The following is a 144,179-nucleotide window of genomic DNA, read 5'->3' as shown; positions in this document are numbered from 1 at the left end:
ACACACATCTCGCTTAATGACCACGACGAGAAAATTCGAGAAATTACAGACAACACAGAAGCTACCGACAATAATTCTTCCCACGCGCCAATCACGAGTGGAATAGGGAAGGAAGGAGCTCAGTTAGTGATACGACAAGTACCGTCCAATACATACCACTATGCGGGTTGCGGAATGTGAAGTAGATGTAATGCTGTCTGACAATCTCGTAAAGACGTGCTCTTTATTTATTATAATTTACCCAGCATATCGATTAATTTTTATGCAATATATCACATGAATGTGACAAAGATATTCACGTGAGAAAATGGACTGATTCTACTGTTTATCAGTGACACTGGTTCCACTTCCTCTAAGATTAAAATGCGAGGATTTCTGTGAAAAGTTTCATTTTAGCGCTGAGAACCTACGGATAATGCTACACATAAAATATTTCTTATCTAAGCTGTAAATTTTGCTGCGTGGCGATTTAGATTACTTTCTTATCGAGTGATTACTATTTACCTCGTAAGCACAAGGAAAATACATTCACATCCTTCAATAACTACTCAACGAAGACTATACGGCGCAAAACGCTTCTGCATCTTGAAGTGGATAGACTGGCCACGACTGGTCTCAGTATCAGCTACAGTAACCACTGAAATGAGTTAATAGATAAACATCAATCCTCATTCACTACCAATGAAAATAAACATTATGACGTTTTTAGGGCAACGTGCCCCAATTCGTAAAAACAGAAATGCAGGATCTCTTTGTTGTGCGTATGTCCGACTGTTCAGACCCCTTTCCCTCAGGAGCAGAGAGACATACAAAGTTGAAATTTACTTCACATATTACAGTCTATGAGCTCTTGGTGGTGTACAAAAGTTAAGCTTCTAAGTCTATGCAATCAGAAATTACGGCCATTTATGTCACAAATTTTGATATTCGCAAACTCAATCATTAAAACCTATAGGGTAATGCCCGTTAGCCTAGATTCATGAAATGTGACAATAAGCTAGGTTTCACAGAGCAAATAAAGAAAAAAGTCAGAAATTTGTAAATTTTTTGTTATAGGACACGGAAAAATATTTTTCATTTGTTAATCGAATCCAAATTTAAAAGATTCTCGAAAGTCTTGGAATTCCCGGGACCGATATCTTGCCAGTATCGATGCCGATAACAGGCAGAAATCGCCGATATTCTCAACCCCCGGCATTGATGAGCTGTGCACACGAGTAATTTTGTACGAAAGCGTCTGAGCGCGAATCCTACTCGCATCTGGGAAATTTTTTAAATGTATTGCGTTAATTATAATTATCGGTTGTTACTTTTTCAGTTTTCTTCTTTATTGTACGTTTTTTATTATTAAACCTCGAAAATGTGTATTTTGGTCTTTTATTGACCAATACTATACAGATATTTTGGGAATCATTGAAGAGAATAAATTGCAAGAAAAGACTGCTGAAACAACACGTGTTTCAAGGAGGCAGCGTTTCAAGATGGTCGCGGCTCTCCCCCATGGTGAGATTCTAATTTCTGGACGCTCGTCATTCAGTGTTGGCTCTGGAACACTTGTTATTTCGGCCATTGGCAGTAAAGATCATCTGATTCTGTTCTCCAGTACTTTCCCTAGTCACCTCTCCCTCGTATGGAATTTTCTCGGTGTTCAGACCACGTCAAAACTAACTCGACCTGTCTTCGTCGGTAGATGACTGTCTCCCGGGACCACGCCACTCCCACCTCACCACCACTACCACCACCACTACCACTGCAGCACCGCGACTGAGGGGCGAAAGGGGAACGGAGACCACACTCAGTATCATCTATTTCCTTAAGGATTAAATTTTTTTGGTTTTATATCCACGAAGGCGCGCCGTATCAAGTGCTGGTACCCTTAGACAACTGAGATATTAACCCTCGTCGCTGTTAAAATTATTGTTGCAGATGGAAATTATCACCACTAAGACTATCTCCTTTATGTGGTTTCATAATGTCAATTTATTTGATTTTTTTTTCTTGTCGACTCGTTGCAGTACGTTTTCATTTTTTAGTGGCTCAAACCATCTGACCCGCAGAATTCTCCTGTAGCACCACATTTCAAAGACTTCTAATTGTTTCATATATGTATTCCTGTCTGTCCACGTTTCGCTGACATATAATGCTATGATGCAAATACAGCTTTTCATTAATTATTTTCTGGTCTCAAGGTTTATGTTAGCAGCTTTTTATTTACATAAAGAGGCCATTTGGGGTGTGCAATCCTTGTATCTTCCTTTTTTATGTATTCTCGTTCCCAAATAGCATAATTCATCCACTTCTTCCAGAGTGTCTGCTCAAGCTCGACATTTAGCCGTCCAACGTTTCCATTTCCTGGGCACTCTATTACCTTAGTTTCCTTTTTGTTCATTCTCATGTTATAACCGTCAGATAGCATAGAGTTCATTTCATTAAGTACCGACTCGGTTTCTGTAATCTTTCGGTGATTACTTCTGCGCCGTCAATGAACCATTTCATGTTGATATTCTGCCCGTGAAACACGATTACTTTGCGGGTGCAGTCCTTTACTTTCCTGATTGGCTCTCCAGTATACAAATTAAATGTCAGGTGGTATTGGACAACCTTGCCCTCCTTGTTTCCTAACTTTTTCCTCTTGTATCAGTCTACAACTGCTGATTACTGCAGTCTGTTTCTCATGAAGAGAAACAAAGTCTGTGCCCTACAGCTGATTCTACACCATCTAATAAATTATTCAATTTAACGCTGCTGAAAGCTTTCTCCAAATCTCCGACAGCAAAATGTGTTTCCTTGTTTTTCTTTAGTTCGCCCTCTCCCCTCTCATTCTTATGCACTGTGCTATCATCTTTAACTGGCTTCATTTCTTCTGGACAACCATAAAGTCTGTCCAAGTATTACATCCCTGTTCTCACATTTTTCCGTTTAGCCGTTTGGTTTCATCATCTCTAAACATTGTTCTTCTTTTTCTGTGCTCCATAACGTATTTTTTATGAGCTACATCTTCCTTAGTCTCTTTCTGTTTTGTAGCTGCTCATGAAATCATCCCTTTATTGTTCTGTTTGTTCGCCGAGACCGAACTGTTTCGTTACTTTCCGTTCGTGACCTTATAAGCGGTTGAATTTCAGTCTCCGATTATTTTAAATTCTAATCCTATTTGCCCAACATCATGACTTTATTAATGATATAACAAACCTTAACAGTTTTTCAGTTTTACTGTCAGTCGCACACACGGTTGGCATGTATGCTTCTGTGATTGCAATTTCTTGAATATCCATCCAGTTTCAGAAAGCTCTTTCTGTCGCTGCGGATAATCCTTTACTGCCATTTTCCATATTATTGCTTGCTCCTACTCTTTCTCTAACATCAAATACCCGGTATCAATAATTCGCCTCCTCTTCTTGCCATCGCGTCTGACTGATCCTGTCGCTCAGCATCCTTTCCATTCCCACTTTTCGATTTTCTGCTTCCCCACACGATCTTAATGTTATACCATATTCTCCTCTTCTCCTTCTGACGTTAGTAGACGGCTTTAATATTCTGGCGAAATATCGAAATATAGCAACTCAATCTTCGTAAATTTTAACCAATTCAGTAGAGTTCTTTAACTATTCATTGGCGACACTTGGGCCTTTTATTACTAAAATAATCACTCTTCTTCTTCGAGCGTGATCTGATTTCTCCGTCCATGTGTCTCACCAACAAATCTATCCAAACTATCAAACTGACTAAGATGGAAAAGGGCTTCTTATCTGTTGTACTCTGCCTCAACGATGTACCGAACGTTTTTGTTATTTTTCCATTGTTTTTCATTCTCCTTTCGGGATTGACTGGTAGGTAGCATCTTAGCACCTGCTTGTCAGTCATAGAATCTTTGTACCCAAGAAAACTGAAAGCTCTATCACCAGCTCTGAGTAAAAACGAGGACAGGATGGGGGTTATGGAACTGAAAATGGAGGTGTGGTACGGGTGGGGAGCTAGTGTGGCAGTGAGGTCAGAAAGCAAAACTGCTAGTGACTGTTGCGAGGGTTGGGGTAATGGAGGTGATTCTTCCTACGCTGGGGAGAGGTGAGAAGACGATAGGAGATGCTACGCAAGGTAGTGTGGGACTGGGTTTCTGGGCAGAAGAAAGTGAAGTAAGAATGGCTCTGGGCGCATATGGTGGTGATATTAAGATGAAATATGGAATAGGTAGTTAGTCTGATTTGTGAGAGGTTATGTGTTCACTGAATGAGATAGATAGTCTGCAGAACTGTGATTATACGAAGAGTTTTACATCCTGTGGTTCGGACAGTTGGAAGGAACTGTTTGCAAAGATGTGCATCGAAAGGGTGGATGGTAACTGTTAGTTCAGGTTGCTGGCTGGAGGCTTAGTGATACATTTATATATATATGTGTACGGTGGGATAAGATGTGAGTGTTGCAAAAGAACAAGCATTGTGGAAATTGAGGAATCGTTGTAATTGGGCGTAAGATATGAAAGTTTCATCTCAGAGTTCACAGCGGTAAATGCAAGCGCCATTGATAATGAGGTTATCGGTAACTGTAGAGAACTTTGAGAACATGTGAAATGGGAACATGGGGGCAGAGTTGTTAATGATGTGAGAGATCGTACGGATCTGAAACCCATAGTAGGTGTTTTTTTTTTAACGCTCGATCTCATCTGCTGTGATCTCACGATGTCGGCGGGCACCGAGGTGTTTCACGTTTTTTTTGGGGGGGGGGGATGGGGGGGGGGGGGGGAAGGAGACAGAACAAGAATGCATGGGGACCAGCAAGAGGGAGTAGAAGTAAGAGTTTAAGGACATTATTATCGCATATATTTTATGCGCTGTCAGCTGGGATATGTTTAGGTTATGCAACTTCAAGCTATAGGATTTTTAGCTTGAGAATTTTTTGAATGAGACAAGGTTATAACATAGCACTAACAGGGGCACAGGTTTTGTTGGTTATGGGAGCCGAATCCACAGATTCAGTGATTGGCTGCAGTATGGATTTTTTAGGACGTGGTTTGTGAGGATGTTTGTTGGTCTGAGGTTTTAGAATACTTATGACGTACATCTTACCCAGAGAGTGGTGTATTGGATGAGGTAATGAAGCTGATAAATTTGGAGTTGTTGTAGCAAAGAGGGGTGCAGCGGTGACTGCTGCATGTGATTGTGGTGTTGATAGTGGAACTACTGGATGTTTAGAAACATCAGGAGATGTAAAAGTAACAGCTGCTGAATTTGATAGATGTGAAAATGTAATGAGAAAGGATATAGGGAGATCTCAGGTGGTGGGGTAGTTGAAAAGGTAGGGAGAAAATGATGGGGAATGAGTATGGGCCCAAAGACATACACTAGGTGATCAAAACTATCCGGACACCCAGAAAAACGTACGTTCTTCACATCAGGTGCATTGTGCTGCCACCTACTGCCACGTACTCGGTATCAGCGACCTCAGTAGTCATTAGTGTCTTACGGGCAGAATGGGGCGCTCCGCGGAACTCAAGGACATCGATCGCAGTCAGGTGATTGGGTGTCACTTGCATCGTACGTCAGCACGCGAGATTTCCACACGCCTAAGCATCCGTAGGTCCACTGTCTCCGATGTGATAGTGAATTGGAAACGTGAAGGGATACGCACAGCACAAAAACGCACAGGTCGACCTGTTGACAGACAGAGACCGCCGACAGTTGAAGAGGGTCATAATGTGTAATAGGCAGACATCTATCCAGACCGTCACAAAGAGAATACAAATTGCATCAGGATCCACTGCAAGTACTATGACAGTTAGGAGGGAGGTGAGAAAACTTGGATGTCATATTCGAGCGGCTGCTCATAAGCCACACATCATGCCAGTTCAAAAATGGTTCAAATGGCTCTGAGCACTATGGGACTTAACTTCTGAGGTCATCAGTCCCCTAGAACTTAGAATTACTTAAACATAACTAACCTAAGGACATCACACACATCCATGCCCGAGGCAGGATTCGAACCTGAGACCGTAGCCGTCGCGCGGCTCCAGACTGTAGTGCCTAGAACCGCTCAGCCACTCCGGCCGGCCATCACGCCGGTAAATGCCAAACGTCGCCTCGCTTGGTGTAAGGAGCGTAAACATTGGACGATTGAACAGTGGAAAAACGTTGTGTGGAGTAACGAATCACGGTACACACTGTGGCGATCCGACGACAGGGTGTGGGTATGGCGAATGCCCGGTGATCGTCATCTGCCACCGTGTGTAGTGGCTACAGTAAATTTCTGAGGCGGTGGTGTTATGGTGTGGTCGTGGTTTTCATGGAGGGGGGGGGGGGCTTGCATCCCTGGTAATTTTGCGTGACATTATCACCGCACAGGCCTACATTGATGTTTTAAACACCTTCTTGCTTCCCACTATTGAAGAGCACTTTGGGGATGGCGATTGCATCTTTCAACACCATCGAGTACTTGTTCATAATGCACGGCCTGTGGCGGAGTGGTTACACGATAATAACATCCCTGTAACGGACGCGTGCACAGGGCCCTGATATGAATCCTAACGAACACCTTTGGGATGTTTTGGAACGCCGTCTTCGTTCCAGGCGTCACCGACCGATATCGATACCTTTCCGCAGTGCACCACTCCGTGAAGAATGGGCTGCCATTCCGCAAGGAGCTTTCCTCGCTGTGCTTGCCAAACTTGGAAGCTGTCATCAAGGCTGAGGATGGACCAACACAATATTGAATTCCAGCATTACCGACGGTTGGCGCCGCGAACTTGTAAGTCATTTTCAGCCATATATCCGGATACTTTTGATCACATAGTGTATGTGGTTGTGCGGGTGAAGTAAGTGTGGGTGTAGATATATTACGATGGTAATAAGAAGATCCACTGCTGTTCGTTATTTAAGATGAATGTAGGCGATGTTTTATGAGCAGATGGTAAGTAGTAGGCAACGGTATGAGATAATGCTGCTGGCGATGATAGCAGTAGAGCACCCAAAATGAAGTAAAGGTGGGAGGACATGTGACACCGGTAGCAGTGTCGGTGGCAGCGGCTACCACCATGACAGGCGATGGAAGGGTAGTGGCAGGCAATGATGGAGACGTCAACGGCTGAGACGATCACGAGCCCACGGTTCCAGCAGCGACATCAATGGTGCACGGTAGCGAGGAAATACGGAAATAGCGTTGAGAGCTGACCAGGATAGTCTCCCCATCACTGAAGGAAGAATTCCAAGGCTCAGATGGAAACATGTAGTCTCTGCCTTCTTTTAATTTCATCATATTTGTAGCCTTTGGCAGTTACCGGACAACTGTGAGTTTCATGACTTCTTGAAGTGTCTTTATTACGTGTACACACTTGCCAGGTTGGATGGACACACATTTCTGTTTCCGTATGGTTAAGACAGTACTTAATAAATCACTTCGCTCGCTTCACTTATTCCATTATGCTTAAAAACACGTGAGATCTAATCCCCTTTATTTCAAATTTAGGGAAAACACACAATATGAAATAAATTTTAAATAACGTAATTGTTACGCATGATGTGCGCAGAACATTCCATGCCAGATATTTCTTACTATAAAGTGATATGGCACTATTCCATCGTTACTTATATGATGAGCTACTGTCTGCTACAACAAAACTCCATCTCGGTAACTTAGCCTCCTGCTGTAGCCTCTGGTACCCTAAAATCAATTCTGACAGACCCCAGGGATGATGATAGGACGATTCCACTTAGCTTACGTCTTCCTGATTTCTTTCTCACTGTTTATAAACATCCTACGCATCTTACCAACAAAGTAAAATGTCTTGGACTAACCTTCGACCGCAACGTAACATATCACCCCCTCTCCCCCAACTACTAACCAGCCAAAAAAAAGCCCATAATAGACTAAATTCTCTAAAACTATTAACCAGTTATTCAGGGGATTATATCCTTTCACAATTTTCTACAACCCACCCTGACATTAGGCAACGTAGCTCGGATCTGTATGTCCAACAAAATTTTACCATCCCTTACGATTCCTAACGATGCCTAGACCACCACCAGCAGTTAACTCGTCTGGCAAAAGTGAGAAGTAACATGGTAAATGTAGCTGCACACATGGAAGAAAACAGGAAGAGATTAGGAAAGCTCGAAGAGTTATGAAAGTGTGACAGAGATATTAGTTCTCTGTTGGGTTGGAAGAAGAAAGCTGAGATATGCCAATAGGGAGGCTACGCCCGTAGTAACAGGGTAAGTGTTTATATAGTGTTCAATACGGCGTGGATGTGTATTCGACGGAGGTTTATGGGAGAAACAGAAAAAGATTTAGAGCTATACATGGTCCTAGCAAGATGCTGCACCTGTCAGATCCTGAATATAAGTTATAAAATGAAGATAAGTATTTAATGTGGGAAGAGAAGAAGGGAGCAGTGACCTACATCTACATGATTACTCGGCGATTCACATTTCAGTGCCTTGCAGAGGGTTCATTGAACCACCTTGAAGTTACTTCTCTACTGTTCCACTCTAGAATACCGTGCCCGGAAAAACGAACACTTAAAGCATTCCGTGCGAGCTCCGATTTCTCTTGAAGAGAAAATAGATCATCTGAATATCAAATTACCTATCTGGCCAAGCTGACCATAATGTCACACATTATCAAATAATTTTATGTAGCCTAAACATTTTATGTGACTATTTACGCCCAGCTAGTCGCCTGAATTCTAGTTATTTGTCCCGTTTTCGTTTCAGTTCTACGGACTCAGCGAGACACTAGTTTCTGCCCTGCTTTGGGTAAGTATATTTTCGGAAATTTTTATTCTGCAGTAAAGATGTCCGTCTTTTCTATTTGCTGTATTAAGATTTATGATTCATCTGGAGTTTGAGCTAGAGCATTAGTTCAGAGTGGAAGGGACGGGGGCGGGGCAATAATCAGCCACGATCTTCTAGAAGGAGCCATAAATATAGTATAGGATTATTCAAAATTATGTATACACATTCAAGTGACTGCAAAAAATGCTGCGTGTTAAGTTCAGGTATTATATGATTATGTATGTGGAAACAGCAACTCAAGAATTTTTGTTTGTTACAGCGACTTCCATCAGCATGGCAGCCAAACCAATGATGAAGGCATTCTGCGTGATGGAATTCTGCAAGAGTGAGTCCACCACCGCAATGCATCGGAAATTCTGGACATAATTTAAGAAGACTCGACCTATTAGGCAATCCATTTAGGAGTTGGTATAGAAGTTTAGAAGAACAGGAAGTCTTTGTGAAGACAAAAGCAAAGCCTGACGATCGGCATCTAAGGAACTGTTCGAGCGGATCAGGCAAACGTTCCTCTGAAGTTGAAACGTCCCCCTAGAAAAATTATAAATGACTGTGCTTAAACTGACACACAATAGTTTTAGCACAATGCAATCTGCCTTTCAATAATCTATACAAAAGAATGGCCCTGACTAACAATAAGCTATACCTTTTATGAATCACTTACCTCACAAAAATCTTCATTACTCGAACTAATTCAATACAGCAAGCGCCAATACTGCCAGCTAAATAAAAGATTCTAACTGCTGAAGTCACTAACTACTGATAGGCATAGTTAGCAAACGAAAGATTTTGATAGAGAACAAACAATGTATTTACCTTAATAGTCTTCAAAAGTCATTTCATGCCAACATCCAGTCTTACAAATTTACTGTCCCTGATGGACACACCTCCATACCATCCGCTCTCAAAACTCCGCCATCTCTCTCCCCACATCCACCACTGCTGGCGGCTCACCTCCAACTGCGCAACGCTACGCGCTGTTAACAGCCAACTGCCCAACACTACAATGGCGAATATTTCAACAATGCAAACCAGCCACAGACTGCACACAGCACAGTCACTGTTTTTCATACAGAGCGCTAAATGGCGTTACCAACACAAAAACCAAAACAGCCTACTTACAAAGTCAACAGAAATGAAAGGCTCGATACGTAGAAATTCCACAGCCACCTGTTTGGATAGTGTTGAGAAAATGTCTACAAATGAATCCGTATGATTCATCTGCTCCAAGCCAACATTTACAGAAAAAGGCTTGCTTTGAATTGCAGTTATGGATTCATCCTCGCAAAATGCTTGCTTCTTTTGTCTAGAAGCGTTGTTGTTGGAGGTCACTTTAACAAATAAAATAAAATGTTGAGTAATATAGTACCTCACGTCAGTAAAAACGTTTTTTACTCTCACTTGAAAGTGTCTAGATCATTTTGAATAAGCCTGTATTCGTGGAAACAACAGTAAAGTAAACCTTCAAGTTAACTAGATAAAGAGGCAGAAGAGTCATATCTCGAAGAATATGGAACTTTTAAGTCTAGATAAGAGAATATAGAATTGTGGTTCAAGTTTAGAATAAGAACTGGCGAGAACTGGATTCATATGTACCCACTACAACAGTTCTTGATGTGAGGGATCCTTCATGGTATACAGTCTCTGTAAAGAAACTTCAAAAGAAACAGCGACAACTGCACCATAGGAGTGAACCAAAGAGTTGTAGGGAAATAGAGACATGCAAAAGAAGCGCTTTGCTATCGAAACTTGAGAAGCTTCCACTGTCGAGGAGAATATTATCGGATGATCTCTTACAAAATCCAAAAGAATTCTAATAATTTTTAATGACTAGTACCAAAGTTAGTATCCAGACACACATGAATGACAAAGCAAGTGAAACTACTGATAGGTAAAAGTAGATATGCTGAACGTTTTCAAATTTAGGTGCATCGCCTCATTTTAATTCTCGCGCCATTGTAAAGATGATTGAAATAGGTATTGATGACAGTGACGTTGCGAAATGGACACAAAGAAATCCTTGTCAGATTCTATACAGTGGCCGAGTCTAGACCCTCTTCGAACTATTGTATACTGTACATCCCTCAAACAAGAAACCTTTCCCAGTTGTTAGAAGAATGCACACGTCACACGAAGGAGAAGTGATCCACAAAACTGCCGTCCACCATCAATCTGCTGTGGAACCTCCAAATACAGAAGACATATGCACGCAGGCTTACATAGAAATACGCAGTCTCTCTCTCTCTCTCTCTCTCTCTCTCTCACACACACACACACACACACACACACTCACGCACACACACGATCGACTGCACCTAAATGTAAAAAATAAGTACGTTTTGGGCTCGAGGAACGAAAATAATAAGAGCTGCTGTGATTTCGTGAGATTTACTCGAATAAAAATGTATATAAATGTTTCGCAAATGAAGGTGAAAGAAATTTTATAAGTCTAGCTGAAGATATTTGGACTTCTAAGCAAAGTACAGTGTCGCTGAGAATGCCTTCCAAAATTTGTGCAGCCTCAAATCTAATGATGATATTCCTTTTCGTTCGTGATCTCAATTCTCGACTTCTAGATCCGGCGAAAGCGACGGAGGCTGTTCCTATCAAGGTTACAGGACCGCGTCCCGCTCGTCTTGTACCGTTATGTCGAGCAGACCAGAGCATCACGCCCTGCAGCTGTCTGGGAGCTAATTTTAGGGAAAGTTACTGATTACAGCCGGGAATGGTAGAACTAGAACCTGCTCAGGGAGCAGCATTTTCATAATTTTTTCTTTTTATTTTATCATCAAGTCTGAAGATGGGCTAAATCAAACAAGACTTAACATCAGGGCTCCGTTTTCCACGTAGCCGTTAGCTTGAGTTGAGGTAGCAGGCAGTCACATCTCTCATTTGTTGGTCACTGCAGGAAGCTTTCCTCGAATTTTTATTTGCATACCCAGCAGGGTCGCCTCAGCAGTTCAATTTATTACTGGTTACCTTCTCGCGAGGGAAGCATACATGCAGTGGGTCGTCGATTTCGCTTATCTTAGGCACGATTTTGGTACGTACTGAGATGTGACCAACATTGTTCCAGTACGTTACGCCTCTAGTTCAAAAAATCGAGGTTGAGTTGTACGGGGCTACTGAGTACCACACGAGAGCGCAATCCGTCAAGCACAGACCAAAGCCAGGTTTTCCTAGGACCATCAATTCTGCGCCCCGCGAATATGACATGAAGATTTGGGTCAGAAGTGAGACACAACATAAATACGTCGCGGTTTTATGTTTTTTCCCAGAAAATGAAACCGCAAGCTCGTTAACGATTCAGTCCACAGGTGCTGTCTGAGTAGAGTGTTGAAACAAAAGATTTGTTACTTTACCAAAGTGGTACTATAGTGTGCAGTATTGGTGGATTGTGTGCTTTGCTGACACCTAAACATGTAACGGGCGATGAGGATCAGGATTATTTGCTCCAGGTTTTGCGAAGTGTAGAAAAACAGTCAGAATTGGACTTCAAAACCGGGACAATGAGGGTGTGTTGAACACATTGATTAACAACCACTTAACCGAAGACGCAGAGGGTTCAAAGCATATTTCAGATTTAGTCGTCAGTTTGGATCGTTTTTGAGCTGTGTGGAAGAGGACGTGAGATCAGCAGGTTACAACTCGGTCAAGTCTCCAGTAACACCGGCTGGAACACAGGCTGTTACTCTAATACAGGCAGAATAAACTTAAATAAAGTTCACTGCATAAAAGCAGTTTTATCATAGTTATTAATAATTTTTCATTATTTGTGAGAAATTTTATGAAAAGTAAATGTTTTACAAGACTGTAACAGACAAGAAAAAGCTGTGCTACATACAACCAAAAAGGAATTTTCATACCTTTTCAATGAGGTTTATATAAAAAATAAAGTGCGAAACTTTACGTAAAACGTTATCTTGTTCTGTTTAAGAGGGCGTGCTGGAAAGTAATGCCTCAGAATTTTATACTTGAAAACTCTTGAGGCTTTTTAAATAAAACAAACATTATTAGCTTTTTACACGTTTATTCTTGTTTCTCGGTATAGTCACTCTGGCGACGAACACATTTCTCCCAACGGGAGACCAGTTTGTTGGTAGCGTCACTGCAGAACGTTTGATGTTGTTGACGGGACCACAGATTCACCTCCACTTGCACCACGTCATCACTATCAAAGTGAAGTCCTCAAAGGTGTTCTTTAAGATTTGGGAACAAATAAAAATGGATGGGGGTCAGGTCATGACTGTATGGAGGATGATCGACGACAGTGAACCCAAGGCGTCGGATTGCTTCAGACGTCGCTGAGGTCGTACGTAGTCTGACATTGCTATTCTGACGGAAAGGGTGCCCCATGTGTGGACGAACTCGTCGAATTCGAAATTCGATTACAGCACACTGTTCCTCACGCACAAACATAAGTACATCACTTGCTGCCATGTTACACGCTGCAGTTTAGAGCCCTCTAGCGGTAGAGGGTTGCAAATACGCAGACGTGTACAAGGTTTGAAGAAAGAAAGGAAGCTCACGGGAAGAGAAGGAAAGATATACACTACTGGCCATTAAAATTGCTACACCAAGAAGAAATGCAGATCATAAACGGGTATTCATTGGACAAATATATTATACTAGAACTGACATGTCATTACGTTTTCACGCAAAAAAATGGCTCTGAGCACTTTGGGACATAACATCTATGGTCATCAGTCCCCTAGAACTTTTTTTTGTTTTTTTTTTTGGTCATCAGTCTACTGACTGGTTTAATGCGGCCCGCCACGAATTCCTTTCCTGTGCTAACCTCTTCATCTCAGAGTAGCACTTGCAACCTACGTCCTCAATTATTTTCTTGACTTATTCCAATCTCTGTCTACCTCTACAGTTTTTTGCCCTCTACAGCTCCCTCTAGTACCATGGAAGTCTTAGCAGACGTCCTATCATCCTGTCCCTTCTCCTTATCAGTGTTTTCCACATATTCCTTTCCTCTCCGATTCTGCGTAGAACCTCCTCATTCCTTACCTTAGCAGTCCACCTAATTTTCAACATTCGTCTATAGCACCACATCTCAAATGCTTCGATTCTCTTCTTTTCCGGTTTTACCACAGTCCATGTTTCACCACCATACAATGCTGTACTCCAGACATACATCCTCAGAAATTTCTTCCTCAAATTAAGGCCTGTATTTGATATTAGTAGACTTCTCTTGGCCAGAAATGCCTTTTTTGCCATAGCGAGTCTGCTTTTGATGTCTTCCTTGCTCCGTCCGTCGTTGGTTATTTTACTGCCTAGGTAGCAGAATTCCTTAACTTCATTGACTTCGTGACCATCAATCCTGATGTTAAGTTTCTCGCTGTTCTCATTTCTACTACTTCTCATTACCTTCGTCTTTCTCCGATTTACTCTCAAACCATACTGTGTACTCATTAGACTGTTCATTCCATTCAGCAGATCATTTAATTCTTCTTCACTTTCACTCAGGATAGCAATGTCATTAGCGAATCGTATCATTGATATCCTTTCACCTTGTACACTCCTGGAAATTGAAATAAGAACACCGTGAATTCATTGTCCCAGGAAGGGGAAGCTTTATTGACACATTCCTGGGGTCAGATACATCACATGATCACACTGACAGAACCACAGGCACATAGACGCAGGCAACAGAGCATGCACAATGTCGGCACTAGTACAGTGTATATCCACCTTTCGCAGCAATGCAGGCTGCTATTCTCCCATGGAGACGATCGTAGAGATGCTGGATGTAGTTCTGTGGAATGGCTCGCCATGCCATTTCCACCTGGCGCCTCAGTTGGACCAGCGTTCGTGCTGGACGTGCAGACCGCGTGAGACGACACTTCATCCAGTCCCAAACATGCTCAATGGGGGACAGATCCGGAGATCTTGCTGGCCAGGGTAGTTGACTTACACCTTCTAGAGCACGTTGGGTGGCACGGGATACATGCGGACGTGCATTGTTCTGTTGGAACAGCAAGTTCCCTTGCCGGTCTATGAATGGTAGAACGATGGATTCGATGACGGTTTGGATGTACCGTGCACTATTCAGTGCCCCTCGACGATCACCAGTGGTGTACGGCCAGTGTAGGAGATCGCTCCCCACACCATGATGCCGGATGTTGGCCCTGTGTGCCTCGGTCGTATGCAGTCCTGATTGTGGCGCTCACCTGCACGTCGCCAAACACGCATACGACCACCATTGGCACCAAGGCAGAAGCGACTCTCATCGCTGAAGACGACACGTCTTCATTCGTCCCTCCATTCACGCCTGTCGCGACACCACTGGAGGCGGGCTGCACGATGTTGGGGCGTGAGCGGAAGACGGCCTAACGGTGTGCGGGACCGTAACCCAGCTTCATGGAGACGGTTGCGAATGGTCCTCGCCGATACCCCAGGAGCAACAGTGTCCCTAATTTGCTGGGAAGTGGCGGTGCGGTCCCCTACGGCACTGCGTAGGATCCTACGGTCTTGGCGTGCATCCGTGCGTCGCTGCGGTCCGGTCCCAGGTCGACGGGCACGTGCACCTTCCGCCGACCACTGGCGACAACATCGATGTACTGTGGAGGCCTCACGCCCCACGTGTTGAGCAATTCGGCGGTACGTCCACCCGGCCTCCCGCATGCCCACTATACGCCTTCGCTCAAAGTCCGTCAACTGCACATACGGTTCACGTCCACGCTGTCGCGGCATGCTACCAGTGTTAAAGACTGCGATGGAGCTCCGTATGCCACGGCAAACTGGCTGACACTGACGGCGGCGGTGCACAAATGCTGCGCAGCTAGCGCCATTCGACGGCCAACACCGCGGTTCCTGGTGTGTCTGCTGTGCCGTGCGTGTGATCATTGCTTGTACAGCCCTCTCGCAGTGTCCGGAGCAAGTATGGTGGGTCTGACACACCGGTGTCAATGTGTTCTTTTTTCCATTTCCAGGAGTGTATTTTAATTCCACTCCTGAACCTTTCTTTTATTTCCATCATTGCTTCCTCGATGTACAGATTGAAGAGTAGGGGCGAAAGGTTACAGCCTTGTCTTACACCCTTCTTGGTTGTTGTCCATATTGTATATGACCCGACTCTCCCTATAGCTTACCCCTACTTTTTTCTTAATCTCGAACAGCTTGCACCATTTTATATTGTCGAACGCTTTTTCCAGGTCGACAAATCCTATGAAAGTGTCTTGATTTTTCTTTAGCGTTGCTTCCATTATTAGCCGTAACGTCAGAATTGCCTCCCTCGTCCCTTTACTTTTCCTAAAGCCAAACTGATTGTTACCTAGCGCATTCTCAATTTTCTTTTCCATTCTTCTGTATATTATTCTTGTAAGCAGCTTTGATGCATGAGCTTCTAAGCTGATTGTGCGATAATTCTCGCACTTGTCAGCTCCTGCCGTCTTCGGAATTGTGTGGATGACGCTTTTCCGAAAGTCAGATGGTATGTCGCCAGACTCATATATTCTACACACCAACGTGAATAGTCGTTTTGTTGCCACTTCCCCCAATGATTTTAGAAATTCTGATGGAATGTTATCTATCCCTTCTGCCTTATTTGACCGTAAGTCCTCCAAAGCTCTTTTAAATTCCGATTCTAATACTGGATCCCCTATCTCTTCTAAATCGACTCCTGTTTCTTCTTCTATCACATCAGACAAATCTTCACCCTCATAGAGGCTTTCAATGTATTCTTTCCACCTATCTGCTCTCTCCTCTGCATTTAACAGCGGAATTCCCGTTGCACTCTTAATGTTGCCACCGTTGCTTTTAATGTCACCAAAGGTTGTTTTGACTTTCCTGTATGCCGAGTCTTTCCTTCCGACAATCATATCTTTTTCGATGTCTTCACATTTTTCCTGCAGCCATTTCGTCTTAGCTTCCCTGCACTTCCTATTTATTTCATTCCTCAGCGACTTGTATTTCTATATTCCTGATTTTCCCGGAACATGTTTGTACTTCCTCCTTTCATCAATCAACTGAAGTATTTCTTCTGTTACCCATGGTTTCTTCGCAGCTACCTTCTTTGTACCTATGTTTTCCTTCCCAACTTCTGTGATGGCCCTTTTTAGAGATGTCCATTCCTCTTCAACTGTACTGCCTACTGCGCTATTCCTTATTGCTGTATCTATAGCGTTAGAGAACTTCAAACGTATCTCGTCATTCCTTAGTACTTCCGTATCCCACTTCTTTGCGTATTGATTCTTCCTGACTAATGTCTTGAACTTCAGCCTACTCTTCATCACTACTATATTGTGTTCTGAGTCTATATCTGCTCCTGGGTACGCCTTACAATCCAGGATCTGATTTCGCAATCTCTGTCTGACCATGATGTAATCTAATTGAAATCTTCCCGTATTTCCCGGCCTTTTCCAAGTATACCTCCTCCTCTTGTGATTCTTGAACAGGGTATTCGCTATTACTAGCTGAAACTTGTTACAGAACTCAATTAGTCTTTCTCCTCTTTCATTCCTCGACCCAAGCCCATATTCTCCTGTAACCTTTTCTTCTACTCCTTCCCCTACAACTGCATTCCAGTCGCCCATGACCATTAGATTTTCGTCCCCTTTTACATACTGCATTATCCTTTCCCTATCTGTTCATCTTCAGCTTGCGACGTCGGCATGTATACCTGAACTATCGTTGTCGGTGTTGGTCTGCTGTCGATTCTGATTAGAACAACCCTGTCACTGAACTGTTCACAGTAACACACCCTCTGCCTACCTTCCTATTCATAACGAATCCTACACCTGTTATACTATTTTCTGCTGCTGTTGATATTACCCGATACTCATCTGACCAGAAATCCTTGTCTTCCTTCCACTTCACTTCACTGACCCCTACTATATCTAGATTGAGCCTTTGCATTTCCCTTTTCAGATTTTCTAGTTTCCCTATCACGTTCAAGCTTCTGACATTCCACGCCCCGACTCGTAGAACGTTATCCTTTCGTTGATTATTCGATCTTTTTCTCATGGTAACCTCCCCCTTGTCAGTCCCCTCCCAGAGATCCGAATGGGGGACTATTCCGGAATCTTTTGCCAATGGAGAGATCATCATGACACTTCTTCAATTACAGGCCACATGTCCTGTTGATACACATTACGTGTCTTTAATGCAGAACTTAGAACTATTTAAACCTAACTAAGCTAAGGACAGCACACAACACCCAGTCATCACGAGGCAGAGAAAATCCCTGACCCCGCCGCGAATCGAACCCGGGAACCCGGGCGTGGGAAGCGAGAACGCTACCGCACGACCACGACCTGCGGACGTTTTCACGCAATTAGGGTGCATAGATTCTGAGAAATCAATACCCAGAACAACCACCTCTGGCCGTAATAACGGCCTTGATACGCCTGGGCATTGAGTCAAACTCAGCTTGGATGGCGTGTACAGTTACAGCTGCCCATGCAGCTTCAACACGAGACCACAGTTCATCAAGAGTAGTGACTGGAGTATTGTGACGAGCCAGTTGCTCGGCCACCAATGACCAGAGGTTTTCAGTTGGTGAAAGATCTGGAGAATGTGCTGGCCAGGACAGCAGTCGAACATTTTCTGTATCCAGAAAGGCCCGTACAAGACCTGCAACATGCAGTCGTGCATTATCCTGCTGAAATGTAGGGTTTCGCAGGGATCGAATGAAGGATAGAGCCACGGGTCGTAACACATCTGAAATGTGAAGTCCACTGTTCAAAGTGCCGTCAATGTGAACAAGAGGTGACCGAGACGTGTAACCAATGGCACCCCATACCATCACGCCTGGTGATACGCCAGTATGGCGGTGACGAATATACGCTTCCAATGTGGGTTCACCACGATGTCACCAAACACAGATGCGGCCATCATGGTGCTGTAAACAGAACCTGGATTTATCCGAAAAAATGACGTTTTGCCATTCGTGCACCCAGGTCCGACGTTGAGTACACCATCGCAGGGGCTGTGATGCAGCGTCAAGGTTAACCGCAGCCATGGTCTCCGAGCTGATAGTCCATGCTGCTGCAAACGTCGTCGAACTGTTCGTGCAGATGGTTGTTGTCTTGAAAACGTCCCCATCTGTTGATTCAGGGATCGAGATGTGGCTGCACGATCCGTTACAGCCATGCGAATAAGATGCCTGTCATCTCGACTGTTAGTAATACGAGGCCGTTGGGATCCAGCACGGCGTTCCGTATTACCCTCCTGAAGCCACCGATTCCATATTCTGCTAACAGTCATTGGGTCTCGATCAACACGAGCAGCAATGTCGTGATACGATAAACCGCAATCGCGATAAGCTACAATCCGACCTTTATCAAAGTCGGAAACGTAATGGTACGTATTTCCCCTCCTTACACGAGGCATCACAACAACGTTTCACCAGGCAACGCCGGTCAACTGCTGTTTGTGTATGAGAAATCGGTTGGAAACGTTCCTCATGTCAGCACGTTGTAGGTGTCGCCCCCGGCGCCAACCTTGTGTGAATGTTCTGAAAAGCTAATCATCTGCATATAACAGCATCTTCTTCCTGTCGGTTAAATTTCGCGTCTGTAGCATGTCATCTCAGTGGTGTAGCAATTTTAATGGCCAGTAGCGTGTGTCCAGAATGGAAGGCGCATGTCCACCTCCAAGTACTGTGAGTAGTCCTAATGGTCTTATTGGTAAATAACAATAATATTACCAATAATAACACGATAAGTGTCGCAATTACTCTGATCAGCCAGAATATTATCATCACTCACCTAGTAGCATACACCTACATCTTTGTCACTGATGACAGCGGCGAAGCGTCGTGGCATGGAGCAGTAAGGCCTTGGTAGCTGGCACCACATCTGCACACACAACTCACCTAATTCCCGTGAATTCCGTGGAGGAGTTCGATGACGTTTGACGCCACCTTCAGTCACGTACCAAATGTGTTCGATCGGGTTCAGATCTGGCGAGTCGGGGGCCCAGGACACCATCTGGAACTCGCCACTGTGTCCCTCGAACCATTCCATCAGACACCTGGCCTTATGGCATGGCGCATTATCTTGGTGAAAAATGCCACTGCCGTTGGGAAACATGGTCGTGATGAAGAGCTGTACGTGGTTTGCAACCACAGTACGATACTCGTTGATCATAATGGTGCCTTGTACGAGAGCAAAGGATCCATGGATGCCGACGTGAATGTTCCCCAGCGCATAATGGGGCCGCCGCCAGCTTGTCTGCGACCCGTAGTACAGGTGTCAGGGAGCTGTTCCCTGGAAGACGACGGCTTCGCGCCCACCCATCGGCATAATGAAGAATATGTCGGGTCTCACCAGACCATGGAACGCCTTGCCACTGCACCAACGTCCAGTGCCAATGGTCACGTGCCCATTTCAGTCGTAGTTGCCGGTGTTGTGGTGTTAACATTATCCCATGGGTGGATCGTTGGCTGCGGAGGCCCATCGTCACGCGTTTTCGGCGCACTGTGTGTTCAGACACACTTGTACTCTGCCCAGCATTGAAGTCTGACGTTAGTTCCGCCACAGTTGGCCGCCTGTCCTGTTTTATCAGTCTGCTCACCCTACGACGTCGACATCTGTAATAAGGGGTGGCCGCCCAATCCGATGACGTCTGGACGTGGTTTCACCATGTGTTGAAGACACTCACAGCGCTCTTCGAACACCCAACAAGTCGTGCACTTTTCGGAATGCTTGTGACGAACCTCCGCGGCATCACAATCTGCCTTCGGTCAAACTCAGATAGATCACGCGCCTTCTCCATTATACACACGGACAGCACGGTCACTGACACGAAATGCGCCGTGCACGTGTCTGATAAGCAGTCATTCCTCACCAGGTGACCGCTGCCATCGCCTGGACGGATTTATATTGATAGTAGGTCGATGGTCATAATGTTTTGGCTGATCAGTGTATGACCCCTGCACCTAATATCGCTTGCTATGCTTGCCATCTATGAGTCTCCGTAGCAACCTTCAGTCTCTGCGGTTTTGCCACAGCCAGTGCTGGTTGCAAGCATCCTACGAGCGACAGCGGAACCACTGTGGCACCTGAGGTATTTGAAGGTGAGTCGTACATTTTTACTGCCTGCAGTGAATCGAGGATACTTCCAGGTAAGGGTTTACGTACAGCAATTTCGTTTGGACTACTGGAAAGTGTTTTAAACAACGATTCCAATTATATTATTAATAGTGAGAGAAGGTATTTTGAAGAACTGTGTATATATGTTTATGTTGACTGAACTGCATTCCAAATATCGCTCATCACTGGATCCTAATGTTGAGAGCACCTATTTTAATTTGTTAACCAAATATATCTCAAAGTAGTTCCAAAATTATTTCTTTTTAAAATTGAATTTATTTTATTAAGTTCCTCATTTTTATTGTTGTAGGACTAGTACACACGGTACCAAGGGGAAAGAAGAGCCCGACTTAGAGCATGTCAAATCTTGAGTCTGCATGTCGAGCTGTGCAGAAAAAAAAGTCGTAGAGAGTGTAGTGAAGGATGTGCAAAAGGAGACATTGAAAAGAAAACTGCAGCTGCAAGTCATAAACTTGAAAGGAAACCTGTGGTGACACTTGAAGCAAGGAAAGGGGTGGTCAAGTACTATATAAAAATGGAAAACAATTTTTTTGGTTTGACGCGATATGCTCTGAAAGAAATGGCGTTCCAACTTGTATTAAGAAACAATCTGCGCCATCCCTTTTCTAAACCAGCAAACACGGCGTGGAAAAAGTGAATGGACGTCTTTTCGAGAAGAAATTGTTTCCAGTCAACAATAAAACCCGCAATCAGTGACAAGAGCTAGAATCTTAGACTTTACTCCAGAGAATGTGAGGTCATCTTTCTTTATTCTCAGAACAGAGCTTGATGAAATCAACGCCACACAGCTCCCCAAAGCAAAAATGTCAAAGTGATTTTTACGAAAGGAAAATCAGCCATCTATAAAACGTCTTCGGCAGAGACGGGAAACCTGTGCTCCATCGTTGCCAGTATATCAGCTGCCAGCCAGTATGTGCCTTGGATGATAGTTTCCCCACAAAAAGACAGGACATGAAGCTTATCAAGAGAGGTCCTCCTGGAGCTATTCCAGGATTTTACCCATCAGGCTGGATTGAATGTAATGTGCTTTGTAAGTGGATAAAGCGTTTTGTCTCTTTTGTGACGTCTACTGTAAAATAAAGGAAAGGTGAAAATTTGCGATTAATATTCACCGTGAATGGATATCAGTGACAAAATTCTCTTATGCAATCCTCAGTGAAAATGTAGAAGAATTAGGACTTGTTTGATGTACTGAACAGTCTAATGAGTATGGGTTGACAGTAAACCGAAGAAAGAAGAAAGTAATAAAGAATAGCATAAACAGCATTAGCGATTAGTTAAGAATAAAATGGGAGGCACGAAGTAGACAAAGTGAAATAATTTTCTACGTTTGAATCAAAACAGCACATGACACATGAAGCAAGGAGGACATACACAGTCCAGTCACATTAATATATAACCACCGTCTATGTTCCACGTCATCGTGGAATAACTACTCAGACAGCAGGAGCCAGCACTAACAGCGGAGGGTACATAAACTGTGTCGGGGAGAAAACAGCTTAGTCGCCGGCCGCGGTGGTCTCGCGGTTCTAGGCGCGCAGTCCGGAACCGCGCGACTGCTACGGTCGCAGGTTCGAATCCTGCCTCGGGCATGGATGTGTCTGATGTCCTTAGGTTAGTTGGGTTTAAGTAGTTCCAAGTTCTAGGGGACAGATGACCACAGCTGTTAAGTCCCATAGTGCTCAGAGCCATTTGAACCATTTGAAAACAGCTTAGTCGTTGTCGTAATGCGGGAAACGGATTGATTCATCTGCCGTCCAAAAGGGCATTGTCATTGGTTTTCAACCCAGCGTTGGGAGCATTTCCGAAACGGTTAAATTTGTAATCTCTTCGTTTGCCGCCGTGGTTAAAGTACACAGTGCATGGCAAAACGGAGCTTTCAAAAACCGTGTGGCGCACCACAGGCCATAGATAACAGGGCTGAACGACAGCTGCAGGGATATGTGCGGGCCAGTAGACGTGCAATTGTTGAGTAACTGACCACCTAGTTGAATCAAGGGGCTACCAAAACTGTCTTCTCAACGACCGAGCAGCGAACGTTACTGCAGCACGGGCCTCCTCAGTAGCCACCTGGCACATGTACCCAAGCTGACTGCTGCTTATCGGCGACGAAGCCTGGAATTGACACGCCAGTACTTCAGCTGGACGTCGAATGAGTGGCTGGAAGTGGCCTTTTCAGATGAATCGCGTTTCATGCTCCATCGGACAGATAGCCCTTGGATAGTCGGAAGGGTACAGGCCGGGAAGTGTTCGGCATTCCCTGGATGATCTCGTCATTCTGGAAGGCATAATGGATCAAAACAAGTATGTATCTGTACTTGGGGACCATTTACACCCCTACATGCAGTTTGTTTCTCCTCGGCACGATAGTATCTACCTGGAAGACAACGCAACGTGTCACACAGATCACAGTGTAAGTGCGTGGTTCGAAGAGAACCAGAGTAAGTTTACCGTACTCCCCTGGTCAACAACGATCGAGGATTTAGTCCCAAAGGAGACTCTGCGGGAGCACCTAGATTGGGCTACTCGTGCAATGCATCCCCAACTGGGAAAGCTAGTGCAGCTGGGGCCACCGCATTGGAGCTGGCATGGCTCCACAATCCTGTCGGTACCTTCCAGAATACCATTGACTCTCTTCCTGCACGTTACGCGGCGGCCCACGTTGGAAAAGTGGTTATACAGGATTCAGGTGAGGGCGTTAATGTGAGTGGACTGTGCAGAAAGCAGACTAGCGCATGCCAAGATGGCGTTCCTGACCAAGTGACCAGTATCAAACATAGACCAAAAAATAGAATTTGACAAAAGAGAGGAAGTCGTGGTGGACCACATCGAACCAGTAAGAAGACTGATGACTGTTAAAAAGAATTTTTTTCCCATTTCTACACCACAGTCGAAGGTTTTCCTGTTATAGAGGAGGAGTCAATACGTAATGAAATTCTCTATTCATAATAGTGAAACGTTATCTGCCACTGTTTTTTGCCAATACTCTTCAGACACTGCCAACAATGCAGTGCAAGTTAATGGGCGGTTCAGCTAAATATACCTCTGGTCACTATAATTCTGATGCTTCCTTTCTTACAAGGGAACCTCCCCATCGCAGCCCCCTCAGATTTAGTTATAAGTTGCCACAGTGGATAGGCCTTGAAAAACTGAACACAGATCAATCGAGAAAACAGGAAGAAGTTGAGTGGAACTATGAAAAAATAAGCAAAATATACAAACTGAGTAGTCATTGCGAAAATAGGCAACATCAAGGATATAGTGCGCTCAGGAACGTCGTGGTCCCGTGGTTAGCGTGAGCAGCTGCGGAGCGAGAGGTCCTTGGTTCATGTCCTGCCTCATGTGAAAATTTTAATTTCTTTATTTTCGCAAAGTTATGATCTGTCCATTCGTTCATTGACGTCTCTGTTCACTGTAATAAGTTTAGTGTCTGCGTTTTGCGACCGCACCGCAAAACCGTGCGATTAGTAGACGAAAGGACGTGCCTCTCCAATGGGAACCGAAAACATTTGATCGCAAGGTCATAGGTCAACCGATTCCTCCACAGGAAAACACGACACTGGTGACGGCATGTGCGTCACATGACAGGAATATGTTGTCGACCCACCTAACTTAGCGAATGGGTAAAAAGATTCTTCTACGTTGCCCAATTTAGGTTTTCTTGTGGATGTGATAATCACTCCCAAAAAAGTGATGAAAACATAAGAGTTTGTCACATAAACTGCAACAAATGAATCCAACATTTTCACAGTCGCACACTTTTCCCTGTGCTCTGCCAAAACATATGTTTTTAACGTTTTCAAATTTTTCCATGTGTAGACCGTCAAATCCTGCATGTGTCCAAGCAAATCTGAACATGTCCTGGAGTTTTGGAAAGCGAAGTTGATTATGTGTGACTGCCTGAACTTTGATAATTGACTGAAAATAAAAATTAAATTTTCCGCTCGAAGAAAGTCTTGAGCCAAGGACCTCTCGTTCCGCAGCTGCTCACACTAACCACGGGACCACGACGGTCCTGAATTTAGCCTGCCCTTGATGTTGCCTATCTTACGCATGGACTACTCAGTTTGCATATTTTGCTTATTTTTTCATAGTTGCACACAACTTCTTCCTGTTTTCGCGATTGATCTGTGTTCAGTTTTTCAAGGCCTATCCACTGTGCCAACTTATAACTAAATCTGAGGGGGGTGCGATGGGGAGGTTCCCTTGTTAGTAAAAATACTCTGATATAATACGTTGTTTTTGCAAGCATTTTTTCTCGTCCACACGTAATGACTCGTTTATTTTGGCCCCTTTTAAAATCAAATCCTTCAGGTGGGACAATTTTTCTTAGTTTCCTTGTTGGCTAGTTACATGCACAAAATGTGCCAAGGTTTTACAAAACTGGTATTTCCTTGTATTGTTCGTAATATCGTAATCTTATTTTTCATGTGAGTTTTTCACGTACCGGCTTTCGGTCGGTATGGTTATGAACACAATTAGCCTGGTTAACTTAAGGGATGATTGGGTGCATTCCTGTAGCCAAGCCGCTTCCTGACGTCTGGGACTGCTACTGTACAGTACAGTACAGAAGGTATGCCGTGTACAAACATTGCCTAAGTTGACGCTGTCAGGTCTAAGTAAGAGGTTGGCTGTGCTTGCTGGCGTCTTGAGGTCTTCTCTACGTGGGCGGAAGTGTTTATCTGGCGGCAGTTTGGATGCGGAAGTAGTTAAGCAGTCAGTGCACGGAGCCACGAGGAAACGCGGTTGCTTGCTCGCCCGGGAGAAACCTTGCCCCAATCTGTGACTGTGGTTCGTGGTGTGGGGCCGACGTCACATTCTGAGCGATCGCGACTTTGCACTATTGTTCATTCTGAAGGCGGTGCAGCCTTAACTTACGGTAGTGACTATAAGTGACTATAATGTGTGTACTGAAGTTTGACGCACGGAGTGAACTGTAGTTACCGTCTATGCTTCTGAATAAAACAGGTACTGTCCTTTGGAGTGGCAATTTTCTATTTACCATTTACAGATTGTGCGCCGCAAGAATGTATTTAAACTGTGTTCACGAATTTGGCAATGAATTGTGTTCGTGGGGTACTGTATGTCAACAAAAAAATGGTTCAAATGGCTCTGAGCACTATGGGACTTAACTTCTGAGGTTATCAGTCCCCTAGAACTTAGAACTACTTAAACGCCGGCCAGTATGGCCGAGCGGTTCTAGGCGCTTCAGTCTGGAACCGCGCGACCGCTACGGTCGCAGGTTCGAATCCTGCATCGGGCATGGATGTGTGTGATGTCCTTAGGTTAGTTAGGTTTAAGTAGTTCTAAGTTCTAGGGGACTGATGACCTCAGATGTTAAGTCCCATAGTGCTCAAAGCCATTTGAACCATTTGAACTACTTAAACCTAACTAACCTAGGGACATCAGACACATCCATGCCCGAGGCAGGATTCGAACCTGCGACCGTAGCGGTCGCGTGGTTCCAGACTGTAGCGCCTAGAACCGCTCGGCCACACTGGCCGGCTGTATACCAACAGACTTTGCCTGAGTGTACATTGCTGATGTACAGTTGCCTGATCACGTAATACTGTTTCTATGTATCGGATGTATCGGATGCATTTTGATGTTGTTCTAGACTGTCCAGGAACGTTGAAGTGACCACCTATCGAAATCCTGAATAACCACCTTTTGGAACGCGAACCGCTGCAGGAAGACATCAGCGCGGTTCTGGAAGGTACGGACAGGGATGTGCAGCCACACCCAACCCAGCGCCGTGGCCAGTTGCGGCAGGTTTCTCGGCTGAGGATCCACGGCACGGAAAGGCCGATCGAGATGCTCCCACGTGTTCTCCGTTGGATTTAAATCCGGAGAGGCTGGCGGCCACGGGAGTACGGTATAGTTGCCCTGGTGCTCTTAGGACCACATACGCACACTGCAGGCTTTGTGACATTATACTGCTGGTAGATGTCGTCGTAGGAGTAGGTATGTTCCCCAAGGGATGATGTATACTTGCTTTGCTCCATTGTGCCTTTCTGACTGACGAGATCAATCAGGGAATTCCACGAAAACATTCTCCAGACCATAACACTCCCTCCTTCGACCTACACCCTTCCGACGATGGTCGCAGCATGTTTGCTTTCAGACGTTTCATGCTGTCCACGCCAACGACCATGTCTCCGATGGAGTATAAAACGCGATTGATCTGAAAAGGTCAACTGTCGCCAATCATTCGACGCCCTGTTTCGATACTGGCGTGCAAATTCGAATCTTCGTCGGCCACGAACAGTAGTCAGCACCTGCTGTGGAGACCCATGTGCTACAACGTTCCCTGGACGGTCGTTGAGGAGACATTATTGGTAGCCCCGTGGTTCATCTGGGCGGTCAGCTGCTCAACAGTTGCACGTCTGTTGGCCCGTATGTATCTCTTCAGTTGTAGTTGACCCCTGTCATCTATGATCCGTGGTACACCACAGCTGCCTTTGTGCCGACTTAGAATAGTGCCGTTTTGCCACGCACGGTACACTTTAACTACAGCGTCACACGAATAGTTTACAAAGTTAGCCGTTTCTGAAACGCTTCTACCTTTGGACCAAAAGTCAATGATGATGCACTTTTGAACGTCAGATAAATAGCTCCGTTTCGGCATTACGCCGATTACCCAGTTTTCCATGTCCTCCAGGCACTCTTTATATGCCGTCAACTGCTAGCCTTGCATACAAGTTGCACTTTGACGCGGAACACAGGCGGCGGTCACATTAATGTGACTGAACCGCGTATAATGAAACACTTTTTGTGAGTGCACGTTGATGATGTACAGTCGATCTGTTACACTTTGAAGATACTACTGCTATACTGCCTGGCCGAGGCAAGAAGCCATGGCTTCCTGTTGATAATACGGAGTGACATTTCCTAATGTGACATTTCCTAATGTCGTATGAGCTGGAATGGCCTGACATTCATACGCCGAAGTACATGTTATACAAGAAGGAGCGCTTCGCGTCCAACGGACTATGCTGAGGATGTTACTGTTGTTTGTATGCTTCTACACAGATTCAGATTCGGTACCTACATGTTTGAAAACTTGTAAAATGAGCATGTCTTTTTCTAAAATATGTTTAAAATTAAATTTGTTTAGGGTTATGAAGTAAACTAGTGGTTGTCAGTCTAAGGAATTCTATTAAGAGAGTTTTGTAAAATTTCCTTTTTTAAACTTGTAAGTGGGCTGCTTCTGTGTTGGCAGCGCTGTGTAGCGCTTTGCATTGGATCTCTGACTGCGCTTTCTTTGTCTTGTTGGAAGTTAATCGCCAGTAGTGTTGGGCAGTTGGAAGTTAGTCCCCAGCAATGATGGAAGTACTGTTGGGCAGTTGGAGGTGAACAGCCAGCAGTGGTGGATGTTAGATGTGAGAAGTTAGCATTGATGGAGGGTAGAGGTCTGAAGTGTTAGCGTAGGCTAACGATCTGTACATGTCGATTTGGAGATTGAATATTATCCATGATTATATAGGCGTACATTTGTACTAGATGTCAATGACGATTTACATTGTGTTTGAACTGGATGTCACATTATCAAGGTAAAAAGTACATTATTTGGTTTGCAATAAAATCTTTTCTTTACTAACCACATATCTATTAGTAGTTAGTTGCTTTAGCAGTTAGAATCTTTCATTTAACTGGTAGTATTGACGCTCGCTGTATTGCAGTAGTTCGCGTAATGAAGATTTTTGTGAGGTAAGTGCTTAATGAAATGCATAGCTTATAGTTAGGATTTCTTTTTAGTCAGGACCATTATTCCGAATTAATTATTTGTAGTCAGGTTATCACTTTTTTGAGCAGTCAGATTGCGTTGCGCTAGAATATTGGGGTACAGTGTTGATATGATAAGAAAAAAGTAAAGAGAAAGTAGGCTCTGCTGTTTCAGAACCAAATAACGTAGAAGTTTCATCTTCTCAGTCATTCAGCAATTTATGTACAGCCACACACATTTAAATAAAGAAGTTTCAAACTGAATAAATTTTGAAAGTACTTTTGAACTGGGCTTTTATGCTTGGATTTAATTTGTTGTGGTGCTGTAAAATTTTATTGAGTCACAGCGTTAAAACATTTTGCTAACCTTAGGTGATTTCAATTATTTGGACAAGTACTGTTCAAGTAAAATGACGCATCTGTATTTCACTGAAATTGATAAATGAATAAGTGTTCAAATATTAACTCGAACGCAATCAGTCGATTTCATCCGTTTTATTCTTTTAATCTACACTAGTACGCCAGAAAGGTACCTGAAATAAATAAGCAATGAGACGAACAGAAATGACACTTTTATTCAGAAGCAAAAATTACACTGAAGTCACCGATATTAATGATGTTTCACTGGATTTTTCAAAATGCGGGACGTGATGTTAGCAGGCTATGTGATCCATCCGGACAGCAGTGCACACGCGGCAACGTGCTCCCATGCCGGCCACAAGGCCGGTAAGGAGTCCTCGTGGTAGGGCGTTCCATTACACCACCAGCGAGGCTGACAACTGCTGCATGGTCCTCAGTGCATGCGGACGTACTGCAATACGTCACATCAACGCATCCCAGACGTACTCGCTGGATTAAAGTTGGGGGACTGGGCAACAGGTCAGTTCTGCCGCCGAATCTCGTCTTGTTCGAAGAGATCCTCCACCGGCGCAGTTCGGTGCGTTTGCGCTTTCACATCCACAAAAATAAAGTCAGGGCCGAATGCACCCCCGAAATGATGCACACGGTTAAGGAGTACAGTGTCACAATAATATTATTCGGTGAGACGACCGTGCTCAAGGTTCGAGGTCAGTACCCCCACGCAACGTCGTTACACCTCCTCACATCATAACACCTGGGCCAGCAAAACTATGTACATGTACATGTGCATTTACATCTACATCATACCCCACGAGCTACCTAACGATATGTGGCGGAGGGTACTTCTGGTACTAATATCTGATCCTCCCTTTCCCCGCCGGCCGCGGTGGCCGAGCGGTTATAGGCGTTTCAGTCCAGAACCGCGCGACAGCTACGGTTGCAGGTTCGAATCCTGCCTCGGGTGTGAATGAGTGTGGTTCTTAGGTTCGTTAGGTTTAACTATCCAGAATGACATATTCACTCTGCAGCGGAGTGTGCGCTGATATGAAACTTCCTGGCAGATTAAAACTGTGTGCCGGACCGAGACTCGAACTCGGGACCTTTGTCTTTCACGGGCAAATGCTCTGCCAACTGTGCTACCCAAGCACGACTCACGCCCTGTCCTCACAGCTCTACTTCTGCCAGTACCTCGTCTCCTACCTTCAAAACTTATAGAGGCTCTCCTGCGAACCTTGCAGAACTAGCACCCCTAAGTTAAGGATATTGCGGCGACATGGCTTAGCCATAGCCTGGGGGATGTTTCCAGAATGAAGTAGAGCTGTGAGGACGGGGCGGCAGTCGGGTAGCTCAGTTGGCAGAGCACTTGCCCGTGGAAGACAAAGGTCCCGAGTTCGAGTCTCGGTCCGGCATAGAGTTTTAATCTGCCAGGAAGTTTCGGGTTTAAGTAGTTCTAAGTTCTAGGGGACTGATGACCTCAGATGTTAAGTCCCATAGTGCTCAGAACCATTTGAACCCTTTCCCCTCCCACTACCGAACAGTACATGGAAAAAAAGATTGTCCTTAAGCCTCAGTATTATCTCTAATGTTTCCATTTTCTCGTCGTGGGCATTTCGGTGGGTGTAAGTGGGAGGAAGTAAAATGTTGTCCGACTCTTCGCGGAAAGTGCTCTCTAGAAATTTCAAAAGTAAACCTCTCCATCATGGGTAACACCCCTCCTGTAACGTCTACAAATGGAATTGTTGAGAAACTCCTTAGAGCTCTCGCGCCGACTACGTGATCCCGTGACGAAACGCGCCGCTCTTCGTTGGATCTTCTCTACCGTTTCTATCAGTCCTACCTGGTAAGGATCGCACATTGATGTGCAATACTCACGAATCCGTCGAACAAGCACCTTGTAAGTCACTTCCTTCGTGGATGAGTTACATTTCCTTAAGATTCTTCCCACGAATGTCAGTCTGGCATCGACTTTCCCTACAATTTGTTTTATGTGGTCTTTCCACTTAAGGTCGCTCTGGGTAGTTATTCCTAGATATTTGGCGGCATATACTGCACCAGAAATTTGGTATCAATGGTGTAGTTGCACAGTAATGGGTTTCTTTTCCTACGTATGCGCGATATGCTACATTTATTTACGTGCAGTGTCAACTACCAGAGCCTGCTATCCTCTACAGGTCATTCTTCAAATCGATACTGTCCTCTGGTGTTGCTACTGAGACAACTGCATTGTCGGCGAACAGTCTTTAAGGAGCTTCCGAAGTTTTCTACTGTCTCATTTAAATACACTGTGAGCAGTAACAGTTCTATCACACGCCCTCGAGATTCTCTGGAAATTAGCTGTGAATGTGTTGATTTAATTCCTCTAAGAGCGGCAATGCTGTACCTACCGTCATACGGCGAGAAGGGGGAACATGCAGCACAACCAGGAACATTGCGCAACACGATCGTTTTGGTGGTATCACAAACTGTATTCCCAGATGCAGTCGCGAGAGACAGCCCGTTCGGATACTATGGTACGTATCGTCCATTTCAAACCCCCGAGACAATCTGCTATTCCTCGCGAGCGGTGCGGCAGGACACCCACCGAATTTGGGAGGTCCTTGCGGCTGCCAAGTGTGTCGCGTCACACTTGCGGCCTAACGGTGTCTGCTACGACACATCACGGCCCGCCAAGTTGCCTACCGCCTCACGCCCACGCAAGGTCGTTCATGCATCGACGCACTGGCGCCGCGTCTCTTCTGTAGCGACGCAGTACCCTGTCGCCCAACCTGGTGTACTTACGAGGTACGCGCAAGTACCTCTTAGTCACCACTGCATCCTCTCGAATAGTACTTATAACTATTCATTGTACCACTCCATTCGCATATGAAACGCGTGTGCGCTGTAATTACTGTAATCGTGTTTTAATGGTCCCTAGCGCAGCGGGAAGTAGTCCGTTGTAGTGTATTCCAAGACTCTGCTCATAATGCTGGTCATTTAAAATGTTTTAAGTTGCTTTTCGTGGAATAGTTTACATCTACACTGATGGAAAAAAACCACACCAACAAAAAGTAATGAATGCAGAGCAATGAAATTTCGGTAATACATTTTTATAGGTAACATTTTTAAGAGACTAACATTGCAAGTATCACAGGTTAATATTAGCGTGAGGTAAGCCATTATAAATGTGAAATGCTAGTACGTTAATAACCGCCAGAATGTTGAATACAAGCTTGCAAATGTGCATGTATTGTGTTGCACAGGTGTCAGATTATGGATGGAGTTCCATGGCTGTTGCACTTGGTCGTCCAACGTACTGACCCTAATGCTTTTTGTGGATAACGCTGTAGTTGTCGCCCGATGATGTCCCGTATGTGATCGATTGGAGACAGATCTGGTAATCGAGCAGGTCAGTGCAACAGGTGGACACTCCGCATGTTGGGTTGCGACAGCGGTACGTGGACGAGCATTAACCCTGCTGGAAAACAGCCCTGGAACGCTGTTCATGAGCGGTGGCACAGCAAGTCGAATCACCAGACTGACGTACTGTTTTGCACTCAGGCTGCGTGGGATAACCACGAGAGTGTTCCGGCTGTCTTACAAAATCGCACCCCGACCATAACTCTAGATGTAGGTGCATGTGTCTAGCATGAAGGCAGGTTGGTTGCAGATCCTCAACTGGCCTCCTTCCAACCGACACACGGCAATCACAGGCAGCCAGCTTTCATCAGAAAACACAACTGACCTCCACCCTGTCCTCCAATGAGCTCTCGCTTCACGCCATTGAAGTCGCAAATGGCGGTGGTTGCGGATTAGTAGAATTCACGCTACAGGGCGTCTGTCTCAGACCTGTCCTTGAAGTAGCCGATACGTAACAGTTCGTTGTGTCACTGAGGTGCCAACTGAAGCTCCAATTGCCGGCCGCGGTGGTCTAGCGATTCTAGGCGCTCAGTCCGGAACCGCGCGACTGCTACGGTCGCAGGTTCGAATCCTGCCTCGGGCATGGATGTGTGTGATGTCCTTAGGTTAGTTAGGTTTAAGTAGTTCTAAGTTATAGGGGACTGATGACCACAGATGTTAAGTCCCATAGTGCTCAGAGCCATTTGAACCATTTGAAGCTCCAATTGCTGCTGCAGATGCAGTACGATGCGCCAGAGTGATACGCCGAACACGATGGTCTACCCTCTAGGTAGTGCCACGTGGTCATCTGGAACCCGGTGTTCTTGCGACCGTACATTCTCGTGACTACCGCTGGCAGCAGTAATGCACATTGGCTACATTCCTCGCAAGTTTTCCTGCAATATTGCAGAAGGAACAGCCACTTTCTTGTAGACCTATTACGCGATCTCGTTCAAACTTAGTGAGAGTGAGGTGTTGATGACTGCGTTTTTGTCGCCTTAAAGGAATTCTTGACTAACATCAGCTCACCTTGCCCAGTCTCAAAGGTAACGCCTTAGACGCGTGTCCAAAACAAACGTGATTTGCATTCTCATATTGGCACTACTAGCGCCACTCTTATGCGACTGACGCGGAATTGGAATAATCACATTTCAGATATAGAAACACGCATACCAACTTTCATTTATGACACAAAGCTCCACCTTTTTGTTCCGATTTTTTGCTGACAGTGCATCTTTTTGTATCTGCCACTTCAGATTTTCATCGTCTCCGAGACTCTCTCTCCAACGCCAGACAAAGCTGTCACCTCACGTACTACCGTTGTGTGTGTGCATTGTCCTCTAATAGTCCTGTCTGATATGGGTACCACACTTGACTAATATTCCAAGAGTATTTTGTAAACAACTGCCTTTATAGACTCAATGCTTTTTCCCAGCATACAACCAATGAACCTACTTTACCTAAAATGAGCCTTTGTCAACATTCCAATTTGTATTTATACAAATAGACAGGCTCAGTCATTTGTATCAGCTGACTGATTCGAACCATTACTTATAGTAGTCTTGGGATACTACTGTAATTGCTACTGTGCCCAAATCTGTTAGCCTGAAAGTTTTATGGTTGTGGTACAGTGTCCTGTTGCAAAACACTATTACTGTTGACACCAACATTTCGAGCACCGTAACAGAGGCCTAGTTCTTGGTCTTCTGGTGTACTTCGCTTTACAGTCACTTATATTTTGTCACAACTGCTCAACAGAGCGTAGGATTCCCTCATAATTTTGAAAAACATTGACATAGATTGTATTTTGTGGAACAAGGAGTTGCAAGCTTTAGTGTGACAAGTTACTGCCGTGGAGAGAGTGGGGATCTACTGTTATCTGCTGCTTCTTATACAGGGTGGTCCATTGATCGTGACCGCGCCATATATCTCACGAAATAAGCGTCAAACGAAAAAACTAGAAAGAACGAAACTTGTCTAGCTTGAAGGGGGAAACCAGATGGCGCTGCCATAGGTTAAATGGATATCAACTGCGTTTTTTAAAATAGGAACCCGCATTTTTATTACGTATTCGTGTAGTACGTAAAGAAATATGAATGTTTTAGTTGGACCACTTGTTTCACTTTGTGACAGATGGCGCTCTAATAGTCACAAACATATGGCTCACAATTTTAGACGAACAGTTGGTAACAGGTAGGCTTTTTAAATTACAATACAGAACGTAGGTACGTTTGAACATTTTATTTCGGTTGTTCCAATGTGATACATGTACCTTTGTGAACTTATCATTTCTGACAAAGCATGCTGTTTCAGCGTGATTACCTTTAAATACTACATTAATGTAATAAATGCTCAAAATGATGTCCGACAACCTCAATGCATTCGGCAATACGTATAACGACATTCCTCTCAACTACGAGTAGTTCGCCTTCCGTAATGTTCGCGCACGCATTAACAATGCGCTGACACATGTTTTCAGGCGTTGTCGGTGGATAATGATACCAAATATCCTTCCACTTTCCCCACAGGAAGAAATCCGGGGACGTCAGATACGGTGAACTTTCGGGCCATGGTATGGTGCTTCGAAGACCAATCCACCTCTCGTGAAATATGCTATTCAATACCACTTCAACCGCACTCGAGCTATGTGCCGGACATCCATCATGTTGGAAGTACATCACCATTCTGTCATGCAGTGAAACATCTTGTAATAACAGCGGTAGAACATTACGTAGGAAATCAGCATACATTGCACCATTTAGATTGCCATCGATAAAATGGGGGCCAATTATCATTCCTCCCATAATGCCGCACCATACATTAACCCGCCAAGGTCGCTGATCCGCTTATCGCAGCCATCGTGGATTTTCCGCTGCCCAACAGTACATATTATGCCGGTTTACGTTACCGCTGTTGGTGAATGACGCTTCGTCGCTAAATAGAGCGCGTGCAAAGAATCTGTCATCGTCCCGTAATTTCTCTTGTGCCCAGTGGCAGAACCGTACACGACGTTCAAAGTCGTCGCCATGCAATTCCTGGTGCATAGAAATATGGTACGGGTGCAATCGATGTTGATATAGCATTCTCAACACCGATGTTTTGAGATTCCCGATTCTCGCGCAGTTTGTCTGCTACTGATGTGCGAAGTAGCCGCGACAGCAGCTAAAACACCTACTTGGGCATCATCATTTGTTGCAGGTCGTGGTTGACGTTTCACATGTGGCTGAACACTTCCTGTTTCCTTAAATAACGTAACTATTCGGCGAACGGTCCGGACTCTTGGATGATGTCGACCAGGATACCGAGCAGCATACATAGCACACGCCCGTTGGGCATTTTGATCACAATAGCCATACATCAACACGATATCGACCTTTTCCGCAATTGGTAAACGGCCCATTTTAACACAGGCAATGTATCACGAAGCAAATACCGTCCGCACTGACGGAATGTTACGTGATACCACGTACTTACACGTTTGTGACTATTACAGCGCCATCTATCACAAGGCGAGAAAAGTAGTCCAACTAAAAGATTCATATTTCTTTACGTACTACACAAATATGTAATAAAAAATGGGGGTTCCTATTTAAAAAAACGCAGTTGATATCCATTTAACCTATGGCAGCGCCATCTAGACATAGACAAATGTAATGTATTGCGAATACATAGAAAGAAGGATCCTTTATTGTATGATTATATGATAGCGGAACAAACACTGGTAGCAGTTACTTCTGTAAAATATCTGGGAGTTTGCGTGCGGAACGATTTGAAGTGGAATGATCATATAAAATTAATTGTTGGTAAGGCGGGTACCAGGTTGAGATTCATTGGGAGAGTGCTTAGAAAATGTAGTCCATCAACAAAAGAGGTGGCTTACAAAACACTCGTTCGACCTATACTTGAGTATTGCTCATCAGTGTGGGATCCGTACCAGATCGGGTTGACGGCGGAGATAGAGAAGATCCAAAGAAGAGCGGCGCGTTTCGTCACAGGGTTATTTGGTAACCGTGATAGCGTTACGGAGATGTTTAATAAACTCAAGTGACAGACTCTGCAAGAGAGGCGCTCTGCATCGCGGTGTAGCTTGCTCGCCAGGTTTCGAGAGGGTGCGTTTCTGGATGAGGTATCGAATATATTGCTTCGCCCTACTTATACCTCCCGAGGAGATCACGAATGTAAAATTAGAGAGATTAGAGCGCGCACGGAGGCTTTCAGACAGTCGTTCTTCCCGCGAACCATACGCGACTGGAACAGGGAAGGGAGGTAATGACAGTGGCACGTAAAGTGCCCTCCGCCACACACCGTTGGGTGGCTTGCGGAGTATAAATGTAGACGTAGACGTAGACGAACCATAGCGCCATTTGGTTTCCCCCTTCAAGCTATATGAGTTTCGTTCTCTGTAGTTTTTTCGTTTGGTGCTTATTTCGTGAGATATTAAGCCCGGTCACGATCAATGGACCACGCTGTAGTGTGCGCCATGGCTGGTAGTAGTCGACGAATGGGGTATTGGCTTTTGTTTTCATCCTGATGGACGCTGCCCACACCGGTGGCTCTCGCGTCTAGCGTTGTTGATGCGGCGTGTAGTGCTCTGAGGGCTGGCAGCCAGCTTGGTGCAAGCCTGAGTCCATTCTGTCTGTTCGCGTTGTTAGGGTATTTTAATACTTCGATGGACTTTCTGACCTTGCGTTTCACCATCCCCGGATGGTTTCGGTAAATTTTATTTTCTGGTGTTCGGTAACTGTAGATTTCTTGTGCTGCCCAAAACTAATATGGCACTCGCGTTCCCGTATGCGCGTGACTTTCGTCCTGCCATTTATGTGTGTATACTCCTCTACACTCAAATTCCACCTTGTAGACGCCTGCAGCAGCACTGCCTTGTCCTTTGTGGAGGCCAACACAAACACGATCTTGTGGCTGCAGCAGCAGACAGACTCGACACCAACCCGGCGAAGATGTTTAGCAAACGGGTAAGTGACTTTATTTACGTACGAGAAGCGCGCTTCTGGCAGCATTTTATCGATTTCCTCCTATCTTGCGTTCTTTTGTTAGTTGAAATGGCTGTTTGGATCGATTTATAGTTGTAACTATTGGCCATGAACGTTGTTCGCAGCCTTTTGAGCTCAGTGTCATATTGTGAACACCACTTGGGCTCTGCGCTCGAGCAGTCAGGGAAGGGATGGCTGAGTTCGGATACGAGTACAGCACGTTCGCTATGTAGCCCCAAGGTGGGAGGTTGCCACATAGTTTTCACGAATATATGAACGAAGTGCACGGGTAGATGCAGTTCACGCTCGATGTGGAAAACAACGATGCAACTACATTCCTTTACGTGGAACTACACTGAACCGCCAAAGGAACTGGTATAGGCATGCGTATTCAAGTACGGAGAAATGTAAACAGGCAGAATACGGTGCTGCGGTCGGCCACGCCTACATAAGACAAAAACTGTCTGGCGCAGTTGTTAGATCACTGGCAGGTTATCAAGATTTAAGTGAGTCTGAACGTGGTGTATTAGTCGGCGCACTATCGATGGAACACGGCACCTCCGAGTTGGCGATGAAGTGGGGATTTTCCCGCACGGCCATGTTATGAGTGTACAGTGAATATCAGGAATCCGATAACACATCAAATCTCCAACATCGCTGCGGCCGGAAAAAGATCCTGAAAGAACGGGACCAACGACGACTGAAGAGAATCGTTCAAATTGACAGAATGTTGCACCCTTCCGCAAATTGCTGCAGATTTAAAACCTGGGCTATCAAGAAATGTCAGCATGCGAACCATTCAACGAAACATCATCAGTATGTGCTTTCGGAGCCGAAGGCTCACTCGTGTACCCTCGATGACTGCACGACACAAAGCTTTACGTCTCGCCTGCGCCCGTCACCAACGACGTTGGATTGGCTCAAATGGCTCTGAGCACTATGCGACTTAACGTCTGAGGTCATCAGTCGCCTAGAACTTAGAACTAATTAAACCGAACCAACCTAAGGACATCACACACATTCATGCCCGAGACAGGATTCGAACCTGCGACCGGAGTGGTCGCTCGGTTCCAGACTGTAGCGCCTAGAACCGCACGGCCACACCGGCCAGCGACGTTGGATTGTTGAGGACTGGAAACATGATGCCTGGTCGGACGAGTCTCGTTTGAAACTGTATGGATACAGTCTCATGAATCCATGGACTCTGGATTTTTTTTTTTTTTTTTTGTTTTGGTTTTAGGGCGCAAAACTGCTATGTTCATTAGCGCCCGATCCGTGACTTAGGAAACAGTAAAAAACCGAAAATGGAAACCAGCAGCAATGGGAACGAAAGTCATAAAATTGGAGAAACTAAAAGCAGAAGGAAGGCTTAAAAATTCACTACAGAAAGGGGTTGGTTGTCCCCAAAAAAAGGTTCAAATGACTGACGTCATTTCACTGGCACTAATAAACTTGAGAACGCGGTCGGCTGAGCGCGTGTCATCTGCTAAAATCGACGATTTATCAGGCGATAGCTGTAGACGGGAGCGTAACGGATTAAAATAGGGGCACTCAATTAAAAAGTGTCTTACCGTCCACAGCTGAGAGCAGTGGGGACAGAGTGGGGGAGGATCGCCGCTTAAAAGATGTCAATGGCTAAAAAGACAGTGCCCTATCCGGAGTCTAGTTAAAATTACCTCCTCCAGACGACGCGTTCGGGAGGAAGAGGTCCAAGCACAAGGAAGAGCTTTTACGTCCCGCAATTTATTATGGGGAAGTGTCGACCAATGCGCGACGACATAAAACGCTCCGTAGATCGGCGAAGGGAATCGATTGAATAGCTGGCCGAAGAAGAGAGACTGCAGCCTTGGCTGCAATATCGGCCGCATCATTTCCACAGATACCAACGTGTCCCGGGAGCCAGAGGAACGCCACCGAGACGCCCCCCAGGTGGAGCAAGCGCAGACAGTCCTGAATCCGGTGGACCAGAGGGTGCACAGGATAAAGAGCTTGGAGACTGATGAGAGAGCTGAGAGAATCTGAGCAGATAACGTACTGTATCCGCTGATGGCGGCGGATGTAGTGGACAGCCTGGAGAACAGCGTAAAGCTCCGCAGTATAAACCGAACACTGGTCGGGAAGCCGAAAGTGATTTGGGGTGTCACCAACAATATAGGCGCTCCCTACACCTAACGATGTTTTTGAGCCTTCGGTGTAAATAAATGTGGCGTCTGTCATTTGTGCACATAGAGCAGCAAATGCCCGACGATAAACAAGTGAAGGGGTACCATCCTTGGGAAATCGACAAAGGTCACGGAGCAGGCTGATCTGGGGACGGATCCAAGGCGGTGCTGTACCCCAAGTTGTCAAGAAGGTTTTAGGAAAGCGGAAGGAAAGAGAATGGAGCAGTTGACGGAAGTGGACTCCCGGTGGTAGTAGGGAGGAGGGGCGGCCTGCATACCCTACATCAAAGGAGGCGTCGAAAAAAAGGTCATGGGCTGGATTAGCAGGCATGGAAGACAGATGGCTAGCATAACGACTCAGAAGGACTGCTCGCCGATTGGACAGCGGAGGTTCAGCAGTCTCAGCATAAAGGCTTTCCACAGGGCTGGTGTAAAAAGCTCCAGACACTAAACGTAATCCACGGTGGTGGATAGAGCCGAGACGCTGAAGAATAGACGGCTGAGCAGAGGTGTAGACTATGCTTCCATAGTCCAATTTCGAGCGCACTAAGGCGCGGTAGAGGCGGAGAAGGACCACTCGGTCCGCTCCCCAGGAGGTACCATTTAGGACACGGAGGGTGTTGAGGGATCGCAAACAGCGAGCCGAAAGATAGGAAACGTGGGAGGAACAGCACAGTTTTCTGTCAAACATAAGACCCAAGAATTTAGCAACGTCTGAAAACGGAAGGTTGACAGGACCTAGATGTAAGGAGGGCGGAAGAAACTCCTTACGTCGCCAAAAATTAACACAAACCGTCTCACTGGGAGAAAAACGGAAGCCGGTTTCGATGCTCCAAGAGTGGAGGCGATCGAGACATCTTTGAAGACGTCGTTCAAGAAGGCTGGTCCGTTGAGAGCTGTAGTAGATCGCAAAATCGTCCACAAAGAGGGAGCCCGAGACATCAGGAAGGAGACAATCCATAATTGGATTTATGACAATGGGAAACAGTACAACCCTCAGCACGGAGCCCTGGGGTACCCCGTTTTCTTGGGAGAAAGTACGGGAGAGAGTAGTGTTCACCCGTACCCTAAATGTGCGCTCTGCCATAAATTCGCGAAGAAAAAGGGGCAGCCGACCTCGAAAGCCCCAAGAGAACAGTGTGCGGAGGATGCCTGTCCTCCAACAGGTATCGTATGCTCTCTCCAGATCAAAAAATATTGCTACTGTTTGACGTTTCCGGAGAAAATTGTTCATGATATAAGTGGAGAGAGCAACAAGATGGTCAACTGCAGAACGATGCTTTCGGAATCCGCATTGGGCAGGTGTTAAAAGACTGCGGGATTCCAGCCACCACGCTAAACGGTAATACACCATACGCTCCAAAACCTTACAGACACTACTCGTGAGAGAAATGGGGCGATAGCTAGAGGGGAGATGTTTGTCCTTTCCGGGTTTCGGAACAGGAACGACGATAGCTTCCAGCCATCGTCTGGGAAAAGTACTGTCGGTCCAAATTCGATTATAAAGGCGAAGGAGGTAACGCAGACTATGGGTTGATAAATGTAGCAACATTTGGACGTGGATACCATCCGGTCCTCGGCCGGAGGAGCGAGAAGAAGAGAGTGCATGTTGGAGTTCCCGCATGGAGAAAACAGTATTGTAGCTTTCGCGATTTTGAGAGGAGAAAGCAAGAGGTCGCACTTCCGCTGCACGTTTCTTCGGGAGAAACGCTGGCGGGGAATTGGAAGAGCTCGAAATCTCAGCAAAGTGCTGACCAACGAGTTAGAAATTGCGACGGGGTCCACTAATGTATCATGCGCGACAGTGAGCCCAGAGACCGGGGAGAAACTAGGCGCGCCTGAGAACCGTCGAAGCCGACTCCAAACTTCCGAGGAGGGAGTGAAGGTGTTAAATGAGCTAATAAAGAATTTACAGCTTGCCTTCTTGCTATCGCGGATGACACGACGGCATCGCGCACGGAACTGCTTATAGCGGATACAGTTGGCCAAAGTAGGATGGTGGCGGAAAACGCGGAGAGCACGTCGCCGCTCACGTAGTGCATCACGGCATGCCTCGTTCCACCAAGGAACTGGGGGGCGCCGGGGCAATTCGGAGGTGCGTGGTATTGAACATTCCGCAGCTGTAAGAATAACGTCGGTAAGATGTGTGACCTCATCGTCGACGCTGGGAAAGTGACGGTCATCGAATGTCGCTAGAGACGAAAAAAGTGTCCAATCAGCTTGGGCAAACTTCCAGCGTCGCGGGCGCATATATGGCAGTTGAGGCTGCAGTCTAAGGACACATGGAAAGTGGTCACTCGAGTGTGTATCATCAAGGGCGAACCATTCGAAGCGCCGAGCTAGCGGAACAGTACCGACCGCAAGGTCCAAATGAGATAAATTTGTCGTGGAGGCAGACAAAAATGTAGGGACCCCAGTGTTGAGGCAAACTAGATCCGCTTGGTGGAAGACGTCTAGCAATAGTGAGCCACGTGGACAAGGATGTGGAGATCCCCAAAGCGGGTGGTGGGCATTCAAGTCCCCAACCAGCAAATAGGGGGGTGGAAGCTGACCAAGAAGATGAAGGAGATCAGCTCGCGCCATTGGTGTGGACGATGGAATGTATACAGTACAAAGAGAGAACGTGTATCCGGAAAGGGAAAGACGGACGGCGACAGCTTGGAAGGAAGTGTTTAAGTGGATTGGGTGATAATGGAGAGTATCATGGGGAAGAATCATGAGTGCTCCATGTGCTGGAGTGCCTTCAACAGAATGGAGATCATATCGGACAGACTGAAAATGAGGGAGAACAAAGCGGTCATGGGGACGCAGCTTTGTTTCCTGAAGACAGAAGATGACCGGCGAGTAGGATCGTAAGAGGATCGACAATTCATCCCGATTGGCTCGAATACCGCGGATATTCCAGTGGATAATGGACATAGGGTGAACAGAAAATGGAGGAATGTGACCAAGGTTGCTGTCAACTCAACGACTGCTCAGAGCTTGCGGCCGACAGCATGGAATGGCATTCAGCCAAAGGCAGAATATCCTGATCCATAGGTTGTTCAGGAGCAGCTCCTGCCACCAGCGATCGGCCGGTTGATCGGCCGCCAGCAGTGCGCCTCGGCGACACAGAAGACGGCCGAGGGCGATTTCCGCCAGATGGGACACACCTTGGCGGAGAAGGAGAGGAACTGGGTTTCTTTGTAGCCTTCTTGGAAGTATGATGTTTAGATGAAGGAGGAACCGATGTTGGGAGGTTGCGGTACGTAAAAACTCTTCACGAGTATGCTCTTTTTTCGAAGTCTTGGTGTCTGACTTTTGGGCTCGAGATTTAGCAGAACCCGACGAAGGGTGAGCCAGAGAGTGGGCAGGCGAAAGAGGTGAGGTTGAACGGGCGATCTTTGCGCTGGCCGATCTGACGACCGTGGCACTAAAGGTGAGGTCGCAAGTCTGCGTGGCCGCCTCCTTTGTTGGCCGAGGAGAAGCAAGGACAGTGCTGTATTTTCCTGTCTGAGGCACGGTGGGCTGTCGACTAGCGAATAATTATAGAGCAGCAAAGGTCGACACCTTTTCCTTCACTCTGATTTCCTGGATGAGCTTTTCGTCCTTAAAAACGGGGCAATCTCGAGAGGAAGCAGCGTGGTCACCCATACAGTTGATGCAGCGAGGGGATGGAGGTGGACAAGCACCCTCATGGGCATCCTTGCCACACGTAACACATTTGGCCGGATTGGAACAGGACTGGCTGGTGTGATTGAACCACTGACACCGATAGCAACACGTAGGGTTTGGGACGTAAGGGCGAACGGAAATTATCTCATTGATTTTCGATGGGAGTTGAACTTTGTCAAATGCCAAAAAGACAGTGCGGGTTGGAATGATGTTCGTCTCAAACCTTTTCATAACCCTATGACAGCCGTTACGCCCTGGTCAGACAGGTAGTGCTGAATTTCTTCGTCAGACAATCCATCGAGCGATCGTGTATAAACGACTCCACGTGAGGAATTTAAAGTGCGGTGCGCTTCAACCCGGACGGGGAAGGTGTGGAGCAGAGAAGTACGCAGCAATTTTTGTGTCTGGAGGCCACTGACTGTTTCTAACAACAGGGTGCCATTCTGTAATCTGGAACAAGACTTTACAGGACCTGCAATTGCGTCGACACCTTTCTGAATAATGAAAGGGTTGACTGTGGAGAAGTCGTGACCTTCGTCAGACCGAGAAACAACAAGGAACTGTGGCAACGATGGAAGAACTGTCTGTGGCTGAGACTCAGTGAACTTACGCTTGTGAGCAGACATAGTGGAAGGTGAGGAAACCATTGCGGAAGAATCCCCCATGATTACCGGCGTCTCCAATGGCGCGCTCCTCCCTTGTGGGGGCTCTCCCTGAGGGCACTCCCGCCTTAGGTGATTGTTCACACCTCAGGTCACACCTCCCGACAAACGGACGGAGGGACCAATCGGCACTTTCGGAGGGTATCAGCTCGGGTAATCACCCCGGGGTGTACGTACGTGTCCTACCTGTCTACCCGGGGCGGGGAATTACGCGTTATCCCGTCACCGGCTACGCGTGGAAATGCGTGGGTCGGCCTTCAGACACGCACAGGGAGGAAAAAAGAGAAATGGAAAGGAAAGAAGAGGGGTCTCAAACGCCGAAGCGGAGAAAAGGGCAAAGAGAAGAGGTAAGGAAAAGAGAAGGACAGAGGAAGGACGAAGACTTGCAAGTGTAGAAAGCAAGGAATTTGTAACAGTTTCGAGCGTCCGTCTCCGGACATAGGCACAAACCATACTCCCAGAGGGGGAGAAAGGGAAGGAAAGAGCCAGAGGTGAGGGGGGGGGGGGGCGAAGATGGGGGACGGGGAAGGATGCGGAAAGGGAAGGTATGCAACCCGGAAAGGAAGGAGGGCCACATTAGCTCGGGGCCCCGTGCTCGCTACGCATGTATCCACAGAAGAGTTGTGGACCCCCTGGGGGTCTGGACTCTGGATGCCAGCAGGGGACTGTTAAAGCTGGTGGAGACTCTGTAATGGTGCGGGGCGTATGCAGTTGGAGTGATATGTTACTGCTCACATGTCTAGATACGGCTCTGATGGGTGAGACGTACGTAAGCATCCTGTATGATCACCTTCATCCATTCATGTCCATTGTGCCTTCCGACGGACCTGGGCAATTCCAGAAGGACAATGCCCATAATTGCTAAACAGCGGCTCCAGGAACACTCTTCTGAGTTTAAACACTTACGCAGGTAACCAAACTCCCCAGACAGGAACATTATTGAGCGTATCTGGGATGCCTTGCAATGTGCTGTGCGGAAGAGATCTCCACCCCCTCGTACTCTTACTGATTTATGGAAAGCCCTGCAGGATTAATGTTGTCAGTTCCCTCCAGCATTACTTACTTCAGACATTAGTAGAGTCCATGCCACATCGTGTTGCGGCACTTCTGCGTGCTTGCGGGGGTCCTACACGATACTGGGCAGGTGCATCAGTTTCTTTGGTTCTTCAGTGTTTATATAGGACAATGGATGGCACATTAGGCTCATAGTGTGCCGGAAACCTAGACAAACGGTCGGGAACTTAAAAAATGGATTAAAAACTGCCTCGGCCGCTATAAGACAGTTGATGCTCATGGAGTATTAACACCTGCTCCGTTCGCCGCCACCGCCTAGCATCATGGAATAAAAGGCCTGAAGACGGTCACATTATGCCCGAAATCGGTAACCATTGAAAATAAACTTTGTATTGCGATCTAAACTGTTTTTAATCCATTTTAAAGCATCTTTAGCCAAACTGTTACTTCTCCACGAGAAATGTTTTCAAAAATTACTTATACGGACAAGTGTTCACCAGCCCAGTCCAACCACCACACAAAGAACTGTTACCTATTCACCGACTATATCGCGCGCAGCTCCTAAGTGATGGCCAATGAGTGCATTCCTCTCTTGAACTAAACAGCCATGGCAACAAACAACAGAACAAAATATAGGCAGCAAATCGACAAACTGCAGCCAGAAGCGCGCTTATCGTACGTAAATAAAGTCACTGACTCGACTGGCAAACGCCTTCGCCGGGCTGGTGTTCAGCCTGTCTCCTATTGTAGCCACAAGTTCGTGGTTGTGCTAGGCTCCACCAAGGAGTAGCGTACAACGTGGAATGCGAGTGGAGAGAAGCACACATCGGTGAGACCGGCAGGGCAATAGCAACGCGCATCCGGGAAAACGGATGATACATCTTGGTCAGCGCAAGAAATGCGTAGTTGCCGAAGACCAAGAGACCGCGGCAAGAAAATAAAATTTAGCGAAAGCTAAGTGCTTGACAAGCAGCCAGGGACGGTGAAACACAAGATCAGAGAGGCCATCGGAATACTGAAACACCCGAAGAACATGAACAGACAGGATTGACTCAGGCTTGCCCCATTCTGGTTGCCAGCCATCAGAGCCCAACCGTCCGTAACAAGACGAGGCTCAAGCGTTATCCGGCGAGCAACTGCCGCCACGCGTCCCACATCCAAAATGAGAAAAACATGAGTGTACACCTCATTCGCTGATGACTATCATTCCTGTTACACACTGTGAAAATCAACAGACGACAGTAGATTCCCACCAGCTCCATCGAAGTAACGTATTACAATGAAGTTTCACATTCCTTCCTCCACAAGAGACCAATTACGTTAACTTTTTTTAAAAACTATAACGTCATTTCATACTCAGTAGAATAATCATAGACAGCATGGACAGCATAGTACACCAGTAGCTCCAGAAGAAGGCCATTGTTACCGTGGCCGAAACTTTAATTTCACCAATACTAGTTTTTTACAGTGTGATATGGTATCATACCCAGAAAACCTGCATGTTAAAATATTACGTATTTTTCGTTTCGTGAAATACACAGTTATTAATTTCTGAAGATACAAAGCGGGCTGCAGCATTTTGAAATCTTATCACGATCCAACTCAATATTCATGCAGGTTTCTTGCAAAGTGTGATTCATTGTAAACAACTGGATCATCTGCGATAAGTCTGAAGTTACTACTAGTACTGTTTGCAGGGTCATTAATATAAAAAATGAACAGCACGGATTCCAGTACACATCCCTGGAGCACACCTGAAGTTGATTCTACATCTGTCAGTGACCCTCCATACAAGATAATAGACTGCGTCCTCCCAACTAATAAACCCTTAACTCAGCGACAAATTTAGTTGGATGCCTTATATGATCATACTTCCATCAATAATTGGTGGTATGATACAGAGTTAAATACTTTTCAGAACGCAAGAAGTACTGCAACTACCCGACAGAGTAGTAGTAGTGGTGAACAACCATTGAAAAATATGTGCTCACCCACACCGAAGCGTGGGATGAAGCAGGGCGTCAGCAGTAAAACATGGACAACACAGGAAGAAAATGGTAGAGGGAGCTAAAACAATGTAGCAGATGGAAGTGGCTGGCTGACCGCAAGGAAAAAAGGGAGGAGTCAGCCACTCTGCAACACGCTAAAACCGTCTTGATATACGTCTTTCAGGTTTCACCAGAGAAAAGCGCGACCAGGGTTTCGCATGACCGAAATTTTCGGAAGTTCTCCTGGTTGGCATGGAAGAAGTGATTCTGCTCGAGATACCGAATTACTTTAGATTCCAGAATATGTTCTAAGATTCTATAACAGTGTCCAGTGAGTGATTAAAATTGCAGAGTGAAGATTGTTTGTGAAACTACTGTGAATGTTGTACTTCATTACCTGTCGACATAAACGTTGCGCATTACCACACCTCGTCGATGACAGATTGAGCCGTATGTGGTAATTACAGTGACTGAATGATTTAACGCATCATTAAATGCAATCCACGCGATTTTTTCTATGAAACCCTCTAGCTCACAAACTTTTTTTTTACTACGCCGTTTCGGCTACGGTCATCACGACTTATCAGTAAACGGGGAAATTGCAAAACAAATCTCGGGCTAACAATAAGCCTTGTTTTGCAATTTCTACGTCTTTTGATGCCCCATGTTGACAGTAGCCCTAAATTTGGTATTAAATACAGAATTTATTAAGCGCTCTAGACGGTTTTGATCACAAAATGTTCGCAGTGATCGTGAACTGATACAGGAAATTTATTTCCTATATAAATTAGCGGTAAATGTGAAGCATGTAGCCACAGTTATATTTATGCAAAAACTGTAGGCCAGGGATAACTGGCCGTCTTTGCGAGGCCAGTGAACGATGATCTCTGTGCTGTAACACGTTGCCAGGGCACTACTGCTGACGTCTTCATCTACACCTGTTCTCCTCAGGACGAAAAACAGTGTGTGATGGGGAGTATTTCATGTAATGTTATCGCTTCCACCGTTTTGTGTTCCAGTCCTGGATGGTGTGCGGCAAGGCAGGCTTTTGGTAAACTAATTTTTCCTTCGTGATCTCTTCATAAAATATGTATGGGAGAGAGGCTTCGTAAATCTGTTTTTTCCTTATTCTGATTAACTACAATTGGCCGGTGAGGTGTTAGTCCAGCATTATCAAACGTTGTGGTGATGTTACTTTTGATAACTACTCACCTAATTTATGTGTGTGGCAATAGAGTTTCTTCGTCATCCACTGCATGCAAAACAACAAACAAAAGAAACCGAATTAATAAAAACGTTACTTTACAGAGTGGTTACATATTGTATCATAACTCTCATTCACCATGAAAATTCAAGTTTGAAATATATCAAACACGTATAACAGAAACTCTTAATGAAAGTATTAGTTCATAAAGTCGTTAGTAGATCTGAGAACAATCAAAAATGTGAAAACATTACTGCCACTGGGAAAATTCAAAAGCCGGCCGCGGTGGTCTCGCGGTTCTAGGCGCTCAGTCCGGAACCGCGCGACTGCTACGGTCGCAGGTTCGAATCCTGCCTCGGGCATGGATGTGTGTGATGTTCTTAGGTTAGTTAGGTTTAAGTAGTTCTAAGTTCTAGGGGACTGATGACCACAGCAGTTAACTCCCATAGTGCTCAGAGCCATTTCCATTTCCAAAATTCAAAATTTAATGTTCATAAAGGATGTATGTTGTGATCGCTACTCTCAGTTCTGGGATAACTGCGTCTTTAACTCACGCTCAGCGTCTTCTTTAATAGCTCCAACTGTTAAATACCAGTGCTCACAAATTTTTCCAGAAATGTAGTGACATCAGAAACGTGGTATTCTCCTCGACTCTTCCTGGTACGTGGATGTCGAATGCTACGCACTAGGATTTCTAAATTACAGAACTTCCTTCATTTATATTTTACTTTACTAGAGTGACAGTGCGTTTTCACTAAAACGTTTTGTCCTACAAAGAATGTCTTCATCCTAACGTTCAAATTTTCTCCTTTGTTTCTGAACTCCTGCTTTCTCTACATTTTTAATTATGACATCCCTCACATCACTCTGCCATAAATACCATGAAAGGGAAAATGTTTCTCTAATAATGTCACTAGGTTGCTTATCAAATAGAACTTTAGCACAAACCTATTAACGTATACAGTATTATATTTAACATTTACTGAAAAGCATCAAGTTCAGAATCCCAAGCACTGTGATGCTCATGGCAAAACATTTTTCCCAATTTTCCCATCACTCATTCCGCCTAATTTGATGCAGTTTAATGAAAAGAAGTGTTAATGGGTTTAATGCAATGACTGGTAAGTGTTTGCTTCCATCTTTGTGACCTAAATTGCAGTCGATGGTGCAATACTTGTTTATCCACTTTCCCTGCAATTTTGATGACTCTTTGAAGAATGCTGTACTCATTTATTTAATTGTTGCATTTCTTGTGCTAGCAAAAAACTGTAAATCCTGGAGACACCTCCTTAGCCACAAAGTTATAACACTACTTTTCTTTCGTTGTTGGTAATGGTCTACATATATTAGCTTTCCCTGAAGGATTTTCCCTAAGTATAGATACAAAACTTTGAGAATTCGTTTGGATCACTGTAGATGTTACACAACTGTTTTCCCCAGATAGTCCTGTAAGTGAAGTAAACCCAAAACAAAAAGACCAATCAAATTAGAATAAATTAATCACCACTGATAAATGAATTATGAATCACCACCAGTGATTGCTAGTAGTTTATTACGTAGATTATAATTTCGTATATTGAACTGCTGGTACACCTTAAGAAGATACACCTGGCCGTTTGTGAGGGGACTTGCCGTGGTTCGCACACTGGTAGGGCAAGCAAACCCAGAAGAGTTCGCAGAAGGGCCACAAGCACACGAGAAAAGGGCCTTTAAGGGTGGTCTGACTGGACAGTGCTCTGAGGAAAGCTGACTTCACGCTGGATCCACGAAAATTCACTGTGTAGACTTTATCACTAGACTGTATGGGTCAGCAGAGGCTGTTTTTATTGAGTTGTTTCTGGTCTGGGCGTATGTATCATTTTGGCCGAGTGCTGGAAGAATTTGTGTTGTGGACAGTTCTGCAGGCAGTCAGAGTTCGCCCAAATACACAGGCCTCTGAGGTAACTTCTTAGAGAGGTGAAAGGGTACAGAAAAGTTTAGGGCACTTCTGAAGATTGGGAGACACTGCTACCACGCTCAGATTCCATAAGACAAAATGTTTACTGAAATGTAGAAACAGCTACCATGGGTTAACCTAAACAGTTTAGAAGTGGGACTGAGAAATACAACTGTGATCACAGGTTGGCTGGACCAGAGACACAGACAGAAAGAGGGAGAAAGTAGGGCACAGTTTCGTAGAGCCAAATATTGAAACTTACTAGTTTTTACTTCAACTGCTGAGTGAAACTTCTTAATAAAAATTTTACTTAAACTGCTGAATGCTTACTCAATGTTCTTAAGCTGCTGATTGAAATTGAATGCAAATATCTCTTTGCTTGTCTTTATCGTTTCAACACTGACCTACAGAATTTGCCCTGAGAAACAGAACTCAAACTTCTTCTATTCATTAATTACCCACAATATTAAAGGATAACACGATCTGGCTGCTTTAAAATTAACTCGAAAGAATGGCCCTGAATAAGAAGAAATCCTAACAATAACCTATACAAAAAAATGGTTCAAATGGCTCTGAGCACTATGGGACTCAACTTCTGAGGTCATTAGTCCCCTAGAACTTAGAACTAGTTAAACCTAACTAACCTAAGGACATCACACACATCCATGCCCGAGGCAGGAATCGAACCTGCGACCGTAGCTGTCACGCGGTTCCAGACTGCAGCGCCTAGAACCGCACGGCCACTTCGGCCAGCAATAACCTGTACATTTCATAAGTCATTTACCTCACAAAAATCTTCATTATCCGAACTACAGCAATGTCGCAAGCACCAATATTGCCAGCTAAATAAAAGATTCTAACTACTGAAGGCTCTAACAACTGATAGGCATGTGGTTAGTAAAGGAAAGATTTTCTTGCAGAGCAAACAATAAATCTACCATAATAATCTGACAAACAGGTCAAAAAGTGTATAATCATCAGTAATAAATCTCAATGACGGATATACATTTAGACCGTCCGATCGTGCCAATACAGCAAACCTCCAGCACTGCTGAATACTCACTACCAACTTCCTTCGCTGCTGGCTGTTCACCCCCAACTTCTATCACCGCTGGCAATTTACCTCAAACTGCTAGTTCGACCAGCCACAGAGTCTCTTACAGAGAGCGCACAGCGCTGTCAGAGTTATTAAAGCAGTCTATAGCGCTGCCAACATACAGACACATAATCAGGGTACTTACAATATAACAAATTTTGTATTTGGCTAACCACATGAAATGAGAGTAAGGTGGTGAAACCTGCGTCTTTTGAGACAGACTCTTACTACTCGGCATTCGTAATATTTATAATTCAGCCAATAAAAATTACATGAGGCCAGAGGAACACAGAGAACTGAGCCTTCTTTGTTGTAAGTGCAGTGCAGAAATCTACTTCATATTGCAGCATTTCGGCCAGGCACCACTCAGCAGACTTCACTACCGCAAGCTAGATGCTCTCACACAGTGCAGGTAAATTTAAACGCAAGTTGATCGTGCAGAGCCAATGACTGGTTCGGCAGCCACTTCAACCACCTAGATTATGAGTATGGTGACATCCTGCCGCAACTAGGAGACAACCTGTAGGGAAAGTCGAGATATTTTTAATAACGTTCAGTAATTTCGTTCTCCACTCTGAAGACTTGTTTGCAGTTAGAGCTTCATCGTGCTTTCAACTCCGGCCATAGATGGAGTATGTACCCTTCAATAGTGTTCTCCATACTTTTACACTAACCTTCAGCGATCACGGTACAGCATCGGCGAATGTAAATGTTTTATCCAGATATTTTTTCATTTGAAAACCTCCGTGATCCCATATGCAGGTTAGCAAGGGAATGGTTTATTGTTGTCAATGACTGCTAAGCCATTTCTTTTGCATTTTGATTTAATAAACTGAGTTAATTGAGATCCTTATTTAATTTAGTAGATAAGGAATTCTATGAGCATTATTTTGGTAATTCAGCGATTTAATTATGTCAGATGTATAGAGTCATTTTAATATACCCAAATAAAATTTCACATTTGTAACCACCACCATCACCACTACCGCCAACGACAAAAACAAATTTCAAATCGACAGTAACTTCCGATGCTGCAGTTAGAGCCGCGAAAATTTTCCAATTTAAACATTAATTGTGTAAAAGGATTTACGTTCTTTATCTCAATAATGATTAAATTAACTGAACTAAACTAAACTTAATTTGCTGCCACATGATCATTTTATGTGCTTTATTTCAGGAAGGTGATATTGGTACATGTCCATCGTTCTCCAGCTGAAGATCATCGTTGACCTTTTGGCGGGAATCTGATTTATTTGTGTATGAATGGTTAGTTTTCTTGACTGGAACGCTTCACGAATTATTGTTTCTCGTTACCCAATATTCAAGGTTCATTTGCTGAGACAGAGGTCTGAACCTGATGTAAAAGAATTTAGAGGTAACACTACGAAGATGGACAATGACTTACAGTCAATAACATGCATTCAGTGTAATTTGGAGGAACATTGTGCTCCTTGCAGTCGGTTATCAGCAGTAACTTGCTCTATCTGTAAGCGGTATGGTCACTTTGCGCGTGAATGTCGGGTATGTACATGGTTGGCTCTGCAAGAAAGGAAGTAAGTGAATTAACTGCACAAGAAAGGAATCAGATGAATGCAGTTTCTGAGTTTCAGACCAATCAAGGTTAGAACTGTACCGTATTTAAGTGTTTCCATAAATTTCATAATAAATTGTTTCCCCTAATTCGTTTGTTTTGTGAACGTTAGTAATTGAAATCCGTTGCATAATGTCGAGATCCACAATGGATTTGCGTGTGGTCGGGACAAGCGACTCACTGTTGGCTTATATGATTTATTTCGTGCACTATAATTGTGCTAATACATGCGATCACAAGGATAAAAAGGGGAACGCGGTGGCTCATGAGACTAAGGAGGTAATAGTGGCCGAACATTGGGTATACGATTTTGTGGGCAAACTGATAGACGATATGTTTGAATTGGAGGTAATTAAAGAGCTGGACAGGTCTTTTAAAAATAACAAAAAATGTGTATCAGACCGTGTCTGTACAGTTCAGGAAGAATGAGTGGAACTTGATACAAATTCATCATTCATAAAGTTCAGGACAGTAAATTGAGAAAGTTAGAAGCTGAGGAAACCGAGGAACTTGAGACACTGAGTAGTGACAGCTGCCCAGTGTCTGGTTTGGAGATTAGTGGCACCTACAACAGGTCCCCTTCCAGACAGTTATAACGAACGGAGTGCGGAGATCGACAACAGTTTTGAGGAAACTAACAAGAAATTTAAGGCATTTGGAAAGCCAAGGAAAGGGTACGAATAGTAAGAACAGGAATATATGACATAAGCACGAAAATAAAACATAACGCTGTAACCCATTGCAAACTGGCAGGACAAATAAACAGCAATCAGTTTATCGTAATAGTAGGTCTGAGTCTTAGGCAGAGCAACAGAGCAGCTATCGTTGCAACGAGATTCTGTGTCTGAGCGGAAAGTGCCAGTCAGCCTTCGGGAGTATGAGGAAATAAAAGATTCGCAAAGACTCATGAAAGTTGAGGAAGACGTTAACAGAAATATCCAATAAGCGAGGCTACCATTACAGGAAAACTGGTAGTCTAAAAATACGGTTCATAAAGAGGAAAATGGCTTCGTGCAAACTATGACAGTCCAGGAATACTAGGTCTTCTCCAACCCCTTCAACAGTTTCCACCCAGAGACCTGGATCAATAAATTTCGAAATGTGCTACCCCCGTTTTGGCCTGATATCTTGCAAATTAAGTTTGTGTGTCGGAACTTGCTCAGGATAGCAAGAGAACACACGCATCTCATTGTAGGATGATGTAAAACGTGCAAAGAATTCATGGATGCTTTTTCTGGATGAGTATTGGTCCGAGATGAAACAGGAGCAAGGAAAATTAAATATACCGAACATGGAAGCATTCTGAAATTCACTGTGGTGGAAACTAGTGTTTTACTTTTAGGAGATGGTACCTCGCAGCAGTTTCCAAAATGTAGCATACAGACAATCCGAACTGATCTCTATTTGTATTGAGAAATTGCCACATAGTCTAGTAGTGGGACGCGTGATGTCGCGACTTTTTTGGAGTCGTTGACAAATATGTCGCATGATGCAGGGTACAGAGAGGCAAGAGCACATCCACTTTATGAGACGTTTTATTTTACCAAGTTGGCTTTGAGTTGCAGAGGAGACTTGAAACAAAGTAATCCTCCTAGTCATGCACCACAGGGTGGACAGACTCTACAAAGAAATATGTCACCCCACCGGAGAAGTAATAAGTGTGGGTTTCATTTGGGTAAGAATTTTGGACGACAATGGTAAGGGAATTTTTCTTTTGTCCTGCTGCATGGAAATGTAATGATTGTAGTAGGATAAGGAGAGAATTAGGGATAGAGTAAAGTTTTTTGTTCTAAGCAGTAGTTCTAAGAGTAGTCGAATCATATCTGATAAGGAAAAGCTGAACGAAGCGAAAAAGAGCGTAAAGAGAGCAATGAGAGAAGCATTCAACGAATTCGAACATAAAACATTGGCAAACAATCTAAACAAGAACCCTAAAAAGTTTTGGTCATATGTAAAATCGGTAAGCGGATCTAAATCCCCTATTCAGTCACTCGTTGACCACGATGGCACCGAAACAGAGGACGACCGAAGAAAGGCAGAAATACTGAATTCAGTGTTCCGAAACTGTTTCACTGCGGAAAATCGTAACACGGTCCCTGACTTCAGCCGTCGCACGGACGCCAAAATGGAAAATATTGAAATAAACGATATCGGAATTGAAAAACAACTGCTATCGCTTAGTAGCGGAAAAGCATCCGGACCAGACGAGATACCCTTAAGATTCTACAGTGATTATGCTAAAGAACTTGCCCCCTTTCTATCAGCAATTTATCGTAGATCGCTGGAAGAACGTAAAGTACCTAGCGACTGGAAGAAAGCGCAGGTCGTTCCCATTTTCAAGAAGGGTCATAAATCAGATGCGAATAATTATAGGCCTATTTCGCTTACGTCAATCTGTTGTAGAATAATGGAACATGTTTTGTGTTCTCGTATTATGACGTTCTTAGATAATACAAATCTCCTTCATCATAACCAACATGGATTCCGCAAACAGAGATCATGTGAAACTCAGCTCGCCCTATTTGCCCAAGAAATTCACAGTGCCGTAGACACTGGCGAGCAGATTGATGCCGTATTCCTGGACTTCAGGAAGGCATTTGATACGGTTCCGCACTTACGTTTAGTGAAAAAAATACGAGCTTACGGAATATCGGACCAGGTTTGTGATTGGATTCAGGATTTCCTAGAAGAAAGAACACAACATGTCATTCTTAACGGTTCAAAATCTGCAGATGTAGAGGTAATTTCGGGAGTACCGCAGGGAAGCGTGATAGGACCTTTATTGTTTACAATATACATAAATGACTTAGTTGACAACATCGGTAGCTCCGTGAGGCTATTTGCAGATGACACGGTTGTCTACAAGAAAGTAGCAACATCAGAAGACTCGTACGTACTCCAGGAGGACCTGCAGAGGATTAATGCATGGTGCGACAGCTGGCAGCTTTCCCTAAACGTAGATAAATGTAATATAATGCGCATACATAGGGGCAGAAATCCATTCCAGTACGATTATGCCATAGGTGGTAAATCATTGGAAGCGGTAACGACCGTAAAATACTTAGGAGTTACTATCCGGAGCGATCTGAAGTGGAATGATCACATAAAACAAATAGTGGGAAAAGCAGGCGCCAGGTTGAGATTCATAGGAAGAATTCTAAGAAAATGTGACTCATCGACGAAAGAAGTAGCTTACAAAACGCTTGTTCGTCCGATTCTTGAGTATTGCTCATCAGTATGGGACCCTTACCAGGTTGGATTAATAGAAGAGATAGACATGATCCAGCGAAAAGCAGCGCGATTCGTCATGGGGACATTTAGTCAGCGCGAGAGCGTTACGGAGATGCTGAACAAGCTCCAGTGGCGGACACTTCAAGAAAGGCGTTACGCAATACGGAGAGGTTTATTATCGAAATTACGAGAGAGCACATTCCGGGAAGAGATGGGCAACATATTACTACCGCCCACATATATCTCGCGTAATGATCACAACGAAAAGATCCGAGAAATTAGAGTAAATACGGAGACTTACAAGCAGTCGTTCTTCCCACGCACAATTCGTGAATGGAACAGGGAAGGGGGGATCAGATAGTGGTACAATAAGTACCCTCCGCCACACACCGTAAGGTGGCTCGCGGAGTATAGATGTAGATGTAGATGTAAGTTGTTGTTGTGAGTCATGGCCATGATCGTCTCATTTTCTTTTTCTCCTTTGTACCTGGGGTCATTCTGTTTTGTTGTTATGATATGTCGTACAATTAATTGTTTTACTATGTCACTTTGTGTTTAGAGCAGGATACTGAGTATCAAGTTCCCCTTGTGTATTTTGTGTAACTCAACGCATGCAAAAAATTGTACACCACAACGTCGCAGAATGAGAAACTTTATGAAGCCGCGAATCGACTGGAAACCATTTTTAGTATCAAGTTGTTTAGGAAATGAAAAGTTTTGAGGAAATGAATATAGACATGACAACCAGTGTCACGTCTTTTTGAGAAGATGTAATAATGTCCTGAAGAAATTCCATGTAAAAGTAAAAGAGTTATTAGGTCGTAAAAGAGAGCCTTTGCAGGTGTGATTAGGAAAAGTCAGGAACGTAGTATAAGAGATACTGAGAAGAGAAGCATTGAATGGATCACTGGATTTAGTTGTCCACTGCTGAATATCTGCGTATCGGTTGAGGTTTGTTTTTTTCTGTATGTTCGCCAGAAGCGAAGGAGCAATGAGCAAGAAGTCATGGAGCTTGATAATATGAATTTATGATTGATGTTAGGTGAAAATGGTATGACGAGAGTTTGAAGAAACCAGACTGCCGGAACGCTGCATGTGATGCTTTAGCAGACAGGCACAAAATGAGGATAAGTGATGAATAAAACAGTACACTGGTTTACATGAGCATTTGATGGTTTGAAGAGTGCGTGATGTAATAATTTTTGCGTATCTCCATGTAATGTTGATAGGACAGAAAGCTGAACTTCTGGAGGGGAACTATGACGGAAACAAGAGAACAACAGGTGACAAAAGAGTGGACTTGACATGACCAAAGTAGGCGTAAGTTAAACAAGAATTTCAGTAACGGACGGACAGGCAACTAATCACTGCAGATGCAAAATAAGGTAACCATTAGGGGTAGGAGATGACAAAACCACAAAAAAAAGGTGAAGTAAGATTTTTTTTAAACGTAAATTTATTGCGAGTAGAGAACCATACTATGCTTGTGTTGATGTTTCAGATCACCAAGAATGTAGAGGACTTACTGTAGTAGACATAAAATATTCGTATATGGAGGATTAAACTCATCGGAAGGAAATAGTGAATGAAGAGAACAGTAGATGGGTAATAGAGGAATATCTAGAGTCGTCATAGTAGATTTGGGTGAGAGGTAGTTGTGAGATGTCTAGTGGGTATCGGTAGACTTCTCTGCGCTAACTATTAGCGCTTGTGAATAATAAATAACCACATGAAAATAATCAAACACTGATAAACTTCACCTTAGCTTCCACCCAAAAGAATATTGACAAAACTGTCATTATGTAAATACAAAAACGAGTTCGGAAAATTTTAATAAAAGAGCTATGATTGCTAGTTAATCGTCATGAAGTAAATTAAACGTAAATATGAATCTTGAAAAGAACGAGGATTTGTCAGGAATGAATGATAATAATTTGTAAAAAAATTGATGTAAATGAATTGCATACGAATAAAAATCCGTTTAAAAATTAACGCCAGTGAAGAAATAGTTAAGTTGAATTAAAAAAGGAATTTAAATTATTTTATTATTGATGGAAGGGCAATAAGAGCGGAATGTGTTTTATATCATGAGAGTGGTAATATTAATATATGTGTTTTAAACTGTCTGCGGTCACACCAGTCACACGATGGAAGAAGGCTTCAAAGCGCTGCAGATGGCAGACAGGATGAGAAAATAGAAATGGGTGAACAAAGCGCTATGGCCCAGCCATAGTCACACACAGGCGCAGCTGCATGGGTCGTGACTAGGTCACTGCGCGCCATCTGAGATAAGCCTCTGAGAGGACTATAAGCTCAACACCTACCTGCTTGCCACTGAATGAGTGCACCACACACGCTGAGCTCTCAAGAGAAACGGCATGCTACTGTGTGTTACTGATGTGATAAATAAAAATGAGAAAAACATGAGTGTACACCTCATTCGCTGATGACTATCATTCCTGTTACACACTGTGAAAATCAACAGACGACAGTAGATTCCCACCAGCTCCATCGAAGTAACGTATTACAATGAAGTTTCACATTCCTTCCTCCACAAGAGACCAATTACGTTAACTTTTTTTAAAAACTATAATGTCATTTCATACTCAGTAGAATAATCATAGACAGCATGGACAGCATAGTACACCAGTAGCTCCAGAAGAAGGCCATTGTTACCGTGGCCGAAACTTTAATTTCACCAATACTAGTTTTTTACAGTGTGATATGGTATCATACCCAGAAAACCTGCATGTTAAAATATTACGTATTTTTCGTTTCGTGAAATACACAGTTATTAATTTCTGAAGATACAAAGCGGGCTGCAGCATTTTGAAATCTTATCACGATCCAACTCAATATTCATGCAGGTTTCTTGCAAAGTGTGATTCATTGTAAACAACTGGATCATCTGCGATAAGTCTGAAGTTACTACTAGTACTGTTTGCAGGGTCATTAATATAAAAAATGAACAGCACGGATTCCAGTACACATCCCTGGAGCACACCTGAAGTTGATTCTACATCTGTCAGTGACCCTCCATACAAGATAATAGACTGCGTCCTCCCAACTAATAAACCCTTAACTCAGCGACAAATTTAGTTGGATGCCTTATATGATCATACTTCCATCAATAATTGGTGGTATGATACAGAGTTAAATACTTTTCAGAACGCAAGAAGTACTGCAACTACCCGACAGAGTAGTAGTAGTGGTGAACAACCATTGAAAAATATGTGCTCACCCACACCGAAGCGTGGGATGAAGCAGGGCGTCAGCAGTAAAACATGGACAACACAGGAAGAAAATGGTAGAGGGAGCTAAAACAATGTAGCAGATGGAAGTGGCTGGCTGACCGCAAGGAAAAAAGGGAGGAGTCAGCCACTCTGCAACACGCTAAAACCGTCTTGATATACGTCTTTCAGGTTTCACCAGAGAAAAGCGCGACCAGGGTTTCGCATGACCGAAATTTTCGGAAGTTCTCCTGGTTGGCATGGAAGAAGTGATTCTGCTCGAGATACCGAATTACTTTAGATTCCAGAATATGTTCTAAGATTCTATAACAGTGTCCAGTGAGTGATTAAAATTGCAGAGTGAAGATTGTTTGTGAAACTACTGTGAATGTTGTACTTCATTACCTGTCGACATAAACGTTGCGCATTACCACACCTCGTCGATGACAGATTGAGCCGTATGTGGTAATTACAGTGACTGAATGATTTAACGCATCATTAAATGCAATCCACGCGATTTTTTCTATGAAACCCTCTAGCTCACAAACTTTTTTTTTACTACGCCGTTTCGGCTACGGTCATCACGACTTATCAGTAAACGGGGAAATTGCAAAACAAATCTCGGGCTAACAATAAGCCTTGTTTTGCAATTTCTACGTCTTTTGATGCCCCATGTTGACAGTAGCCCTAAATTTGGTATTAAATACAGAATTTATTAAGCGCTCTAGACGGTTTTGATCACAAAATGTTCGCAGTGATCGTGAACTGATACAGGAAATTTATTTCCTATATAAATTAGCGGTAAATGTGAAGCATGTAGCCACAGTTATATTTATGCAAAAACTGTAGGCCAGGGATAACTGGCCGTCTTTGCGAGGCCAGTGAACGATGATCTCTGTGCTGTAACACGTTGCCAGGGCACTACTGCTGACGTCTTCATCTACACCTGTTCTCCTCAGGACGAAAAACAGTGTGTGATGGGGAGTATTTCATGTAATGTTATCGCTTCCACCGTTTTGTGTTCCAGTCCTGGATGGTGTGCGGCAAGGAAGGCTTTTGGTAAACTAATTTTTCCTTCGTGATCTCTTCATAAAATATGTATGGGAGAGAGGCTTCGTAAATCTGTTTTTTCCTTATTCTGATTAACTACAATTGGCCGGTGAGGTGTTAGTCCAGCATTATCAAACGTTGTGGTGATGTTACTTTTGATAACTACTCACCTAATTTATGTGTGTGGCAATAGAGTTTCTTCGTCATCCATTGCATGCAAAACAACAAACAAAAGAAACCGAATTAATAAAAACGTTACTTTACAGAGTGGTTACATATTGTATCATAACTCTCATTCACCATGAAAATTCAAGTTTGAAATATATCAAACACGTATAACAGAAACTCTTAATGAAAGTATTAGTTCATAAAGTCGTTAGTAGATCTGAGAACAATCAAAAATGTGAAAACATTACTGCCACTGGGAAAATTCAAAAGCCGGCCGCGGTGGTCTCGCGGTTCTAGGCGCTCAGTCCGGAACCGCGCGACTGCTACGGTCGCAGGTTCGAATCCTGCCTCGGGCATGGATGTGTGTGATGTTCTTAGGTTAGTTAGGTTTAAGTAGTTCTAAGTTCTAGGGGACTGATGACCACAGCAGTTAACTCCCATAGTGCTCAGAGCCATTTCCATTTCCAAAATTCAAAATTTAATGTTCATAAAGGATGTATGTTGTGATCGCTACTCTCAGTTCTGGGATAACTGCGTCTTTAACTCACGCTCAACGTCTTCTTTAATAGCTCCAACTGTTAAATACCAGTGCTCACAAATTTTTCCAGAAATGTAGTGACATCAGAAACGTGGTATTCTCCTCGACTCTTCCTGGTACGTGGATGTCGAATGCTACGCACTAGGATTTCTAAATTACAGAACTTCCTTCATTTATATTTTACTTTACTAGAGTGACAGTGCGTTTTCACTAAAACGTTTTGTCCTACAAAGAATGTCTTCATCCTAACGTTCAAATTTTCTCCTTTGTTTCTGAACTCCTGCTTTCTCTACATTTTTAATTATGACATCCCTCACATCACTCTGCCATAAATACCATGAAAGGGAAAATGTTTCTCTAATAATGTCACTAGGTTGCTTATCAAATAGAACTTTAGCACAAACCTATTAACGTATACAGTATTATATTTAACATTTACTGAAAAGCATCAAGTTCAGAATCCCAAGCACTGTGATGCTCATGGCAAAACATTTTTCCCAATTTTCCCATCACTCATTCCGCCTAACTTGATGCAGTTTAATGAAAAGAAGTGTTAATGGGTTTAATGCAATGACTGGTAAGTGTTTGCTTCCATCTTTGTGACCTAAATTGCAGTCGATGGTGCAATACTTGTTTATCCACTTTCCCTGCAATTTTGATGACTCTTTGAAGAATGCTGTACTCATTTATTTAATTGTTGCATTTCTTGTGCTAGCAAAAAACTGTAAATCCTGGAGACACCTCCTTAGCCACAAAGTTATAACACTACTTTTCTTTCGTTGTTGGTAATGGTCCACATATATTAGCTTTCCCTGAAGGATTTTCCCTAAGTATAGATACAAAACTTTGAGAATTCGTTTGGATCACTGTAGATGTTACACAACTGTTTTCCCCAGATAGTCCTGTAAGTGAAGTAAACCCAAAACAAAAAGACCAATCAAATTAGAATAAATTAATCACCACTGATAAATGAATTATGAATCACCACCAGTGATTGCTAGTAGTTTATTACGTAGATTATAATTTCGTATATTGAACTGCTGGTACACCTTAAGAAGATGCACCTGGCCGTTTGTGAGGGGACTTGCCGTGGTTCGCACACTGGTAGGGCAAGCAAACCCAGAAGAGTTCGCAGAAGGGCCACAAGCACACGAGAAAAGGGCCTTTAAGGGTGGTCTGACTGGACAGTGCTCTGAGGAAAGCTGACTTCACGCTGGATCCACGAAAATTCACTGTGTAGACTTTATCACTAGACTGTATGGGACAGCAGAGGCTGTTTTTATTGAGTTGTTTCTGGTCTGGGCGTATGTATCGTTTTGGCCGAGTGCTGGAAGAATTTCTGTTGTGGACAGTTCTGCGGGCAGTCAGAGTTCGCCCAAATACACAGGCCTCTGAGGTAACTTCTTAGAGAGGTGAAAGGGTACAGAAAAGTTTAGGGCACTTCTGAAGATTGGGAGACACTGCTACCACGCTCAGATTCCATAAGACAAAATGTTTACTGAAATGTAGAAACAGCTACCATGGGTTAACCTAAACAGTTTAGAAGTGGGACTGAGAAATACAACTGTGATCACAGGTTGGCTGGACCAGAGACACAGACAGAAAGAGGGAGAAAGTAGGGCACAGTTTCGTAGAGCCAAATATTGAAACTTACTAGTTTTTACTTCAACTGCTGAGTGAAACTTCTTAATAAAAATTTTACTTAAACTGCTGAATGCTTACTCAATGTTCTTAAGCTGCTGATTGAAATTGAATGCAAATATCTCTTTGCTTGTCTTTATCGTTTCAACACTGACCTACAGAATTTGCCCTGAGAAACAGAACTCAAACTTCTTCTATTCATTAATTACCCACAATATTAAAGGATAACACGATCTGGCTGCTTTAAAATTAACTCGAAAGAATGGCCCTGAATAAGAAGAAATCCTAACAATAACCTATACAAACAAATGGTTCAAATGGCTCTGAGCACTATGGGACTCAACTTCTGAGGTCATTAGTCCCCTAGAACTTAGAACTAGTTAAACCTAACTAACCTAAGGACATCACACACATCCATGCCCGAGGCAGGAATCGAACCTGCGACCGTAGCGGTCACGCGGTTCCAGACTGCAGCGCCTAGAACCGCACGGCCACTTCGGCCAGCAATAACCTGTACATTTCATAAGTCATTTACCTCACAAAAATCTTCATTATCCGAACTACAGCAATGTCGCAAGCACCAATATTGCCAGCTAAATAAAAGATTCTAACTACTGAAGGCTCTAACAACTGATAGGCATGTGGTTAGTAAAGGAAAGATTTTCTTGCAGAGCAAACAATAAATCTACCATAATAATCTGACAAACAGGTCAAAAAGTGTATAATCATCAGTAATAAATCTCAATGACGGATATACATTTAGACCGTCCGATCGTGCCAATACAGCAAACCTCCAGCACTGCTGAATACTCACTACCAACTTCCTTCGCTGCTGGCTGTTCACCCCCAACTTCTATCACCGCTGGCAATTTACCTCAAACTGCTAGTTCGACCAGCCACAGAGTCTCTTACAGAGAGCGCACAGCGCTGTCAGAGTTATTAAAGCAGTCTATAGCGCTGCCAACATACAGACACATAATCAGGGTACTTACAATATAACAAATTTTGTATTTGGCTAACCACATGAAATGAGAGTAAGGTGGTGAAACCTGCGTCTTTTGAGACAGACTCTTACTACTCGGCATTCGTAATATTTATAATTCAGCCAATAAAAATTACATGAGGCCAGAGGAACACAGAGAACTGAGCCTTCTTTGTTGTAAGTGCAGTGCAGAAATCTACTTCATATTGCAGCATTTCGGCCAGGCACCACTCAGCAGACTTCACTACCGCAAGCTAGATGCTCTCACACAGTGCAGGTAAATTTAAACGCAAGTTGATCGTGCAGAGCCAATGACTGGTTCGGCAGCCACTTCAACCACCTAGATTATGAGTATGGTGACATCCTGCCGCAACTAGGAGACAACCTGTAGGGAAAGTCGAGATATTTTTAATAACGTTCAGTAATTTCGTTCTCCACTCTGAAGACTTGTTTGCAGTTAGAGCTTCATCGTGCTTTCAACTCCGGCCATAGATGGAGTATGTACCCTTCAATAGTGTTCTCCATACTTTTACACTAACCTTCAGCGATCACGGTACAGCATCGGCGAATGTAAATGTTTTATCCAGATATTTTTTCATTTGAAAACCTCCGTGATCCCATATGCAGGTTAGCAAGGGAATGGTTTATTGTTGTCAATGACTGCTAAGCCATTTCTTTTGCATTTTGATTTAATAAACTGAGTTAATTGAGATCCTTATTTAATTTAGTAGATAAGGAATTCTATGAGCATTATTTTGGTAATTCAGCGATTTAATTATGTCAGATGTATAGAGTCATTTTAATATACCCAAATAAAATTTCACATTTGTAACCACCACCATCACCACTACCGCCAACGACAAAAACAAATTTCAAATCGACAGTAACTTCCGATGCTGCAGTTAGAGCCGCGAAAATTTTCCAATTTAAACATTAATTGTGTAAAAGGATTTACGTTCTTTATCTCAATAATGATTAAATTAACTGAACTAAACTAAACTTAATTTGCTGCCACATGATCATTTTATGTGCTTTATTTCAGGAAGGTGATATTGGTACATGTCCATCGTTCTCCAGCTGAAGATCATCGTTGACCTTTTGGCGGGAATCTGATTTATTTGTGTATGAATGGTTAGTTTTCTTGACTGGAACGCTTCACGAATTATTGTTTCTCGTTACCCAATATTCAAGGTTCATTTGCTGAGACAGAGGTCTGAACCTGATGTAAAAGAATTTAGAGGTAACACTACGAAGATGGACAATGACTTACAGTCAATAACATGCATTCAGTGTAATTTGGAGGAACATTGTGCTCCTTGCAGTCGGTTATCAGCAGTAACTTGCTCTATCTGTAAGCGGTATGGTCACTTTGCGCGTGAATGTCGGGTATGTACATGGTTGGCTCTGCAAGAAAGGAAGTAAGTGAATTAACTGCACAAGAAAGGAATCAGATGAATGCAGTTTCTGAGTTTCAGACCAATCAAGGTTAGAACTGTACCGTATTTAAGTGTTTCCATAAATTTCATAATAAATTGTTTCCCCTAATTCGTTTGTTTTGTGAACGTTAGTAATTGAAATCCGTTGCATAATGTCGAGATCCACAATGGATTTGCGTGTGGTCGGGACAAGCGACTCACTGTTGGCTTATATGATTTATTTCGTGCACTATAATTGTGCTAATACATGCGATCACAAGGATAAAAAGGGGAACGCGGTGGCGCATGAGACTAAGGAGGTAATAGTGGCCGAACATTGGGTATACGATTTTGTGGGCAAACTGATAGACGATATGTTTGAATTGGAGGTAATTAAAGAGCTGGACAGGTCTTTTAAAAATAACAAAAAATGTGTATCAGACCGTGTCTGTACAGTTCAGGAAGAATGAGTGGAACTTGATACAAATTCATCATTCATAAAGTTCAGGACAGTAAATTGAGAAAGTTAGAAGCTGAGGAAACCGAGGAACTTGAGACACTGAGTAGTGACAGCTGCCCAGTGTCTGGTTTGGAGATTAGTGGCACCTACAACAGGTCCCCTTCCAGACAGTTATAACGAACGGAGTGCGGAGATCGACAACAGTTTTGAGGAAACTAACAAGAAATTTAAGGCATTTGGAAAGCCAAGGAAAGGGTACGAATAGTAAGAACAGGAATATATGACATAAGCACGAAAATAAAACGTAACGCTGTAACCCATTGCAAACTGGCAGGACAAATAAACAGCAATCACTTTATCGTAATAGTAGGTCTGAGTCTTAGGCAGAGCAACAGAGCAGCTATCGTTGCAACGAGATTCTGTGTCTGAGCGGAAAGTGCCAGTCAGCCTTCGGGAGTATGAGGAAATAAAAGATTCGCAAAGACTCATGAAAGTTGAGGAAGACGTTAACAGAAATATTCAATAAGCGAGGCTACCATTACAGGAAAACTGGTAGTCTAAAAATACGGTTCATAAAGAGGAAAATGGCTTCGTGCAAACTATGACAGTCCAGGAATACTAGGTCTTCCCCAACCCCTTCAACAGTTTCCACCCAGAGACCTGGATCAATAAATTTCGAAATGTGCTACCCCCGTTTTGGCCTGATATCTTGCAAATTAAGTTTGTGTGTCGGAACTTGCTCAGGATAGCAAGAGAACACACGCATCTCATTGTAGGATGATGTAAAACGTGCAAAGAATTCATGGATGCTTTTTCTGGATGAGTATTGGTCCGAGATGAAACAGGAGCAAGGAAAATTAAATATACCGAACATGGAAGCATTCTGAAATTCACTGTGGTGGAAACTAGTGTTTTACTTTTAGGAGATGGTACCTCGCAGCAGTTTCCAAAATGTAGCATACAGACAATCCGAACTGATCTCTATTTGTATTGAGAAATTACCGCATAGTCTAGTAGTGGGACGCGTGATGTCGCGACTTTTTTGGAGTCGTTGACAAATATGTCGCATGATGCAGGGTACAGAGAGGCAAGAGCACATCCACTTTATGAGACGTTTTATTTTAACAAGTTGGCTTTGAGTTGCAGAGGAGACTTGAAACAAAGTAATCCTCCTAGTCATGCACCACAGGGTGGACAGACTCTACAAAGAAATATGTCACCCCACCGGAGAAGTAATAAGTGTGGGTTTCATTTGGGTAAGAATTTTGGACGACAATGGTAAGGGAATTTTTCTTTTGTCCTGCTGCATGGAAATGTAATGATTGTAGTAGGATAAGGAGAGAATTAGGGACAGAGTAAAGTTTTTTGTTCTAAGCAGTAAGTTGTTGTTGTGAGTCATGGCCATGATCGTCTCATTTTCTTTTTCTCCTTTGTACCTGGGGTCATTCTGTTTTGTTGTTATGATATGTCGTACAATTAATTGTTTTACTATGTCACTTTGTGTTTAGAGCAGGATACTGAGTATCAAGTTCCCCTTGTGTATTTTGTGTAACTCAACGCATGCAAAAAATTGTACACCACAACGTCGCAGAATGAGAAACTTTATGAAGCCGCGAATCGACTGGAAACCATTTTTAGTATCAAGTTGTTTAGGAAATGAAAAGTTTTGAGGAAATGAATATAGACATGACAACCAGTGTCACGTCTTTTTGAGAAGATGTAATAATGTCCTGAAGAAATTCCATGTAAAAGTAAAAGAGTTATTAGGTCGTAAAAGAGAGCCTTTGCAGGTGTGATTAGGAAAAGTCAGGAACGTAGTATAAGAGATACTGAGAAGAGAAGCATTGAATGGATCACTGGATTTAGTTGTCCACTGCTGAATATCTGCGTATCGGTTGAGGTTTGTTTTTTTCTGTATGTTCGCCAGAAGCGAAGGAGCAATGAGCAAGAAGTCATGGAGCTTGATAATATGAATTTATGATTGATGTTAGGTGAAAATGGTATGACGAGAGTTTGAAGAAACCAGACTGCCGGAACGCTGCATGTGATGCTTTAGCAGACAGGCACAAAATGAGGATAAGTGATGAATAAAACAGTACACTGGTTTACATGAGCATTTGATGGTTTGAAGAGTGCGTGATGTAATAATTTTTGCGTATCTCCATGTAATGTTGATAGGACAGAAAGCTGAACTTCTGGAGGGGAACTATGACGGAAACAAGAGAACAACAGGTGACAAAAGAGTGGACTTGACATGACCAAAGTAGGCGTAAGTTAAACAAGAATTTCAGTAACGGACGGACAGGCAACTAATCACTGCAGATGCAAAATAAGGTAACCATTAGGGGTAGGAGATGACAAAACCACAAAAAAAAGGTGAAGTAAGATTTTTTTTAAACGTAAATTTATTGCGAGTAGAGAACCATACTATGCTTGTGTTGATGTTTCAGATCACCAAGAATGTAGAGGACTTACTGTAGTAGACATAAAATATTCGTATATGGAGGATTAAACTCATCGGAAGGAAATAGTGAATGAAGAGAACAGTAGATGGGTAATAGAGGAATATCTAGAGTCGTCATAGTAGATTTGGGTGAGAGGTAGTTGTGAGATGTCTAGTGGGTATCGGTAGACTTCTCTGCGCTAACTATTAGCGCTTGTGAATAATAAATAACCACATGAAAATAATCAAACACTGATAAACTTCACCTTAGCTTCCACCCAAAAGAATATTGACAAAACTGTCATTATGTAAATACAAAAACGAGTTCGGAAAATTTTAATAAAAGAGCTATGATTGCTAGTTAATCGTCATGAAGTAAATTAAACGTAAATATGAATCTTGAAAAGAACGAGGATTTGTCAGGAATGAATGATAATAATTTGTAAAAAAATTGATGTAAATGAATTGCATACGAATAAAAATCCGTTTAAAAATTAACGCCAGTGAAGAAATAGTTAAGTTGAATTAAAAAAGGAATTTAAATTATTTTATTATTGATGGAAGGGCAATAAGAGCGGAATGTGTTTTATATCATGAGAGTGGTAATATTAATATATGTGTTTTAAACTGTCTGCGGTCACACCAGTCACACGATGGAAGAAGGCTTCAAAGCGCTGCAGATGGCAGACAGGATGAGAAAATAGAAATGGGTGAACAAAGCGCTATGGCCCAGCCATAGTCACACACAGGCGCAGCTGCATGGGTCGTGACTAGGTCACTGCGCGCCATCTGAGATAAGCCTCTGAGAGGACTATAAGCTCAACACCTACCTGCTTGCCACTGAATGAGTGCACCACACACGCTGAGCTCTCAAGAGAAACGGCATGCTACTGTGTGTTACTGATGTGATAAATAAGTTGTTTGTTTTTGTACATACCTAGCTGGGGTATCCGGCTTCACTCAGGGAGTTGATATGAGATTAAGCAATTAGTACAGAACTCCTTAGATGTGAATTTTTTGTTTATTCCTACGCTTGTTTCAGGTTGGATTCTTTCACATTAAAATGATGTCCGTCCGCTCCGTGCAGAAATATTAATGGATATTGGAGGGCACCATATGACCCGCCAGGGTAGCCGAGAGCATTAACGCGCCCCTTTCTGGATTCGGGTAGGCGCGCCGGCCCCGGATCGAATCCAAATGGTATTCCTCACACATTTCGCCAGTTATCTGAGTCTGCATTTCGCTCAGTTTCACTAAGCGTTCGCTGATATCAGTAGAATACTGCGTTACAGAACCATCAGTAATGTGAAGACGCTTTTATGACGAAGTTCTCTCCTCATGTTTGGCACATTGTACTACCATATTCTGAAATTAACTGTCTGTTTCGCTCAAACTTTGACTCTGACGAACTAATAATGTAATGGAATGGTCAACCGTACTTTGCAGCCCAGTAATGTGCAAGTCATGAGTTGTAATGCTTTCGCTCTGTTCTTGCGAAGTACCTCTTACACATTCTATTGAGTTTACTATCTTTTCAATCAGTGCGTTTTGTTCATGAATTCTCTCTTCTGTCGTCTGTCTTAACTGATATATCTCGCTTTCCTTTTCAATTGCTTCGCCTCGTTTTTGCGCAGTCACCTCTTTTTTTTTCAATTGTCGCAACTTGTTTTTGGATTATTCATAATTGGTCGGTTACAAATATCTCACCTCATTTGCACCTCATTTGTTGATAGAGCAGCCCGCGTGGCTTCGAGCTGTTGGCACGGTACTGCCTTGCTGTGCGGAGGTGGAAGAAGGGCTTTGACAGGTGGAGTTTCCCAGCGGCTGCACAGCTGAGCGAAATTTCTCAGCGCTGCTGTCCGAGTGCGGGCCGTGACGCAGTCTCAACTGCGTCGGCGCTCGCTTACAATGCGTGAGTCCCACATCTTCATCCCCACTAACAGACTGTGAAGTCATTTCCAACACGTCAAGTTCCGTTTGCAACTGTGGAATTTGAGAATCGATATCTTCTGAGATCGCTCGCGAATGCTACTGACGGCGTCTATTTTTCTTCAAGTAGAACTTCGAGTTCTTACGATCATATGATCTACGCCGTCTCGTAACTTGATCCATAACTTCTCTGAGTCAAGTATTGACCCGTTCTAAGGCGATACTGTGCAAATGAAGTAGTGTTGCGTCTGGGACTCGAGTATTCTGTTTGGCTGTGCGCGACCTGTGTAAATCACACAAACTACGATGCACACCACAATTAAAGGACATCCCTTGGTGATGCGTAAGTTTGAAGTCTGGCTCAAAGGAGACTACAACCTTCCTTTGTAACGGCGTAAAAGCGCGGCGTTCTTCAGCGTCACGTTTGGGCTCGGCGTCACTCCAAACAACAAGGTGTGGACACATGTGAAGAAAACGGCACATCTCAGAAGTTCATGTGAGTTGCAAGGCGTGGTAATGATATCACACTGGCACCAAATTTCGCCTCCTTTCTGCCCAAAGCTTCCGACGACGTCACCCAATGGGAAGGTCGTCACACACCTTCTTACTCACATTTCATCTCTTCTTATGACGCCTTTGCGACGGCGGTCTGAACAGCGACTCCCGCTGTTACATACACGCGGTTTTCTTATGGTTCACCGAGGATAACATTTCAGACACGCTACCGATGGTATACAGTGCGTTAATAATACAATCATTTTCCTTGGGGCGGTGATTCCCACACGTTTCGTCCGAGACCGACAACAGTTCGCAGTGCGATGACCAACAGGAGGACTTTCTCGATAACCTTTGACACTGCTGATACCTCCAGGACGATTCAACCCATCTCTACAGGCACCCAGGCACCATTGGCAAAAATCACATTGAACATGATCGCATTCCTTTGGAGTCCAGTTCGACCACAATTTTTGCTCTGGTATACAGGGTAGAACCCCTCGGGACCGCTCAAAACAATACAAAGAAATTTGAACGCGATACTAAGCATCAAAGGGCGTTTCTGTTTTTTCATCTCTTTTTTTATAGGTTCCTATGATATAATCATAGAGGGGTGCAACAGTGGCACAGCCGTGAACAAAATGGCAAGAGTCCTTCTAAAACACTCAGTTCGGCAACACCCTCGGTGCCACTAGCCCGCCTTTGTTGAGCGCTTTAAAAATGTGTTTGACCAGAGACAACCTGTCGTGAAGTCCTAGGCTCTTGCTGACAGGCAACTCTTTCGACACGCCTTCGACTTCGCATTGACTACCATCAGGCGCGAGGGCAGCAGCGTAGCCTGCCTGCAAGTTCGTAGGACTGTCGTTAGAACGTTAACGGTAGACCATATCACGATGCAGAACACCTCCCTTCCAGCATTTGCCACTGGAGATGGCTGAGCGTCTCCGTGACGCTTTCGCACTTGCTAAATGAACCTGTAACGAAACACGTTCCTCCTCATTGCATCTTTTCTGCTTCCCCTATCGGTCCTATCTGGTACAGATCCCAGGCCGATGAGTAATAGTCAGCTATTGGCTGAATGAGCATTTGGTGGGCTACTTCCTTTGTTGATGGACTATTTTTCCTGAGGATTCTTCCAGTGAATCGGAGACTGCCAACTGCCGTATTCGCGATTAATTTATATGGTCGTTCCACTTCAAGTAGCTCTCTGTTCATACTCTTAGATACTTTATGGAGGTAACTGTTTCCATTTACTCTCCTACAATTCTGTGATCATAGAATGATCTGTCTATGTATTTGCAACACGTTATATCTGTATATGTTGTGGGTAAGTTGGCACTCCCTGCACCAATCGTCAATCCTATGCGGATCTTTATCTAATTCACTAAAGATTTCTAGCATCGCAACTTCTCATATACAACAGCATCAACCCCAAATAGCTCCATGGAACTTCCGACTTTATACAGGATGTTACAAAAAGGTAAGGCCAAACTTTCAGGAAACATTCCTCACACACAAATAAAGAAAATATGTTATGTGGACATGTGTCCGGAAACGCTTAATTTCCATGTTAGAGCTCATTTTAGTTTCGTTAGTATGTACTGTATTTCCTCGATTCACCGCCAGTTGGCCCAATTGAAGGAAGGTAATGTTGACTTCGGTGCTTGTGTTGACATGCGACTCATTGCTCTGCAGTACTAGCATCAAGCACATCAGTACGTAGCATCAACAGGTTAGTGTTCATCACGAACGTGGTTTTGCAGTCAGTGCAATGTTTACAAATGCGGAGTTGGCAGATGCCCATATGATGTATGGATTAGCACGGGGCAATAGCCGTGGCGCGGTACGTTTGTATCGAGACGTATTTCCAGAACGAAGGTGTCCCGACAGGAAGACGTTCGAAGCAATTGATCGGCGTCTTAGGGAGCACAGAACATTCCAGCCTATGACTCGCGACTGGGGAAGACCTAGAACGACGAGGACACCTGCAATGGACGAGGCAATTCTTCGTGCAGTTGTCGATAACCCTAATGTCAGCACCAGAGAAGTTGCTGCTGTACAAGGTAACGTTGACCACGTCACTGTATGGAGAGTGCTACGGGAGAACCAGTTGTTTCCGTACCATGTAGAGCGTGTGGAGGCACTATCAGCAGCTGATTGGCCTCCACGGGTACACTTCTGCGAATGGTTCATCCAACAATGTGTCAATCCTCATTTCAGTGCAAATGTTCTCTTTACGGATGAGGCTTCATTCCAACGTGATCAAATTGTAAATTTTCACAATCAGCATGTGTGGGCTGACGAGAATCCGCACGCAATTGTGCAATCACGTCATCAACACAGATTTTCTGTGAACGTTTGGGCTGGCATTGTTGGTGATGTCTTGATTGGGCCCCATGTTCTTCCACCTATGCTCAATGGAACACGTTATCATGATTTCATACGGGATACTCTACCTATGTTGCTAGAACATGTGCCTCTACAAGTACGACACAACATGTGGTTCATGCACGATGGAGCTCCTGCACGTTTCAGTCGAAGTGTTCGTACGCTTCTCAACAACAGATTCGGTGACCGATGGATTGGTAGAGGCGGACCAATTCCATGGCCTCCACGCTCTCCTGACCTCAACTCTCTTGACTTTCATTTATGGGGGCATTTGAAAGCTCTTGTCTACGCAACCCCGGTACCAAATGTAGAGACCCTTCGTGCTCGTATTGTGGACGGCTGTGATACAATACGCCATTCTCCAGGGCTGCATCAGCGCATCAGGGATTCCATGCGACGGAGGGTGGATGGATGCACGTATCCTCGCTAATGCAGGACATTTTGAACATTTCCTGTAACAAAGTATTTGAAGTCACGCTGGTTCGTTCTGTTGCTGTGTGTTTCCATTCCATGATTAATGTGATTTGAAGAGAAGTAATAAAATGTACTCTAACATGGAAAGTAAGCGTTTCCGGACACATGTCCACATAACATATTTTCTTTCTTTGTGTGTGAGGAATGTTTTCTGAAAGTTTGGCCGTACCTTTTTGTAACATCCTGTATACTACTTCATACATATCTTGAATACCTTAAACAACTGTTTATCCAAATGCAAATCACAAATTGTTTCAAGCAAATGTTCTTTAGCCGTCAGGGGGACATCAATTAGCATGATTGCCTTCGTTGTAGCTTTGTTTTTTTACAAAGATATGAACAGTGGTATGACTTTTTTAAATGGCACCCTGTATTTTTTGTTCGGTAATTCATTTCCTCTCCTAAAGACCTATTCAAAAATGTATCACAGTGTTCCATTCACTGAAACACAACGTTATTAATTACATAACACAACACTGACGTTGACGCTCCCAGCGCTTGGTGCAGGTAGTCGGGGTAATGGAACACATCCACGTGCTGACGTCGACATAGGACAAATGTAAACATAAGTAAATGCACACCCGTCATTCCGTCAACCATCGTCAGTTGAAGAGTTGTGTGAGTATAATGTATACCAACGAAGAGAAGGCAGAAACACTACTCATCTGTGGGGAATGTAAGTTACCAGAACAGTAACTGCGATAATTTTTTCTTATGTACGGGTAAATTTAGTACAGTAGCTTAGTTCTTTTGAATACTGTTGTGTAGAGCAGACATACAGTAAAGGCTGTCCTCCCTACAAACTACATCAACATACGTTTCTTTTATTGTTGTTGTTGTTGAAGGTAGGCGAAATGCTACGCAGGAAGCGGAACTGTACAGAGAGCGATATCCTGACAAAAACCCACCTCCCCGACAGATGTTTTCTCGTTTTGTTGCGACCCTTCAGGAAAATGGGAAGTTTCAACCTACGACAACGCAATCGTCGTAGCACTGTCACAGACGAAGCTGCCGAAGTTAGTTCTCGCTTCCGTTGCTATGAATCCACATCTGAGCACACGACAGCTTGAACATGAGACTGGCATTCCTAAAACCAGTGTACATCGTATTCTTACACGTCACCGATTCCATCCTTAACATGTACACCTACATCAAGAATTACATGGGAATTATTTCCAGAATCGTGTACAGTTCTGTCAGTGGGCACAGCAGCAAATCCTCACCAGCCAGGACTTTTTTCCAATGTTTTATTTTCCGATGTATGTTCCTCCTCAAACAAAGGACAGGTAAATACAACGACCATGCATTACTGGTCAAGCGACAACCTACGATGGCTTAGACAGGTGGAACATCAACGTCAATGGAGAGTTAACGTCTGGTGTGGGATGCTTGGTACTACAATTATTGGCCCTTATTTCATCAATGGTAGTCTAAACGGCACGTCGTGTTCTGAACCGAAGGTATCCTACCAGACGTATTGGTCGAGGTGGAACAGTTACTTGGCCTGCTAGGTCTCCTGATTTAAATCCTCTTGACTTTTTTCTTTGGGTATGCATTAAAGACGTTGTCTATCGCGATATTCCAACAAACCCAGAGGACATGCAGCAACGTATCGTGCTTGCTTGTAATTCTCTTCAGCAGGCACCACTGGCAGCAGTATATAATTCTTTCATTCAACAAGTGCACCAGTGTATCGGTGTCCGGGGTCACCACTTTGACCACCTTTGAATGTTCTCCTCCTGGTACAGGAGAGTCACAGTCAATTTTGTGATATGTTTTTACTTGGTTTCATTTGTTTTCTGACAACTCTAGCAAGTGGACGAGTTTGCATCTGGACAAACAGTTACACTACTGGCTATTAAAATTGCTACACGACGAAGATGACATGCTACAGACGCGAAATTTAACGGACAGGAAGAAGATGCTGTGATGTGCCAATGATTGGCTTTTCAGAGCATTAACACATGAGGAAAGTGTCTAACCGATTTCTCATACACAAACAGCAGTTGACTGGCGTTGCCTGGTGAAACGTTGTTGTGATGTCTCGTGTAAGGAGGAGAAATGCGTACCATCACGTTTCCAACTTTGATAAAGGTCGGATTGTAGCTTATCGCGATTGCGGTTTATCGCATCGCGACATTGCTACTCGCGTTGGTCGAGATCCAATGACTGTTAGCAGAATATGAAATCGGTGGGTTCGGGAGGATAATACGGAACGCCGTGCTTGATCTCAACGGCCACGTATCACTAGCAGTAGAGATGACAGGCATCTTATCCGCATGGCTTTAGCGGATCGTGCAGCCACGTCTCGATCCCTGAGTCAACAGATGGGGACGTTTGAAAGACAACAACCATCTGCACGAATAGTTCGACGACGTTTGCAGCAACATCGACTATCGGCTCGGAGACCATGGCTGCGATTACCTTTGACGCTGCGTCACAGACAGGAGCGCCTACGATGATGTATTCAACGACGAACCTGGGTGCACGAATGGCAAAACGTCATTTTTCGGATGAATCCAGGTTCTGCTTACAGCATCATGATGGTCGCATCCGTGTTTGGCGACATCGCAGTGAACGCACATTGGAAGCGTGTATTCGTCATCGCCATACAGGCGTATCACCAGGCGTGATGGTATGGGGTGCCATTGGTTACACGTCTCGGTCACCTTTTGTTCGCATTGACGGCACTTTGAACAGTGGACGTTACATTTCAGATGTGTTACGACCCGTGGCTCTACCCTTCATTCGATCCCTGCGAAACCCTACATTTCAGCAGGATAATGTACGACCGCATGTTGCAGGTCCTGTACGGACCTTTCTGGATACAGAAGATGTTCGACTGCTGCCCTAGCCAGCACATTCTCCAGATCTCTCTCCAATTGAAAACGTCTGGTCAATGGTGGCCGAGCAACTGGCTCGTCACAATACGCCAGTCACTACTCTTGATGAACTGTGGTCTCGTGTTGAAGCTGCATCGGCAGCTGTAACTGTACACGCCATCCAAGCTGAGTTTGACTCAATGCCCATTCGTATCAAGGCCGTTATTACGGCCAGAGGTGGTTGTTCTGGGTACCGATTTCTCAGGATCTATGCACCCAAATTGCGTGAAAGTGCAATCACATGTCAGTTCTAGTATAATAAATCTGTCCAATGAATACCCGTTTATCATTTGCATTTCTTCTTGGTGAAGCAATTTTAATAGCCAGTAGTGTATTTAGGGTAGTCGAGATAAATGGGACACCCTGGATAAAGGTACTGAAAAGTCATGATCCCATAACACTACCCCGAGGCACGCCCAAAGTTACTTTCATATCTGAAGACTTCTCTCCGTTCAGAATAACATATTGTGTTCCGATCGCTAAAAACTCTTCAGTCAAATCACATAGTTCGTCTGATATTCTGTCTGCTGTTACTTTGTGAAAAGTTGATTAAACCAAAGAAGACACCCACCATTAGTCCTTTTTTTAATTATAAATTATTATTATTCACTTTACTTCTCGACACTAACTGTTAACGAAAGAAACTAGTACCGATTGCACAACCTTTTTCAATATTGTTAAACATTTTGTCACACACTGAAGTAACTTCTGTACTTGTTTCAATACTGTTATCGGTATAACTGCGTCTTTTTCGCACCATCGATATCCTACCGCAAAACATAATTTTGTCAGTTCATCGAACACATTCACGCAGCATCCATATCCTGCTCTGCGCTCTTTCTATGACCATCCGTCTCACACGGACGGGGCATCCCTTCAGTTGGATGCTTCTACTTGCGTTTCACGCTACGGTCACGTGAGTAGTAGGTAGGGGTTCGCAGCAACTAAATGTACGCGTTTCATGTGGTCGCCAGAGTGGTGCGCAATACTCTTCTAAATTTCCCTTTCTTTACGGTACTTTTATAAGGTTGTCTGAATTCAGGGGCAAATTGAGATATTCGTTGACATATAAAGAGTTTTAATCATCTGTACATTAACCAAAATGTGAGGTGCGATCTGAGGTGAGCGAGGATGTGGTCACTGCCCCGTTTATGGACCGTGCTTGCTCAATGTCTTGTTATCTCCTCTATCGAACGACCTGACTGATCTCAACAGTGCGCGTCAAGTGCAAAGTGCAAGTGCAAATGCAAAGCATTAGTATATTGGTTTTTAATTATTATTATAATTACTTCATGTTTCAAGGTTAAAACTAGATCTTATTTTCTCGGTCAAGATATAATCTTATCAAAATCGGAATGAGATTCAAGAAAGATCTCCATGGCGATAATTACGGGGCGGTAACAGTGTTGTGCTCGAAAATCGTCGACAGACGTTAACAGTAATTAGCAGCTGTCTGTGTTACTTGACCCGATAGCCCTGCACGTTTATCGCAAATGACGACGTTCACTCTTTACTCTTTAAGCTTCTAGTGCTACGCCTTCGTTTATAAATATGGCAAATACTGGTTTTGGGCACCGCGAAAGTTACATTGTTATGGTAATTATTAAAGCTGTAACGATTTTCCATAACATCGTCGCTCGTAAGCAGCTGTTACGTTATCGTTTCAGCCCTCCCTGCTTGGCACGCTGCGAACTTTTCTCAAGCCTTACATGTACAGCCACTAATTATACATTTCGTAAAAGGATAGCCTGACTCATTATAAACTGTTTATTATCGAAATGAATTGCATAATTTTCAGGTAGAGCGTAATGTACTTAAATTGGAATCAATCAGAATTACTTTCAGAATGGGTTTCGGTATCGTTTTAAATTCAAATTACCATTATCTTTATCCTGACACAGTAATATTTGAGTTCGCTGTGCCAACGTTTTGCAATCCTGGGTGTCCTGTCTTATCTTATTCGCATCATAAATTTGGTGTCTCGTCTTTTGACGTGTCTCCAGTCCAAGCTTTTTCTTATATAACGTCGGATACAGACAGAAGATAAACTGTAGGTCTGATGCAGCATGATAAGTAAAATTCAGAAGAGACAAGCTAGGGGAGCTGTGAGGGTCAGTCTGTTTCACTGTGTAACTGATGGTTATCAGTATCCACAAAATTTAGCCAGTTAAAGAAATATGTACACCTTCACAGGTACGTTGTATCACGTACAGTTTTCACGAGGCAGTTGAAAACTGTCAGATACATCTGATACATCTTGACTTTGCTATAAAATTTTATTTAGATTTGAGGTACATCGGGTTCTACTGTTGTGTATATCGATTTTTCCAGAGGGTGAAATGTAGGATCATTGATACAAAGTGTTTTCAGTGAATGTTAACCCAAAAAAAGTAATATTTCCACATGAGATATGAGTTCCGCTATATTTTGCTGATTCTTAAGTGAAACAGTTTTCTTTTGGGCAATGGGTAAGGAATGGTTAACAGAGAAAGAATACTCGTCTTACGAATCTTTTCCGTGTTGCTTAAATCGAAAACGTGTCTTTTTTCTTAATGACTGTTTAAGCCACCGGTTCGGCATTTTATGTGAGACGTTTGCTTTGATAGGATAACAGTTCATTCTGTTTACTTAATTTATGAAGTTCATAAGCATCAAGCTCTCTGTCAATAGTTAGACCCATCGGCAGTTAACTTTAGTTCCACTTTCACACTGCTACTGCTAGACTGCTTATGCAAATTAAACTATCACGCTATAAAAGTTCCCGGAAACTTCAGTAATTAGTCAAATTATGTGGCCTTTCAACGGATGGCACTAAAAATGACGATACTGATTTCCTCACTGATTTCATGTATAATAAGGCGCACTTTCCACGGTTTAACTGTTTAACTACTCACTGCTGCCCTACCATTCGGCGGAAAAATTACCAACCTTTTATCAATATCTGTTAACTTTTCATATTTTTTGTGTGACTCGGTTGCATGCGGCCGCTCCACGTGAAACTTGAACACTTGGACACTGTAGAACGAGACAGCGAGACAATGCTTTTTGTTGGAAAAGCTTTGCTCCGAATGTTCCAGAGAAGTAATCTCAACGCAACTGTAATGAGTAGAAGATAAATGACATTTAAAGCATTTATTAAACATCTAACGTCTTATGTCACATTGTGTTTTGCTTTTCCTGATTCTCGGGGAAGTCTTGTACGTGACCGCGATGGACCAGGAATACCTTCATCATGGTTCATAGCTAAATGCTTTATTAATTTATTAACGCTCGACACACTTTGACCCATCAGCTTTAGTGCAAGTGTTTGGGCATTGTGGCTGCCAGCATTTGAAAACATGACGTCATCCTCAAGAAGACTACCGACTTTTGTCGATATATTGTGCCGCACAGAATTAGGGAGCAAAGTGACACTGCTACGGAGTCAGAAGGTAGTACCTGCTGTTTATATTAACACTTGCGGTTTTGTTGTTTTGATTATTAGAAAGGGCTTCAGTCTCAAAGAGTGGAGGTCGAGCACAGGAAGAGCGCAGATACAGGAACCATCGGTGTAACTGTTGTAAATTCTAGCAGCTGTGTTGGGAAACTACCGGAGCTCCAGTCGCTAATAGAAAGCACTGATTCTAAAATCGTTATAGGCACTGAAAGCTGACTATAGCCGGAGATAAGTTAATCCGAAATTTTTGCCAAGAACCTTACGATGTTTCGAAAGGATAGGCTACACACAGTTGGCGGTGGCGTGTTTGGTACTGTTAGAAGTAGTTTACCTTCTAGCCAAACTGAAGTGAGTTTGTATGGGCAGAGGTCATTCTTGGCAACTGGAATAAAATAATAATTGGATTCTTTTACCGATTTCCCAACTCGGATGATACAATTCCTGGAAGGTTCAAAGAAAATTTGAGTTTAATTTCAAAACGTATCCGATTTATACAATTGTAGTTGGTGCTGACTTTAATTTATCTTCGATATTTTGACGAAAATACATACATAAATCAGGAGCTACGCATAAAACATCACCCGAAAAAGTGCTAAACGCATTCTCTAAAAATTATTTCGAGCACTTAGTTCGTGAGCCCACGCGAATAGTAAACGTTTGTGAAAACACACTTGACCTCTTAGCAATATGTTGAGCTAGCATCAAAACGGATATAGGGATTAGTGAACACAGGATTGTCGTAGCGAGACTGAATAATGTAACCACCAAATCCTCCAAAAATAAATGAAAAATATATCTATTCACAAAAGCAGATAAAAATTCAATTCGCCGCCATCCTGAGAGATAATCTCCACTCTTTCTATGTTAACACTGTAGACCAAATGTGACCTGAATTCAGTTGAGAGACTGCGGACTGATCCCACTTGGTACACCAAACGGGTCAGAAAACTGTTGCAGAAACAACGGAAAAAGCAGGCCAAATTTCAGCGAGCACAATATCTCCAAGATTGGCGATCTTATACTACAGCTCGAAATTTAGCACGGACTTCAATGCGAGATGCTTATGACAGTTTCCACAACGAAACTTTTGCTCCAAACCTGGCAGAAAATCTACAGGGATTCTGGTCGTATGTAAAGTATGCTAGCGGCAAGACACAATCAATGTCCTCTCTGCGTAATAGCAATGGAAATACTATCGACGACAGGGTTGCCAAAGCAGAGTTACTAAAAACAGCCTTCCGAAATTTCTTCACCAAAGAAGACGAGGTACATCTTCCAGAATTCAAATCAAGAACTTAGGAGTAGATGTCCTCGGAGTAGTGAAACAATTTGAATCACTTAATAAAAGCAAGTCTTCCGCTCCAGGCTGTATACCAGCTAGGTTCCTTTCAGAGTATGCTGACGCAACAGCTCCTTACTTAACAACCATACAGAACCCCTCTCTCAACGGAAGATACGTACTCAAAGATTGGAAAGTTGCGCGGGTAATAGGAGTAATCCATTAAATTACAGGCCCGTATCATTAACGTCGATATCAACAGGATTTTGGAACATATATTATGTTAGAACATTATGAATTACCTTGAAGAGAACGGTCTATTTTCACACAGTCAACACGTTTTAGAAAACATCGTTCTTGTGAAACAGAACTAGCCCTTTACTCACACGAAGTGTTGAGTGCAATTGACAAGAGATTTCAAATTGATTCCGTATTTCTGGATTTCCGGAAGGCTTTTGATACTGTTCCACACAAGCGGCTTGTAGTCAAATTGCGTGCTTGTGGAATGCCGACTCAGTCATGTGACGATTCGTTATTTCCTGTCAGAGAGGTCACGGTTCGTAGTACTTGACGGAAAGTCATCGAGTAAAACAGAAGTGATTTCTGGCGTTGCCCAAGGTGGCGTTGTCGGCCCTCTGCCGTTCCTTATCTGTATAAACGATTTAGGAGACAATCTGAGCAGCTGTCTTAGGTTGTTTGCAGAGTATACTGTAATTTATTGTCTAGTAAAGTCATTTTAAGATCAAAACAAATTGCAAAACGATTTCGAAGAGATATCTGTATGGTGCTCTTAGCACGTCGACTTGCCTTGTCAAAGGAATTCATACGCCTGTCCTTCTAGGCATGATTGGTATCCAAAGAAATACCTTGCGCTCTGGTCTCTCCCTTAAAATTGTTTGGATTGCGCTTGCCGTTCCGTGTATGGTGGATCAATATTCATATCTGCTTCCTCAGTGACGTTCGGATACTGTTGTTCACACAGTGCATTATTAATGCACAATCGCATTTTCAGAAGTGCGTTTTATCAGATAACCATCATATCAGAGGAAGAGGAGTGTCGGTTGTCGAAAAAGGAAGAGCTCAAGATGAGGCAAGGTCTCTGTAGTTTTCCATGATCTGGCTAATGTGTTGACACGTTAGTTTCGTCGCGTGCCAAAGGCATGAGCTAAGCAGTACGGTTATCAGTTGTTCGCTTTTCGTAAACGATTAAGTTGATAAGGAAAGAATCACTATTTCGCCCAGGCCGTTGAACAACAATTTTTATCTGCTATATTGCCGAGTTTACCTGAAAGGCAGCTATCTAAAATGACACTGATTTGATAGTAAAATTCCGTTTTGTCATCTTTTAAGGCGGCTGTCCAAATAATATTTTTACAATTTCAGCAATCTTAAACTATATTTACGAATTCTTTTCAGCATCTGTAGCTCTAATTTTGACCCGAGAACTATATCAAACTAGATTTTACGCTCAACTGATTCAAAAGACTATCAGCAACCCGAAGTCCACTCGCTCTGGAAGCACTCTAAATACTTGACATGGAAAATGCCTCAAGGATAACTTTAATGAGGAAATAACAAAGAATAGAAACAAACTGAAGGCGTGGCAAAAATATGGCCCACAGACTATAGAAATCGTTGGTGAACTCCAAATAAAGACGTCGGGAAAGATAGGTAGAACATCCTATATTCTCAGATTTGTGAGTGGCTCGAAGACTCCTGAAGTAACAGAACCCAGTATCGTGTCCTCAATGGCGAGTATTCATCAGAGACAAGGGTATCGTCAGGAGTGTCCCAGGGAAGTGTCATAGGACCGCTGTCATTTTCAGATTACGTAAATGATCTTGACGACTGGGTGAGCAACAATCTGCAGTTGTTTGCTGATGATGCTATGGTGTACGAGAAGGTGTCGACTGTGAGTGACTGTAGGAATATATAAGATGATTTAGACAAAATTGGTCGTTGATGTGATGAATGGCAAGTGTAGAAAAATGTAAATTAATGCAAATGAGAAGAAAAAACAAAGCCATAATGTTAGAATACAGAATTAGTAGTGTCTTTCTTCACACAGCCATGTGGTTTAAAAATCTAGGCGTAACACAGAAAAGCAATATAAAATGAAATATGCATATAAGGATTTATTAAGGGAGGTGAATGGTCGATTTCGGTTTGTTGGAAGAGTTTTAGGAAAGTGTGGTTCATCTGTAAAGGACTCTGCATATAGGGCAGTGGCGCGGCTCCTTATTGAGTACTGTTCTTGTGTTTGGGATCCGCACCGGGTCGGATTAAAAGAAATCGAAGCAAGTCAGTAGCGGGCTGCTAGATTTGTTTGCACACGGCTCGAACAACACACAAATATTCCGGAGGTGCTTCAGGAACTCAAATAGTAATCACTGGAGGAAAAGCGACGCTTTAGTAGAGGAGCACTCGAGGAAATTTAGAGAACGGGCATTTGAAGGTGACTCCAGAACGATTCTGCTGCCACCAAAGTACATCTCGCGTCAGGACCGTGAACATAAGGTTAGAAAACCATACAGACAGTCGTTTTCCCTCATTCTATTTGTTTGTGGAGCAAGAAGGCAAATGACTTGTATTGGTACAGGGTACCATCAACTACCCACAATATGGTGACTTACTGTCTATATATGAAGATGCAGATTAAAAAATTGAGAACAGGACCGGCAATGTATGAAATGAGAGGGATACAACATAAAACAGCGATGAAGGTCTCCGTGAACACTTTTCTCGAACGCTTTCGATAGTGTGAAATGTTCCACGGAATATGCTAATACTCCGTCCAGCTTCTGAATCGATGGTTGAGCGTAAACAATTACACATGAATGTACAACTTAATTAAAGGTTCTATCCGTTGCAGTTATGTGCAGTCAAGGATAGTGGCACAGGGTGTAAATAAATTGATAACTCAGTCGAGTTAAAGGAAGTTATTTTCAATCAGAAGCAGATTTATTCGTTGACTACAACACTTAACGTCACGTGACAGCGAGTGCGGTGTCGTTTAGGGTTTGGTTGTCCTAGTGTGGTGAAAATCTAGTCGCTGTGCAGATAAGGGCGTGTCGACGGCGGAGACCTGAGAGCGACAGTAGCTCGGGGCAATGGATACAACTTGGAGGTGCCGGACGAGCAGATCGCACTGTGCACCCACGTGTTTGGCGGTTTGAAGGAGACAAATCCGTACACATAAGAAGACTTGGCCGAGTTCCAGTCATTTCGAGAGTTAGCAGTCAAAGACGGAGTGAAGTGTACTGTTAGCCATTAGAAATTCAGTAGCCTAAAGGCGGCTTGCACCAAATATCAAACTGACGAGAAGTGGACTACATACCTGAATACGCAAATGATAGCACGACCGCACCAATTAGGTAGGAGTAATGACATCAGCATTTGTTTGTAAGCAAAGATTACTCACCTGGATACACATTCGGAAATGGCATTTTGGTTTTGGCTGTTTGTGAGAACATAGCGTTGTGCCTCTTGTAAGAAAAAGAAACGTCCCCTAGCATACATCGAAAATCAGCAGCGGAAGGTTAGCGGCTTATAGAGAGAGCAATCTATCGTATAGTAGCACTACTGTTCGCGTTGGTTTAGATCCGAAGACTGTCAAGGGAATGTCGAATCTATGGGTTCAGCAGGTCATAGCCAACGCCATGCAGGAGCTCAACAGCCCCACGCGACTAGGTCTCGAGATGATGCAAATACACAGCCGCAAAAATGCGGCAATGATGAGGATGGGGTCATTTTATTCACAAGTAAGGTGAAAAATAGTTAATCACTGTCGGAATATATGGTAAATTCAGACCAAATGAAACACGTCACAGTAAAGGGTACCCAAGCAGTCGCATCAATACACAATTTACCCACCTCTTGCGGCCACACAGACATCTATTCCGCATGCGAACGATCATAAAAATGTCGAATGGCATCCTGTGATAGATTGTCCCTAGCATCTTGCGTCTTTTGTTACGATTCAGCAACGCTACTTCCAGATTCTGGAGAACGAGTAAGTTTACCGCTTCATTATGCCCCTATACAAGTTCAGTCAACGATAGATTAGTTGATGTTACGGACCAGGCAGTTGTACAGCACGAACATCATGTTGCGTCGCAACACCTGTTTGTACAAGTGCATTGCCCATCTGATAAAACACATGACCGTCATGTCGAAGAAATACGCAGCACGTAGCGTCGCAGAAGCCTCTTGTGTAGTAATAGTAGTAGTAGTAGTAGTAGCTTTATTCATCCGTAGATCTCTTTTTACAAGGATATAGGCCATGTCAAAGTATTTACAAGTTTACATCAATTTAAAATAAGCTAATTCGTATAAACATATATTTACAGACTTCTAGTTAGAGACAATCATTACATTTACTTCTGGTATACAATACTTTTTTTTACAAATATCTTATTTAATAATGTAATGCCACACTGTTCACTCATATCTCAATATCAGTCACTGCACACACTATACACACATTGTTTCATAACACTTCACTCACTACACACACACACACACACACACACACACACACACACACACACACACACACACCTTGGTGATCTCTGGGCCATTTTCTGCACCGCAGCTTCCCATTTGCTATCCCGAAAACCTGAGTCGGCATCCCTCCATAATGAGTGAGATACTGAGCTCAGAAAGAGGAAGAGGTGTTAGTATTGTGCTATGCATAGCTTGGAGGTAAGTATTTCTAGAAAGGAAAAAAAGAGGGAAAAACATAAAGTGAAGGTGTTATGTGGAACGTCGGATGTTTTATAATCATTATTATTATTATGTATTTGTATAACATTTTTTGTCAAACCCCTACTCTGTTTTATCTAAGTAATCCTTCAACGTATAAAATGTATTGCATAACAGGTACTTTTATCTGCCTTTTTAAATAAGTGTATTTTTGCAATTTCTTTAATCTCTTTTGGTATTTTTAGTGCAGTTTTATTCCTTGGTAGAAAATGCTGTTTTGATTTTTATGTTTATTTTTTCTTGGTAAATATAAATTGAGTCTGTCTCTTGTTGCACCGTCAAGGAGAGAGCTGTTTGTGCAGTAATTACCAATGTTGTTTTTAAAGTGTACAACTGACTGGTAAATGTATTCACATGGAGCAGTTAAATTCCCCAATGTTTGGAACAGATCTTTACAATGAGCTCAACTAGTATTTTTGGTTATTATTCTTATGGGTATTTCTGGAGTTTGAAAATCGTGTTCATATTTTGTGCGTTTGTTCCTCAAAAAAGAATGCCATAGCTAAGAATTGAGTGTTCATATGAATACCATGCAACCAAAAGACACTGCATGTTACCTACTGATGATAGGATTCTAAGGGCATAACTTGCCGATGACATTCTGTTTGCAAGTACCTTTGTGTGTTCACACCCCTTCAACTGAGAATCAATATTCATTCCTAGAAGTTTTGCATTTGTTACACAGTCTATAAAGGTGCCATCAACATTTAATTTAACATTGTCATTTTTCCTCTTCGAACTGAAATTCATGGCATTAGTTTTCTTTATGTTCAATGTCACTTTATTGCTTATTGACCAGTCATAAACTTCCTTGAGAGTTTAATTTGCTTTCTCGCCAAGGAGTTCTCTTGCTTTCTCAGTGACTTCAATATTGCTGCCATCAGCGAAGAGAATTTTTTCACCATGAGTAACACTGCTGGGAAAGTCATTGATGTATATCAGGAACAGTATTCGTCCTAACTTACTACCTTGCGGAACCCCTATATTAATATATTTTGGTTCTGATAAGTGTTTTACTAAATGTCTAGGTCTATTTGACGTTTGCGTTGTCTCCACTCTTTGTACCCTATCTGTTAGGTGTGATCGAAACCAGTCATTAGCTACCCCTCTTATTGCTAATGCTTCTAATTTATTTAATACAATCTTGTGGCCGACTGTATCCAACGCCTAAGAAAGATCCAAAAATATGTCTGTGACACATTCATATTTATCAAGAGCATCAAGTAGAACTTTTGTGAATTCTACTACGGCTGACTCCGTATTTTTGCCACTTTAGAAACCAAACTGTGATTCGCTTAAAATACTGTATTTATTCAGATAATTCATTACTCTGTCTTTCATAATTGCTTCTATTATTTTTGAGAATGCTGACAGCAGGGTAATGGGCCGGTAATTTTCTATGTCTTCTGCATTACCTTTCTTAATCAAAGGTACAACTCTTGCCTGTTTTAACAGCTCTGGAAGTGTTCCTGATGTGAAAGATTCATTTATTATATTTGTTAAGGGGCCTTGTATAATCCCTATACATTGTTTCAGTACACACATTGGTACTTCATCTGAGCTTACTGACTTTTTATTTTTTAGTTTTTGAACAGTTTTATTTTCATTCTCTGTGGTTGCAAGCAACATCATTGTATTTAGTGCAACATTATTTACAGGTGCTGTATTTGTTTTGGGGAATTTTTGCTGTAACTTCTCTGTAATACTTGAAAAACGCTCGTCCACATAGTTTGCTAAGTGTTGTGGATCATTCATCACCTCATCCCTCTCCATTAGCAGTATGTTATTCTGCATTTGTTTGCCACTCCCCATTTCCATTTTTTGTAACATACTAGACTGCTTTGCTTTTATTCTTTGCATTATTTATTATTTTGTCATTAAATGACTTTTTTGTAGCAATTAGCACCTTCCTATAGTTCGTTTTGTATCTATGATAGAAATTTAAGAATTCTGGATCATTGCGAATCTTTTCACGGAACTGAGGTGTTTAAGTGTTTATAAGGACTTCTTAATACCTGCTGTTATCCATCTATTTTTGTGAGATGTTGATACAGACATGCATACCTTTGGAAATGACTTTTCAAAGTTGAATTCAAACAATTTGGAGAATTTAGAAAATTTCATATTCACATTGGTTTCCTTATACACTTCATCCCAGCTTTGTTTTTCTATTTCTTTTGAAAAGTCTTTTATTGTGATTTCTGATAGATATCGTTTGCAGAATTTTAAAACATGTTTTTTGCTCGCGTATCATGCCGTTTCTGAAATCCCAGAATCTATTCTGTAGGAATCAACATGGATTCCGGAAACAGAGATCGTGTGAGACCAAACTCGCTTTATTTGTTCATGCGATCCAGAAAATATTAGATACAGGCTCCCAGGTAGATGCCATTTTCCTCGACTTCCGGAAGGCGTTCGATACAGTTCCGCACTGTCGCCTGATAAACAAAGTAAGAGCCTACGGAGTATTAGACCAGATGTGTGGCTGGATTGAAGAGTTTTTAGCAAACAGAACGCAGCATGTTGTTATCAATGGAGAGGCGTCTACAGACGTTAAAGTAACCTCTGGCGTGCCACAGGCGAGTGTTATGGGACCATTGCTTTTCACAATGTATATAAATGACCTAGTAGATACTGTTGGAAGTTCCATGCGGCTTTTCGCGGATGATGCTGTAGTATACAGGGAAGTTGCAGCATTAGAAAATTGCTGCGAAATGCAGGAAGATCTGCAGCGGATAGGCACTTGGTGCAGGGAGTGGCAACTGACCCTTAACACAGACAAATATAATATATTGCGAATACATAGAAAGAAGGATCCTTTATTGTATGATTATATGATAGCGGAGCAAACACTGGTAGCAGTTACTTCTGTAAAATATTTGGGAGTATGCGTGCGGGACGATCTGAAGTGGAATGATGATATAAAATTAATTGTTGGTAAGGCGGGTACCAGGTTGAGATTCATTGGGAGAGGCCTTAGAAAATGTAGTCCATCAACAAAGAAGGTGGCTTACAAAACACTCGTTCGACCTATACTTGAGTATTGCTCATCATTGTGGGATCCGTACCAGATCGGGTTGACGGAGGAGATAGAGAAGATCCAAAGAAGAGCGGCGCGTTTCGTTACAGGGTTATTTGGGAAGCGTGATAGCGTTACGGAGATGTTTAGCAAACTCAAGTGGCAGACTCTGCAAGAGAGGCGCTCTGCATCGCGGTGTAGCTTGCTGTCCAGGTTTCGAGAGGGTGCTTTTCTGGATGAGGTATCGAATATATTGCTTCCCCCTACTTATACCTCCCGAGGAGATCACGAATGTAAAATTAGAGAGATTCGAGCGCGTACGGAGGCTTTCCGGCAGTCGTCTTCCCGCGAACCATACGCTACTGGAACAGGAAAGGGAGGTAATGACAGTGGTACGTAAAGTGCCCTCCGCCACACACCGTTGGGTAGCTTGCGGAGTATAAATGTAGATGTAGTTTAGGGAATGATTCGATGCCCGCTTTTACTGTTGTTATTTGACAAAGATGGTCTGATAGTCCGAGATCCTTTACAGCTACATCACATTTTTCCCTGTCCGAATTTGTCCCCACATGGTCAACTACTGATGCAATCATTGTAGTAACCCTTGTTGCACTATTGATCAAAACGGACATGCCAAAATTCTGAAGGATGTTTACGAAGGTGCTGCTGGGTTCATTTATGATCTTAGTGTTGATGTTAATGTCCCCACACAGAATTATGTTGACCTTTGTACTTGAGACTTTATATAGAACTTCTGTTAATTTATTTAAAAAAGTGTCCAAACTACCACTAGGAGATCTATACACACACAAAATGATTAATTTCTTGGTGATATCAAACCCTATTAATTCAACAGCTGACATTTCAAAGTGTTTGTCTTCACTTACTGTACTGAGGTCATGTCTTGATTTGAACTGTGTTCCTTTTCTGATCTAAAAGCATGATCCTCCACCCCTTGAAGCAGTTCTGCAGTAAGAGTTTGCCTTTTCATATAATGATAATACTTCATGTTGGATTTCTGTGTCTGTACATCAGTGCTCAGTAATACAAACTACTGTGCAGTTCAAGGACTGGAGCTCAACTTGTAATAGTTGTATTTTATTTTTTATTGATTGCATGTTTTGTCCTGTTGTAAAAGCATATCACCCACATGTCGAAGAAATGGCAGCAGCATGGGGATAACAATGTGCTATGTAACAAGCACTTTACCTTCCAGAAACAGCAAATGTGACTGCCAGTTGTAACTAATGCCTCCCCCCTTCCCCTCCCCATACACCTGTACCTTCGCCACTCGCATACAGAGGGAACCTACTCTGTACATTAAATGTATTCGCAGTTGCGAATATGTATAATCATCAGCTGTGGACTGGAATGACGACAACGAAAATTTATGCCAGGTCGGGACTGGTACCCGGATTCCCTGCTTACCGCGAGCGGTCGCCTTTTTTTAATCTCATTTTGCTCGCTTTTGTTCGTTGCATCTGCTCGGGGCGGACGTCGTAAGACATCCGTTTAAGTTCGTTATTAATCGATTAACTCAGTTTTTTTTATTACAGAGGGCAGCTAACCCTCTGTCCGAACACGTTGAGCTACCGTCCCGGCGACCCATTTGGCTGTCTGTGCACGACTTACGGCCAGACCCAAACTTCCATACGTCGTCAACCATGTGTCTACAACTGGTACTCGTACATCCATTATGTATATTCCATTACAGATGAGACATTTTATCTGACCCCAAGGGTAGCCCTCCGTGCTATCTCACTCATCCATAGGATAATCACGGAACAAAGTTACTACACTTTCAACAACTTCTGTTTGCAGCAGGAGGGGCTACCCATGGGGTCCCCGACTAATGGAACTTCAGACAACATTTTCTTGGATCATGCAGAGAACGCAGCACTCATGAACACTGTAAAAAAAGGGTACAAAATAAAATGTGGATAACATAATCTGTCTCATACATGAAATACTGAATAGGACAGAAGAGCTACGCAGAGACATCAACACAGCACACCTACAAATCCACTTCACAGTGGTAACTGAACAAAACAAGAAACTAAATTTCCTGGATCTGTCAGTTACAAGAAACAATAGCCAACATAAATTTTCCACCTACAGAAAACCCACATCCACGAGCACTGTTTTCCATAGCTCATCCATCATCACCCAACATCTCAAAACTGTGCCAGCTTCACACACACGCTCCATACAACACCTCTTAAACCAATAAACTACACACAGGAACTAAAATAATCGAACGAATTGCTATTGAAAATAAATACAAAACAGACACCATGAACAAGCTCAACAAAAAGGTAAAGCTGAAAGATAATAATAATGGCCACCCACTCAAGAGCACAACCAAAGAGTCTAAAAACATGGAGGCAGAAAACACAAACAACACAGCAGAACACAGCACACCAGGAAAAAGACAGATGGTACACACTAACAGACAACAACAAAATAGCACGTAGAATTGGAAACATATTGAAAAAGCAGGGGATCCCAATAACATTCAGAATAAACAACGCACTTCAAAAAGGGTGCGATCAGACAAATGTACCTCAGACAAATTCAGCAATACAGTAATATATCAACTCACATGTAACTCCTGTTAAGCTCAGTACGCAGGACAAACAAACAAAAACTTTCGATAAAGGTACACAGAGCACTTGAGAGCTCTGAGGAGTGACAGCACACATTCCACATTCTCACAGCACCTAATGACTAAAACCCACCATCTCACTAGGACTGAAACTGATCTTAACGCCCTGAAACACAGTAGCAGTTTACACCGAAAAGTGACAACAGATAAAATTATTACACACGAAGGTCTATAGTGGAGAGGGAAAATGCAATAAATGAAAAGACAACACTCCGCAACACAGGACACAGTACAGGAACACACACACACACAAAGAGAGAGGGGGAGAGAGGGAGTGGTGGAGAGAGGGGGAGAGAGGGGGGGATAGAGAGAGAGAGAGAGAGAGAGAGAGAGAGAGAGAGAGAGAGATACCCACAGAGATATAAGCCAGAACTCCCACCATAATTTTCAAAACCTTCTCGCAGTTTGCGATACGTTTTTGGGACACACGCGAACAGCAGGATAGCGTAATGTTTTAAATTGCGACGCAGGTGCAAAAGTCATGTTTGTTCTTGAGTAAAAGCAACTGCAAGCTGATCGACGGACCAACGAACATGAATATATGAGAAATCACGTAACAGCCGAGTGCACACTAAAACTGTATCCTCAACACTACCCTAATTTCCAGTAGCACAACGCTAACGTACATAAGTTCACTTTATTATACTTTGTTAATAAAAGCCATTCATACAATTGCAGATGACCTATTGAAAGACGAAGAAACGGCAATAAAAACACAGAAAATATGCCGGAAATAACGGAAACAAACGAAAAAAACCATGCTGTTACCTACAGCAAATAAGATATTATGAAACTTTTCACAGTACAAAATATTTGGAACTAAACAGTACCTATGAAATAATGTTTTATAATGTTTATAACGACGCTATTTTTTCACATTTTAATATAAAGAAAATAGCCACTGATCATGGCTATATTGTCACTGAAACTAGTTTTTGGAAGAAAATAAAAGAAATAGAAACAGAAGTGTTCTATATCAAGGTGGACCCACAATCCCATATTCTTGTGTCAGAATTATTATCTACCTTAGTCTCCACGAGTTCTGAGTACTAACTGTATTCAAAATTCTTGTTTTCAATAAACAAACAGATCAGTTATCAGTTCTGAATCTCAAAACGCTACGTTCCTTTTCATAAATGGTTCAAATGGCTCTGAGCACTATCGGTCTTAACAGCTGAGGTCATCAGTCCCCTAGAACTTAGAACTACTTAAACCTAACTAACATCCATGCCCGAGGCAGGATTCGAACCTGCGACCATAGCGGTCGCGCGGTTCCAGACTGTAGCGCCTCGAAACCGTTCGGCCACTCCGGCCGGCCATTCCTTTTCCCTACCTTATTAATGATCACCATACTTCCGCTAGTGGAAACGGGTTAGGACGGCTAACTCAGTGGTAGTGTTGTGTACACTTCTGCACTCCTATAAATGAATGTTCTTCCAGCGAGGACACAGACGAAACATCACGCGGCGTTGTAACAACAGTCACCGTCCGAAACACCCTTTTAACGTCCGGTACGACACTTCATTTTGTTGTGAAATATTTATGTAATCATTTTATGCTTCCTACCATTAAAACGGTGAACTACATGAAAATTCTTTTGTGGTAACCTGTTCTGACGCTCAAGCAGCGCTGTAATTCTTCGGTGGGATGTCCATTTGGCTTAGGAGCGCCAATTACAGAATCCTACGACAATGCTGACTGCTGTAAAATAATTAGTTATGTCTAAAAGGATTCGTGATTAGAGAAAAGGGACAGCAAGCCCATACCATTACACCCTGCCGCGAAAATTTATCTACAGGGACGGTTAACATTCGGATCTTTCGTAGCCGCCTGTGCATAGAGGTCTGCGTGGATAAGGAAATTGATATCTGCATCCTTAAGTATTTTGTCGGCATCCGCGTTCATAGATATAAAAGTGCTTTTATACTACTTTAACGAGTTCAGTACGCCAGAGTTCTGACGATGGGCTGGCGCCTTGTGTGAATTGTCGTCTGCCGAGCCTCACCTCATAAATTTCATTCCACAGTCTGACAGTGCGGATGTCTTTAACGAAAATATTTCAGTACAACGTAGTCTGTCGTACCCTTGATACGAGGGTCATTCAGAACGAATGTTTGCGCTTATAGTTCAGGCGCTTGTCTTGTGGCTGTCGCTCATTGGTTTCTGATGTTCATTGTGATGTGAACAATAGCCGAATGTGGTTGTCAAATTGGACCTTGTCACGTGGTGAGAGCAGAGATAGCTGCGACCATGGCTGTGCCGATGGCGAATCCCACAGACTATGAGGTGCGAGGTGATATTCATTTCCTGCAGATTGAAAATGCTAGACTCTATGTCATTCACCGTAGACATGTTATCATTTATGGCCAAGCTATAATGAATGCAGCCAGTGTCCGAGAATGGTGCATACTGTTTAAGACTGAGGGAGCTAATGTCCATGATGAAGAGAGATTCGTCATCACAGATGCGCTGAAACAAAAGATGGATAGCATCACTGGAGAGAGTCTATGGTTCACGATTAGTGAGGTGCAGGAACAATGCCTGAAAGTGTCACGAAGAATTGTGCACGAAATTATCACTCAGCACTTAGGGTGCCACTAAATTTGTCCCGTTGAATGCTACACATGCTCACGGATGACAGGCCGCTACGAGAATGTGAGCTGCATTAGCGTTCTTGGAGCGTTACGGAAGGGATGGAAACACGTTCATTGACCAGATTGTTATAGGAGAAACATGAGTTCCTCACAATACCCCCCACAATGAAGCGACGGTCTGTAGAGTGGCGTTATCCCTTGTCGCTACAGAAGCCAGCCAAGTTCGAACAGATTGCGACAACTCAAAAATATAGCTCCTGTATTCTGGGACAGTTAAGCGACCCTACTCATTGATTTCATTCCGCGCAACACAACGTCAATAGCGATGTAAGCAGTGCCATCCTTGAACGTCTTCATCGGGCTACCCAGAAACGCCGTGGAATCGTTCAGTTGCACGACAATGCACGTGCGCATACTGCCCGGCAAACACAAGCTAGGCTGCGTCGGGAATTCTGGTGGGCATCTTCGAGCAGTCCCCCTACAGTCCGAACATGGCATCGTCGGACATTTTCCTGTCTCCAAAACTGAAGGAGCACCTTGCTAGTAAACGCTTCGAAGACCTGAAGACTGTCGCGATCTGGTTGAAGAGCCATGCGGCCACATGGTACGATGAATATATACACAAAAGTTGGCTCAGTGTCTCTCTCTGGCTCTGAGCACTATGGGACTTAACGTCTGAGGTCATCAGTCCCCTAGACTTACATCTACTTAAACCTAACTAACCTAAGGACATCACACACATTCATGCCCGTGGCAGGATTCGAACCTGCGACCGTAGCAGTCGCGCGGTTCCCGACTGAAGCGCCTATGTGAAAAGCAGAAAAAGTATGTGGTATAGCGTTCATGTTCATTTTCTGTATTATTATTAAGTAATGGTATGGCTAAAAAGTTCTTTACTTCCGGGGTGCCCTCGTACATTTACAAGTTACAGCTTTCAGTCGTAGATAAGAAAACGTATTTTGTGAAGTTGTTTTGCAGCATATTTTCTCAGCATTGGGAAGTCAAATGATGTTGCATTATGTTCTCATCACATCTTGCATTTTTTAACGCAGAATGTCGCGGCATATTGTACTGATGAAAACTGCTCTGAATTTCAGCCGTGTGGCAGTGCTGACACTGCGGCCTTTCGACGAGTGTCACACTAATCATCTTAACCTGAAGATGCCATCCAGCTGGAGATTCGAGAGGTTTTCATCACTCTGCATGTTATCAAATTCTAATCACACTGTTCGTTTAATAAATGTACGTTATTGCCATAATGTTCAATCATATTTATATGCTACAGTCTCAGTGTAATAAGCGTTAACTTGCGTAATTGTAAACACGTTTCAAATAAATGTTGATAAATTTCGTGGTCTGATATTGAACGTCATGTGTCATACTCAATAGACAAACGGGAGTGAGACTATGAAGTGAAGATTCCAATGGATGCAATGGCCTAGAACAATTTTGAAGTTGCTTTGTGGCGTTTTAAATAGTTACGTAGCTCATTTCTATCAACGAAAAAAACACGAATAACTCATAAATAAGGCTGCTTAAGAACGGAAGCAGAATTGCGCGTAGTGCCTAACTGTGAGTAAAACCAGGAAGATCAGAGAGTCACCATCGTTAGCGCTTGCTAATGAAAAAACACACATACTATGAACAGGAGACTGTGGATTCCAGCCGATATAGCGTCATTCCGTCCAGAATGCTTAATAACACAGTCGTAAACAATAAAATAATTGTGATGGAGCCCTTCTATTGCCAAAACAGAGGAAAATGTGATACTGACGCTGTCCCTAAATTTTTAGCCACATATTAATTACTAATGCAGATATTCGCAGATGTACAAGTGAATATTGGCACCGGCGCAGACTTTCAGTCACAAAATCAGTATTACTGGAAACGTGAACTGAGACCACTACCGAAGGGGTACACCGATACCACAACAAGTAGCTTGAGTCATAAAGAAGGAAAGCTATGAAGGTCAAAGTTTAATGTTTCCATGGGACCATTAGAGTCGAAAATATATCGTAATTGACCTAGGATGTCGTACGAAATCGGTCACGACTTACACTACTGGCCATTAAAATTGCTACACCAACAAGAAATGCAGATGTAAAACTGGTATTCATTGGACAAATATATTATACTAGAACTGACATGTGATTACATTTTCACGTAATATAGGTGCATAGAGCCTGAGAAATCAGTACCCAGAACAACCACATCTGGCCGTAATAACGGCCTTGATATGCCTGGGCATTGAGTCAAACAGAGCTTGGATAGCGTGTACAGGTACAGCTGCCCATGCAACTTCAACACGGTACCACAGTTCATCAAGAGTAGTGACTGGCGTATTGTGACGAGCCAGTTGCTATTGAGTACACCATCGCAGGCGCACCTGTCTGTAATGCAGCGTCAAGGGTAACCGCATCCATGGTCTCCGAGCTGTTAGTCCATGCTGCTGCAAACGAAGTCGAACAGTTCCGTATTACCCTCCTGAACCCATCGATTCCATATTCTGCTAACAGTCATTGGATCTCGACCAACGCGAGCAGCAATGTCGCGATACGATAAACCGGAATCGCGATAAACTACAATCTGACCGTTGTCAAAGTCGGAAACGTGATGATACGCATTTCTCCTCCTTAAGCGGGGCATCACAACAACGTTTCACCAGGCAACGCCGGTCGTCTGCTGTTTGTGTATGAGAAATCGGTTGGAAACTTTCCTCATATCAGCACGTTGTAGGTGTCACCACCGACACCCACCTTGTGTGAATGCTCTGGAAAACTAATCGTTTGCATATCGCAGCATCTTCTTCCTGTCGATTAAATTTCGCGTCTGTAGCACGTTATCTTCGTGGTGTAGCAGTTTTAATGGCCAGTAGTGTATTTGAAGCCCATTCTGATATTCACTTCAAGGGGTTTACGGAAATCGAGATGGTTGAACAGTGACGCAGCCACTTTGGAACCACGACTCAGCTGTCTTAAACGTGACACCAATCTGCGTGGCGTGATGCATCGTACTGCATGATAGTGTTACAGTCTGCTAGAAACCAGAAACTGATCACTTAATTTGACCAGCGAACCTTTCGTAATTTTTTGCATTTAGCAACTTGTTCAATGGACCATTTCTTTTTAATTTCGTTTCAGGCTAACAAGGACCAGATCAAGATTATTGTCTGTTTTTCTTTTGCTTTATTGTTCTCCAAAAATCTTCCATTTTTTTTCAGAATGCTCTCCTTTTCTCTCACCTGACTATTTGACTCCTATTGTTTTTCTGCTTGTTTCATATATCTGAAAACCTTTGAATTTTTTGACTTTTGGTCTGAATTTATCGCTTTTGAGTAAGGTCTCCTGTTCAATACGTATTTCTTCTAAGTTCATTTTTGTCTTGCCTCGCCACCCATTTTCTTTGTATGTTTTCCTGGTTTAGAACAATTCGTGGATCTTCTCTATCAATCTGTCTTTCTTCATTCTTTCTAAATGTGCACAGAGTGTATTAAGTATTTTCCTGACCTCATCAGTTTCTGTAGGTCATATTGAGTATGTTTCTTTATTTGGTCTCAAATTCAATTGCTACCTTGATTGGATATGATATTTTTTGGAAAATTATTCTTTCTTACAACTGTATGACAATGCCTTTAACATATTTAGAAAATAATTACTGTACAGACAGCTGTATCCGATTTGTATTTTTTCAGTTTTGATTTTAAATGCGTCTTTTTCACATTTTATGTTTATATTTTCACCCAGATATTGAAAGCTGTCTGTTTTCTTGATTTTTCCAGACTCTATTTTCAAAATTCTTAGTGAGCCACTTTCATTGGTAATGTGCTCGTCTTTCCAAACGATAGCTGTATACCTGTATTTTCCGCTGTTTTCCTCAAAACTTATAATTTTGAGGTTTCTACAACTACCGACCACAACAGTCGATCGCGATCGACCACCAAGCGGTGTCTGGCGGAGGGCACAATTCACGCCAAAGTCATATCCCCCCCCCCCCCCCTCTGTTCCACTAACGGATCGCACGAGGGAAAACGACTTTCTGAACGCCTCAGTACGAGCTCTAATTTCCCTTATCTTTGGATGGTGATCATTGCTCGATTTGAAAGTTGGTGGAAATAATATATGCTCTACATCCTCGGCGAAGATCGGATTTCGGAATTTAGTGAGCAGCTGCTCCCGTGTAGCCCGTCGTCTATCTGCAAGTGTGTCCGACTTCAAACTTCCTGTGAGATTTATAACGCTCTCGCGATGGCTAAATGTACCAGTTGCGAATCTTGCCGCTCTTCTTTGGACCTTCTCAAGCTCTTGAATCAGACCTAACTGGTAAGGGTCCCATACAGACGAACAATACTATAATGCTGGATGAACTAACTTATTGTAAGCATTTCCCTTTGTTGAAGGACTGCAGCGCTTCAGTGTGCTACCAATAAACCGCATGTATTACCACGAGATCGTTTGCAAAGAGCAAACGGTTTATTGCTTCTTTCGATCTACCTAGCCTCGTGTAGTTACGAACGATTTGTTTTCTACCTCTGTTTTCCATTCTTTTGTAACTTTTTCCAGCACACAGTTGAATAACAGTGGTCGCAAATTGTCTCCTTGCTTGACTCCTGATATACCTAATTTGGAAGGGTCTAAAAGTTGTTACAAGAAATTGAACTTTATATACTTTGTTTATAAGGGTTTGTTTATAAGAGTTTGTTTAGATATTTCCAGAATTTTTCTGTCTACTGAAAGTTCCTTCGAGGTTTTGAGGAGAGAGACTTTGTCTATCAAATTACAAGCCCACTTCTTTATTTTATTGGCGTTACTGTGCATACCATGCTGTGAACATCATATTACGTAAATAGTAGGCCTGCCTCTGATGATAAAAACAGCGCACATAGCAACAGGTAACAAGTCATAACAGCACAGTACGTAAATGGCAGAAATACCATTAATCTATTATACTCAGGAGAAAGTAGGATTAAAGAACAGTATAGATACACTACTTGTTTATAGTGTAATATTTCGTCAACGTATTTTGGTTACAGGATGACTCCCAAAAGAACAAAATACGTTTATTGATTGGCAACTCCATGTTGTCTTGTGCACTACGACCAGATAACAGGTATACTTGACAAAAAAAGAGACAGCATTGGTCGTATATTTTTTACTATTGCAAAATCGATTTTCTGTCACTCAGTGACAGAAAATCGATTTTGCAATAGTAAAAAATATACGACCAATGCTGTCTCTTTTTTCAAAAATACGTTTACGTGACACTATCACCTGACAAATAGTTCGTAGCATGCTTTAGAATATCTCCTTGACAACACACAATTATGCGAGTATGTTCAACGTACACTCCATTACAAAAGTCAGTGATTGTTCTGAAAGTTATTACATTATCTGACCCGAAGAATGTGATGATGTATTTAGTAGTGACATTTTGTATTTCCTGGGAACTCCACGTGCTGGTTTTTTTAGGCTTTGACACGATGGAATATAGAAAAGAACACCACTGCATCTCCACCATTGTCTGCATTATGTTCATCAGACAATGTTGTGCAAATTTCAGGGGGGTTGAGAGCTGATGGTACATTTGGCGATTCATATACCATGAAATTCTTGTTGGTCGATTATTTTAGAGTCGTCATTGAAATGTATGGTACACATACTCAAGCAATCCTTAACGAGTTTCATCAGTTGAAGGCTCCGGTTTCTAATAATGCTCTTGATTTGGTTTTTATCATGCAGCAAAGTACTCGACGCTCCCTGTCCGCCGTTGGTTCTGGCTATCCTTATTTACATTCGAGATTTATACACACCTCGTATTTTGATATGGATGTGGAATTTGGGCAGAAGTTAACATGAAGAGGTAAAAATGCTGAGCACCGATAGTAATTCCGGTTCTTTAAGTCGACCGATGTTACCATAATTTTCGCTATTCGATAATTGATCAGGGTCTTACACAAACTCGTAACATGTTTAACTAATGTGTATGATCGGTCCGTTTACTTAGAGGAAAATATCGTCATCCAGGGCAAGTTTGTATTCGTAGGATCAGCAGTGTCGATGAGGCTGGGTAGGGCATAACAGTGCCAAATATGTACTCAATCTGGAATGAAGCAACGAGCAGTCAATCGGGTGGTACTTTACGTAACTAAGCGAATCGTGCCATGAATGGTAGAGATGAAATAGCCTTTAGTTGCCTAATGTGCGGTCTGAATGAATGTTTCCGTGATATGAAATTCATCAAAGATATTAATGAGATCAGTTAACACCAGACAGACAGAGATATAATCCAGACTTGGCACTGCAGTGCAATAGCACGAATGATGGAGCAAACTTAGAGTGAAGATATTCATTAACTTTTCGGTGAAGTTACAGAAGAAGATAGTCGTCTGAACTATGGACTCTGCTGAGATGGCTTAGCTTGCGTGTCTCAACGGTACAGATAGTCGCAAAGTAGGAGCAACAACAACGGCCTCTGTTGAGAGGCCAGACAAACGTGCGGTTCCTGAAGAGAAGCAGTAGGCTTTACAGTAGTTGTACGAGCAATAGTCTGAGTGACTGACTAATATGGCCTTGCAACATTAGTCAACATGGCCTTGCTAAGTTGGTGGTGCGAACGGCTGAAAGCAAGGGAAAACTACAGCTGTTACTTTTGGCGAGGGCGTGTAGCCCTACCGCGTAGGTCATGATGATGGCATTCTCTTAGGTAAAATATCCCGGAGATAAAATTGCCCGCCATTCTGATATCCAGGTTGGGAATTCCCAGAAGAATGCTGCCATGAATAAAAATAAAAACGGGCATTCTTCTGATAGGAGCATGGAGTGCTACATCACTTAATAGGGTAGATTCTTTAGAGAATTAGAAAAAAGAAATGGGTAGGTTAGATGTGGTAGTATTTAGAGAATTGCGGTGTCAGAATGAACAGGATGTCTGGTCCTAAAAAATGAAACAGGAGTAATGCGGGCGTAGATCTAATAACGAATGAATGTGGGTAACCTTTTGTGAAAAGCATAATTAATACATTATGGTGGCCAAGATAAACAAGAAGCAAACTGGAATTTATAAGCTTTGTAGCTAGATGATGAAGACATTTAAAGAATCTATAACGAGTTAAAAGAAATTATTTACATAATTAAACGAAGCAAAACTCTAAATGTAATGGGGACTGGAGTTCATGAGTAGGAAAAGAAATTGAAGGAGAAATAGTTGGATAACGTGAACTGGATGAATGGAATGATAGATTAAGCCACTTGGCAAAAGTATTTGGCAGACCATCATTTAACCATTGCTAATACTGGTTTAAGAGTCACGAAGGGAAGAGACCTGTCGACATCGGAAGGCTTCAGATAGATTACGTAATGGTGAGACAGAGATTTCGAAACTAGAATTAAAACTGCAAAACATTTCCAATGGAAGATGTGCACTCTGAACACTCTGAACTGGTTATGAACTGTGGATTAAAACTGAAGAAATTGCAAAATGGTAGGAAATTAAGGAGGTGGCATCTGGACAATCTGAAAGAACCAGAGGTTGTTGAGTGTTTCAGAGGAAGCATTAGGCAACAACTGACTGAATCAGAGGAAGGTAATACAGTAGAAGATGAATGAAATAATGAAGGCAGCAGAGGATCAAGAAATAAAGAGACAAAGCTCTAAACTAAACTTCGTGTGAAGAGGCCTCGGAAGGCACAACGGTACCCATCGACCGCCGTGTCATTGTACTCCAACAGGAGTCACTGGATGCTGATACGGAGGGGCATTTGCTCAGCACACCGCTCTCCCCGCCGTTCTCGGTTTTGGCGACCGGAGCTGCTACTTCTCAATCAAGCAGCTCCCCACTTGGCATCACAAGGGCTTAGTGCAACACATTTGCCAACAGCGCTCTGCAGACTCGGACGGTCCCCATCCAAGCGTTAGCCAAGACCCACAGCGCTTAACTTCGGTGCGCTGACGGGAACCGGTGTTACCACTGCGGCAAGAACGTTGCCTAAGAAGAGAAGGCTTAGTAAAAATCCTTGGATAGCAGGGGAAGTATTTAATTTAATTGATAAAAGGAGAAAATATAAACACACAACAAATGAAGCAGGCGAATGAGAAATCGAACGTCTAAAAAATGTGATTGACAGGAAGTGCAAAACGACTAAGTAGGAATGGCTTGAGGACAGATGAAAGGATTGAAAAGCATATATAAGTAGGGGAAAATAGATACCGACTACAGGATAATTGGTTCAAATGGCTCTGAGCACTATGGGACTTAACTTCTGAGGTCATCAGTCCCATAGAACTTAGAACTACTTAAACCTAACTAACCTAAGGACATCACACACATCCATGCCCGAGGCAGGATTCGAACCTGCGACCGTAGCGTACAGGATAATTAAAGAGGTCTTTCGAGGAAAGAGAAGCAGCTGCATAAATTTCAAGAGCTCAATTAGGAAACGAGACCTAATGAAGAAAGGGAAACTGAGATGATCGGTGGAAGGGCTATACAAGGGAAACAAACTTGAAGATAATTATAAGAAAAGAGAAAAGGAAGTAAGTGGTGATAGGAAATACGTTATTGAGAGAACTGTCTGACAGAGCTCTGAAAGACGTAAGTCGACACAAGGCTTCTGAAGTAGAAGACATTATTGAGGATCTCGGAAGCGTCAGCCAACCCTCAGACTTCCAGAAGAATGTAATAACTCCAGCTCCAAATAAAGCAGTTCTGACAGGAGCGATTACCGAACCATCAGTTTAATAGGTCATAGGTACAAGTTACTGAGACGAATTATTTACAGAAGAATGTAAAAACTGGTAGAAGCTGACGTTTCCGAAAATCAATTTGGACTCTAGAGAAACGTAGGATCACGTGATGCAGTATGACCCTACGACGTACCTCTGAAGACAGCCTGAAGAATGGCTAACCTGCCTTTATAGGATTTATAGCTTTAGAGGGAACTTTTGACAATGTTGATTGGACTACAATCTTTGAAATTCTGAAGACAGCAGGGACAAAATTCAGGGAGCGATAGGTTGTACAGAGAGCAGAGTGTTGTTGTAACAGTCGAGGGACGTGAAAGGGAAATATTAGTTGAGAAAGAAGTTAGACAGGATTGCAGGCTATCCCCGATGTTATTCAGTTTGAACATTGAGCTATCTAAGGAGCTAACCAAGGAGAAATTTGGAAAGGGAGAAGAAATAAAATAAAATTAAGATTGTCCGATGACACTGTAACTTTGTCACAGACGGCAAAAGACTTGGAAGAGCAACTGAACCGAACGAACAGTGACTTGAGAAGAAATTAAAACAGGCGTTATGGAATGTAGTCTTAGTAAATCAGGCGACGCTGAGGGAGTTAGATTGGAAAACGAAGCACTAAAACAAGTCGATGAGTTTCGCTGTTTAGGCAGCATAACAACTGACGATGACTGGAGTAGAGACGATATAAAATGGAGCGACTGGGCATAGCAATGATGCCGTTCTAAAGAACAGAAATAATTTAGAGCTAATATAAAATTAAGTGTTAAGATAGTCTTTTCTGAAGGGATTTGTTTCTTATGCAGTCTTATCCAGAACAGAAACGTGGAAGATAAAGAGCACAGACAAGAAGAGAACGGTAGCTTTTAAAACATGGTGATACAGAAGACTAGATTGGTAAAGCTTGTAACTAAAGAATAAGACTCAATCTAATGGGGGAGGCGGGGGGTGGAGGAGAATGGAGTAGAAATATATGACAGAACTAATAGAAGGGGTCTATTGATAGGTATCAAGGAATAGTGGAACAGTTAATGGACGGAACTATGAGGAGCAAAAGTTTTAGAGGGAGAGTACGAGCTGAATGCAGCAGAAAGATTCAAGTGAATCTAGTTTGCAATATTTATGCGGAGCTGAAGAGATTTGGACAGGACAGACTAGCGTAGAGACTCAACACCACAGCAACAGCTCTAGCAGCAAAAATAACAACGACTATGACCAAATATTTTGTTTTGGGACTGTTTCGTATACATACGTTTTTATCCACAATACAGGTGAATGTTTGTTCTATCTTGTCCAACGTGTGCGCTCTATAAAAGGAAAATCCCGCATGTTGTCGATAATGCGATATATACACTCAATGCACACACCTAGTGAGATAATGCGGTGGTTAGCAAATTTCTATGTCATCTGATACGAGCAGGGTTCACAAAAAATCCCGACCAGCTATTGAGGTTAGTGGTTTTCATTGTTTCCCAAACACGATTAAGGTTGGTTGGTTGGTTGATTTGAGGGAGGGGACCAAAAACCGAGGAATATGGAAGGGTGGGGAATGAAACCGGCTGTGCCCTTTCAAAGGAACCATCCCGGCATTTGCCTGAAGTGATTTACTTATCTGGGCAGTAATATTACCAGGAATGGAAGGAGCAAGGCAGAAGTGAGAAGTAGAATTGCTCAAGCAAAGGCTGCTTTTAACAAGAAGAAAAACATCTTAACATCTAAGAGCATCTGCCTTGAAATGAGGAAAAGATTTTTGAAATCATATGCGTGGAGTGTGACATGCTATGGGTGTGAAACATGGACTCTCGGGACAGAGGAAGACCAGACGCTAAATTCTATTGAATTGTGACGCTATAGACGCATGCTCAAAACAAAATGTATCGACAGGGTCACAAACGAAGTGGTTCTGGAAAGAGCAGGTGAGAAGAGAAGCTTCTGTAGTTTCATTGTTAAAAGAAGAGTGCAATTTACAGGCCATCTATTAAGACATAAAGGTCTCCTGAATACAATCATAGAGGGATATGTCGAGGGAAAAAGACCAAGAGGAAGACAACGACTGAGGTACATGGATCAAATCGTGAAAGATGTGGGATGTAACACCTATAAAGAAATGAAGAGAAAAGCTGAAAGACGCACAGAATGGAGACAAGCTGCCATTGTAGGTATTGCAAACCAATCCTTGGATTGACCTCTACAGAAGAAGAAGATTTACGGAAATCACGGAAAACCTACATCAGGGTGGCCGGACGTGGGTTTGAACCGTCGTCCTCCCTAATGCGAGTCCAGTGTACTAACCACCGCTCCACCTCGCTTGGTGACGATTAAGGCACATGTGGGAACAATCTCTTTGAAAAGTACACGATCGATTTCCTTTTCCATTATTATCTGTTATGGACTTGTCGTCGTCGACGGGACGCTAAATATCAATCTTCCCTCTTTCCTTTCTTTCCTCAAAAATGAAATCATAGTTCAGTAAAAGAACTGTATTTTCTACGCTGGACGGTGACTGTTAAAAACTCTGTTATACTGATATGGTTAAGAAGCCTTTCACGACGGAAACCACGGATAAAAAGTCCTTGGTTTACTTTTCGCGTCAAATTCGGGTAAAGAGATACAGAATGACATCCTGCGTATACACATTACTCACTCACAGTCTGCACGTGTTTACACTTACGAATTATTGGAAACGGTTGCTGTCGGATTACAAGGAACACACCGAATTACGCTGATGTAAAGGCTTCCGACGACAGTGAAGAATAATAGGAGGTAGTAGGATGTTTCTTTCATTGGCGTACAAATACCTGTTGACAGAGCACACGTCTAAGGGAAAGAGAGATGAAGACAGGTGTCTTCTTCTAATCTAAGGCCGTGGGAAAAATTTGTGCCGTCTGATTACATAAACATATCAAGTATTTTTTATCACTCAATACACTGATAAAAGTGATTGGTAGCGCCAGTTACATTTCTCGCTGGACGAAAGTAAATTATGAAAGTTATTCTTCTCTAGTGATACAATAATATCCTCTAATGTTCGCGCCGGCCGCGGTGGTCTCGCGGTTCTAGGCGCGCAGTCCGGAGCCGCGCGACTGCTACGGTCGCAGGTTCGAATCCTGCCTCGGGCATGGATGTGTGTGATGTCCTTAGGTTAGTTAGGTTTAAGTAGTTCTAAGTTCTAGGGGACTGATGACCACAGCTGTTAAGTCCCATAGTGCTTAGAGCCATTTTCTAATGTTCGCACTGAAATGTAATACTTTTTACAAGAATTTTCATGAGACGTAATATAGTCAAAGAAATTGCGGCTAAAACATCTAAATTATTAGACAAGTGCCCAAAAAGTGATCTTGCCTGAGCATTATCTTATTTTTCCTACTGCGATGAAAACTTTTTTAAATCTAGGAGTAATGCCAGAATACGAATACAAAAAGCGGTAATGAACGACAAAGCAAGATTTTGGACTTGTGAATCGGATCTATAACAAGATGGAGTACGTTTACATACGTGACTTCTTAGTTTACATATGTGTCTATCTTCATGGCGTACAGTGAACTGTGCCAGCTACAAAACATGAGGTTACTTAGACATCATGTCCCAATCTATAAAATGTCCGATGAGTAAGTAAGCCTATGTCTGATATAGTTGCAGATACTTTACAAGAATTACACTGACAAAAAGTACAAAAGTGCTTAGGCTGAACTGCTGAAAGAGTTGCAACATATCTTTTTAATTTACGTTTCATCTACGGTACAGCAATAAATTTTGTAGAAAACGCTTTGTTAGTAGAAATGAGTATGCTGTCTCTCTCTTTTCTTTTTCTTTCTTTTTCAAATCATGTGAAATTTGCAGACAACCGTTTAGTAATACTCCTAAGGATTTTTTTTGTAATCTAGGCATCTAAAATGATTCGGACTTCCATACTATTTCCAAAGTAGGCTACTTGTATTTGTTGTACATTGAATGAAAAGTTATTTACCTACACGAGAAACAATGGCGGAGCCAAGGTTGAATTGAAAATTTAACTACTTTAATTATCTCTCCTGAATGAGTATAATCTTCACTGACCGCATTTGCTGAAATACTTAACATTCCTTTTGTCAAGCAGAACCAACAAAAGCCTTACATACGTAACAAAAAATACTGACTTGAGCCTGAATTTTTTTTTCTTGATGATTGTAAAATTTTATTCTGCTTTGATCAACATATCTAGAATCGATATGGAGATTTACAAAGTACATTATTATTGCACTGGCGGGACATTGGTTTACATCAATCAACATTATTTTCACAAAAGACGTCGACAATGAATACCATGAGATGGTATGCAACAATTAATTGAAACGCATCAGTCTGTTCTTGACTGACTCGTCTAACTTTTTACACTTTTTATTAGATCGTTTTCTTGTCTGTTTGTTTGTTACAAATATTGCAGTTGATTTTCAACTAACTTCCCGATGAGCTATATTGATATACAGATTAACTCGCTTTCGTTTCTGGTGTGTGGCGGAAGATACGTACTTCGTTTATCACTATCATTTGCCGATGAGCTAGAGACTTGATATTCTCAATGTATCTCAGAACCCGGTGACAACGCAATATTAGCCCCCTTTTCGGCCTGGTGGGTGGCGGAGGGTACTTTGTGTACCACTGCTATTACCCTCTTTTGCTTTTCCACTTACGAATGTTTCGTTGTAAGAGTGGTTGCTGACAAAGTACTCCTGTGAGCTCAAGTTTTTCTAATTTTTACTTTCGAGGTACTTTCATGAGATGATCGTAGGAGAAAGCAATGTATTGGTTGACTCAGCTGAAGAGAAATTGAAATAATCCTGGAATTTACCAGATGTCTCTGCTGTATTCTTGTCAAAATGTTTGAAATCGATGGAAAAATTTGACACACACAAGAATAAAAATCAGAAAATTTTTATTTAAATAAAATTTTTAATATAACACTTTTTAAATTGGACTAAAAGGTATAAATTAATTTGTCCTAGCTCAATACTGATTCCTAACCTAATACACGTAGTCCTAAGAATATATGCTTGTGAACTTCCAAAAGTTATGAAAATATTTGTAGAATTTAAAACTAAAAATATTGGGTGCACGAAATGTACAACTAATGCATAAATAGTTTATCTCCTTACTATTATCTATTGCATGTGATTTCTTGTTAAATTCTACAAGTTCTTTCCAAGCAATTAAAAATTCACAGGAACAAATTTTCCGGACTATTCGCATGTAGTGAGGAATCGGCGTGGGGATCAGAGAAATTATTTTGTACTTTTTAGTCCCTTCTAAAAACGTGTTATACTGAAGCAAATGATTATTATTTCTTATCTTTAATTCATTTCCGAATCTGAGACATTCTTATAGCTTTTTAAAATTATATACTTGGTTCGAGCAGCAACTGTAGGATGAAATCTTCTTGTAGAAATAGTAAACAGCCAGTCAGTTGCAAAATGAAAGGTTTCTTAAAACCCCCTTTTCATGATTTCAACGTTCATAAAAACATCATCTTCAGAAGAAAGTACTGACAACTGAATTATATTTTGTGGCAGAGGTACATTAAAATACAGCCAAAAGGCATCAGACAGATATAAAATTTCACCTCCATAATAATTAAAACATGCATAACATGGTTGTTTTCATTTGGTATTTCCTTACCAACGTGCAGCTAGATAATTTAAGGAAAGTGTGTTCTGTAACATCCAGTGTTACGTACGTGTAAGAGGGCTCTCTCCCAGGAGTGAATTGTCATTGTTCAGAAATTACAAATTAAACGGTTCAAATGGCTTTGAGCACTATGGGACTTAACATCTATGGTCATCAGTCCCCTAGAACTTAGAACTACTTAAACCTAACTAACCTAAGGACATCACACAACACCCAGTCATCACGAGGCAGAGAAAATCCCTGACCCCGCTGGGAATCGAACCCGGGAATCCGGTCGTGGGAAGCAAGAACGCTACCGCACGACCACGAGCTCCGGACCAATTACAAATTAAGCACGTTACACGAAAATGCCAGTAAATGTTCGAAATATATCGATCATCTATTAAAACAAACTAAGTACCGCTCAAAAAGCATAGAAAAGACTGATAAATTTGAAAAAGAACTGAAAGGTAACTTGGTCTCAACCATGAAGCTGAGGAGGCTTCATTTCCCAACAACAGCATCTTATACATATGCAGACGAAATGCATTCAGGAATTGGTACAGGAGGGCACCTGCTTCAATTTTTTGTCATTGTTTCAGTTACTTTCAATTACAAAGAAAGAAGTTCATTTTTCTCGATTTGAACTATCATGTTCAGCGCAAATTAGATTGCAGCCTACGTCACACAACCAGCACACTTTTACCATTGTGGAAACTTGAAATTGGCGGATACTCACTTTCAAAGAAAGAAAAGGCAGCAATAGTTTTCCAAACTGCAGTGAATGTACAAATTGAAGATATGAGCTCCCACTTTAATTCGAGAGGAAGAATGGCTACCATGGTCACGACAGTACGTATTTATTTGGTGTTCAAAACACGTATAATTTTGTGTATGTAGCTAGTCAAAACTACGTTAAGCATATGGTCCTCAATTGAACAAACAGCTCCATTCAAAGCCGGTCGTTGTGGCCGGGCGGTTCTAGGAGCTTCAGTCTGGAACCGCGCGACCGCTACGGCCGCAGGTTCGAATCCTGCCTCGGGCATGGATGTGTGTGATGTCCATAGGTTAGTTAGGTTTAAGTAGTTCTAAGTTCTAGGGGGTTGACTACCTCAGATGTTAAGTCCCATAGCGCTCAGAGCCATTTTTTTAGCTCCATTGAAATAAACGCAATAAACAGGTCAAATGGAATAAGATGAGGAAAGATGTGAGTCATTCACTGGTGCGCAACCAATAAGCCCACTTCAATTTTTTTAATGAGGCACACACAATGACTGGGTAATTGCAGACCATTTCTTAAAAGACCATAACTTTGTGAGCCACACATTACTTTCATGCTTGGAAATAATTTAATATTGAAAAAGCAACCCGTCACATTATTCCAGATCGGTAAACTGCTATCACAGAAACGCTCCCTATGTGGTGCATGTATCAACACGATGATGATGCCAACTCCCAAGTGAAACTATGAGACTGTACGCTCACCACTGTGGTACCTCTCCGTAAACACAAAATAGATGACTGTTCCACGGGAGCCGGCCGGAGTGGCCGATCGGTTCTAGGCGCTTCAGTCTGGAACCGCCCGACAGCTGCGGTCGCAGGTTCGAATCCTGCCTCGGGCATGGATATATGTGATGTCCTTAGGTTAGTTAGGTTTAAGTAGTTCTAAGTTCTATGGGACTGATGACCTCAGATATTAAGTCCCATAGTGCTCAGAGCCATTTGAACCATTTTGTTCCACGGGAGGCTCACGGAGCTCAGGTTCGATACGACCACGAAAGTCGATAGACAATCCCGTTCGAAACCGGGCATGTACACGTCGTAGTGACGTAACGGAAAAGTGTTACCGAGGTGAATGTAGCGTCTCCCCTGACCACCAGCGGCCGCAGACGTTTTCGCTCAGCACAGCATGAGAGGCCATTGACTCCACCTTAAAATGTCAGTATAATGGGCCGTGACGAAAACTCGGTCATGTGCAGCGAACTACCCATATTGTCAAGCCAAACCTATTCAGTCAGACTACAGTTCAATAGAATTTGGCTTGCCGCGGCTAAAGGCTTTTCTATAATGCAGGCAAGTGGGACACTGCTCGCAGATCTGTGTCTTTTTCGTGGAAAGATAAATACTTGACTTCGTTTTGGAATGTCTTTCTCCCTTCGTGGAGATGAGGTGCCGTCATTAAAAAAAATAAAATAATAAAAATAAAAAATCGACGCGCAAGTCGCCGAAGTGGCGTCAAATCGAAAGAGTTGCAGCAGGCGAGCGGTCTACCAGACGGGAGGCCCTGGTCACACGCCATTATTTATAGTTAAAAAAAAAAAGTCTCTGAGCACTATGGGACTTAACTTCCGAGGTCATCAGTCCCCTAGAACTTAGAACTATTTAAACCTAACTAACATAAGGACATCACACACATCCGTGCCCGAGGCAGGATTCGAACCTGCGACCGTAGCGGTCGGGGGGTTCCAGACTGAAGCGCCTAGAACCTCTCGGCCACAACGGCCGGCGACGTCAGTCGGACGCCTTTTCCGCCCAAGATGAACAGCCTGTCGCGTGGTAGAGAAAGCGGGAAAGGGCTCCATCGGGTGCACTTACAAAATTTCCAAAGAGAGGGAAACACCAGGCCACTTTCTGACAACTACAGACATGGGAGAACCGCGTACTGGCTAAAGTGAAAATTTCTGTGCATAGTAGGAACTGTGTCGTGGAAACTGAAGTTGTTGGCTGGCTGATAAAACTTGTAGTAGGAGAGGAGTTTAGCGTTGGAACTAACCATTTTCGTGGTCGAAACTTAACGGAGTCTTGTCATTGGCGAAATATAGTTTGTGTGAACTTCAGGGCGAGCAGAGGGGATATAGTTGCGCCGATGGCATTCTGGTTCAATACCTCTATCAGATTACACGTGTTCCGCACCTATATGAGAGCACATTGAGTCTCCATCTCCTTCCGTGAGAACGTCGCAACAGTCGTCCAAACTACTGCATCCTACAGCTTCATTCATAACGAGACTCTGTAGTACTGGCGTCCGGGAGTGAGAATTGTCAGTCGTTTGGTAGGCTCGTAATTCTGATTAGGTCATATTACAGAATTGCGATACATTTGACTAGATGTTCCAAGACTCATTAAGGACGCTGTAGTTATGGTGGTTGCATGTGACACCCTGTGCCCTCTGGCAAGGTTGGAGTAATCAACGTGTGGATACCTCGATCGTTTCCTTTTATCAGTGATTTGTAAGATAACGACTTTTCCCTTCTTCCTTATTGCTCACGGTGTTTAGATTACTCATTATCCATGTAGGTTAGTCGTTTTATTTGTTCTGTATGTTCATCCTGTCGACATTATTTTGTCAGAAAATTTGTGTTATGTTTATGCACTTAACAAAGAAGTTTTGTAAAAAATCGGGTGTCAAATTGGACTGATCCATTATTCTGATACACAGATGAGTGCCCTTTTCACTGTGATTGTTAATGTTTTTTGAAAGAACCAACACATAGACGACATTTGTCGGAGCAACCTTTTTCACTAGTCTTTCCGTCACGTGACAGTTTTCATTAACACATTTGAGTCAGTGGGGAGCGACTGCCTTTCGGGAGGTCATACCGATGCACATCATTGTGGCTGCCAGAAGGCATATCCAGCTCGGTTGACGTCTTTCAAAATGTCAAGTGAGCACGCAGCAGTATGTAAATAATTAGCATTTCACCACAACCACACAAAGTAGACAGGCGATTTCAAAGCATTTCTCACTGAGAACTCGCATTTGGTAAGCAGATTGCGTCACACCTTCAGTAGGAAGGAGAAACATATGTTAGGCCGTGTCGTAATTCGACAGCGGTTGGATCGCGGCTTACTGTTTCGCGATATTGCTACTTTTGTTGGTCGGAACCCCACGTCTGCTATACGAATATGGAACCGATGGGTACAGAAGAGCCACACTAAACGCTTTGCAGGATGTCAACACTCTCTTCCTCCCCCCCTCCCCTGTCCTCCTGGTAGTACATCCTAGAGGAGACAACGAGCAGGATCGTACAGCCGTGTGACGTTCCTTGGGTTAGGAAATGAGCTTGGTTACGTAAAGGCAATCCGCAACAAGGTCTGTGCGACGACACCTGGAGCGACACAGATTGTCAGCACGGCGACCATTTTCGCGTCTTCACCTGACGCGGCAGCAGAGAAACGCCCGTCCCGACAGCGGTGCGCCTAACGCCAACGTTGAAGACACCTCTTCTTGTCAGACGAGTCCTGGTTCTGTATACAGCACCGCGATGAACGCAGTTGTCTGTGCCGGTTCCGAGGAGAACGAACGTTGTCAGATTACTTTCTTCGATATCGTGTGGGCTCGGCTCCTGAGGTGATATCTTGAGATGCCATTACGTACACAACACGATAACCGCCGGTACCTTGGACAGCAACCGTAATACGTCAGACGAGCTAAGGATGATGGTTGTGCCCTATCTTTGTGGTTTCCGTGACGTTATCTTTCAACAAGATAATGCACGACTGCATGTTGCCGCTACTGTTCTGATCTATCTTGATAGAAAAGGTGTTCGATCGTCCTTCTGGCCAGGACGTTCTTCAGATCTGTGACCAACTAAAATATATCATCACGGTACATCACGAAATGCCAGACACTGCCACTTATGAACTCTGGCACAAAGTTGAAGGAGAATGGAATCTGTGAACTAACCTCAGGTCGACTCGATGCACAACCTGGGTAGATCCGTTGTAGCTGCCAGAGGTGGAGGCTCTATGTACTACATTTTGAACCCGGTGTACCTCCACATCACCTATTCATTTTATCGTGTATTCACTCTGCTATACTTTATGCACACAGTTTCATTATTTGCTCTTCTCCTGGTGCAATTTTAATGGCCATCACTCCATTTATTTCCTTCCTTTAAACTTCTCTTAAACATTTCTTTCAAACGTCTTTTTAAAATGGTTTTAACAATGATATGTTTTAATCTTTCTGAAAAGTGCACTTAGTAATTCATTACATGTTAAACAAAAATAACATCTGTTAACGAAATCGACTTTTTAGTATTATAAATGAAACTTTTTAAGGTGCGTAGACCTCTGTAGTTATTACAAGTCTTATACACGGTCCACTCACATTGATGTGACCACCGCCTATTTTCGATATCAACGTGGAATAGCCACTCACAGGTGGCAGCACTTGCAGTGGAGTGTATAGAAAGCGTGTCAGGGGGAAGCGGCAAACAGAGTAGTCGTCGTAGTAATGCGGAAACGGACAGACTTATCTGACGTCCAAAAGGGCACGAAAATTGGCTTTCGGACCAAAGATGAAGCATTTCCGAAACTCCTACGTTTACGACCTGCTGGTGTGCCGCCATGGTTAAAGTATGTTGTGCATGGCAAGATGACGCTCTCCAAACCCGGCACCGAGGTAACTGTGATGCACAACGGTCCATAGATGATTGGGACGAACGCGGTCCATACTAGGGCGAACGACGGCTGCAGACATGCGTGCGAGCGAAGAGACGTGCAACTGCCGAGCAACTGACCGCCCAGATGAGCCAAGGATCTACCAACAGTGTCTCCTCAACGACCATTCAGCGAACGTTGCAGCGTGTGGGCCTCTGCAGTAGGCGCCTAGTTCATGCTCATGCCGTTCATCGGCAACGAAGGATGGAATTTGGACGCCATTACCGCAACTCGTCTACTGAGTGGCGACAGCAGTCTTCTCAGATGAGTCAAGTATGCTCCATCAGACAGATGGCCATTGGATCGACGGAAGGGTCCAGGCCAGAGGAAAGAGAGTTGTGGTCTGGGGAATGTTTTGGTGGCATCCCCTGGGCGATCTCGTCATTCTGGAAGACACAATGGATCAACAAAAATATGCAGCTATCCTTGGGGACCAGGTCTACCTGTACATGCAGTTCGTTATTCATTGGCACGATGGCATTTACTAGCAGGCCTTTCCAACGTGCACAAAGCCCGCAGTGCACGCGTGTTGTGTGAAAAGCTCCAGGATGAGTTTAACATTGTCCGCTGGCATCCAAATTCCCCTGATTTAAAGTCAGTCGAGAATCTGTTCGCGCCGTGGCTCCTCAACTGAGAAACCTAGCGCAGCCAGCAACGGCACAGCAGTCGGCATGACTTTACATCCCTATCGGTACCTTCTAGAATCTCACTGACTCTGTACCTGCATTTGTAGCAGAGGTCCGCGTGTGCAAAGTGTGGTTACTCAGACTTTCGACAGGCGGTCGCATTAATGTGACTGGACAGTGTAATAACCGTAGTCACCTAGACTTGTTGAAAAATTTTGATCATTATACTGAGACTGTGTGCTCTTCTAATTAATTTTAGTATTTTTATGGAAAACCTCCAGTTTCTTCTGAGAGTGTTCACAATTTTAATTTTCAAGTGATTAAATGATTGAGTCGTGTGATGACAAAACTTCAAGGAAAATATTTTGTAACATACCACCTCGGCAATATGGGATTGTGAGTTCGCGTGGATGCAAAATACGTATATTTAATTCTTCCCGAAATTAGTTTCAGCGAAAAGACCGCCACCTTCAGGCGATGTTCTTCATTCTAAAACAAGCAAAATAAGCATCGTTTTAAAATTTTACAACATTATTACGTGCGTATTGTTTGGTTCCAGATGCTCTACAGTGCGAATAACTTTATAATATCTTTTTAATGTCGAATGACTGCACGAATTTTATGTTCGTTGCCCTTTTTCGGCAGCATGTCGTCTGCAACGGTATGAGCGACTGTTATTAGCAAATATGTCCGCCACCGGTAGCTGAATTGATAGCTCAGCGCTAGCGGCCGTGCGAAGCGGAGGTCCGATACTTCCGCCTGCGCGGCGTGTGCGAGTGTTTGTTTACTTGTGGACTTAGTCTGCGCGAGGGCTTGTAACAACGATCTTGGCGAACAAGTACAGGAAAACTACATTACGATTCAATTTCTGCAAAAACTACGAACGACCAAAGGCTTTAGCAGTGGGACGATTCATTCGAGAGGAAGTCAAGATACCGCCAAACGATATTGTCGGAATTCACCTGTCCATCATTAGTCTCACGGTGTATGTTAAGATGGCAAATGACACGGCGTGTGAGAGAATTCTACAGGCGACAAAAGCAAGTCTCCGATTTTTCCATAGTGACGGGAATGTCGGCACGGTAACTGTAGAACATTCTGGTCTGGGCGTACGGACAATACTTGTTTTTGAGCTGCCATTTGAGCTCCTGGCTGACGAGGTTATCGAGGCTTTTAAGCCATACGGCACGGTACATGGTCACACGGCAGAACGCTGGACACAATTCGCCACGTACCCTGTTCTTAACGGAGTGGGACAGATCACTATTGATCTTCAGAAGCATGTACCGTCCTATCTGACAATTGGTGGTTGTCGGGCGGTGGTGATTTACGATGGTCAACCACGTACATGTTCTGGCTGTGGCCAGGAGGGACACCTCAGGTCGAACTGTACGCAACGGCGGATTACGCAACTGCCTTCAGATGTGCGGGATGACAGTATTACCGATCACCTATGCCAAGCCCTCACTGCGTCCGCCGATGACCGAAAGGACACAGCCCCAGTGGAAGATCAAGATGGCACTCTCCGAAACCTTGTCGCAGACGTCGGGATGCCAGAGGATGCTTCTCCATCGAGCATACAATCTACGGCGACAACATCAGATGAGACCAAACTCCCACCAAGCACACCGATAGTACACGAAGCAGTTCCAGCCACTACGGATGCTGTTCCGTCTGGAACGCACTCTGTGACGACAACATCAGTTTCGACCGAACTCCCGCCAAGTACAACGATGGGACTCAAAACACTTCCAGTTCCTACGGATGCTTTTCTGACGGGCAGCCGTGATTCCCTACAATCTGAGGACACGGAAGGAAGAACACGCAAACAACGTTCCCCGAAAAGGAGGAAACGGCGGCGTCACATGGCACCTCCTCGGGATGACTCCCCTTGCCCCGACGACGATAAGCCTGTGGACCAAGACGACACAACAGCCTCTACGAAACAGGATGAGGCAATGGAAATTGTTCGATCAGACCCGCAGCGGTCTGTCACATTGACGGTACCGGGACGTGGTGATGCTGAAGAGGAATCACAGCCAGTTGGCTCTCCAGACGCAGATGCTGTGGCTATGGACACGAATATATCACTGACTGCAAAGATGTGGTATGACGATATTGAGGAGGCCCCGGACGTCGTACAGAGGCAGCCGGCACTCACGAAGACGGCTTAATAATTGCTGAAGGTGAAGGGAGAGGGGCGGGAGAACGTCTTCTAACTCAGCCCCTCGCCTCGACAGAGTGGGATTCAACGCCATGCGAACCGTATTGCGACATTAAATATAAATGACGTGCGTTCACCGGCCAAAAATACACCTACTGAAGGAAACGATTTGGGCATATGATGTGGATATTGCTTTGCTGCAGGAAGTCCACATAGCTGCACTCCCATACATCGCAGGCTACCAATCATATTCGTCACATGGAGATCACACTGGGAGTGGGGTGGCAGTTTACGTGCGAGATGGCTTCCCAGTGGAAAACGTGTGTTATCTTCCGTCGGCCAGGGGAATGGATTTCACGACGTTTGGGACACGCATCATCAATCTTTATGCACCGTCGGGAAATAATCGGCGGCGGGAAAGGGCGCGATTTTATGCAGAAGACATTGCCCACTATTCCATGGACGTTATGAATGTGTAATAATTGGTGGAGATTTCAACTGTGTTCTCAGCCAGAAAGACCAATGGCCGCAAGCAAACATCAGCCAGGAGCTGCGAATCGTTGTCAACGACCTTGTACTTAGTGACACGTGGGAATTACGACATGGAGCTGCACCGGGATACACCTATGTGTCAAGTCATTCGGCGAGCAGATTAGATCGCATTTATATCTCACGGGCTCATGCAAATGATGTCCAGGACGCGGAACGCTGGCCATTGGCATTTTCCGATCACAGCGCTTACATCTGTGCGGTGCTTCTTCCCCGTAGAGAGGTGTGGAACAGTAAGGCCCCGTGGAAACTAAACATTCAACATCTACATGGTTCTGAATGCCGTCAATGGATCCTTGAGACATGGACGATGTGCGAGCGAAGGGTTGGAAGGTATGCGACGATGATAGATTTGATTGGTGGCTGACTTGTGCTAAACCGGCGCTTCGCCGTACGTTCATCTCATATAGCAGGGAGATGGCAGAATGGCGCCCCCGTACGACCAGCACTGCGCGACATGGATGATGGTCCGCCGGGACAGGACATCTGGATCGAACGCAAAAGGGTAAAAGCTAAACTAGTGGCTTTAGCAACACACCTATCGGGAAGAAGCAGCCACTGTCGATGACCTCGACCGTATAGCCACGTACGTCTTCCGTACACTGACGGTGGAAGCCGCCGGAACCTTACTGGAAGCCATCAGCTGTGAGGAAGTACATGATGCGATCGCACAAGGAGCGTTGAATCGGTCCCTAGGCATTGATGAGCTTCCTGCTGAATTTTATCGACAATTTCGCAACGAAATGGCACCACGATGGCCGGAAATGCACAACGAGATGTTAAATTCCGATGCGCCTATTCCACCGGCTTTTATGGAAGACCTCTTGGTGCCAGTACATAAACCGAAGCCAGGAATTACGGTCGCATATTATCGCCCCATCACCCTGCTTAATGGCGACTATAAGATCTTTGCACGGTTGCTAGCGTCCCGATGTCGTATGTTAATTCGTAGCGTTCTCTCTCCAGAACAGACGACACCGGGTGGATCGGTTAATGTGCAAACAGCTACTGGCGAATGCCGTGATGTGATAGCGCTGGCGGAGGAGTGCCGGCTTAAAGCGGCGATGGTGGCGGTTGATTTTGACAGTGTTTTTGATAAGGTGCGCCACAACTATCTGTACGCTGTACTGGAACAAATGGGATTTACAGACCGTTTTACTGGTCTCATTAGAAGGATTTATGGGGGCGCACAATCCTTGGTACAGGTTAATGGGCGTACAGCAGGGCGCATTCAAATTCGACGATCCATTCGCCAGGGCTGCCCTCTTTCGATGCTGCTGTTCGCGAAGCGTTGGAACCATTAATTGGGAGGCTAACAAATTCTCTATCTGGGATGGAACTACGGGGCTACACCTTCAAATGTCGTGCCTATGCGGACGACCTCCTGCTGCTCGTTCGTTCTGAGGAAGAGGTGAAGACGGTCCTTGAACTGTTGTTGGACCACAGTGTGACGGCGGGTAGTGCAGTGAACATGAACAAATCGGCGGCAATGCCGGTTGGAAGTGGCCTTACGCCGGAAGAAATCAGTCCGTTTCCTTATGTGCAACGATTCCGCTATCTCATCTGTAAAACATACTGCGACAGTCAACTACCGACGTATATTACAGACAACACGCACCATGGTCCGACAACATCTCCTACGGCGCCTTGATCCTTTGTAGCGAATCGAGTATCTGAACGGTTACGTGGTTTCTCTAATGGTGCATATTTCGCAGATCCTGCCCCTACCACTCACGCTCGGACGTCGACTTCAATCAGCACTAGGCTATTTTGTGGTGAATGGATCGCCCCTCAAGGTGCGATACGCAACGTTCACGCTCCCTACGGACAAGGGGGGACTCAGACTTACGAATGTTCACTGCCGAGCGACGGCGCTCTTTCTAGCCACGATGTACAAGCAATGGCTTAGCGGGCGTGATTCCCTTACATCCCGCCTACTGGATCTCCTGGTTCCAGCGTCCCTCACACCTCCGGTGGCGGTGGGCAACATTACGCCACATTTTGCGCATGTATCAACATTTATCGTGGAACTTAGTTGTATCAGAGACGAGCTTCCGCGCACGAGACCGCCATGCGCGAAGGATTTTTATGTTTGGCTGCTACGACGGATAAGTCGTAATGTCATTGAACTCAAACACCCCAGGTTGCATTGACCGAAGATTTGGAGACATGTGCACCAAAAATTCCTTCCTACCTTCGTTCTGGCACTGTGGTTCTCTGTCGCCTGTGGCAAGTTAAACACCAACCAACGGCTCCATGCAATTGGACTAGTGGACACTCCACTATGCCCGAAATGTCGCCAAGTGGATGACGACCATCACCGCTTAACTTGTATCTTGGTAGAGGACGTGTGGCTCCTAGAAAGACAGATGGTGGTTTGCTACCTCCGTGTGACCCCGCAACATATTACACCTGCTTCCTTCTTACATCCGGAGAGTGACTACTTTCCGGCGACTAAATCACAGTCGATCATCTGGGTCAAAGGTTGGACGATCGCGTACCTCTACGGGGATGCTACCAAGTCGCGACTTGACTTTTGGTATTTCTTGCAGCAAGCCCACAATGAGGTTCATAGATGGTCACACTATCGGAAAACCTTTGCCAACTACCGAGCGGTGTGGCGCAGTGTTTAGACACTGGACTCGCATTCGGGAGGACGACGGTTGAATCCCGCGTCCGGCCATCCTGATTTAGGTTTTCCATGATTTCCCTAAATCACTCCAGGCAAATGCCGGGATGGTTCCTCTGAAAGGGCACGGCCGACTTCCTTTCCCATCCTTCCCTAATCCGATGAGACCGATGACCACGCTGTCTGGTCTCCTTCCCCAAACCAACCAACCAACCAACCTTTGTCAACTATCTTCAGGCAGTCTTTATCGACCCCCCACGCAGTTGGGATGTGCCGGGTGCAGTCGGCGTGCACATTTGACAGCTGATAATGAACCTCACGCTTCTCTCATCACTCAATATGTAATGCACATACTATACCATGAAATGATCTATATGATCCTTTTAACAGAGTGATCTTTATTGAAAATAAATAAATAAATAAAATGAAAACAACATCCCTATTCCGTTAAAAAAAGAAAGAAAAGGTCAGCGTGACGGATTGTCAATGCTTCGGGCCCGAGTTCGATTCCCGGCTGGGTCGGAGAATTTTTTCCGCCCACGGACTGGATGTTGTGCTGTCCTTATCATCACCCTATCATCCTCATTGACTGCAGGTCGCCGAAGTGGCGTCAAATTGAAAGACCGGCACCCGGCGAAAGATCTGCCCGACGGGAGGCCCTAGCCATACGATTAAATAAAATTAGCAAATATGAAAACATGAACACCCATACGTCAGCGTTAGGCTGCATTACTGGGAACTGCTGTAGTGTTGTGGATTTTGACAGGCACTTTGGCATGTACCCACGTTCGTAAGACGGTAACAAACGTGGAAACCATGCAGTGACACAAAAGAAAAAAGGTATTATAAATCTCGTCACACAATACAGTATCTGGAACCAAACGGTACACATGTAATAACATTGTTCTAATGTTTTGTAACGATTACTATTTTGCGTGTTTTAGAATAAAGAATACTCGCTGCTGATGGCGATATTTTCACTCAAATGACTTTGGGAAAGAAATTAAAGATAAATGTTTTGCATCAAGGTGGAACCACAATCCCATATAATTTTTACACAAACACGGACCAATAGAAGAATGTACAAGTTACAATGATTATACCACATGGGTAGTGTTCAAAATTACTTCAGGTGTTTTGTCTGCTATAGTTTAGAAGTGACTGTTAAAAGTAGTTTCTACCTATGAATTAGCATTTCTTATATTTCTTCGCATCACTGGTCGTTCGCTAGCCTGTTAACCTGTCTCCTGATTTTATTAGATTTAGTTCCACTATTGATTTCTAATGTAGATAACAAACTTTAAGACATTTTAGTGCATGCGTGTAATGTATTCGAGTAACTTTTACAGTGTCTAATTAGCACAAGATTATACTGCTTTTGCTAACATAGTTTTACATGACTTCAACTGCCTTTCAAATACGTTTAAAAAATGATTTCCCTCGCCTCTCACCTTTGGCGTGTTTGTTCTGACGCAAACGACCTCCGAGTTTTGTTCTAGGGTTCTTCATTTAAATGCTCTTTGAAATATTTATTCATTCATTTAGATTCATCGCTATTACGAATGTTGCTCTCTAAGAAGTCAGATTGCTTCGTGGTGTCCTCATATTACAGAAACCAGATCAGTGACGTGACAACTGCTTCTGAGAAAATTCTAGGGCTCATTATTGCACCGTAGCCTTTAAAACAGTAAAAGCCAGTTTGAGTTTATCGCCCACAATTAAAGAAGGACCAGGTGTCCGTACAGACGAAGAGTAACCTATCAGATCAGGCTCAACTTAATATTCTTTTAATCCCGGTCAAATTCACAAAGTCTATCGGCCTACGGAAGATTATTATCGGTAATATATACTGTCTCAATGACGATATAGTTAATTCCACCTCACTGGTGGAAACTTTATCTCACCAGACGTCTCGTCAGAATGATAACAACTGTTGGTTAAGGTAATTAACAGATTAAATATCTCTGCTTTTATTTTGATAACAGAACAGCCGAACTTTGAAGTTTTTTTGTGCCATACCCCTAAATGCCTATGCAAATGAGGGCCATACTTTTATGCACGGCAATTAAAAGATGACAATTCGTATAAATGATTACGAATCTTTGTATTAACACGTATTTTACTTTTCATGCTACTAATGAATATCAGAACACGTATTTTACTTTTCATGCTAATAATGAATATCAGTTACATCTACTCTATGAGCATTAAACGAGACGATGGAAAGCGGTGCAGTGCACTTGCATTCGAGGGTGTTAGGGTAAAAATTTACGTCTACACACACCGACTCAGAGCTTGCGATGTACCTGAGGCCACTGGAAACGAATGTTAGGATTAATAGAATGTCATTTGATAATCCATTCAGCTGTTATAATCATTTCGAAATATTACATTTTCATCACCAATCATACTTATGGCAGTCCAACTCAACCTGAACATAGAAGTACGCAAGTGTTCCAAAAAGTAACCGCATCGAACATCATTAGCACTACCACCTGTAAGCACAAAAAGTGGCAGCTGTTGCGTGCACCCAGTATGGACGTCAAACGTAGAGTAACCAGAGTTTCTTGCGAGGCCAAAGAAATTTAAGTGACCTCATACGAGGTTTCATACTAGTAGCCTAAAAACGTTGTCCTAACAGATATTTCTGCATATCACAAACGCTTAGAGGGATCTATTAGTTGTCTCACAGATATGTAATTGTAGAACTTGTAGGTGACTCAGTCACAACTGACAGCTTCGCTGTTTCTTAACCACAGGAAAATTCTCAAACTTCCAGTTTCACGTAACAACTTTCACCTGCTCTTCAATCGTACATCCGTCAACTTAACGTTACCTCCTTCGATGGAGTGGGTTTCGTAGCTAGACTGACAGTTCTACTGTCATCAGTTAGGCAAACATACTGCTGCTTCGTCCTAGAAATTTAACCTTATAGGTTGGAAAACAAACTTTGACTGACAGTGCAAAGTGTGTATACGTTGTTTCACCGAACCATTTATTTTATTACAGTTCCTATATTTACACAAAACAAACATATTTCACTTGTTTGCAATAAAAATATTGGGCCTTTAAATTTATCACATAGTAAAACCTTGGTCTTACAATTTGTATGTGTGCAGAACTGAAAAGTTCTATAATAGATGCGCCTAAATGGTGATTGGAGGAACAGGGTAAGACAGAATTAAATACAGGCTTCCTAAAATTTCAAAATGAATGTTTTCAAACTACTGTGAATAACTTCTGCAGTGCAATGTCTGAGGCAATGTGTGTCAGATAAGAATGAACTCGTATTTAGATATTGACATCATGTGTAGAATATTTCAGAACTAATGAAAATTGTGCTCCTGAAAGCATGCTCGGACTCCCTAAGTGGTTAAGACGATCGATCGCGATAAGAGGGTAATCTGGGTTCGAGTCATGGTATGGCAGAAATTTTCATTTTGGGGACAGCATGCACATAGACCACTGAATGTACCAGCAAAACTGTAATATTGTGCTACTCATAGTTCAGCAGATATTACGTAATAAACAATGAGATCCGCCGAAAGCTACCTTTTGCTTAAAACTGAGCGCAAATTACCCGGACAATACTCATCCATTGCTTGGTAATGGGAGCACGTAGCGAAAACTTTGAACATAAGCCGGCCGCTGTGGCCCAGTGGTTCTAGGTGCATCAATCTGGAACCGTGCGACTGTTACGGTCGCAGGTTCGACTCCTGCCTCGGGCATGGATGTTTGTGCTGTCCTTTGGTCAGTTAATTTTAAGTGGTTCTAAGTTCTAGGGGACTGATGACCTCAGATGTTAAGTCCCATAGCGCTCAGAGCCATTTGAACTATTTTTTTAAACATAATTTCAAATCTTTTGTAATTTTTTTCTCGGTTTCACGATTAACGTCAAACACACTCTTAAAAAGAATTAGGGGAACATGTGTACCAACGTCTGGTATGTTAAATGTGTTTTGATACAGGTAGTACTTGTAGTCTTATTGCATGGCTCGACGACTTTGCTTTCACTGTAGGCAACAATTGAAATAATTCGCCGTTTGTTGGCTGTGTTATGTACTACAGTAACAGGTGTCTCCTCAGAAGGAAGTGAGTATCGGTGTCCGAGTGTTTTCCAGTGAAGTACACAGATGGCAGTTGACATTTGTGAACGTTGTATTCAACCAAGCACATGCAATGCTACATCTTACGCATTTCAATCCCGGTCTGTTTGACCCAAAAAGGATGGACTTCTGTCATGTTGTTGCAGATGCCAATGCCTCTACATGTATGATTCATAGATTGAGGACGCGCTACAGGAAGACAGATCAATATACAAGGCGAGTTCGACGAGGTCACCGACGCATTGCAACACCACGTGAATACCGATATCTGGCCATCTCTACGTTGCGCCTTTGTATGGATACCGCCAGAGCGCTACAAGACGGTCTGAGTAGGTCCTCTGGATAGCTGTGTCTGACCAGACTTTAATGAACAAGTTACGAGAAAGATACTTACGATGCAGACGTCCTGCTAAGAGTACCTCGCTAGACACGACATCATCTTGCAGCTTGCCTTCAGTTTTGCCGTTCCCATGTCAACTGGCAACGCGTTTTTCACAGACGAACCCAGATATCTTCTGACGCAAGGTGATGGCTGTGTTTGTGTACGGAGACCCGTGGGCGGGTGGTACTTGTCAAACGTCCTCCAGCAAATCGACAGATTTCCATTATTCTGCGATGTTATGGGGAGGCTTCAGTACTGACAGCCATATGGATCATGTCATTGTCCATGGTCGCTTTACCACCAGGCAGTACATCTAACAGATCCTGTTAGACCATGTGACGGCTGCTGAATATGGTGGTGGTCCTGAATTTCTTCTAATGCCAGAGCCCATGTGGTGGGCGTCACCAGGGATGTCTTGCGAAGCCTGGACATTGACGTAACGGAATGGCCTGCGTTGAGTTCCGACCGAAATACCGGAGTACATACGTGAGACATGATTGACAGACGTGTTCGTGGTTGTCCTGTTCCACCACATACTCTCCAAGAACGCTCATGGGCTCTCAATGAAGAATGGGAACGGATACCATAGGGTGATCTCCGTAGATATGCGGAGGATGTTGCGTGGGTGTCAGCCAGTGATAAACGCATACGTAAGGCATATACGTTACTGAAGCTCTCGAAGTCAGTTGAAAAGCACCCAGTATGACGGCATCAATGCTTGTTTCCACTTTGTTTTCCACACCTGTGGGACATTTCAAGTCTTTTTATGTAAACGATCGAGGGTACAATGATGTTTTGTTGTGTACTTAATTAGTAAAAGATAAAGATAAAATTCGATAGCATACGCAGTATTCAATTGGTGCTCAATGGAGTACGGTAGACGTCCGAAGTCATGTTCCCCCAAATTCTTCTGAACAGCGTTTTTAACACATTAACTCATCTGTAAAGTAATCGGACGCCTGAAGCTATTTTATATATGGACTTTCGATTCTTAAAGAATCGGGGATTTACTGGTAAAATAAAAAAAGGCGTGCTTGTTTCGTTTTCTTGTAAACAGCAAGGTACGTGGACATAAAAATATTACACCGTTTCCAGCGGAAACTGAAGCCTGTCTTGAGCACGCGCAGTTTATTGCGTAAACACCTACGTAGTCTTTCAGTCTTTGTTTCTCGTGCTGTGTTTGTATTTAGGGTGGGATCACGCTGTCACAGACGTTCCTTGCCCTGTGTTACACAACTCCATTCATTCACACAACGCTGCACAGCTCTGCTGAGTAATGCCTGCTTCTGAGTGTTAATGGAAAAGATGGAAGTTTCCGTTCTCATGTGGGAGTCATTCAAAAGAGGAAACAGGAAAAGAAACTACGCTTATAATGTTTAGTTCTGGGGAACAAAACGAAAACGGCTGCAGATGATGTTCAAAATTCTGTTCGGGGTTACTACTTCATACCGTGACTGTCGTTCTGCCTTTCGCAGATTCTGTAGTTCACCGGTAAAACGTTTAGATTTTATCCATCCCTGTGGCCCGTGTCATATTTCTAGAAAGGCAACAGCAAATAGTTCTGGATCATTTTGTTTCATGTTGGCAGTCTAACGTCGAAGCGATGTTCTAGATATGATCCACTGTCGCTGGATTGGCCTGAGCAATAGAATGCATGAAACGAATACGAACTGAAAAGCGAAGTGGAGGTGATCTGAAATATGCCAGAACTCTCGTTAGAATATCAAGACAATTACTGTAATATTGAGATAAAAGCATGATTTCGGAATTTTCTGCTTCAGTAATGGACAAGATAGGGCATAAATCAGCTAGAAAAGACCTTTTGGACCGAAATGAGATATGCAAATTTAAGAGAGAATTTCTGAAACCAGCCTCAACAAATACAGTACATTCCATTACATCTGAGAAGGATATGCTGCAAAGGAGGATAAGTAGTACTTTTCCAACTCACTGAAAATGTCGTCATCTGAAATACGGGAATAGTTTTCTGCACTCCGCAATGATTAAAGAAAATCGTCACAGAACTATACAATAGTTAAACGTGCCAACTAATTACAATGTCTAGAACTTGTAGATGGACTACCGTTTTTCGAAGGCACTATACAGACTGCGATCTGCATCAGTGGAAGGGGCAGTTCACTCTCCATACGGGAAAAATGTCTCATGATCATAGTTAACTGTCAACTCTGGGACTCATTGGATAGGTTGAAGAAGAACCTGTGTCTACAACCAAGTACCACTACATCGAAAATGCAGTCATTTTGCTGGTCTGTCCACCTCAAAGCTCCATAATGAACATTACTTGATATTTTTATGATGAACTGGGTTATAGGCTGTGTGCCCGGCCAATGCGCTCAAAAATCCAGCAAAAAGTACCTCCAGTTTATGGGCAAAATAGTAAAAAAAATCGTCCTTCAGAACTCAGCGAACCCGCTCCACGAGGGTTAGCAGTAACAGAAGGAGGCGTTACACGCTTTTAGTTATTTGGTTTTTGTCTTCGAAAGGAACAGAACAAAGTGATGGGATAACTTTGACATCATAATATATGTTCAAAAATTAAGCAGGTTAGTGAGGATAACTGAATTCTACAACTGTGGTCTACAACAGTTATTCTTTCGGTAGAAACTTGACTGCTATTACAAGTCGAGCAGTAGGGCTTGTGTGGGGGAAGAGTTAATGGTAACGAACTGCTTAACTTATTCATAAAGAGGATACAGACAGTAACCGTGAAGGCTCTCTACTTCGAACTGTTAAGCATCCCATAATAGAGAAAGTAACCGCCGGTAAATTAAAAATCTGAAAAATCTGAAATTATGCTTTCATGACGAACAGTAAGCTTAAAAAGGTTGAGAATCCATCTGCGCAACGTTTTTTCAGAGCTGATTAAAATAGACGGGGAGTTGTAATACGATGCATTTTCAAACGGTAAACGAATTATCCGGACTAAGGTTTCATGGGACAAAGCGACGTACATTTTTGTATTTCTCTTCTGGCTATTGTTTCAAGAGCCTCACCTTAAGTGTTTGATATCGAATAAAGTCGTTGCTGCTAGGAAAAAAGGCCAACACAAACGTTTAAACAGCTCGGGATTATAAGGGCAGACGGAGCGCGCAAATTGTAAAAAAAAAAAAAAAAAAAAAAAAAAAAAAAAAAAAAAAAAAAAAATGATGGTCTGTTTCAGCTCCTGTGCTAACCACACATCAGAGTGTAATCCTCAAATGTGGAACAAATAACTGAGATGGCCAGCAGTATTGGTATCTTCGGTGCATTGGAGATAGAGAGATCTCTTGGCTACTCTCATCTGCGATGTACTGTCAACAAAACTATCGATCGCTGCAAAATTGTGTGAGTAGTTCGGTGCACAGGCAGCGTTCATAAGGCTACAGGGGTTGTGCCCCAGGGTCAACTATCGGGAGTACTTTTGATGCTTTGGAAACGTTTAGACCATAGTAAGTTGTGGAGGGGTTTTAAGCGTAAAATGGAAGGCAGGTTGAAGATTAACGTTTCGTTGACATGCAGGTCATGGGAGATGAAGCTTTAACAAAGCTGGAGAGGAAAGGAAGAAAGCAGTCTGCACCGTACCACTGAAGGAAACATCCTGGTGTTTGTCTCAAGTGAATTTGTTTGGTCGAATAGAGCTTGAACCCAGAGCCTCCTCATTACAAGGCTTTGGCACCGGGATTCAGCAAGGCTCAGTAACATAATTTGTGACTTAGGGACTGTATCAGGCTTATAAGTCGAAAATTTCAGGATGTTGAGATCTGTCACATAATTGGCTTTCAGCACTTTGGTGCTGCCATCGTTAGTAGTAAAATAAAAACCGAAATTGTAAATTCAATTTCCTTTTGCAAATGGAAAAATAAACGCATACCACTTCAATTTCACGTCGGAGAAAAAACGAGTCATCATATAACTGGGTTTGTTCTAGCAGTCGGAAAAGTAAAATGAGAAAAGGATGTGAGAAATAGCGGAAACTTTGGAAGGATCTATGTAGAACTAGCATCTGAGTGATATACACTATTATCTGTGAGTTATAGCCCGTCTTTGTGGCAGACGATTGTCCTCAGATACTGGGTAGTTGCGCAAGCCATACGAGTTTGCATGAACGGCAAACAAAATAACATACCGATTCATTTCGCTCTCTCAGGATGAGCTGGTTGGACTCCCTCTGATGTGTTGAATACTAATGAAAGGTGCCATCATTTATTCGTCAAACAACTTTGTTTTTGTAAAAATCCATGTTGACAAATACCGAAGTGAACGTTTGTTGAAGTTCAGCGACTTCAGTATCTATACATTTAGATGATACGTAGAAGTGGAGAAACGTTTCCCTTCTTGTTTAACATACTTTCCACAGAGAAACTGCCGACAAGCGAAATAGGAAATAAGTAATACAGCAAAATGTTGTTTCGTTTCTCATCAATAAATGAAGTTACTATAAAAGCAGTTACTCTTGAGCCTTTAATATTAGCACATGAAGGTATTATCAATATCGAGAATACATTGATACCAAAGAAATTAAATCATCTGGTAATTATTCGCCGAATCATTGATCTGTTTCATTAAATACCTACCCTAACCTGGTCCCGGTGGAGGTTCGAGACCTCCCTCGTGCATGGGTGTGTGTGTTTGTCCTTAGGATAATTTAGGTTAAGTAGTGTGTAAGCTTAGGAACTGATGACCTTAGTAGTTAAGTCCCATAAGATTTCACACACATTTGAACATTTGAACCAACCCTAACCGGAAGTGTATGTAGTTCACAAAGCGTGGATGATAAATGCTCTGAATGTTTGCAGAGATTTACTGTATATTATTCGGAAAATTTTCTATTAAGATTCACAACTTTCAAGCATAGTAGTCGAAAAGAGTAAACCCTTGTTTAACTCAACTCGGACGTTAGTCTGAAAACCGCATTGATTTTCTAGATACAATTGCGTTAACGTGGTGAATACTTGACTTTCTTCATCCTTTGGGCTGACTTATCTAACCAGGTATACGGAGCACCTACATAAGCAAATTATAGCCAGACGTGAAAGAAACGACATTGGTAAAACCACAATGAAAACAAACAAAAAAAAAAATGAGGAAGGGGAGGCGCGCCGGCCCCGCATCGAATGACGATGACCGGTGTGCTGACCTGCCTGTACATAGTTTCTAGGCGGTTTTCAACACTCCACTACGTAAATACCAAGCTGGTACCCACGTTACACCTCAGTTCACAATTCGAAAACGTTTAGAAAACGTTCTCAATTATGGACGTGAGGTAACACTATATGCTGATAGATAGGGTACACAAAATTACTTCCCGGCGTGAAGTGGTGGTATCACAAAGTGGGTCTGACCACTCACTGCCACTGACATTTCCAGATCCGAAATAACACGCCGACCCCAAGGACACACAGGATAACGCCAGGAAGAAAGGAACATGAACAATTTGAAAGAAATATCAAAGGAAATCGAATCAGTTGATAAGCCAGTGAAGTCCAATGAGTCACCTAAAAAGTATGGCAGCAAGATTTGAGATGTTTTGCTAATCCTACCAATTAGATGTATTAAGTAGAGAATCGGATATTTTCCGATTCTGTGCTGATTTTGAGGAAAAAGGGGCTACCATTTTTCCAGAAACATTCAGATACCTCGTTGAAAGTGTACCCAGCAGAATTCAAGCAGTCATAAAGCTGAAAGGTAAACGCAGCCAACATTAATGTCAACTAATGGGAGTGTGGGTACGCTTGATCAAAAAGTGTACCTGAGTGGTTCTAAAGTAATTAATGAAATTACACGTGTACTTTTTGAACTATTTGCAACTGTTGAATTTAGCACATTCTGTGTCCTTAATGTAAGTGGCTACTATACCCTCACTCATGTGGCACGAGCATTTGACAGGCGCTGCCTGCATTTATGTATATTCTTATGCACTCTCATCATAGCACAGCACGTGTTTGTTTCCGCTAATTTTCAGGAGCATCCTTTATTTACTGTAACATTCAATATTGGACATTAACAAAAAATGGTTCAAATGGCTCTGAGCACTATGGAACTTAACTTCTGAGACCATCAGTCCTCTGGAACTTAGAACTACTTAAACCTAACTAACCTAAGAAATCACACACATCCATGCCCGAGGCAGGATCTGAACCTGCGACCGTAGCGGTCGTGCGGTTCCAGACTGTAGCGACTAGAACCGCTCGGCCACTTCGGCTGGCTTAGACATTAACATCTGTGTATGTATTTTATACAGCTGTTATACCACTTTCTAATAGTATGACTGGGAAGTAGTGGGACTGTACCAGTATGGGAGCAATGAAACTATTGTTTCTTTTATCAGCAAGATCAAAGGTCAATGCCCTTACATGCAGGGTCAGTACCATCATTACTGAGGCAGTTGTGTGCTTTACTTCCATGGTCAATTTGTTCTCCCTTCCATCTCCTATCCCATCCCCTCACCCCCTCACTCCCTCGTCTCCTCTCCCTCCCCTCCCTCTATGAGAAAATTGTGTGTGTTTCGTTATTTTTGTTCTCATTAGCACAGTGAAAAGTCCATCATAACCTATCATCAGATGGACTCCTCACTTGTGTTCTGTCTCTTATCCTATCTGGACTCTGTCATGCATCAGAACTGCCTTTCAGTTTCTTGTGCCACATTGAATGGGCTTTACGATGTAAGATATGATTTGCAAATAATAACAAGGAAATAGCGTAAAACGTTCTTCATATCTGCATGATATTTTCTTTGATAACAACTGTTTTTATGCAGTCTTTTCTTGGTAATAATGTTGGAGATGTAATATATAGGGTGAGTCACTAACTATTGCCACCTGTAATAACTGCGAAAGTATGAGAGTAGCTGAAAAATTTGTGGAACAAATGTTGCATGGGACAATGAAGACCACAATATGATGTTGGTTTTTGTTGCTAGGTGGGGTCGTTTCAGAGATATGGAAGTCAACTTTTTTTTGTTTTTTTTTTGTTTTTGTTTTTTTAATGGGATTCTATAGCTTGGTACTTATTTCCTCATAGCGGCTATCGAGATGAATCGAATGATGTGTAACAGTAATGTCTTTGAAGGTCACAAAGATGGCATGAACGTCCATTTACATAAGGTGTTCGAAGTGATGACCATTGGTGTCAATGCAGTGCTGCAATCTTCTTATCATGGATTGAGTGATATTCCCTATCACATCGGCACTTATCGAAGCACGTGCTCTGACAATTGTCTCTCGTATATCGTGCAAATACTAAATATTCGCCGAATACGGCGTATGCCGGCCGAAGTGGCCGTGCGGTTCTAGGCGCTGCAGTTTGGAACCGCGAGACCGCTACGATCGCAGGTTGGAATGCTGCCTCGGGCATGGATGTGTGTGATGTCCTTAGGTTAGTTAGGTTTAACTAGTTCTAAGTTCTAGGGGACTAATGACCTCCGAAGTTGAGTGCTATAGTGCTCAGAGTCATTTGAACCATTTTGAATACGGCGTATACATCTAACGTACCACTGACATGTAAACATCATTCGACGGTTTCGCAATACAACACTAATAGGAACGGTAAGACTAGTGAATGATGTATTCCTTCGAAGAACAAGTCGATATGATTTTCATTTACAGAGAGTGCCCACGAAATTCAGTGAGAGCTAGAGACTCATACGCTGAAAGATATCCTCAACGTACTCACCCTACACATCGTACATTTAAATATGTGGATGATGAATTGAGAACAACTGCATCTTTAACGTATCGGAAACATATCTGGCAAAGGAAAGTTACTAACGAGGAAACGGGAACTCGTACTCTTGCCCTTGTGGTTCGAAATCCTTGTGTTAATTCCTGTCAATCGCAAGGGAATCTGGCATGAGCCAGAGTAAAGTTATTCACGTTTTGCATCGCCATAAATATCATCCTTACCATCTCAGTCTCCACCAAGAATTAACTGGTACGGACCGTATGCGTCGCATTGAATTCTGCCTATGGTCTCAACTTCAGATTCGGAGGGATGACACGTTTATTAACTGGATTTTGTTTACTGACGAGGCCACATTCACGAACCATGGAAATGTTAATTTGCATAACATGCATTATTGGGAAACTAAAAATCCATGTTGGCTGCGGCAAGTTGCACACCAAAAACGCTGGTCAGTGTATGTATGGTGTGGGATTCTGGAGGTCAGAATTATAGGCCCCTATTTCATTGAAGGAAATCATAATGGTAGGAAGTACACCACATTCTTGCAAGAAACATTAGGTCTGTTATTGGAAGAAATACCGTTAGGGACAAGGAACAGAATGTGGTATCAACGCGATGGGTGTCCGGCACATATCTTGCTGATGGCTACAAATGAGTTCCAGAGACAATTCCCATATCGTTGGATTGTACGCAGAGGAAATGTGTCGTGACCGGCTCGTTCGCCAGATTTGACGCCTCTGGATTTTTTCTTGTGGAGATTCGTAAAAGATATTGTTTATAAAGACTTTGTAACTACATCTGAAGATATGCGAGAGAGGATTGTCAGAGCATGTGCTTCGATATGTTTCGATGTCTAAGGAATATCACTCAGTTCACGGTAAGAAGACTGCAGCACTGCATTGATACTAATGGTCAGCACTTCGAACACCTTCTGTAAATGGAGGTTCATTCGATCTTTGTGACCTTTTTTAACCTTCAAAGACCTTACTGTTACACATCATTCGATTCGTCTCCATAACCACTATCATGAAATAAGTACCGAACTATAGCATCCCATTTAAAAAAAACAAAGTTGACCTTCATATCTCTGAAACGACCCCACCTAGCAACAAAAAACCAACGTCGTATTATGGCCCTCCTTCTCCCATGCCACTTTTGTCCTACAAACTTTTCAGCTCCTATAATACTTTCGGAGATATTCTTGGTGGCAATAGTTAGTGACTCACACTGTATAATTATTTTTGACACAGTTTTTTTCTCTGGTGACGAGATGTTCACACAGGTAAAATATGAGGGTTGCTATGCTGTCAGCTACATAGTTTTAGCTACTTTTCCAGGTCATTCAACTACCCACTTGGCAGTGATAAAGCAGGAACTTTTTTAAAAACGTAAGGAACTTCTGTTCACGTAAAACAATATCAGCACTGGTGATATATATATTAATGTTTAAACAACTGCCAGTACTGTTGGGATAGGATAGTAGTAATTGTGATGCCTTTACTTAAGCAGACACCACACCATTCAGTGCTCCTGTGTTCACTAAACAGTTCCACACTGCAACAAACCGCCTTCCAGCGTGGTGTGTCGAATAGACTAAGGCTGATCCCTATCAAATCAATTATGTCTTTCTGTGCAGTTAATTTGGAATACTTTGCCACGAATAACAACTGTGAATTGCTATTCGAAAAAGCATAGGCTGTGTAAGCAAGGGTTGCTTTGAACTAAGTAGAATAGACAGACAATATTATCATTTTCGATGCTGCAGACTGCCACAGTATTAAAACATCATTTTATTCCCTGCAGATTACTATTGTTAAGATGTGCTGCACCAACCATTAACAAGCGCTTTTCCATGTGGCAATAGCACAACAGACGTTACTTGCAACTCCAATAACATAGTATCAGCTCTAGGCTGCATGGAAAATAGTCGATTCTATTATCAAACAATCCTTCCATAATATTACAATCATAATTAGTTACCTACACACACATGTCAGAATCCTATACAATTCCCACTTCGGTAATATTAAAGTGACATATAGATATTCTAGCAAAAATCAGAATGTGGAGGAGGATGTAGTCGAAATTTGCACACTTTAATATATACACTAGATACGTAAGAGGTAGACAACATCACGTGCTTAAATATACACCTCTGAGTTTCCTCTCTATGTAAAGTGTAGGGTAGCACTATACATACAAAAAAGCAAATGGATGTTGCTCACCATAATACACTCATATGATTTCTTTGATTGTGGATTGCAGTCATAAGTATCACAATGGGTTAAGAATGTGCTTACATTTGTGTAACTAAAAGAGGCTCGTACAGTTTCATAAGAATCAGAATAGGTCCAGATTCTTTCGTAAACAATAGAGTGGGATATCGCTGAGTGAAACTAGTCAGTTCTGCAATGCATCCAGAATGCCCTAACATACATCTAGTAACTGGAAAGCAGGCTGCCGAATATATTTAAATGCCTGCGGAATAATTATGTATTTAATAATCAATTTTTTTTGCGTAAGTGCTAAACTACATTGAAAGGGATCACACAAGGACTCTAACAGCATTCTGTGATAGGGTAACCAACTTTCCGAATTTTATGAAGTGCTCTGACTAAAGGAAAAGATATACTTACGCTATGATAAGGAATTACACTGCTTCACCCTACACAGAAAGAAACATTAATATGTATGTACTTGTAAGAAGTGCCGGACACAAATGCTATGACTGACTGACGCAAGACAGAAAACTGAGGCCTTCCACACCGCAGTCTAGCACTTTCTAGCACATGTTGACTGCTTTGATAGAGATGGTGGTTGTTAACAACCACTTACAGAGGTTAAATGACGGAAGTACTCCATACCACATATTGTATCACGTCATCCGATTTTAGGTACAGATCACATTACCATTGTCTCGGGAAAGCTCTATCGGACTCTGGTTCCATATCACCTGTTAACAAATGATTGTGATATGGGAATAGAACACCATTATCCATGGCTTTACGTTAATGTGACACAACAGTGTGAACTGAGACAGAAATTTATGAGTGAATTGCATGTACAATCAAATATACACTGACGTGCCAAAGAAACTGGTACACGCATGCATATTCAAATACAGTTACTTAAACAGGCAGAATAAGGCGCTGCAGTCAGCAACGCCAATATAAGACAATAAGTGTCTAGCGCAGTTGTTAGATCGGTTACACACCGGTTACAAACATTCAACGATACATCATCAAAAGGAGCTTTCGGAGCCGAAGGCCCATTCATGTACCCTTGATGACTGCATGACACAAAGCTTTACGCCTAGCCTGTGCCTGTTACCATCGACGTTGGACTGCTGCTGTTGACTATTCGGACGAGTCTCGTTTCGATTGTATCGAGAGAATGGACGTGTACTGGTATCGAGACAACCTCATGAATCCATGGACCCTGCATGTCAGCTGGTGGAGGCTCTGAAATGGTGTGGGACGTGTGTAGATGGAGTGATATGGGACCCCTGATACGTCTAGATACGACTATGACACGTGACACGTACGTAAATATCCTGTCTGATCACCTGCATTCATTCATTTTCATGGTGCATTCCTACGGATTTGAGCAATTCCAGCAGGAGAATGCTACTCTCCACACGTCCAGAATTGCTTCAGAGTGGCTCCAAGAACACTCTTCTGAGTTTGATCACATCCGCTACCCACCAAACTCCCAAGACATTAACATTATTGAGCATATCTGGGATGACTTGCAACGTGCTGTTCAGAAGAGATCTCCACCCCCTGTTACTCTTACGGATATATGAATAGCCTTGCAGGATTCATGGTGTCAATTCCCTCTAGCACTATTTCATACATTAGTCGAGTCCATGTCTCCTCGTGTTGCGGCATTACTGCGTGCTCGAGGGTGCCCTACACGATATTTGGCATGTGTACCAGTTTCTTTGCCTCTTCAGTGTCTAAGGCATGATGGGAAGAGAGATGATGATTACTTGGCTAGAAGTACCGCCTTCTTGTATCTTTAGAATATGTAAAGCGGCTTGACGACTGTAGCTAATCAGTCTCCTGCGGTAGTGGAAAGTGTCAGCATGACTTCCTCTAATATGCTTAACATCCCTCAGCTGTTAGGGAGGAAGAAGAAAATAACTGACAAACACTCTGGTTTGTGGTTATTACTGAAGAACCTGATTGACCTTGTTATTCATATTTGTAATATAAATTAGATTGAAAATGGTACAGTCCTACAGAAGAGAAACGTAAATATGCTTACGCCAATGCAGATCAGTTTTTTGACAACGTTATTGTAGTTAAAATCTGTGATAAGGTCGACTATCACGAAGAATTGGAAAAGTGACAGACTATAATGTTAATGAAAGAGGTATGGGTCATTTAATAATTAGAAACATAGTACATTCTCCAATTTCATGTCTGTGGAACACAGCGTCAAGACAAAGCTACCATTCTCCTGCATGGGAACGTCAATATGGTGGTAAGAGAAATATTGGGATAAATCGGCAAGGCATCATTGGAAAACATTTAATGGAAATATACAAATCCCGTGGCCATATCATAAACATTGGAAGTTGCTAATGTTAAAGTGGGTGTACTAAAGGAAGAGCTGCCTGAGGTTGATGGTGTAGACAGGATGAACTATAATTGTAAAGACGTATGATAAATTTGTTTATCAAATCAGAAGCCCAGGATTGAACAACGTTACTGGTACCCAACTTAACGACTTCTTAAAGTGTTCCGATATGTATCTACAAGAGGCCTTTACATCCTCCTTGGCTGAACAACATCGTAGCACAAGAGTTGAAGGCACGATTTACAACTACAGAAAGAACGGTGTCTTTGGACCTGTGGAAGATTGTCTAAGGTTACTAAACGCCAGCAGACAGTATTTACCATGTGCACCGCTGTGCTCTGTGCCACCCTCCTATGATGTGTAACTGACGAATAACTAGCGGAACAACTGCTGTGTGGATTTTAACAGAAGTCTGCAATTTGTTTACTGAGGTAGTAAGAATACCTCAAAAGTTGACTGGCATGCAAATTAATCTTCCAGACAAAAATAAAAGAGAAAATATTGTGCACTATGTTCTGTCTGCCTTTACTTTTAACTAACTCCGGTAAACTGTGTGGAGGTTGTTAAAACAGATTTCAACAAAGATGGTATAAGAATTACTCATAAGTGTTATATTAAAGTTGGAGGAAAGTATTTTTCACAATCTAGAATATTGTTCTCAACACTACTAACAAGTATAGATATTAGTAAATTAGACCCAATTCCTATCAATAATGTTAACTACAGACCGTAAGAAAAAGAACCAATGTACCCTATTAAACAAATTACTCCTTCAAGTGTTATTAACATAATAGGTGTACGAAAAATAAAAACTAGAAATGCAAGAGGTCAAAGTCGAAAAACGAAAAGTAGAGCATGTAGGAAAAACATACACAAGGGAGAAATATAAACTGCCGCTGGAAAAAGAAACAGCCACTGCAGCTGTGCACGCAATTATGACAATGCTGGCAGCCATAACATCTGAGTAACTACGTCACCAATCACACGTAAGGACTGTAGAGAGAGAGGCTGTACAAGGAGGACTGAACTTGGCAGCAGACATGGATAGATTAGTGGCGTGTACCGCTTTTCTGTGTTGGAGTATTGGCTGCTCTTCTTGTTTTAATGTTTCTTTTAATACATGTCGATTGAAGTAACATAGAACCAGACTCACCTAGGACTGTTTTATAGTATGGCCTTGTAAAATTCACCGTTACAACCATTGTGTTTGTATTGTGAAACAAATCGTTGCTTTCCATTAACAATGGGCGTCGCAGTAAAGAGATGAAGACCAGAATTTGTTCGTGATGACTGTAGCTACAATCCTGTAGAAACTAAACAGCAAATATCTGTTGAGACACATGAGAAAATGTGCCTGACAACTATTATGAGGAACACGCTGTATTCTGCCACTAAGATATTAGTATCGTTATTAGGAGACTTTCAAGTACTTTGAATCAGATAGTGCATGCATAGTATAGATAGCACATTGGTGAGAGTACGGAGAATTCGTGGTTCTGGCACTCATCGGGATGAAGATCAACAATAATACTCCCACCATGGGAGAGGCGGAAGGCATGACCTGTCTCACAGTGGAGTCATAAAATCTTATGATAATGCCTTTTTGTAGTAGTGCAAGCTGTCCAGTAAGGCTACAGGCAGCCTTACATTTTTAAAATAGTTTTTGCTTCATCGTTAAACAGTGGATAGTTGGTTGATAATGAAAAGTATCTGAAACAAAGTAGCTAAAAGCATAGTAGCTCTCGTTTCTTACCTATGTGAGTAAAATTTGTTACTCTACCTGCTTGTTATTAGTTACAAACCATACTTTCAATCCTACAACCCACTAAGGTTAGTAGAACACAACTGACAAGTCACAGCTTGTCTAGAGAGGAGAGGGGAGAAGGAGGGGATAGGTACAGGGAGGGGGGATGACAGAGGCGAGGAGAGATGTAGGACATTGCCCTTGGAAATAAGTCACTCAACGTCCTTGGAAAACAGGGCACTGACCCTTGGAAATAAGGAGCTTACTGAACTCTGACCATCCCACTAAGGAGAACAATGTGCCAATTGATCCTGTACTTCTGTAGCTCCACTACTGGGAGATAAAAATGTATTGCACAGTACCCATTATGTTCTTTTGCAGTCTTTAAAATCTGTACAAAATTCACACGAGTGGTTTTAAAATTTTGTAAAATAATAAAAGAGGTACAACATGACTAGGCTTCTGCTGTTTTTCCATACTACTCTTTTTTTGGTGTCACATTCTATATTTGACATTAATGTTTGTACACATACCTTATACACCTCTCACACCTGTTTCTGATGGTATGGGAGCAGAAATAAAAGTTCTGCACAGTTGCCTTTAGTAGTGGAGTAGATACAAGCTGGTGCATCATACACAGCCCAACTACTACCATTAAGTTCTGTTCCAGCCTCTAAAATCTTTTTAATATTCATAGCTATCTCACCTGCAACTAGTTCAGTCCCAAATTAGTCTGGCCAAAACTACAATGCCTAACAGTTATGGTGTATTCTGCATTAATTCTGTACTTAGTTAAATAAATAGGATATACTATCATGGAGATCATCTTTTCAAATAAGCTTGATTAGTTAGTGCTGAAATCTTTCTACCAAAATAAAAGAAAGGTATGTAGATGAAACATGCAGTTACAGACCAATGTTATTATTTTTTGTTCTTTAATACTTGTGTAGTTATAATTTTGTTCAAGAATGTTAACTTGCTAAGAAATTTCCTATTTGGTTTCGTAAATCGATCCTTAGTTAACAAAGCAATTTATTTCTTGTTACATAACACAAAAGAAAAGTTTATTAAAAATACACGTTGGAACACTTTTGTTACTTAACGGCTTTTTACCATCTACAAAATGGTGCACAACTAAATACACTGCAGCATAATACAATAAGTGGAAAATCGCAAAGTTAGTATTACTTTTATGGCAATTATAGAAAGCAGAAATCCAACACCTACCTGAAGGTAGCCTGTCGTCAATAAATTGACACAGAAGTGACGCTCCTAAGTGTACACAGCGGTTCTGCGAGGGCAGGGGAGGGGGGTGGAGGTTATCAAACTTAAATTTATCTCACTAAATTTGCCTTGCGCCCACTCAGCGTTGTGCTAGAGCAAGTGTCAATATTATACATATCATCAAATGAAAATTATATGTACAGAATCCTTCACAATTTCTATTACAGGTTTCTAGTTGTTGTATAGTGAAAGTAGTAAATAAAGTTTTGATGAAAAACCAATGTTTGGATATTACCGTGCATGGGGGCTTAGTTAAATAAATATGAAAATTATTTTAATTTTTTGGTTTAGTAGCTGTCTCTCCGACTACGAAGTCTCGTAAACGGTTGGCCCTGACTAGTATTTGTACGCAATCTGACTGCATAGAATAACAACAAAGAATGAAAGAAAATTTCCGTTAACACAATTAATTAATTAAGTCCCCAGCAACTATAAAACCAACGCAACAACAAGCACAAGAGTAACTGTTCTGTGTGTGGAAGTGTGATTCAACGTACACATCTGGCACGGTTCTTCTTCAATAAGACAAGAAATTTTAAATACCTTTATACTGAAGTAATTAAAAAAAATAGAAATACTATAATTGCGCAAGAAAACCAGAATTACACTCTAATACAAGAACACAAGCCAGATGCTTTGTTGACTGAACCTGTAATGACGCATTATTTAAGACACTGAGATAATAAAAAAAAAGGAAAATTTTTTTTTCTTTTACCTTCATATATATTGACGAAAAGCACTCTAATCATTACAATATCTCCACACCGACTCGCTACTACCACATCTCAACAAGAACTGACTACTGCCACATCTCGACAAGAACTCTTCACTACGACATCTCAGCAAGCACTGACTACTACGAGTTCTCAACAAGCACTGCCCTCCGCTACTTCTCAATAATCACTGCCAGTGGAGGCGGCCAAACAAAACTCTCTGGCGCTGTGGCTCAGTGTAGTCACCTTTCAACCGTTTGGATGTAAAATACATTTGAAGACATGATTAGTTTCACATCCTCCACTTCGCGGTACACACAGTGGAATAAAATGACTCTAGCCTCTGCTCTCTACAGGAGTTTCTCCACATAGAGACTTTTCTGTTCCTTAGACAGGGTGTACCTTCGATGCATGCTTCCCTAAACACTGTCCACAAGTCTTGGTGCATGTCTGTGGAGCACCACAGTCATCTCCACGTTACGAATCTACCAGTATCTCCTGTTGTTGTGGCTGGGCGAAAATGGTGTGTGATGGACTGAGGTGCCTTGCAAAATATTCTTGATACATATGTTGTGAATCTCTACCATTACATACTGCCCTTTGAAGTTTTATATACAGGGTGTTGCTAAATTCCCTTTACAAGCTTTGGGGATTTCTAGTGGGGATCAAGACAGTTAAGTTTAGCGTGGGAACTCATGTCCAGAAATGTACCATATTACTGCTACACTCAAAATACCAAAACGCACGTTGCTCTCTAGCTCCTGATACTTGTCGTCTGGGTTCACTTTCAAGTAAGGATCGATGTGACAACCATCGACGCCAACAATGATGTGGTACACCTGTACCATGTTCCAATACACACCATCACCAATCTCTCTTGATGGCCTCTTTATCCAAATTCCTTCACGAAACACTGGTCCCTATAATTTCCTCAGAATTTTTCTTTCTTGGTTTCAGTCTCTCTAATTTTGGTATGACCGTGATTCGCTATAGTTTCCGCAGCTTAGTGTGCTTCTGGTAGGGTCACTGGGTTGTATCCCTTAGTTTTGCATTGAAAGTAACAGATTTTTTATTGCAGTGATTCCAAGTGAGCCTATATGGTTTCTGTAATTTGGAAATTCTTTCTTCATTGGCAATGGACTTCAGTCCTGACAATTGAAGTATCTCTCCTAGATATTCGTAGTGCGCAACTCGTGCCACTTTCCCGTACTGAGTTGTAGTGGGGATATTATCTGCAGGCGTGTTTTCCCTGTATTGAGATTTCTCGTAGGAGATTTGTAGGCCAGTTTTCTGTGAGATTTCGTTAAGATTCTCCATTGCAAGCTTGGCTTCTTCCCTATTGTTTGCCAGAATGGCAAGGTCATTTTCGAAAGCCAGCCACTTCACATTGATTCTCCGCTCTTTTTTAATAGCAAGTTGAGTACCCTTTATTTCCTTTTCTCATGTCCTCACAACGTTTTCCAGATCCATGTTAAGTAGAAGGCGGGAGCACCATCTCCTTGACGAGCACCAGTAAAAATATGAAATGCTTCTGACGTTAGTTCCATGAATTTACGTTTGGAGGTATACTACTGCTCCCTGTATAATACAAGGAGCAGTGAAATTCCCCTTTAATGATTTCGATCGGTCTTCGTTCCTTTTTAATGGAGAGGATGAATTACTGCACATTTCCGCTCTGAAGTTATTTGTTCAGTTTCCCAAATGTTTGATACAATTCTGCGAGTTACTTTTGTGAGATTCCTATCATTTACTTTCCATATTTCTGCTATGACTCGGTATTCCCCGGGAGACTTATTGTTCGTCAAAGAGTTGATTATTTCCTTTACTTATTTAAGAAATGGTAGTTTTGAATCAGGATTGGATGAGGGTTTTTCAAAATCTAGTTGTTGTTTCCGATGCTCGTAGTTGAGAAGCGAGTGAAAATATTTAGCTACAATTTGACAGTTATTTCTTGCGTTGGTTTCCAGAGATCCGTCAGGCCGGCGAATGCACAGATTCGGTGGTTGATATCCTGTCAGATTTTCTCTGAAAATATTTTAGACATATTTGGTGTTGTTCTTGATGGACTCTTGTTCAATTTCTTTAAGCCGGTTTGTACCATATATACGTTTTTCTCTTCGTATTGCCTTAGATAAACATTCAAAAATTCCTGCCATTTTTCTGAAGTTTTGTTGCTACCGAAAGTTTTTCATTCTTGTGTTCTCTCTTCTATTGCTTGATCACATGCACTGTTCAACCACCTGTGTTTTTCTTGTGGGTTTGCCTAATCTCATAATGTTTTTTAATACTTCTGAAAGTTCCTTCCAATTCGTTGTGTTTGATTGCCCAATTTCCTGAAGAATTTCACTTTTGTTGAGTTTCAGATGTTCCAGATAACTTCTCAATGTCTTGTTCATTTGTGTTTTTTTTTCTGTTAGTTTGAAATCCAATTTTTCTTTGCAGCCAATGGCGGAGTGACTTAGAAAATACCATTCTTGTTCGCACGTTGAGTATTTCTTTGATATTCTTATTGGTTATAGCAACATAGACTATTATTATTATTGTTATTATGAAACAGAAATAGACTCGAGGATTTATTAACAATCTATTAATTTTAATTTTCTTTGAAAAATACGTTTCTAATACGACTTTTAATGTAAATAATCCTGTCCATACTATAAATGTGATACTTGAGCCTGCTTAGCTGCACACAGACGACTGATTCGAGTTGGAATCATTGACGTAGAAAGCCCCATTTCTTCAGTCATGGATTTGAATCTCTCTTTCTGATGTTTTAATTTAAATGAACGTCGGGACACCAGTTCACACCAACATGTAGTTGGAATACATTAACTGCCATCTCAGAGACAGACAAGATTTCACTTCTTATTGACAACCAAAATGTATCCAAAACCACTTCGAAAAAAACTGACTTCAGTATTCTCTGCCAGTTGCAAGACTAAACGTAAATTATTCGGAAAATGTCACAGTCTACGAATGGATTACGAACTCAATCAAAATACTGAACATTCTGCATTTTTTAAAATCCTGCTGCGAGAATACTGAACGTTCTTTAATTAAGTCCATCAAGACCGTATTATCATCAGTAAGGCGCCATACGGCTGGGAACATATCACACGATCCATTTCCGACTCTACAAATTTAAGTTATTAATAAATCCTTGAATATTGTTCGTACTAGTCAGAATGTTTTTGTTTCTACCTTAAATTTTTCTGTTTAGGTGATTCAAGTGTACTAATGTCTCGGAAATATATGCCAGATTAGACACGCATTCATCATCTGTAAGTAAGTCCACATTCTCATGCTTCTCAATGGTCAAAAACGCACGTACATCATCTCTAAGTTCGCGGTATCTCAAGGTAGCCATCGCCTTTTCGTATTTAGCAGTAGTATGCTGTGATCCCACTTCTTGACACAAGATGTTAGAAAGCCACATATTTAGGGTCCGCTATTTGATGAAGTTAACGACTCTTACTACTTTGTCCGTCACAGTTTTCTACATCTACATCTACATCCATACTCCGCAAGCCACCTGACGGTGTGTGGCGGAGGATACCCTGAGTACCTCTATCGGTTCTCCCTTCAATTCCAGTCTCGTATTGTTCGTGGAAAAAAGGATTGTCTGTATGCTTCTGTGTGGGCTCTAATCTCTCTGATTTTATCCTCATGGTCTCTTCGCAAGATATACGTAGGAGGGAGCAATATACTGCTGGACTCTTCAGTGGAGATGGAAAAGACTCAGCAAGATCTCTATGCGATGAATGAGATAATGGTCGGTCCGTAAGTTAGGATTTATTTCTCGTACTTTACTCACAAATCCTTTCACTCGGCCTGTCAGAGGAGCAGTTTTGTCTGAACAAAAACTAATACAATACTTCCACGTTAATTAATTATCATTACTGTTGTTATTTTGTTCAGCCATCACTCTTGTAAGTAGTGTGATGCACCCGGTCACAAATACCTCTCCTGTGCCATCCTTTTCATCACAGTGTAGCAATTGCACCCTACGATCTCAGTTACTTCGCTGCATGTTTCCCAATCTCTGTCTCCTTCTACAGTTTTTACCATCTACAACTCTCTCTAGTACCGCGGAAGTTATTCGCTGTTGTCTTAACAGATACCCTACCATCCTGCCCCATCTTACTGCGTTTTGCATATAAATCTTCCCTCGCTGATTCTGTGGAAGAACCTCCTCTATTTCTTATCAGTTCACATAATTTT

The sequence above is a fragment of the Schistocerca americana genome, chromosome 2, assembly GCF_021461395.2.
Source record: "Schistocerca americana isolate TAMUIC-IGC-003095 chromosome 2, iqSchAmer2.1, whole genome shotgun sequence".
Classification (NCBI taxonomy): Eukaryota; Metazoa; Arthropoda; class Insecta; order Orthoptera; family Acrididae; genus Schistocerca; species Schistocerca americana.
This window is presented reverse-complemented; position numbering follows the sequence as displayed.